Genomic DNA, 144,179 nt, shown 5'->3' with positions numbered 1-144,179 from the left:
GGTTTAGCAAGCAAGCACACTTTATTCCTGTCAAAAATACTATTAAGGCACACCAAATGACAACCATCTTCATATCTAAGATTTTCAAACACCATGGATTACCAACATCCATTGTGCCAGATAGAGATCCTAGAATAACCAGATAGAGATCCTAGATAGAGATCTCTATCTATCGTGCCAGATAGAGATCCTAGAATAACCAGTAATTTTTGGAAAGTTCTCTTTGAAAATCTAGGTACAAGATTGAATTTCTCTTTGGCCTACCACCCACAAACGAATGGCCAAAGTGAGATAGCCAATCTTACGATACTCGATCTAGTAAAGACATGTTATAGAAGTAGATCAATGATCACAATGTGAGAAGTACTTGCCCCTTGTAGAGTATGCGTACAATAATATTGTCCATACTACTACAGGAAAAGCACCTTTTGAGATCATAGAGGGAAGACCTAAAAATCCCTTGCTACTTAAAGTACATGGGAAGATCTTCACTGCTGATAAGTATAGCAGTCACCTACAAGAATCTTTTCAAAAGGTTAAGGAGGCTATATCCATCTCTCAAAAAAGGCAAAAGGCTGTTGCTGACAAGAAGAAAATGATTGGGTCTTACTTAAGTTTCCCAAGGCTCGATTGAGGCAAACGACGAGGAAAAATCCTACGGGCCATCAAAAGTATTATGCTAAATTAGCAAAAAGATACTATGATCCTTTTCAAATCTTGAAGCTAATCAATGACATGGCTTATCAACTCAAGTTTCCCAACCATTGGCTCATAAACAATGCTTTTCGTGTGAGCCTACTTAATCCCTACAAAGGAGAGCCACCAATAGAACCAATTATTGAAGACCCTCCAGAAATCGAAGACCAAGAAGAGGTGCTACAATCCAAAGCTATCCTTTGGCATGAAGACAAGGTACTACGTCTTAGTAAGATTATTCGATGGCATCTTATTAAGTTCAAAAGTTATCCATTTGAAGATGCTAGATGGATGCAAGGAATACAGCTTAAGGATAGTATGAACCTTGTCAATGCTTACAATGCTGCACTAGAGTAAGCAAATGTAAATGCTTTCTAAATAAACAATGTTTTTGTCTTATAAGACTAACCCTCTTTTGTGTACAAATTTAAATAGTATGCATGCTTAGAATCATGTTTGTGATGACGACGTCACTCAAACATCAAGTAGAATTTGTCACTCTACTTTGGGAGTATGATACGGGCTAAAGAGCAGACATGCTTGCAGAAACTACATCTCCCAAGCACCAAATGGACTAGTCATCCATTCTAGAATGATGTCGCAGGGTGAAAAGGGATCCTCTACCCGCTAAGAAACGTAGACTAATGACTAAGACTTTATCTCTTCTACCTCATAGTCAAGGACGACTATGATTTCAAGAGAGAGGCAATGTCATAAAATCTAATATCTAATCAACCCAAATGATTTTTGCATATTAAACTGATCATTTAATGAGGGAGAATAAACGGGAACAAGGGTTAGAATATAGACATGTGCTTATGGATCTGTCTCAACACGGGGCCAAGGTTAAAAGGGGTCCAAATTAGAGATGGTATGTTAAAGAGCAATTCTACCTAATGGAGCTTAAAGACCATAGGGTTAGCTTCATTAAAGACCTCCAAAAGTTAGTGTTCAAAAGTCCTTTGAGCTTAGGCAATGACCTTGAGGTGGGAATCCTACCCAAGCATGAGGTGCTTGCTGGCTTGCTAAGTATTAGTGGGAACCTTACCTAAAAGCTTGAGGTGTTTCTTACATGCTTAAATGACTAAGGTTCTTGCATTGGAGGTCTTTAATGAAGCTAACCCTAAGGTCTTTTAAGCTCCATTAGATGCACATTGCTCTTTGATAGACTACCTCCTTTTGGACCCTTATTGAGATGTAACCATCTCTCCTCTTGGTCCCCTGCTGAGGTAGGTCTAGAAGCACTTATTGCACATTGCTCTTTGATAGACCATCTCCTTTTAGACCCCTATTGAGATGCAACCATATCTCCTTTTGGTCCCGTGTTGAGATAGGTCTAGAAGCACATGTTTCTATTCTAACTCTTGTTCTCGTTTATTCTCCCACATTAAATGATTAGTTTAATATGAGAAAATCATTTGGTAAAGTTAGATATTATATTTTATGACAAGCAAAACCTGAAGAGCTTGTGGTAGAAACCAATAAAGAGAAATCCAAGGTGGTGGTGGAACCCCACCTTGAACTCAAAGTGCCTTACAGTGAGGATGTTTTAGATGGAATTCCGTTTGTGGAGGAAGACTGCAGAGGACAATTTATGGGAAAAAGTGAGAGAGATTAATGATGGGAGCATAACCTTGAAATCAGCTCCTATAGAGGAAGTCAGGTTAGGAAATTTACCGCATGATATGGACATTGATTTGCCATACTTGTATGGGGATTGCGGCTCTAAAACATCAGGAATGTCTAAACCAATGACTCTAACGACACTACCCTCTTACTTTACAGACAACTGTTAGGGGCACACAGCCCTAACAGGTATTCAATGCAGGAAACATGCAGTTTACAGGAATCAGGAACAGTAAACTGAGTATTCATACACAATACTGCAAAGTAAATAAGCAAAGAACACCATAAGGAAGAGGAAAAGAGACTGCCATCAGAGTATATTCATCATCATCACCCCATTACAGAGCATAAACAACAGTACGAGATCAAGAGGAAGAGAATTGCCTCGTTAGTTATCCTGAAACTGCCTCACGCCATCAGATACCATAAGGCACATTCACAACTACCCAAAAATATAAGTACTAATGCCCACATATCCCTAAGGTTCAAAAGTTAAAGGTCTTAGTTACAGTTCAAAATATAATATCCTGAATACCCTGAATGCCCTGACAGATTGGGCACTAACACTTGGCACACCTGGTGGGCAATGTTTCTCAAACATTGTGAGAACCCATCCCTTGATCTAAAAATTCATCCACCAGCTGATCCTTGAATTCAGTCTGTTGTGAGACTGCTACTGCAGTTGAAGTTTCCCTGTTAAGTTCTTCAACTTCTGCATCCACCTGAACTGTAACTACCTTATTAGTACTTTCAGTCTCCTGACAGAGTTTCTCATCCACAATCATTTGCACTGGATCATTTAAGTTGTGAATTCCTCCTGCAGCTTCTATGTCCTCCTCTGCATCATCTTTAGCCTGTCCTGCAGCCCAGCTGCACCTTTCCCTGTGTCTTCAATAATATGCTCCTGAACTCCTGCTGGCACACCAGTTCCTGCAATCACTTCAGAATTTTTATTAGCAAACACCTGCTCAGATTGTTGGCTTCCTTGTTGCTGCAACTGCATCTTCAGGTCCTCAAACTGCTCTTTCAGGTCAGTATACTACTGCTTCAGTTCAGCATTCTGCTTCTCCATAAACAAGTTTTCCTCCTTCATCTCCTCCTCTGCAAACATCTGATATGGTTTACTCACCACATCATACACCATGACTTTCATTTTCTCCCAAACTCCCTTCATGTACTCCATCACTTCAGTCTTCATTTTCTCCACATTTACTGAATTGAGATACCTTCTACAAAGTAGAAAACTCTCCTCTTCTTCAAGTGATTTCAGGTCTTTAGGCCCATTTTCATATTCAAGTGAATATCCAAATTTAGTAGTAGGTTCAGGGTCAGGTTCAAGTTTCCCTTCAAGAAGAATGAAGAAAGATTCAAGGTAGGATGCAAACTTTGCAACCATTAGACACTGTCTCTTGAATACATCCAATATCTCTGCATGTAGATGCAACACTCAAAGACCTGATTTAGACTCCGCATGCCAAATCAAAACCAAAACCAAAACTGATCTACTTCTTCATCACCAAAACTGATCTACTTCTTCATCAAACTGATCTACTTCTTCATCAAACTGATTTGATTCAAGGCTTAAAAATAACAGATTGAACTCTCCTTTACACATAAAAAACACCACCAAGATGGCTTCCTCACATCCCTTATCAAAAACATAAAGAAATCCACTTTGTAGCTTCAAAACTGTCCAATCAATAATATCTCCCTAAAACTCAAAACTTTTGACTTCTGCTCCTTGAAAAACTTTGCTTATGTCATCAAGCATGAAGATATAAAACCAATGAGATATACGAATATCAACATCATCTCCTCAATTAGCAACATCACATAGAAATGTAGAACCATCTTCAAGAAAACCCATTTCACCATCATCGGGAACTTGCAAAATACTTACATATCATCAGTCAAAACCATCTCCTCAGCATCAACAAAACCATTGACATCAGAAATTTGGTATAAATCATCAAGAACATCATCAAGAAAGTGAACTTCCTTGAAAATAGATGAACTTCCAATATCCTTGACTGAATTTGTAAAAGAACCAACATCATACAGATCATTGATAACAACATCATCATTTAAGAAACCTTCTGTAACATCAAGATTTGAAGAAAACTCACATTCTTGATTTAAGTAAGTTGAAGCTTCAAGTCCTCAATTTGATTATTTTTATCCAAAACAACTTTTTGAAGAGCATTATGAACCTCATAACAGTAAGAAATATGCAAGTGAAATTCCTCTCGAACCTGAGAAATCTTCACCATTAATGATGCCTTTTCTTCTTGAAGTTGACTGATTTTGGAAAGCGCTTCATTTGCCGCAACCATACTTGAATGCCTCTCATTATCCAACTCTAATGAGAGATTGTTGATCATCTCCGCTTGAGAAATAGCAAGACTTCGATATTCAGCAAATTCAGGTACTGAACTCCTTTGCACATCAGTTTTTTGCGGATCAGGGACCTGAATTCTGAAACTTTGCAAATTAGGGACCTTTGGTATCAAAACTGGTAATTCAGGGATCTGAAAGTCAAGATCCTTGTCTTCACAACCTGAATAACTCATATCCACTCTTGGAAATTGGCTTTCAGTCTTCAAAACACTAAAAGACTCTTCTCCATCAACACAAACACCTTCCGGATTGTCACCTGTCGAATACTCCTCATCAAGATTCATCAAAAATTGATTCATCACATCATCCTCATCAGTAGCACACATTATGTCTTTATGTATCTTGGGATCTTCCACTGCATTACACTAAAATCTGATGTCTCCCTGAATTTCAACATCTTCAAGATTGATGTCAAATGTTGGTATATGGGTTTGTATGGGATATTGGTGGCTTCTCTCGCTCACTCCCAATTGTATTCCCTTCTTCTCAATCAGTAATTCTTCTTTTGGGAAACTCTCCTTCTCTTCTTGCAAAGAGGTGAGTCTCTTCGATGTGAGATTTGGGGATAGCTGGCAATCCTCTTGGCTCCTTTGGCTCATGAGTTGCTCCTGGGTGAAAGCATGAAATAGTGGTCAGTTTTAAGGGCTTTTCTAGGTGGTTTTTGAAGTACTTCTCAAGTTCTATTTGTTCCCTTCAAATAATTTATCGGGGACGTGGAAAATTGCAAGAAATGGAAAATGCCGCCACTTCAAGAATGCCATCATTTTTTGAACATTGTTTACGGGTAGAAGGTGACAGTGACTTCTCTTGCATGTCATTCTACACAGCAGGAAGCTACCCACGCGCTACTGCATCTTCATGCACCCTACCTGAACAGAGCGAGGAAGAAGTGCAGACGCCTACCCTCTCTGTGCAACCTCAATCTTCACCGAGTACTGTAATCCCCCCCCCCCTCTCTCTCTCTCTCTCTCTCTCTCTCTCTCTCTCTCTCTCTCTCTCTCTCTCTCTCTCTCTCTCTCTCTCTCTCTCTCTCTCTCTCTCTCTTGTTGTAGTTGAGCAATGTGTTTGTTTGAGGACATTGTGAATCATGGATTGTGTTTTTTTGTTTGTACAGTAATATGAAGACTCCACCACGAAAGTGCACCATGGCAGCAGCTGATGGTGGTTCAGCTAGCATGCTTTCATCCAGTAGCAAGCCTAGGAACTCCACAACATTGGGCATGAAGTCTGAAACTATCAGCGAAAAAAGCATTGGTACATATCAACTCTGTCTCTTCAATTGTAGAAATGTTCTTTTCAATGTTTGTTTATGTTTGTTTACTATGTCAAATGTGGTTTGTAGCAAGATCTTCCTGGAGGATTCAATACCCTAAGCAAACTCGATTTTGCTACACACGAGAGGAGTTGCATGAGGAGTATGTCTTAAGCTTGGAGGGCAAGCTCTACCAGCACCTCAGTGAGGTTGATGTCACAGATCAGGATTGGTTGTCGGTCTTCATGAAGAAAAGGGAGAAGGGCTCTAAAATCTTTCTGCATATGATGCGACCTGAGTTTGTAGACGAATGCAGGTTACTGTTTCACAAAGTCTACCAAAGCATGCCAGCCAACAAAGAGATCACACACAAGTTTGCAACTTTGTTTGTGTACGAGCGATGCCCAGCTGCTCGGCAAGATCCTGCAGGTCGAAAGGTTGCATGGGCTGCTTTTGGTGAACAGGTTTTGGACCATTGCAAGAAGCTTCCGGGTGGCATTGACAAGAAAGTAAAGATTTGGCTGGAGAATAATGAGGGGACATCACTTCAGCCCCTTCGTCTTGACAATGTCGAGGCAAGTCATAAAAGTGGGCAAAATGCTCTCTTATCTGGCAGCACTTCTCTAGTTAGTGCCTCCTTTATAAGCCAGCAAGTAAATGCACAGGTGGAGCAGATTCTGGATGCAAAAAGGGATGCATTAAAGGTTTTGAACACAACATTGGATAATGTGAGAGTAGAGCTACAAGACAGGAACCAAAATATGTGGAAGATACAAGGGACATCTTCAGCCACGGCAGTGCTTCAGGGGCAATTGCAAGAGCTCCAGATATTGCGGTCCAGCATGAAGGGAGTTGTCGGTACTGACCCTGATTTTTTGGTGATTGAAGGCAAGATGGCTGCTCTAACTAGTGCACTCACAGCTCTTGGGGCCGATGCAAGCAGCTCGAACATAAGAGATGAGGTGGATAGTCTCCAGGTATGTGTCGACCAAGTCAAGGTAGGATTTTTGTTTATGTGGTAATGCCCTAGGTACTTGACATGGTACTCTCTTCTATTTAGGTGGTTTTGTTTGCCATGCCAGTTATTTCTATTTATGTGGTAATGCCCTAGGTACTTGACATGGTACTCTTTTCTATTTAGATGGTTGTTTTTGTCATGCCAGTTATTTCTGTTATGGTGCTAAGTGCCCAACATACCTGACATGGTAGTTTTTTCTATTGTGGGATTCTATCATGGTAATAGTGCCCAAGGTACTTGGCATGGTAGTTTCTTTTTACATTCTTTTTGTTACGGTGACATTGACCAAGTACTTTTCCATGGTGGTTTTTTTTGCTATGAGTATTTGTTTTTTCCATGGAAGTTTGTCTATTATTGTGGTACTTGTCATGGTAGTTTTTCTACAATGACAGGTGCAGGGGTCATGGCTATTTTTCCAGGTATCATGTAATGGCCAAAATGCCTGTCATGGTACTTCGTTTGATCATGGTGGTGTTTTTTTCATGGCAGTATTTCCTGCTATGGTACTTTTCTTTTGCTATTGTTGTAGTGCTCAAGGTACTTTTCTACTATCCATGGTATATGTCATTACCTTAGAGGTTTTTTGGAAATCCATCTCTGTTATGGTGGCAGTGCCCAAGGTACTTTTTCATGGTTTTTTTTGCTATGGATGATTGTTTCTTTAAGGAAGTTTGTTGCTATTGTGGTTGTGCCCAAGGTACTTGTAAAGGTAGTTTTTCCTATTAAGGTGGTTGTATGGTCATTGCTTATTAGTGTGTAGTGTCCAAGAAACTTGTCATTGTAATTTGTTTTTGGTCATGGTGGCTTTTTTATCATGATAGTCTTTCCTGTTATGGTAGTAGCTTTTGCCTTGATGTTTTTAATGGAATGGCAGTTTTCTGTTATGGTGGTAGTGTCCAAGGTACTTTTCTACTTGCCATGGTATTTTTATTTGCCTTGGCGGTTTTTTGGAGTGTCCAAAGTACTTTTTTATGGTAGTTTTTTCTGTCAAAGGTACTTGTCATGGTACTTTGTGTTGTAATGGTGGTTCTCATATCTAATCCCTGTGGGCCTTTTGTTCTTCCTTTTTCATGTAGAAAGAAGTGATTGACTTGGAAGCATCAACGAGTACGTGTGTGCAACAGATCAACTTTTGTGAGAGCATGTTGGAGCAGGTGAAGGCTGGTGACACAATGTTATTGCTTCCCTTGCAGGCTACATTCTCTGTTCTAGGACTATGTGTTGCATGCGGTCTTGCATTCATGGCTTCCCATGTGGTTTGTGTATACACGCTAGCATGTGGTCATGCATACCATGCTCTGTGTTTTACTACCTGGCTTGGATCAGAGACGGTATGTGCGGATGCCTCTTGCAAGAGTAGTATTCCAGATTCACTTAAATCAATGCTCTTGCATACAGGTTGGTTACCGTTGCTTCCAATATCATATAAATCCAAGAACATTTCAGGTTGCCTTGAAGTATCTGCTGATTGCACAAGCCTGAACTTCATTGATGTGCTTGCAGGTTCTGGCCATATTCCTTGTGTGGCGTCGAAACAGGATGACGTGCCAAAGGTTGTGCTACAAGCTACTCCTGAAGCCCATAGTGTGTACTCCAGTGAGGGCACTCCAGTTGTGAAGGTAGAACCCCCTGCAAGCACAGCAGCAGTTGAGCCACAACCAAGCGAAAGCAGTCCAAAGGAAGATGCAACGGTTGACGATGCGGAGGCAATAGCGCAAGAGGGAGTGAATGCAGTGCAGCGCATGCTAGCTGGTGATGAGAATCCATATTCTCCCATCTTCCCGAGTGACATGGTGAAGGTGTCAAAGAAGCGCAAGAAAAACAGTGATGGTAAGTGGTAATGGTATTAGACTTGTCAACTTCTATGCAATGTATGCATGGGGCTGGTGTGTGTTTTATGACATAGGTGGATCTTCCAAAAAGAATAGACCTTCGGAGTCCACACGTTCAAAGCACCATGCTCATCATGCAGATGGAGATATGGGAGAGAGGGAAGCACCCAGATCACCTCCTGTCGTGAAGAAGACTCCCAGAAAGAGTACTCCCCTCCGCAATCCTTCTAGTGTTTCCCACCCCCCCAAGCCTCGAGTTTGTAAGAAATTGTGACTCTTCAATTGTAATTCAAGAATCTGTGATTCTTGATTTTGAATGCAAAAGAAACTTTTTTGTCGGCGTCTATGTTTTTGTCGCTTTTATGTTTCATAAGCACAATGTCTATGTTTTTGTCGGCCTCTATGTTTTTGTCGCTTTTATGTCATATATTGCCTCGTGTTTATTTTTCAATGTTGAATGCTGTCTTTTACAGAGTGTCCAAAGGAAAAGGGGACCCTCAAGCTGCCCGTAGAGGAAATCATCATCATCAGAGATCCCCCAAAGTACATTCCCCCAGTTATCTCCTCCTTGCCATATGATGATCCAACCCGATCAGCCCTCATATTAGATCTTAATGGTGTACTTTGTCTTACATGTACACCTAATAAGCATGACCCTTCTTCTGTCCCCGATATTGAAGCTACATCATTTGTCAAGCATGAGGAGGCAGATGGCAGGTACCTGTTTGTTCTGAAAGATGCACAGGATTTTATTGCATGGGCTATGACATGGGCAAATGTCTACATATGGAGTAGTGCAATGCTCAGCAGAGTGGGCTCAAGAATTCGAAGATGTTTTCCCTAGGTTCACAGTTATATTAGTGGATGGGCTGGACAACAGTTATGTGATGTGGGTAGTTACTGTTTTGGTGGTGGAAGGCCAGCATTTTTCAAGGTATTGCAGAATTTTTTGGCGAAGCTGCAGCGGTATGATACCAGCAATGCCCTTTTAATTGACAACAGTTCCTATAAATGTCATTATAATCCCTGTGTTACTTACATCATAGTGCCTGGTATTGAGCACCGCTCCAGCCAATACTTGTCAAAAGATCTAAAGGCCTAGCTAGAAGGGTGCAGCATGCTACAAATCGTCGTGCCTTGGCGGACACATTCAGCAAACCAAAACCTATTGATGACGACAAGTATGTATTCACAACAATTGCAAAAGGGTTTCAAAAGACATCGTATGATGCGTACTTATGTGGGCCACATCTCATGTCCATAGAGTGCAAGCGACGATGACATACCTTGATTTTTTTAGGATGACAGTGAAGGAGTACGAGCGAAAGTGCGACGCGAGAGAGAGTGCGAGAAGAAGAGCACGACGATATGGTGAACTCGCTCTACTGTAATGTGTAGAGCATAGTGAGTTCTTATTAGGTTTTTACAAAAGAATATGTGTACATACCTGGCGGCCCGCCCACTTACCTGGGCAACCACATTGGGCTTTATACCCCAACAACCTCCCACTTAAAGTCCAACGTGGTACTTTAAGTGTGAGAGAAGCTACTATACAAGCTAATATACAAGAGATGTAGAGAAGTGATGTACTACCCTACACCTAACTGCTTGCGAAAATGCGCAAAGCTCTCTGAGGGAAGTCCTTTTGTAAGTAGATCAACAGGATTTTCTGTGGTGTGAACTTTGACAAGCTGAAGTTGCTTATCCTCGAGCATTTCCCTGATGAAATGATACTTCACATCCACATGCTTTGTCTTTGAGTGATAAACTGGATTGCGAGCCAATTCTATAGCACTTTGACTATCACAATATAACACAGGCATCTCTTCTTTGATTCCCAAATCTGTTACTAGTCGATTAAGCCAAATTGATTCTTTGCATGCCTCTGATGCTGCAACATATTCAGCCTCTGTAGTAGACTGAGTAACACAATCTTGTAATCTAGAACGCCATGATACTGCTCCACCAGCCAATGTAAAGACATACCCTGACGTAGACCTTCGGTTGTCTAAGTCACCTGCATAATCTGAGTCTAAAAAACCCTTTACACTTAGCTCCTGACTCCCATAGCATATACGCATACTGTTTGTAGCTTTCAGGTATCTCAATATTCCTTTCACTGCCTCCCAATGTTTCTTGCCTGGGTTTGACATGTATCAACTTACTACTCCCACTGCAAATGCAATATCTGGGCGAGTAGCAATCATTGCATACATCAAACTACCCACTGCAGACGCATATGGAATCTTATCCATTTCAGCCTGTTCTTCCTCAGACACAGGACAATCTTGTTTGCTAAGTTTCACACATGGTGGCAATGGAACACTCAGTGCCTTTCCCTTCTCCATATTGAAATGTTGCAAAACCTTGTCAATATACTCTGTTTGAGATAAGCAAATCAACTTCTTTGATCTGTCTCTCTCAATGCGCATACCAAGTATATGACTTGCCTCACCCATGTCTTTCATGTCAAACGATTTTGCCATCTTTGACTTCAAAGCTGAAATTTCTTCCAAGTGCTTGCCAGCAATCAACATGTCATCCACATACAAAATAAGGATCAGCCAACTACCATCCTTAGCCTTCTTTGTATATACACAGTGATCGAACTCACTACGTTTGTAGCCTTGAGAAAGCATAAACTTGTGGAATTTATGGTACCATGCCCTCAGTGATTGTTTTAAGCCATAAAGACTCTTTAACAACAGGCATACCCAATCTTCCTTGCCTTTCTCAACAAACCCTTCTGGCTGCTGCATGTAAATTTCCACATCTAAATCACCATGCAAGAACGCTGTCTTGACATCCATTTGGTGCAACACCAAATCTAATATGGCAACCAATGCAAGAAAGCATCTCAATGTAGTCATCTTGACCACCGGAGAGAAGACTTCATCAAAGTCAATGCCTTGTTCTTGCTTAAAGCCCTTGGCAACAAGCCTTGCTTTGTACTTTGGCTGACTATCATGAGCGGTGATCTTATACCTGTAAACCCATTTACAAGGTAGAGCCTTTTTGCCCTGTGGTAATTTAACTAGCTTCCATGTCTGGTTTTTATGCAGAGCTGTCATCTCTGACTGCATGGCCAATTGCCAATTCCCGGAGTCCTTCATTTGCACTGCTTCCTTGTAACATGAAGGCTCATTGCAATCAGTCAACATGACATAGTTCATAGATGGAACAAACCTATCAGGAGGTCGCGTGACACGTCCAGATCTATGCACAATAGGTGGCTCAGGCTCAGCCACAACCTGTGGTTCCACTCTATCCTGTCCTTGCTCCTCTTGAGCCCTGACATTTTGTCTTGCACGTGCAGGTCCATCTTCTTGGAAGACAACTCTTCTAATCTCCTCAACCCTCTCTGGTTTAGAATGATATTTGATTCATTAAAGTGAACATCATTGCTGCGGACAACCTTTCTGGATTCGGGATCCCAAAGTCTGTACCCCATCTCACCAGAATTACCATAGCCTAGAAAGATGCACTTTCTACTCTTTGGCTCAAGTTTGTTCCTAAATTCATTTGGAACGTGAGTATATGCCTCACAGCCAAAGACTCTGAGATGCTTGTATGAGGGCATTTTGCCTGACCATACCATCTCTGGCACTGAATCCTTCTGCAAAACCTTGCTAGGAGATCTATTTACAAGATGAACAGATGTTGATACAGCTTCAGCCCAAAACCCATTTGGCAGCTGTGCATTAGACAACATACATCTGACCTTCTCTTGTATGGTCCTATTCATCCTCTCAACAACACCATTTTGAGGAGGATTGTAAGGAGCAGTAAGTTCACGTTTTATACCTTTTGACTCACAAAAGTCCTGAAAGGCCTTTGAAACATACTCTCCACCATTGTCAATGCGTAAGCATTTAAGCTTCTTGCCACTCTGATTCTCCACAAGTGTCACAAACGTTTTGAAAACACTAAACGCTTCATCCTTGTGCTTGAGAAAGTAAACCCATACTTTCCTCGAGTAATCATCTATAAATGTCATAAAGTAAGAAGCTCCCCCTAGAGATAGGTTAGGCATAGGTCCACACAAATCACTATGACCAAGTGCCAACTGTGTATCTCTTCTACTGCTTCTATGCTTATGTGGCTGCTGTGTTTGCTTACCATACAGACAATGTTCACAGAATTCAAAATCATTAAATGAAAATCCAGGCAAATGACCAGAACGAGACAAGATTTCCATTCCCTTCTTGGACATATGTCCTAACCGGCTATGCCACAAAGAAACGTTCGGCTGCTCGGTTACATTGAATACATTTTTAGAGACATTTGATACATAAATCATGTAAAGTCCTCCAGACTTTACTCCATGTGCTACTATCATAGAACCCTTGGATATCTTCCACATGTTATGTCCAAAAGTGGTGACGTAGCCAGCATCATCAAGTAAACCTGTGCTGATCAAGCTTTTTGTAACTGCGGGAACATGTCTCACATTCTTCAGCGTGAAAGAAGAGCCATTCTGAAACTTCGATTGAACATCTCCAACACCTAATATCTCACATGTCTGCCCATTGCCTAGCCGAACATGATCTTTAGTGGTCACATAAGAGGTAAACCACTCCTTGTTTGGAGACACATGTGTTGGGGTATAAAGCCCAATGTGGTCGCCCACGTAAGTGGACGGGCCGCAAGGTATGTACACATATTCTTTTGTAAAAACCTAATAAGAACTCACTATGCTCTACACATTACAGTAGAGCGAGTTCACCATATCGTCGTGGTCTTCTTCTCCCACTCTCTCTCGCATCGCACTTCCGCTCGTATTGTTTCAACTGGTATCAGAGCTCAGATTGAGGCTCGGGGCAGCACTGCAGGAGGCTAGAGTCACCAGCTCAGATTGGAGTGAAATTCGACAGGCAAAGACACGGCCCCAAATCCTGTAATGTGTAGAGCATATTGAGTTCTTATTAGGTTTTTACAAAAGAATATGTGTACATACCTGGCGGCCCGCCCACTTACCTAGGCGACCACATTGGGCTTTATACCCCAACACATGTGTCTCCAAACAAGGAGTGCTTTACTTCTTATGTGACCACTAAAGATCATGTTCGGCTAGGCAATGGGCAGACATGTGAGATCTTAAGTGTTGGAGATGTTCAATTGAAGTTTCAGAATGGCTCTTCTTTCACGCTGAAGAATGTGAGACATGTTCCCGCAATTACAAAAAGCTTGATCAGCACAGGTTTACTTGATGATGCTGGCTACGTCACCACTTTTGGACATAACATGTGGAAGATACCCAAGGGTTCTATGACAGTAGCACATGGAGTAACCTCTGGAGGACTTTACATGATTTATGTATCAAATGTCTCTAAAAATGTATTCAATGTAACCGAGCAGCCGAACGTTTCTTTGTGGCATAGCCGGTTAGGACATATGTCCAAGAAGGGAATGGAAATCTTGTCTCGTTCTGGTCATTTGCCTGGCTTTTCATTTAATGATTTTGAATTCTGTGAACATTGTCTGTATGGTAAGCAAACACAGCAGCCACATAAGCATAGAAGCAGTAGAAGAGATACACAGTTGGCACTTGTTCATAGTGATTTGTGTGGACCTATGCCTAACCTATCTCTAGGGGGAGCTTCTTACTTTATGACATTTATAGATGATTACTCGAGGAAAGTATGGGTTTACTTTCTCAAGCACAAGGATGAAGCGTTTAGTGTTTTCAAAACGTTTGTGACACTTGTGGAGAATCAGAGTGGCAAGAAGCTTAAATGCTTACGCATTGACAATGGTGGAGAGTATGTTTCAAAGGCCTTTCAGGACTTTTGTGAGTCAAAAGGTATAAAACGTGAACTTACTGCTCCTTACAATCCTCCTCAAAATGGTGTTGCTGAAAGGATGAATAGGACCATACAAGAGAAGGTCAGAAGTATGTTGTCTAATGCACAGCTGCCAAATGGGTTTTGGGTTGAAGTTGTATCAACATCTGTTCATCTTGTAAATAGATCTCCTAGCAAGGTTTTGTAGAAGGATTCAGTGCCAGAGATGGTATGGTCAGGCAAAATGCCCTCGTACAAGCATCTCAGAGTCTTTGGCTGTGAGGCATATACTCACGTTCCAAAGGAATTTAGGAACAAACTTGAGCCAAAGAGTAGAAAGTGCATCTTTCTATGCTATGGTAATTCTGGTGAGATGGGGTACAGACTTTGGGATCCCGAATCCAGAAAGGTTGTCCGCAGCAATGATGTTCACTTTAATGAATCCAAATATCATTCTAAACCAGAGAGGGTTGAGGAGATTAGAAGAGTTGTCTTCCAAGAAGATGGACCTGCACGTGCAAGACAAAATGTCGGGGCTCAAGAGGAGCAAGGACAGGATAGAGTGGAACCACAGGTTGTGGCTGAGCCTGAGCCACCTATTGTGCGTAGATCTGGACGTGTCACGCGACCTCCTGATAGGTTTGTTCCATCTATGAACTATGTCATGTTGACTGATTGCAATGAGCCTTCATGTTACAAGGAAGCAGTGCAAATGAAGGACTCTGGGAATTGGCAATTGGCCATGCACTCAGAGATGACAGCTCTGCATAAAAACCAGACATGGAATCTAGTTAAATTACCACAGGGCAAAAAGGCTCTACCTTGTAAATGGGTTTACAGGTATAAGATCACCGCTCATGATAGTCAGCCAAAGTACAAAGCAAGGCTTGTTGCCAAGGGCTTTAAGCAAGAACAAGGCATTGACTTTGATGAAGTCTTCTCTCCGGTGGTCAAGATGACTACATTGAGATGCTTTCTTGCATTGGTTGCCATATTAGATTTGGTGTTGCACCAAATGGATGTCAAGACAGCGTTCTTGCATGGTGATTTAGATGTGGAAATTTACATGCAACAGCCAGAAGGGTTTGTTGAGAAAGGCAAGGAAGATTGGGTATGCCTGTTGTTAAAGAGTCTTTATGGCTTAAAACAATCACTGAGGGCATGGTACCATAAATTCCACAAGTTTATGCTTTCTCAAGGCTACAAACGTAGTGAGTTCGATCACTGTGTATATACAAAGAAGGCTAAGGATGGTAGTTGGCTGATCCTTATTTTGTATGTGGATGACATGTTGATTACTGGCAAGCACTTGGAAGAAATTTCAGCTTTGAAGTCAAAGATGGCAAAATCGTTTGACATGAAAGACATGGGTGAGGCAAGTCATATACTTGGTATGCGCATTGAGAGAGACAGATCAAAGAAGTTGATTTGCTTATCTCAAACAGAGTATATTGACAAGGTTTTGCAACGTTTCAATATGGAGAAGGGAAAGGCACTGAGTGTTCCATTGCCACCATATGTGAAACTTAGCAAACAAGATTGTCCTGTGTCTGAGGAAGAACAGGCTAAAATGGATAAGATTCCATATGCGTCTGCAGTGGGTAGTTTGATGTATGCAATGATTGCTACTCGCCCAGACATTGCATTTGCAGTGGGAGTAGTAAGTCGATACATGTCAAACCTAGGCAAGAAACATTGGGAGGCAGGGAAACGAATATTGAGATACCTGAAAGCTACAAAGAGTATGCGTATATGCTATGGGAGTCAGGAGCTAAGTGTAAAGGGTTTTACAGACTCAGATTACGCAGGTGACTTAGACAACCGAAGGTCTACGTCAGGGTATGTCTTTGGCTGGTGGAGCAGTATCATGGCGTTCTAGATTACAAGATTGTGTTACTCAGTCTACTACAGAGGCTGAATATGTTGCAGTATCAGAGGCATGCAAAGAATCAATTTGGCTTAATCGACTAGTAACAGATTTTGGAATCAAAGAAGAGATGCCTGTGTTATATTGTGATAGTCAAAGTGCTATACAATTGGCTCGCAATCCAGTTTATCACTCAAAGACAAAGCATGTGGATGTGAAGTATCATTTCATCAGGGAAATGCTCCAGGATAAGCAACTTCAGCTTGTCAAAGTTCACACCACAGAAAATCCTGCTGATCTACTTACAAAAGGACTTCCCTCAGAGAGCTTTGCACATTTTCGCAAGCAGTTAGGTGTAGGGTAGTACATCACTTCTCTACATCTCTTGTATATTAGCTTGTATAGTAGCTTCTCTCACACTTAAAGTACCACATTGGACTTTAAGTGGGAGGTTGTTGGGGTATAAAGCCCAATGTGGTTGCCCAGGTAAGTGGGCGGGCCGCCAGGTATGTACACATATTCTTTTGTAAAAACCTAATAAGAACTCACTATGCTCTACACATTACAGTAGAGCGAGTTCACCATATCGTCGTGCTCTTCTTCTCGCACTCTCTCTCGTGTCACACTTCCGCTCGTACTCCTTCACTGTCATCCTAAAAAAATCAAGGTATGTCATCGTCGCTTGCACTCTATGGGCATGAGCTGTGGCCCACATAAGTACGCATCATACGATGTCTTTTGAAACCCTTTTGCAATTGTTGTGAATACATGCTTGTCGTCATCAGTAGGTTTTGGTTTGCTGAATGTGTCCGCCAAGGCACGACGATCTGTAGCATGCTACCACTCTTCTAGCTAGGCCTTTAGATCTTTTGACAAGTATTGGCTGGAGCGGTGCTCAATACCAAGCACTATGATGTAAGTACCACAGGGATTATAATGACATTTATAGGAACTGTTGTCAATTAAAAGGGCATTGCTGGTATCATACCGCTGCAGCTTCGCCAAAAAATTCTGCAATACCTTGAAAAATGCTGGCCTTCCACCACCAAAACAATAACTACCCACATCACATAACTATTGTCCAGCCCATCCACTAATATAACTGTAAACCTAGGGAAAACATCTTCGAATTCTTGAGCCCACTCTACTGAGCATTGCACTGCTCCATATGTAGACATTTGCCCATGTCATAGCCCATGCAATAAAATCCTGTGCATCTTTCAGAACAAACAGGTACCTGCCATCTGCCTCCTCATGCTTGACAAATGATGTAGCTTCAATATCGGGGACAGAAGAAGGGTCATGCTTATTAGGTGTACATGTAAGACAAAGTACACCATTAAGATCTAATATAAGGGCTGATCGGGTTGGATCATCATATGGCATTCCTCTTTCCACCTTTGTACTGTTCTTTGGTCCTTTCCCTGACAACTAAGGCTGTTCCCTTGCCTTTGTCCATTGTCTTTCTATTGCTTTCTTCAGTAAGCAGACTTCCTTCTACACCTGCTATGTTCAAACCATCTGGAGGTGCAGAATTACTCAAAGCTGTGCGAAAAGTGTCCCAACTTTCCGGCAATGTGATCAACAGGAACATAGCTCTAACAGGTTCATCAAACTTGACACCTTGAGCTGACAACTGACTATAGATTGTGTTGAATTCATTTAGATGATTGGACATAGGTGTCCCTTCTTTCATCTTCAAGTCAACAAGCTTCTTAAGCCAGTATACATGTGAAGCTGCACTCTGCTTCTCATAAAGATCACTCAGCTTTAACCATGCTTGATAAGCCGACATCTCGTCTGCTACATTGAAGTAAACGCTTTCTACCAAAGTCAGCATAATGGTAGAAAGTGCCAATTCATCCATTTCGCTCCATTCATCTTCGTCCATATCTTCTGGTTTTATCCCCTTGAGCTTTATAGGTTTTATCTGCTTCTTTTGTACCAACACGTGCCAAAACTGCTTCTTCCACAATGGGAAATTGGTTCCATCCAGCTTCTTGATATTGTAAAGAGCAGTGTCCTGTGATCCAGCCATAGCTACGCTTCACAGTGGTTTACTTTCCTGGGAAAAATTCGGCAGAGTTTCCCCTGTAAGCTGACCTCTAAACCAATATCAACCTGTCAAATGAACCAAGAAAGCTTCAGATTCTGCATAAATTTTGGCAGAGTCTCCTTTGTAAAATGGCTCTGGTGTACTCAAAAACAGACCAAAAAACAGCTCAAAAAACACTGTCTCTCTAACACTGTAAGCTGCGGGTAAACCTGTCCTGCACCTGTACCGTCTCTGAGTGTTCTGTCACTGTCCTGTAAGCATAGACTGCGACAATGCCTCAACGGCAGTAAAGCAGAGATGCAATCCCAACTGTCTAACTTACAGTCAATACATCCTAGCTGCCTATCTAAGGGTGCTCGAGGGATCGCTCCAAGACCTGTATCACCGAAAGGATCTCAACACTCGAGAATCCCCCGGCTCAATAAAACCTCACTCGACCCTCAACAAAGGCTGCAGTAAATCTGACAATACATAGACATCCCACAAAGTCATACATCCACAAATTTCCCACTATATGCTCTAACCGCTGCGGCGGTTGTTTGCTACATGACTCACAGCCAGCAAACCCTCAACAAACATACATCATCTCTGACAATACATCCCATGTGGAAGTACCTACAATGTCAGGATAAAATCTGGAATATCAAGCAGCAAACACAAGCTACATGATGAACTAGTGGATGTCGCCTACAGTCTGTGTGTAGATGCGCCCGTGTCGTATGTGACACGCCTCCAAGAACTGTGAGCCGTCCTTCGATGTGTAGACAGCCACAAATCAACACTCTGGGAGTGTCGATATCCTCAGCACCTGCAGTCCTAGGCCGAAAACCCCAAATTTGCAGAGTCGGATCTGCACCCACCGAGACCACGTAGTCGAAAATGGCCTGCGCAAACCTTTGTCAAAGCCGAACGGTGGCCGAGATGACCTCAGAATGAAATTCTGACAACACCAAGCCCTACGGGTCTACCCACGAGATTTGGGGCCGTGTCTTCGCCTGTCGAATTTCACTCCACTCTGAGCTAGTGACTCTAGCCTCCTGCAGTGCTGACCCGAGCCTCGATCTGAGCTCTGATACTAGTTGAAGGAGTACGAGCGGAAGTGCGAGGCGAGAGAGAGTGCGAGAAGAAGAGCACGACGATATGGTGAACTCGCTCTACTGTAATGTGTAGAGCATAGTGAGTTTTTATTAGGTTTTTACAAAAGAATATGTGTACATACCTGGTGGCCCGCCCACTTACCTGGGCGACCACATTGGGCTTTATACCCCAACAGACACATCCTCTATGTACCTTTTGTAACTAAACTAAACCCGTGCCAGAACCTTGTATATTTATATGCTACTTTCCATGTGGAAACCAATTTTTTGGCTTCATTTTGATTGCCATTATAACTGATGTAATGACTTGATGTCAAATTGTTGAAGATGTAATATATTCCAACTGGTTGGATGCGTTGTCTTTGTGTCCCAGCATTGAAGTGTTATTTTTCTGATTCAAGTAGTTTAAGACTGTTTAAGTGTCCAAGCATCGAAGTGTTATTTTTCTGATTCTGTCATTGTTTCCCAATTTAAAACAGTTACAATGTAAGGTACTTTGGGTTGGCATACCAAAACTTGTTGTGGAAAGAAACCACCCAGGGACTACCTATAAGGTACTTTGGACTGGCATACAACAACTTTTACAAGTCCTTGTTTCCTACATAGTTGTTATGGCGGTTACGCCGCTAGCGGAAGCTAAATAGCGAGAACTCAACCAACAACAGAATTTGTCAGACGAGGACGAAGCTTGACCCGCAGGCGCATGGAAACAACTATGTGGGTGTCAAATCACCTAATCGACCTTCTAATGACAATCACTACTAAGGAAATCAAATCTAAGTTCTAAAATACGCAAGTGACTGAAACCCGTACTACGAACGAATGCTATACGAAACAGGATCTAGAATCATGAATCGATCTCAAACTCAAGGGGAAGTCTATACACTAGGTAAGAACAACACCCTTAAGACTTGAACTGCAAAATCAACCTATAACCACTCCGTGCGGTAAACGCGTATGAAGACAGGCCGAAAAATACAGGTGACTGAAACTTGACCCCGATGGTACTAATGTGTAGCTCTACTCGTTGTGGTTCTATAGATATGCTGCACGCTCTATTACGACACACGAGTTGGAGGAAAACTCACACCGAAGCTCGTAGGAACTTACCACACATAGAAGCCGATAGCGCGCACTCTTGGTATCAGTGCGTAGCTCTCGCCGTTGCTAACACAATGGCGGTGTCGCTTCTCCAATGGCGGCTCCGTAGCTCGCGTAGCAAGTAGATAAGACTCTCTCTCTCTCTCACACTCTCTCTCAGACACAGTCACGGCGCTCAAAAACTCACTTTGATTAATAATCTGAATCCCCTTAGGTTACAAAACTTTGGCTTATATACCTCAGCTTTGGAGGTGAAAAAACATCTCTAACTAATTACATCAGCAAGTGAAATTACTTCGGGATTACAAGCTGGAAACTCAATTGAGTCCCGTTACTTAATGAATGGCTCAATTCAAAATCAATGTCAGAAAGACATTTATTACAATCAATGGTTACAAAAATGATGAGTGTGAGCAAAAATGTGGGTGTGATCCTCTGCTGGCTCAACACTCCCCCCCTCCGCGTTCATGTCGTCCCTGACATGACCTTTATGCTTGGTCAATAAAGTCCTGTCGTCTTGAGCATCTGCAAATGTGATTCGTATCGCAGGCTGCCGATGGTCAAGGTTAGGCCGAATATTTTGCTTTCGTGGGTGAAAAAGCCGGTGTAGAAAGCTTCTTCGAATGTTTGCATGTGGAAGCTAGGCAAAAACATAATCCTCTGGTATAGGAGGTGCAACACTTTTGGAGAAGGCTGCAATGAAAGGTCATACATCATATCAGTCACTGTGTCGGCCGTCGATAGTAGACTCGAGGTCGTGGCTTTATCTGGCGCGAACACTTCAATGCAAGCTAAGAGAGTCCTGCAAATTTTCTTGAGCATCTGACACGAAAGGTCAGGAGAGCCAGTAAAGAGCTTGATGGTGCCCGTTAGGGTTTTCACCATGTAGGCTTTACCTATTCTCTCTCCTGCCTTTGGTCCTGGCATCCTGGGGTAATTAAGCCAATTTGGCTTCTTTTCTACAATCCTGCCATGCTCTTTCCAGCTTCTGACTCTTGGCACCGGGCAGAAGGTTGCATTCTCCCGAATCTCCTTTGGTGCCTCCACCAAGTAGATGAGATAGGCTGGGTATTTGTTCAGCCAACCTTTCCTCCATCTAGGCTGCGAATCTACAATCTTCTTTGATTGTTCCTCTTTTGTGATGTCGCCTTCGTAAAGAGCGACATACTGCTCCTCCTCTATTCTCTTTTTCGTTTTTATCACTTCAAACTTCATCAAAGGGAAAGGCAGGCTGGGTTGCATCCACTCTTCACGGAGCACTTTTGTGTCTAATCCCTGAAGTCTAATGGAGATTAGGAGTCTCCTCTCCCATTCCATTTCCGCCTTGGCACTCTCCTCTGCTGACTTTTCTATTTGGTCATGGAGCCTTTGTTCTTCTTCTTCAGAGATTCCTGAAGTTGAGGTCACCTCCTGAACTCGGGCTGGATCTTCAATTGTGGTTGCCTCTCCAGTTTCTGGTAGTTCTATGGCTCCTCCACCTGATTCTTCTTGTGGTGTCTCTGTCTCTCTTCTTTGTTGCTCTTGTAGATCTTGGAGCTGTTTGCGGAGGGTCTCATTCTCTGTTCTTAGTGTTTGATTTTCTAAAGTGAGCCTCTCCTCTGCTGCCAATGATCCCTCCGCAATGTGCAACCTTTGCACTTGCTCTAATCTTAGCTCTCTTTGTAAGCTTCGGACTTGGTCTTCCAGAGCTGGCACAAGAGCTCCCTCTTGTTCGGTTCCTGCTCTGCTAGCTCTAGGGGTAGTCCTGCGTCTAGTGATTGTTCTTTCTTGGAGCTCGACTCTTTCCCTTAGCTCAATGAGCTCATCTTTAGCCGCCTCCAAGTCGTCTTCCATCCGCTCCCTTGCTTCCTGTGCACTTGTTACTTCTCTTGAGGCCTCAGCTAGCTGGAGTATCAAGCCGTCTCTCTCATTTTCCGCATCGTAGAGTGATGCTTTATGACTTTCAGATTCAGTCATAGCATCCTCTAATTTCCTCTGCAACTCGGCTTCCCTTTGTTTGGCTATCTCAATCTCCGCTTCCTTTGCCTTGGATCTTTCTTTGATCTTGTTGAGCAGTTCATGCACCATGTGCATGTCTTTTTCATCTTCATCTGTCAATTCTAAAGCTTTTTTGGCCAGCACCTCCACTGGCTTCGGCTCTTCTAGTACGTTCTGCTCTTCCAGTTTTTTATCACTTTCTTTTGTACTCTTTGTATTTTCCTCTGTCCCTCTCCGATCATCTCGTTTTTGTAGGGTGATCCCATAAACCGCCTCAAGGGCCTCTTCTTCAGTGTACCCTATCGCTACCAGATCCTCATAATCGTTTTTCTTTTGCTGAATTGGATCTATCTCCTTTTCCTTGGTCCCGGCCTCCGGCTTTTCCATACCAGCCATGTCCATCTCTATCGTGGTCTCTTCCACAATGATTTCCGTCTTCTTCGGGCTTGGTACATCAGTAAAGGAGGGCTGATTGTCCTCAGTCATCTTAGCTTTCCCTTTGTTTGCTTGCCCGTCTTTCTCTTGAGGTTCAGTAGACTCATCTACTTTCTTCTTCCCCTTGTCGTCCTTTTGCAGCTCAGCTTTTAAAAGCTGTACTTCCTCTTCAGTGTATGGCTCGACAGGTTGCTGCTCCAGTATTGCCTCTGACTCCTCATAAGCTCTAATATATTGATCATATAGATCAACATGTGGCCTGGCTGAGCTAGTTCCTACTTTAGTGGGGTCTGGCACCCACTTTTCTTCAAAGTCCCCCTTTAGAGCTCTTTCCGCTCTAAACTGCTCCACTAGTCTTTCCATTCGTGCCGCTTTCTGACTTTTGGTTTGCTTGGGAGCAACCTTCTTCTTTGCTTTCTTCATAATCGGTCATCCACATTCTCTTCAGGTTCTGAAACTATTTCTAGTTTCCCGCGTGCTCTTGTGGACGCCCTCTTGGATACTTCAGGCTGTTCTTCCTCCTCATCGGCTTCTCTAAGCCACTCATTCTGGGAGGGAACCTTTGGCCATTGATCTCTAGCTCCAATAGCTTCATAAGCTATTCTTCAGCTCCTCCTATATACTTTGGCTTCTCGTTGTGCATGGCAATTACTTGCTTGTGGATGTGTTGAGCGTAATTCACCTCTTTTGGCATATTGCTCTTCAATGCCCATGTGATGGTAGTTGCAATGGCATGGGGCGGTGTCGTATACTTTTGCGGTCTTTTACTGCAAATATGGAGAAATTGGTTGTACAGTCGGCAAAGGGTTGCCGCTCTTTGGTCTGCCATATCTCCATAAGTTGCATTCTGTTTCTTGGACCCATAAACCTCTATAGCCTCCCTTCTTTCCCTGACAGAGCTCCCTTTGTTGTTCAGCATCAATGCATCTGCAATGAGCTGTGGAGTGATATGTACCTCTACTTTCTCTCCATCTATTTCTGTCAATGTGGCTTTCCCATCCTTCTGAATGGAGGTTGCCAACTCATACACTCTTCTTGTATCTACACCTGATGCTCTCGAGGTGAAGAATCTGTGCAAGTCTGCCCTTTCCAGGTACCTGCTGATGTTCTCTGACCTGCTATAATCCACCAACTCTTGTGGGATCATCGGTATATCAACCGTTTGCCCTTGAGGATCTCTGAAAGTCCCCTGGTAGATGTTTATTCCCTCTTGTTCCAGTATTGCTTCCTCCACCCAAGTTTTGGTTGGCTTGAGGGTTTCTGCTGGAATGTCAAAGGGTTCCGCTTCTGCAAGAGCATCTTTGATTGTCGGTCTTTTTCTCTTTGTTGCTGATAACTTGGCGGAATCCATGGATCCTGTAACTCCAATTTCAGAAGTTAGCGTCTTTTTAGTACTCAAAGCCGAAATAAAGCTTTTAACTATTCAAATGACTTGAAAATTGAAACATGAGCTATTCAGGGCCTAAGCATGCAGGGTAGGTGGAAAAAAATGCAAACTGGGCTCAAAATCATGCTGGAGACATCATACACGTATGATGTCTTTTGTGTCAAAATGACTTCATATTGGTTGTGCTTGTAGCTGATAGTGTATACATGAGTATCATATGCTTGGATTTGAGTTTGGATCCCATTTGGTCAAGTTTTGGCCAGTTTAGTTCAGTTCAGGCTCTTGGCAAAATTTTGAAAGGGAAATGGATTTTATGATCCAAATTGGATAAAACTTGGTGGTTCACCTTCAAATGGCATGTAGATCACTTCTGTTTGGTGGTTGAAGCCCTGAGGTGCCAAAATCACATAGTGAGACATCATACGCGTATGATGTCTTTTAGTGTATTTTTGGACCAAATTTCTCTATAAGCTTGGATATGGTTTTAGATAGGCTTATTCAGTGGATTTATGAATTTTGGATATATTTTGGGCTAAAAATGGCTCTAAAGACATCATCAGCGTATGATGTCTTTTTCATCAATTTTTCATGGGATTGATTCTGTGGACTCCCCATGTACTAGTGAAGGACTGTCTCTACTCAAATCTTGGTTTGGACTTGAGTATGTTGGATTTGGGCCAAAAATAGGCTTTGGATGAAGGATTTTCCTCAATTGGGCTAATGGGGTGATCCACTTGACCAAATGGTTCCAAACTTCATATGTAGCATGTATTAGATATATATAATGGATGTATGATGACAAATGAGCAATTTTGGCTCTGTAAGTGCAAATAGACATCATACGCGTATGATGTCTTTTGTGTCAAAATGGTGCTTTTTGGTTCCAGATAGCTTATAGATGTGTTAATCAACAATCCTACAAAGTTTCAATGAGTTTGGAGTTATTTTGACAAAATTAGGACCAAAAATCAATTTTATGGCCTACTTTGCGTCTTTTTGGTTTCCTTGGGTTTTCTAACTCCAATTCTCATGATACTTGGTTCATAGGATGTGATTAACATGTGGAATGAGGCTATGCACTCAATTGTTGAAATGGATGTGAAAATCATGTTGTGAGACATCATACGCGTATGATGTCTTTTCTTGAAATGTTGGTCTTTTTGTGCAAAGAATGCTTTGTGCTAGTGCCCTAAGCCCTGCTAACTAGTTTTCAACTTAAAAAGTCATCAGTTTAGCTAAAAAGCCCCCTTATAGGCATTTCAGTCTCCGAAGTCGTCTTTTTGCCTTGGAGTTGAAATTTCTTCAACTTTTTTTCTCGAGAGTTGCATTTCCAGCTCATTGGATATGTTGTGAAGCCACCTATTTGGTTGAACTTGACTTTGGCTCCCCGTTCTCCATCTTTCTCCATTTGGTTGCCCGAAAGCGTCTTTTTCACCATCGGTAAGTGAATCAGCTTTCTTTTGGTTTTGCTTGCAAACATAAGTCATCCATGTATATTTGAAGCTGCTTGTGAAGTTTCATGTCATTTGGTCGTCAATTTTAGCCGTTATGCTAAAATGACGCTTTGTGTGTCCGTCGCCGAATCGGTTGTTCCGACCTACTTTTGGTGATCCAAACCCGGAGATACTCCATGGTTGCATTGCCCTCGATGTTGTTAAGCTTCCTGAGAAGTTTTGTGTCGTTTCGACAATTTTTTTCTGTTTGCCTCTTGCAGGCTCTGTTGACCTAGGGTTTTTCAAGTCGTTCTTTCTCGAGCTTTGAGTGTTAGAAACCCATCTTCTATGTTAGGGTAACCCACCTCTAAGTTCTTGCAAGGTTTGGTTAGGTGGTTGTGCCCCTACCTAGCGTTCTTCCCCATTCCCCGTCTGCTCTTGTTTCTTGGTTTTGGTCAGTTTTCGCGACAAAAGTTAATGATAAGCATCAAAAGCTTATGGCAACGAGTCTACCTCTCATGTCTGGTGTCCTCTGAGCTCTCGTAGCTGTCGTAGAAGGCGGATGAAGGTCGGATGCTCCTGTGTGCTCTTTGCTCTCTCCAAGAAGGTAGTAGTGGAAATGAGCTTGAAAGTGAAGTGAAAAATACTTAACTTCGGGCTTCCCGGATCACTTGTTACCAAATTTGACATGTGCTCCTATCTCGTCGTGAAATGCACTTTAGGATTTGAAATTTCTCAATTTGGACTCCGTTTGACCTATTTCTGAGAAATCTGTCCACTTTGCCAAAATTCTGTCATTTCGGGCTTTCCGCAACTTTTTCAGAATTGTACCCAATTTTTACCATGGGTTGCCCTTGTCATTAGGACCATCACCGTCTATTCTTTTCTTTTTTCCGATCTCATTTCACCTGCTTTTTTATTTTTCTTTTACTTTTATTAAGAAAATCATAAAAATAAAGGAAAATAGCAAATTGAAGCCAAAAAATTCCAAACATACACGATAAATAGCTGGTAACCCTGTGTATATGAATATACACTTATTTGTGATTTCTGGACTTGGATTACCACTTTTTTTGCTTTTTGCTCCAAAAACACTCTTATTTAGTGATATTTACACGTCTAGAGACCCAAATTCATCATTTGATCTCTTCTTGTTGCAAAACAAGGTATATAAGGGCATAAATATTATCAATATCCGCAATCAAACATAAAAATTGCAAAATCATGTAAGACACTGCCCTTGTAATATAATTTTTGTTTTTCTTTGTTTTTGGCGCTTGTAGCTGCTTTGTAACTCCTGTATACCTGTATACCTCCCCCCCTCCTAGTCTGAGTCCTCCCGGACGACTATGAAGTGTCTGTGGGCGAAGCATTGTAGTTGTTTTGGTCATAAATTCCCAATGCAATTGCAGAGCGATGATACAACAGTCTTTCCAATAAAGCTGCTCTTTGTTTGATTGAAGGATTGGTGGTCGGGTTTTGGGTTGGTGATACTTCGGTAGTAGAATCAGTAGATGGATTCATCTTTACCCTGTTGTTCTTTTGCACTAATCCAAATCTGCTTCCGCTTCGCTTGTGCTTGCCACAAACTCTTTGCGACCCAAACCTGCTTTGTCCTTTGTGTTGATTTCCTCGCCTTGAAATACCTAGGAGTGTCCGTTGATTGTACTGAAGGGAGTTCCTGTTTACAAATCTTTGGGATCCAAATTTGCTTGCTATAGCTTTGTGCCGTCATGAACTTCTTTGGAATCCAGATCTGTTTCACTGTCCTTGATTGTCTGGAATCACTCTGTTGTCTGGTATTGAAGACTCTGTTTTCCACCTTTGTGTTCTCTGGCACAACCTTTTTTGGTCTCCATACCAACTTTGACTCCGTTTTTTCCCAAGGTTGAGCTGTTATATTATTGCTTGTCTTCCTTATCCACTGTTGAGAATTCCTCGTCGAAGAGTAATCCGGTTGTATAGAAACTTTTGGTTGCCATTGCTTCTTCTTTTTCTCTGGTTGTTGTTTACCTTTGTTCTTGGATTCTTCCTTTGGAGTTGTCTCTGATCCTTTGGTGAACTTAACTGATTGACTTTCACCTTCGTATTTGATAAGCACTGATTTAGAACTCCAGTCAATCATTGCATTGTATTGCTTCTGCCATGGTTGTCCTAGCAATAATGGATGTTGTGTAGCTTGGTCTTCAACCACGTAAAACATATGAGGATACACATAATGGTTAATCTGTATATGTAAAACTGTGCATCCGACAGTTTTGATTGAATTCTCAGAGTAACTCTTTAACTCTTGCTTGGCAGTTTGTAGTTTAGTGTCATTTGTCAATTGTCTATACAAACTGAGTGAAAGTAGGTTAGCTTGAGCTCCTGAATCCAATAGTGCTCTGGCTTTGATTTGGTTGGTTCCTACTTTGCATTCAATGATGGGTTCTTCTTTGTCATTATCCATTTCTGTTATACTGACTGCGTTTATTCGTATTGCTCCTTCATTGCGCTGTTTCTGACGCAGTAGTCTTCTTTTCTCCATTCTTTCCTTCGCCTCGGCTTGCGCTTCCTCCTCAATCTTTTTCTTTTTCTGGACACGCAGCTTTTCTTGATGTATTTTGAGAAGCATGTCTTGGGTTAGCGGCAAAAGATACTTTTTCACTCTGCATCCACTAATCCAATTGGGCATTTCTTCTCCGTCTAATGTAGCAAGCTTGACGGCTCCACTTGGTGATAGATCTTTAATCACCAGAGGTCCCATCCCTCGCTTTTTAAGCTTCTTAGCATGCTGTTTCAGAGTGTAAACTAGGACATAGTCCCCAACCTTAAACTCTTTAGTCCGCACATGCTTATCAAAAAATTCTTTTGTCGCCTTTTTTGAGCGTAGATAGAAGCTACTGCTTTTAGGCGAAGCTCATCTAGCTTTTCCAGGTCATCTATTCTATCAGAAAGCTCGTGCCCTGTCCACTCTAGATCCTTAGCCACCCTTAAGGTTGAAATCAAGAATTCTATTGGTAAGATAGCATTTAGCCCAAAAACCATGTTATATGGGGTCGTTCCTATTGATGTTTTATATGCTACCCTATATGCCCATAATGTTGAATGCAACTTCTGGTCCCAGTCAGTTCTCGACTCAGATACAATCTTCGTAAGGACCGTGCATATGGTTTTGTTTGTTGCTTCAGCTTGTCCGTTTGCTTGTGGATGATACGGGGCTGATTTCCTATGGATTACCATGAATTCATCTAGAAGGATCTTTATCACTTCATTTATAAAATGTGTGCCTCGATCACTCACAATTTCTATTGGCAATCCATATCGTACAAAGACGTATTCATATAGAAATTGTGCCGTGGTCCTGGCATCTGCTTTTTGAGTTGCCTTTGCTTCGACCCACTTTGTTAGATAGTCTGTAGCCACAATGATGTATTGTGCATGAGTCTTATATGCAGGAGGTGAAATGGGTCCGACATAATCAATCCCCCATTTTGCAAAAGCTCTTGCCCCCATCATTGGTCTAAGCGGCATATCATCTCTTTTAAGTGGTACTTTGGTCCGCTGACAGTCATGACACCGTTTAACGTATTCCTCAGCGTCCATATGTAATGTTGGCCACCATATTCCTGCGGCTAAGACAAGTTTTGCTGTCTTATCACCTGAGAAATGGCCTCCACCTACTCCTCCATGAGCTTGCTCCAGGATTATCACATACTCAGACTCTGATGCGCAAATCCTAAGCTGGTTGTCTTTACCTCTCTTATAGAGTTGATCTCCTATTAAAGCGTAATCTCTAGCTTCTGTCTCTACAGATTTCTGACGAGCTTTTGACGTTCCTTCTGGGAAAGTTCTATTTGTGAGATATTCAACAATATACTGACTCCATTCTGGAGCGATCATTATCTGATATAATGTCGAATACTCTGCTGGCGGTTTTGATGAACATACAATACATACAGTGACATATTCATGTACGCTTTCTTTCATTCCTGGCCAATAGACTCCCAATTGTAACAAATTCCTATATGTGTTCCTTCTTGAACAATGAAATGCACATTCCTGAACATGTGCTTCGCGCAGATATATATTATATTCCTCAGGATTGATGCATAGTCGTAAAACATGATCATTTCCCAATTGATACAACCTTCCTGCAACCAATTGAAGATTCTTGGATTGCTGAATAGCAATATGTTTCTGGTTGTATTCTCTTCTATCGAACTCTCCTCCATAGGTTAATAGGTTAACGACATTTTGAGACCACTTCGGTATCATTTCTATGTTGAACAAGTACGCGTCTGGCATGTCGTCATCTACTCCTATAGGGTCTTCTCCATTCGTCAATCGCGAAAGATGATCAGCTCTAAGATGTGTTTTTCCTTTCTTTACTACTACCGTGAAGTCGAATTCCAGTAAGATAATGAACCATCTCACTATTCTCCCGGTATTGCATGGTTTATTCACTAGGTAGAGCAAGGCTTGGTGATCCGTAAAAAACACAAACTTGTTGGCTAGAAGATAATGCCGAAATTTCTTCACAGCATATATCATTCCTAATCCCTCTCGCTCTGTTGTGGTGTAATTCTTCTCTGCATTGTTGAGCTGTCGACTGGCGTAACAGATAGGAAAATCCATGTTTCCTTCTTCTGGCTGAGCCAGAATGCATCCTATTGCATATGCCGAAGCATCTATATGCACATGGAATATCTTCTCCCAATCTGGTGATTTCAAGACTGGAGCAGTAATGAGGGCCTCTTTCAATTTCTTGAACGATTCCTCACACTCCTCTGTCCATTCAAAGTTCACTATTAGCCTGTAAAGTGGTTGGCCTATTATAGCGTACATGTAAATGAATCGTCTATAATATCCGCAATGTCCCATAAAGCTCTGCACTTGTTTCGCATTGGTTGGTCTAGGCATATCCACTATTACTTTTATCTTATCTAAATCCGTGGATATTCAATATGTCCCAGAATTCTGCCCTGTCGGACCATAAACACACATTTCTCAGGATTGAGACAAATGCGATATGTCCTACATTTCTCAAATACTTTTCTTAGGTGTTCTAGATGCTCATCTCTCAGAAGAGAATGTACACACAAGTCATCCATGTATATTTCTAGAAACAACCTTAAGTATTCCTTGAAAGCATGCGTCATCAGCCTGTGGAAGGTTGCGGGAGCATTGGTTAGACCAAAAGGCATAACCCGATAAGCATAAATTCCCCACTCCGTTGCAAAAGCTGTTTTATGTTGATCTTCCAGTGCTATGGCTAGCTGGTTATATCCTGAAAAACCATCAAGAAAAGAGTATGCTGTTTTTCCTGATACACGCTCTAGAACATGATCAGTTATCGGCAAGGGATAATTGTCCCTGATTGTTGCAGCATTCACTTTCTTTAAGTTGACACACACTCGGAGTTTTCCGTTCTTCTTGGGTACTACCACAATTGGAGATACCCAATCGGTGTGTTCAATCTCGTATATGAATTCAGCTTCCATTAGCTTATCTATCTCTTCTTTGATTCGCTTAGCAAACGTATCATTATATGTGTATGGTCTCTGTCTGCTAGGCTTTGCGTCTTGTTTCAGTGGGATTGTGTGTTGGCATATCGATGGGTCAACTCCCTTTAAGTCCTTATAAGACCATGCAAACACATCCCTATACTCTCTGAGAAGACTCAAAAGTCTCTCTTCCTCGCCTGGAGACAAATCTGTGGCTATGTACACCGGTCTAGGTGGCTCACCTGGAGCTGCTAAATCAACTTTTTTTGCATCCTCCGGTCCGTCATAAGATTCGTTCTCCTTCCTCTCGAATAGGTGGGGTTAATATCACCTTCCTATCCTCTATTGTGAATTTCCTATAGTGAGAGGGAACATCCATGTTTTCCTTGATTTTGGCGTTTTTGTCCTCTCCACTCTCAATTTCTGTCGTCCAAACTTCTTTCAGAGTTTTCTTGAGCTCTCTGTACTTGTTTCTACGTTCTAACTTGGACTCCGTGTGTTCTCTGTTGCGCTTGTTCTTTTCTGATTTTTCTGTTTCAGTTTTCGTTCCATTCCTTTGAACTCGATTTCTTGAGCCTCTTTTGTTTTTCGTAAGCTCTTTTGATCATTGCCTCTCATTCTTCCAGAAACCTTGTCCTTAACACAATCTTCCGCCTTTACTAGCATTAGGAATTGATTTTTTCCTCTTATTCTAGGCATCGGATTGGTTCTAACCCCCTTTGTTTTTCTCTTTGCTCTATAGGTTTCTGTTGTTTAGTTTGGTTCGGAAAATCATAAAATCGGACATCGTTATAGGTTTCTTCGTTTCCGCTTGAATTGTCCGTTGACTCGTTGTCTGCTTCATTTCCCCACTCAGGATGATCGGGAATGTCGTGAAACACCTCTTCTTCATCTTCCTTTTCCAGTGTATCGTTCTTTTCAGTTTCTTTTTCGAGTACAGTTCTCAACATGAAGTACGGAACCACGTCGTACCCGTCCTTGTCGCAAAATTTGTTGTGGGACCATCCGGAATTGCACAAACATCTAGGGTTGCTAGAATGTGTGTCCATTCTAATGGTTCAAGCGTGTCCTCTGGAAAGGGTTCTCCTATATAAGTTTCGTCTTCGATAGCCCTTTCTAAAACATATTCTTCTCGTTTCAGACTTCCACATTTCGAGGCTCCACACATCCATAACTCCTTGGGTTTACCTAACCAAGCTGGAAATTCGGATCCCGCCAAAGTAGCTGAATCAAACTCCTCTACCGGTGTTCGGTTCACATCTTTGTAGCTATGGTCTTTCAGGTTCACACGTGTAGTGGTTTCCATATTTCTCAGGTATATGTGATCGTAGCCCCAATCCTGGACCATTTTCAACTGTCTCATGAATGGTCTTCCCAATATGATATCATAGTTATTCTCCTTGCCAAAATCGACAATAGCAAAAGTATGTTCGTATTCAATGCCGCAAGAAGTCACTACAACTTTCTCTAATAACCCCATAGGTTTCTCCATGTGTCCATCTGCTAATTGGAGTTTCAACCTAGTCTTCCTTATTGCTGGTTTCCCCCATTTTTTCCAGATTTCTTTTGTAGCAATGGCTACCCCAGCTCCGCTGTCTAGTATTGCCATCGTGTTTACTCCTTGGAATTCAACTGGTAAGGTTGTATTCCCCTCTTCACCTTCGCAATATTCTCCGACCTTGTTTAAGGGTACAGGCTTAGCGTTCTTTTGTGGTTTACTCAGCTCTTGTATACCCTCTTTCAGTCTCGATGTTGGGTCTTTTATCCCGAATTTCTCCAAGCATTTTCCTACAGTGGTCCACATATGTGGTCTTAGCCTCAAAAGCTCAGCTAGAGTGATAGTGCATGTCACTGGTGTTGACAAGATCTCTATCAATCCTTGCGAGTCCATGACTTTTTCTGATGAGATTCTTCGTGAGGGAAGTGCTCTAGTCTCGGATTTTTTGCTTCATACTCTCCTAAGTATGAAGGTAAGGTATTCAGTGAGTGAGGTTTGCTCTCCGTTGTTCTAACAGAGCCCCCATCTCCCCAGTAAGATTGCAGATCCAAGTCCACTTGAGATCCTGCCTCAAATTCCACTATGGGAGGGTTCCTGATGTCCTTTTCCCAATTTGTCTGATTAGCTTGGCAACTTAGCTCGTTTGCAAAGTTTGCCTCTCTCACTTGTTTCCAAAATTCATTGTAATCCTCATCTCTTCCGTAAGACCTCTGTATGACTGGATGAAAACTCTCTATCTCCTGATCGGTTGTGTTCAACACTATGCGGTCATCCTTGTGTGTATTTTCAGGCTTTTGTGCACTGGGAGTCTTTTCAGCTACCCGTGAAACGATAGTCTCTTGCTGAATTGGGTTTTCCTTTCCACAAGTTCATTGTTTCTTTTGGTGGTTCTAATAAGGCTTGTGCAGTCTCGATCATTCTCTGGCACATTTCAAGTCTCTGCTTTTCCAATTCCGCGTTTGGGTATGTCATCCACCTCTGTTCTTGTGTTTGGTTTGTTCTTTAACCTAGCTTCGTAAGCTCTCATCAGTGCGTCCAATGGTTCGTGTACTTTGTCGACTAGCACTGATCCCCCTGAGCTTAAGCTCGTTGTTTCTTTGATACTCTTTTGTTTCGTTCTTTCCGGGCTCATCTCTCGTTTCCCGTTTTGACTCTCAAGTTTTTCTAATCTATCTTTAGTTCGCTTTAGTTCCTCAGCTAGAATAGCGTCTTCACGTTCTTTTCTCAACTTCATGCATGCTTTTCTAGCTTTCCATGTGTTTTTCTGACTCCGCGGTCCTGGACTAACCATTTCAGTCGCTAACTTTCCATTCTCACGTTCTCTAGTGGTTTTCTTAGCTTGAGCTCTAGTAACAACTTGCGTTGGTATCAGAGTTTCATTTTCAGACCCACTGCTGGTAGGAATAGTTTCTAGCATATTCAATGTCGTCTTTTGCACTTTGTTTGGATTCTTTGAACAATCCTCAATGAAGTGAGTAACCCCACACTCAGTGCAATAAGCGTTAATTCTAATGATTTCCGTATGTGGGCAAACATTCATCAGATGGTCACCTCCACACTTGTAACAGGGTCCTAGTGCTGGTCTTGGTCCCATTTGATTCGTCCTTTGTGGATAGGATGGTCTTTGTCCTGTTAACCCTCCATGAGCTATGAACATCAATGTTCTTGCATCCAAATTGTACCTCTCTTCATCAGAAGCACTTGTAACTGTTGGTATTCCAACATTCCCAATCATGCCCCACGGTTCTGGTTGTTTGGGTTCTTCTGGTGGGTAATACACAGTTGGAGACATGTGTGCACCAGATTCTTCATAATAGGCTTGAACAGGCACTAAGGCTTGTTCTTCCTGATTCTCTAAGGTTGTTGCATATCTAATGCCTACTGGTTTTGCTCCTGGTAAAGGTGGTTGTTGTCCCAATACCGGTTGCGGTCTTTCTATCCCCATAGGTCCTGGCACATTTCCCGTTGGGTATCGAGGTACTGGATGTACTTGAGGTGGTGCTAATTGAGCAGGAGGTGCATACTGACGCTCCCTTACATACCCTTTGTTGTAATAGCACTCCTCTATTGGATGGTTTGTCCATTTTTGTTCAATAGCACACCATTTCAGTGTTTTTGGCAATGGTTTTTGGTATGGTGCCATCCTTTGTAGAGCATCTTCTATCATTTGCTCTACATTTGGGATGGTTGTTGTTTGAACATTCTTTTTAGTGGTAGTCTCACTCGCTACGGAGGAGGAGCTACTGGATGCAAAATCTGTATCCGCTGACACCTCTCCATAAACCGTACAGTTATCCACTAAGTACAATGCTTCTCTCGTTACTTGCTCGAAACTTGTACAAGCTTTCAAGTGCAAGTCCTTCTTGAGAGTGTCGTTTCTCAGTCCCTCAATAAAGAGAACAGATAGTCTGTCATCTTGTGGTCGTTCACGTACTGGACATCTCTCAATGTATTGTTTGAAGCGAAGTGAAGCTTCCTTCACTTTTTCGTGTTCTCTCTGTTTAAAAGCATATATTTGTGAGACTGTATTGTGCTTAATCCCTCTTTTGAGAATTCCTCAGCAAACTCTCTTAGAAAATGGTCAATGTCATGGAATCCCCCTATGTTCAGTGGTTGAAACCATGTCAGTGCCGTACCTTCTAGAGTAAGACCAAATCCCTCGTATTGTGTATGGAAATTTGTTATCTGCTCAGCTCTTAAGACTTGCTTAAAGAGTGACACATGTGCATACGGATCTCCCGAACCACCATACTTCTTTGGCATACACTTCGCTACTTGAGATGGTCTCATACGTCTATGGTCTGCTACCAATCTCATTGCTCCTGTGTCCCGGCTAAAGCTTTCTCTAGCATCATGGACTTCATGGGTTACCCTTGTCGGTTCCCCCGCCCTGAATCTACTACTAGGAGGTAAATGTGATGGTTCCACTTCGAACCTTGGACCTGGAGTGGTATACGTGGGGATTGGAACTGCACTACCTCGATTCGTATCCATTGACTCTCTGGAATGTAATGATCCCATTGGTCCGGGCTTCGAGTACTGAGGTTGACTGAAAGAGTCAGCAGCCTGAGTTCTTTGTCCTCCTGTTGTCATTGGGTTTTGCCCTCCATTTGTTGGTGCTGGTCTTTGTGAGCTAGAAGTAACATAATACTGATGTAGAGGTCCCCCAAAGTATGTATATCCTTCTAATTCTTTCTTGCCCATTGTTGAGTATTGCCTGCCATACTTGTCGTAAGCGGCAATTTTCACTTCCGATCCCTCTGTGTAGGTAAAGACATAAAGTCTCTTTCGGTCTGTCAACTCTCCGATGTAGGGTTCTTCACATCTATAATAGAGATCTTGCTCCCCATTATTATATTTATATAGCCCCACATAGATGTTATCAGTGTTGATCCTTGTAGTTTCATTCTCTCTTCTTAACCTCGCATCAGGGAAGTTCATTATTGGTGCTTTCTCCTCAAGTTCTTCATCTACTTTGGCCTTGGTGCCCATCAATCCCCACTTGTCCACAATGTTAGGGTTTAGGACTACCAAGGACATGGTACCCTCGTCATCTAGATATCTATCTCCGCTATAGCTCACAAGCACTAAGTCCTTGAACTCACTAGGTCTCTCTTCTATCTTTACACAATAGCGGTCCATTCCATCTTTGTAGATCTTGGCACCTTGCTCATTGTCGTACTAGTATTTTATGAACAATAGCTTCATTGTGGTGGAAGGGTTTGATGATCCTGCTGCCATATTTTCTCTGTTGTTCAGGTTGAAGTGTTCCAAGTGTTCGGTGAAAATCTCGTAAGATCTCTCCGAAGAAGTATCAGAAACACTTCCTTCAAAGATCGGCTCTAATGGTTGCACCCAACTTTGGTTTACACTTCCCTCGGTTGATATGACACTTGCTGGTTCCCCTTGTTTTGGTTGGTTATTCTGGAGGTTCCTGCCCGATCTCAAATTCATCAATTCCCATAAAGGACTTTAACTTTTCCGTCTCAGCAATTTGTTTTCCCCAAGTTTTTGTGGTCAGAATTGATCCAAACTGATTGATACTTGGTCAATTGTTTAATCTTGTCAGTTGGACAACTTCTGTTTCATCAAGTGAGAATTTTGTTGCAGTTATGCTGAAAAAGACATTATACGCGTATGATGTCTTTTTTCACAGATTTAGACTATTTTGGTTATGCTCACTCTCAGTAGCCCCCTTATGCTCTTTCCACTCACAAAATTCAGTTTGAACTCTGTTTGAGCAAGTTATGGCTAATTTAGGCTTTTCTTGGCAATTTTCCGCTTTTGACTTGTTTTTTGGGTCAATTGTGATCCAAATGGGATGAAACTTGAAATATAACCTCTAGACAGCTATTACAATGGATCTGTGTTAGCAAAGTATCAAAATATGTCCAAAATTAGGTCAAAGACATCATACACGTATGATGTCTTTTTCATCAATTTGGGTCAAAACTTGATATTTATGCTTCCTACAGTGTTTGTAACAATCTTGTCAGGTCAGATATAAAAAATAAGCAGTGGATGTGCTAAAAGACATTATATGCGTATGATGTCTTTTGTCCCAGATTTTGACTATTTTTGGTTTTAAGCCTTCTCCAATGTTTATAATTGAGTTTCAAGTGTTTTTGTCAGGTTTGAATGTAAAAACAAGATCTGAATCCAAAATTTCCTATTCTTTGCGTTTCTTGGACTCCGACTTGTCTTTTCGGGTTTCTTTGAGTGTTAATGCTCTTGTTTTAAGTTGAAATTAGGGTATAACCCCCTTTTGAACACTCTGGTAAAGTCAAAATTTCTGCTTTGGTCTCTATTTGGTCATTTAGACATCATACGCGTATGATGTCTAAAGTTGCAGATTTCCAGTTTTTTGGCACAGAATCCTTCCTAAAGCTTCCTCAAGTGCTCAGCAACTCCCAGATACACAGAAAATTTCTTTGACTTTTGTTTATTACAAGTTTCACTACTAACTCGACGGTTTAGTGATCTAACATGCAATCAACCATATCAAGCAATTACTCCAATGATTATTAGCTCTAGATCAGGATCAAATGAAGTCCTACCTAAGCTATTCCTAATCATAAAATGGGTTTGGTAATTGTGATTTTAAAGAGATCCACTGCCACTCACGGACTAGCAAATTCTTCTTCTATCAACAACTACTCAACACCAACAAAACAACAAACAAATCTAAGCTAAACTAAAAATACTGTCAACACGGAAGACCTAGGAATACCCCACTTCCTAGTATCTCTCGAGATCTTCGGAGTCCACCACTCCTAGATCTTTTCTAACTAAAGTATACAAAGTAGTTTATACGACTCACCTCGTAGGATTAGTCTAAGGTCACCTACTTAGGGCTCTCGTCCCCGGAAACGGCGCCAAATGTTAAGGCGGTTACGCCGCTAGCGGAAGCTAAATAGCGAGAACTCAACCAACAACAGAATTTGTCAGACGAGGACGGAGCTTGACCCGCAGGTGCATGGAAACAACTAGGTGGGTGTCAAATCACCTACTCGACATTCTAATGACAATCACTACTAAGGAAATCAAATCTAAGTTCTAGAATACGCAAGTGACTGAAATCCGTACTACGAACGATTGCTATACGAAACAGGATCTAGAATCATTGAATCGATCTCAAACTCAAGGGGAAGTCTATACAGTAGGTAAGAACAACACCCTAAAGACTTGAACTGCAAAATCAACCTCTAACCACTCCGTGCGGTATGTTGAAGATGATGAAACAGGAAACAGAAGGAAAACAGCAACTCAGAGTAGGAAGAAGATGGAGAAGGAGAAGACACAGAGCTTGTGTACGAGATCTCTGTAGTCTCTCTCTCTGTATTGGAATAATAGTTGTATACAAACTCAGAGCTACAAAGCTTATATGAAACCCTAAGAGATAAGGTGTCCTTTCACACCAGATGTCCAGGGGGAAAAACCCAGTGGGAGAAAAGTGCCCCTGGTGAAGCACGTATACACACTAACACTACTACATGTCTACAAATCCCCCCTGTAGTGATAGTGTGAATCCGTACAAGGTAGCAGATCATCATGTGTATAAGAGTAAGCCCAAAGCTTTTCGGAAAGCTTCAAACTTTTCTCGTGATAACGCCTTCGTAAATAGATCTGCAATGTTATCCTGTGTAGGACAGTAAGTTAGCGTGATCTCCCCTGCATGTAGCCTTTCCCTGACATAGTGGTAGTGAACCTCTATGTGCTTTGTTCTTGCATGAAATACTGGATTCCTTGCAACTGCCATAGCACTCTGACTGTCAGTGAAAATGGTAGTGGGTGCCTGTTGACACTCACAAAGATCTACCAATAACCTGCGTATCCATACACAATCAACTGTTGCCGTGAAAGCTGCACTGTACTCAGCTTCACAAGTTGATGTAGCCACTGTGGGTTGCTTCTTGCTTAGCCAAGATATACATGCATTTCCCAAGAAAAAACAATTGCCACTTGTGGAATGTCGTGTGTCAAAATCACCAGCCCAATCTGAATCGTTGTAACCAAGAAGCTGCATAGAACTGTGCTTTCCATACATATCCCCCCTTGGAAAGAACATGGCAAGATTAGGGGTACCTGAAAGGTAACGAAGTATGCGCTTCACAGCCTGCCAATGATGCATACCTGGGCTGTGCATAAATCTGCTTGCTTGTGAAACCCCAAATTGAATGTCTGGACGAGTGTTGCCTGCCAAATATATCAAGCAACCAACCGCTGCTGCATAAGTATGTACATCAAAAGGTTCTCCAGCATCGTGCATGCTCAACTTTGATCCAGTTTCTACGGGTGTAGAGATTGGCTTACAATTTTGCATACCAAACTTGTCCAAAATTTTATGCAAATATTTTGCCTGCAACATGTATATGCCATCCTCTGATTGCACAAACTGAATACCCATGTAATAATGTAGCAAACCAAGATTAGACATCTCAAAGGTTTTTCTCAAAGCATCTTTAAACGCTTCAATTCCATCTGCAGTATTGCCTGTAAGAAGCATATCATCCACATAAAGTGTTAGCATAATGAGAACTCCATCTCTCTTTTTGACATACAAAGTACTTTCTGCTGGACTATTCTGAAATCCCTGGCCAATCAAATAAGTATGTATCTTCTCATACCATGCTCTTGGAGCCTGTTTGAGACCATACAAAGCTTTACGCAATCTACATACCTTTTGCTCTTGACCTTTTACAACAAAACCACTTGGTTGAATTACATAAACTTCTTCCTGCAAATCACCATTCAAAAAAGCAGTTTTGATATCCAACTGATGCACTTTCCAACCATGATGAGCAGCAATTGCAACTAGTGATCTAACTGTGGATGCACGAGAAGTAGGAGCAAAGGTTTCATCATAATCTATGCCTTTCTGTTGCGCATAGCCTTTTGCCACAAGCCTTGCTTTGTACCTGTCAACAGTACCATCTTGTTTCCTTTTTACCTTAAAAACCCACTTTGTACCAATAGGCTTTTTACTTGTAGGCAAGTCCACTAGATCCCATATATGATTCTTATGAATAGAATCAATTTCTTGCTGCATAGCATCTTTCCACTGAACACACTCTAAAGCTTGTTCAAATGAATCAGGCTCATCTGCATCACAAAGAGTACTAAAGCAAGCCAAATCTACTTGCTCTCTGCCAAAAGTAGTACCAGCACGTGTTTTCCGTGGCAACGGTGCATCCAACTTGCTATCCTGCAAAGTTTTCTGAACCCATTTAGGTAAGGTTCTTTCTTCCCTGAGAACTTCTTGCTCTTCACGCACAATTTCCTCTACATCATGAGGTGTCACATGCTGATCAAAAGATTGATCAAGATTATCAACCTGTTGTGATTCTTGATTCTCCACAAAAGAAGGAAGCAAACCTTCAAATACATCATGTGTCTGCATATGAGGTACATCAAAAGCAACCATAGGTTGAGCAGTAGTTTCTGCAAAAATTACATCACGACTTTCAAAAATCTTGTTTGTAGCAGGATTGTAAAGTCTATAACCTTTACTTCCACTACTGTACCCCACAAATATACATTTGATTGCCTTATCATCAAGCTTCCCACGTAACTGCTGAGGGATGTGAGCATAAGCAAGACAACCAAAAACACGAAGATAATTGACTGAAGGTTTTTTGTCATACCAAGCTTCATATGCAGTAATGGTCTTCAAGGCACGAGTAGGACACCTGTTCAAAACATGTGCTGCACAAGCAACTGCCTCCATCCATAGCTTATGAGGCAAACTCTTAGCCTTGAGCATACATCTAGCTGTCTCCATTAAAGACCTGTTCTTCCTTTCTGCAACACCATTCTGTTGTGGTGTGTATGGCATAGTGCATTGGTGTTTAATGCCTTTCTTTCCCAAAAAATCCTTAAATGCACCTGACATGTATTCACCTCCTCGATCGGTACGAAGAGTCTGTACTTTGCAACCTGTTTCATTTTCAACCATGGCGACATAATGTTGAAAAACTGCAAACACGTCTGACTTTGCTTTGAGTGGATACACCCAACAAAACCTGGAAAAGTCATCAATGAAGGTCACAAAATAAAGGCTGTTTCCTATAGATGGCGTCCTCATAGGACCACATACATCACTGTGTACAAGTTGCAACTTTCGTGTCGCTCTAACTGAACCATCCTGCGAAAATGCAAATCTGTGCATCTTTCCAAGAACGCAACCTTCACATACATGTCTTGGTGGCATCTCCAATAAAGACAAATCATGCACCATATTATGACGTTGTAAAGTCATCAAACTACCATAACTAACATGCCCAAATCTAGCATGCCACAACTCAGCATCCTGCATGGCCTGAGTCTTTGTTTCTGCAATACATACCTGAATCTGCTTTTCATAATGATCTAGCACAAATAGTCCATTTTCCAGCGTACCTGTAGTGATAAGAGAATAACCATTCTCTCGATCTCGTACAACACATCTGTCATCCTCAAAAATGACCCGAAGACCATTTTTTGCAAGAGAGGATACAGACAACAAATTCTTCTTGATCCCTGGAACATATAAGACATCTGGCAAGCATAAATCTGAACCATCTGAAATGGTAATCAAAATCTTACCAACGCCTTTGATTGGATAAGAAGCATTATTTGCACATGTCACCTTCTTTCCTGCTGGAGCTGCATCCAATGAACAAAACAAATCCTTCCTTGAAGTAATATGCCTGGATGCACCACTATCAAAGTACCAAATCATTTGTGTCTTGTCAACACTGTAAGCAGAAAAATTTGAACATACTACAAAAGCATAAGAATCCTGCACAAAGTTTGCAGACTCTTCTTTAGCTGTAGAAGAATCACCAGAAGCTGAAACAACCAAACTTGACTCTTTCTTCTTTTCTTTAGCAATTCGCTTTTTACACTCACTAATGTAGTGACCAGGTTTCTTGCAGTAGTGACATTTACCTTTCTTCTTGGACTTGTCGGAATCACCTTTAGACTTCTCTGAAGACTGTCCTGCACTAGACTTGGAGTGATGAGCACTCTCTTTACCCCTGTTTTTGTTCTGTACAACAAGAGCATGATCCATACCATCCACCTGTAAAGACTTGTTCTTACGTGATTGATCCTCCTGCAATAGCAAAGCCACTAACTCTTCAAAATGAAGAGGGTCAGGATTAGCTCGCAAAGACAGAGTCAAAGAAGTCTGAAAAGTCAAATAAGATGGTGGTAGTGAATTGAGTGTTTTGGAAACCAAGTCCTTCTCTGGAATCACTTCATCAATGCTAAGCAATTGCTCTTTAAGATCCCTGATTTTTGTAAGATGCTCGACAATATCGTCACCTTCGTCCATCTGTATTTTGTCAAGTTGTTTCTTCAAAAACTCTATTCTGGCAGCGTTTCTTCCTCCAAACATAGCTTGCAGAGTGTTCCAAGCATCCTCAGAAGTTCTGCAAGATCTGATATGTGGTGTGATTGTCCTCTTTATGGTTAAGGCAATCACAGCCATAGCCTGTGCATCTTTAGTATCCCATCTCTTTTGCTCTGGAGTGACTTGTGAGGGTCCTGCACCAACAGCTGCACCACGACCAGGCGTGGCAGGTGCAATGCTACCTGGACGAACTTCATCTCCAGATACATAATCCCACAATCCTTTACCAACCAAAACATTTTTGGCCATAAAAGACCAAAGAGAATAGTTGGTACCATCCAATTTGTCTTCGGATGTAAACGCACCAAAAATCTCTTTCTCCGTAGATTGAGCCATACTGAAGAAAATCTGTCAAAAAGCACACCCTCTTGATCTAAACGCCTTGGAAAAGTAACTTCTGCTACGCTGCTCAGAACGAAATTCTGAGGGCTCGAACGGCTTCGAAAGGGGGGTAAAACCTCAGGTCACCTAATCAGAATACTCCCGGAACGTCGAGGATGCTCCCACGAACAAATTTTCCGAAAACTGCCTGAAAACTGCGATTGCGCGCGCGGACGCGAAAACGCAAGTAGAGGCTCTGGAAATCACCTTGCTCTGATACCAATTGTTGAAGATGATGAAACAGGAAACAGAAGGAAAACAGCAACTCAGAGTAGGAAGAAGATGGAGAAGGAGAAGACACAGAGCTTGTGTACGAGATCTCTGTAGTCTCTCTCTCTGTATTGGAATAATAGTTGTATACAAACTCAGAGCTACAAAGCTTATATGAAACCCTAAGAGATAAGGTGTCCTTTCACACCAGATGTCCAGGGAGAAAAACCCAGTGGGAGAAAAGTGCCCCTGGTGAAGCGCGTATACACACTAACACTACTACATGTCTACACGGTAAACGCGTATGAAGACAGGCCGAAAAATACAGGTGATCGAAACTTGACCCCGATGGTACTAATGTGTAGCTCTACTCGTTGTGGTTCTATAGATATGCTGCACGCTCCATTCCGACACACGAGTTGGAAGAAAACTCACACCGAAGCTCGTAGGAACTTACCACACATAGAAGCCGATAGCGCGCACTCTTGGTATCTGTGCGTAGCTCTCGCCGTTGCTAACACAATGGCGGTGTCGCTTCTCCAATGGCGGCTCCGTAGCTCGCGCAGCAAGTAGATAAGACTCTCTCTCTCTCTTTCACTCTCTCTCAGACACAGTCACGGCGCTCAAAAACTCACTTTGATTAAAAACTGAATCTCCTCTTAGGTTACAAAAACTTTGGCTTATATACCTCAGCCTTGGAGGTGAGAACATCTCTAACTAATTACATCAGCAAGTGAAATTACTTCGGAATTACAAGCTGGAAACTCAATTGAGTCCCGTTACTTAATGAATGGCTCAAATCAAAATTAATGTCGGAAAGACATTTATTACAATCAATGGTTACAAAATGATGAGTGTGAGCAAAAATGTGGGTGTGATCCTCTGCTGGCTCAACATGCAGCCACACCCATCGCCGTGCATGCCTGTCTTACTGTGTCTCATGTGGTTGAATGCTTCCTTGAGATATATCATATGAATATGAGCAATACAGCAGCACGTGTAACGGTCCTTCAACTTACGAACAAACCAAGGTTTCAATCCCTCAAAACATCTGAGTGAGATCTTGATGTGTGGATATTGCATTTGGAACCTCATGTAAAGCTCACCCTGTGCAAGAAAAAATAAAACCCATCAGAGGCTCATACTTTTTTCAAAGTAAAACCCATCAAAGTAAAAGCTCTGTGAGGTATTCAATGATTTTTTCTACCTCCAAAGTACCTGGAGCACCTCTTTACTATCATGGTACTTCCATGACTACCTTTGAAATGAACTCTATGGTACTTTCAAGACTACCGTTTTGAGGTATTTTAGACTCTTTCAGAGATCCAGAGTACCTAAAGATCCTCTTTACTGTCATGGTACTTCCATGACTACCTTTGAAAGGAACTCTATGAACTTTTTCTACCTCCAAAGTACCTAGAGAACCCATTTAAACTCACATGGTACTTTCAAGACTACCTTTGCGAGGTATTCTAGACTCTTTCAAAGATCCAGAGTACCTAAAGAGCCTTTATACTATCATGGTACTTCCATGACTGTCGTTGAAAGGAACTATGTGACTTTTCTCTGCCTCCAAAGTTCCTAGAGAACCTCTTCACTCTCATGGTAAATAACTACCTTTGAAAGGTCCCGAGTACCTAAAGAGCCTCTTTCAAGACTCTTTCAAAGGTCCAGAGTACCTAAAGAGCCTCTTTACTGTCATGGTACTTCCATGACTACCTTTGAAAGGAACTCTATGAACTTTTTCTACCTCCAAAGTACCTAGAGGACCCATTTAGACTCACATGGCACTTTCAAGACTACCTTTGCAAGGTATTCTAAACTCTTTCAAAGATCCAGAGTACCTAAAGAGCCTTTTATACTATCATGGTACTTCCATGACTATCTTGGAAAGGAACTCCATGACTTTTCTCTACATCCAAAGTTCATACCTATGAAACTTTAGGAGCATACCTGTGAATCATCAAGCAAATGTATTGGATGCTTTATGTAAGATTTTCTGCCCAATCGTTTTCGACACACATCTTTTTTGTTTGGCGACACTCTTGTCTCTGTTTGCCAAAAGGAAAAAACAAGGTCTTTTGTCGCTTGTGTGATGGTGGAACTTTGAGGTACTTGACGACTACATAATTGCAAAGGAAATGCGTCAACCTCAGCCTGTTTTAACCTTGAATTGGCTGCTGCAAAGTTTCGCCGATGCAATCCAGTAAATCTGGCCATCTTGGAGTTGCTAATAGACCTTGATGGATCTCCTTCACTATTCACCAGCATCATGCAAACAGCTCTTTTAATCTTCAGCTCCTCTTCAGACATGTATGCTTTGACTTTAGTAATTGTGCCTCGAATATTGGATAGTATTGACTTCTCAGATGCATGATGCAAACGTCTAAAAGCTAGTAGTCCTAGAAGACATTGAAAGGCGGTTTTCTTAGCATCGCAAGTCATGCCTTTTGTTGCTTCCTGCTAGCATTTTGAGACTTTCATGCAAACCTGATTCACATCTTCTGTTGACCTTGAACCTGATGCATCACTTTCTCGTTGTCTCCTACGGCTCTCTCTTTTCATCATAGACCAATATTCTCGCATCCGATGGTTACCTTCATGGCGAATTGTGACTGAGTCATCCCTGTGGTAATTGTGAGTCATGTCATCATGAAGTGGATTGTATTGCGCATGCTGCTGAAAGTACTCAGAGCCCTGCAGTGTACTTGGAGGTGGCTTGTTTTGCACAATCCTTTCTTCAAAACATCCGACACCACAAGCAATGGCCGGCCATCCAACATGGAAATTGTGTGGAGGTTTGTTGTTGGTGCGGAACGTGCTCTCCCAAGCTGCTGAAATCGAAATTCCCCAAAAGGTGACAATCGATTGGAGGCTGCTGCTCAGACACATCATGTTGGCCAATCTCCTGCTGCAACATCTCCATCCCGATCTCCTGGACCTTTAGTCTCCACACCTTATGACAATTCTCCACAAGTTCCTGCTGCAATTTTCCTTCTTCTTGCGAGAGAGAGAGAGAGAGAGAGAGAGAGAGAGAGAGAGAGAGAGAGAGAGAGAGAGAGCTCGTAGACTACTGAAAGGGTAGGTAGAGAGTCTTGCATTTGACTAAATCAAGAACCGTTAAAGTTGTTGGCACAATGCCTTTAGAAATATTAAATATTTATCTTTTGGCTTTTGAAAACTACCAACAAAACACCATCCAATAGTGTCTCACAAGAGGTGTCAAGGACACTACTTTTTGCACCACCAACCTTGCTTTCACCCTCCTGGCTTCCTCTTTCTTCCTTCATCATCTTTTGGACAATATTTCCCTTGCATTGAACAAACTCTCCTTCTTGAATCAACTTCTTCTCTTCAATAATCTGATTTTTCCCAACCAAGGGAAACATTGGTGTTGTAACTCCCCACTCATCATCACTTTCGTCTTCCTCTTGAAACTAATCTTCATACTTCTCTGTCAAGCCTTCAATTGCTTCTTGTAACACCTGTATCCTGCGCATACTAGAGCACAACTTTCTTCTTTTTCCTTCACGACCTTCATGCCAATCTTCCGCCTTGTCAAGAAGATTAGAAAAATCATCCAAATCCTTTTGTGCATCACATAGTTCCTCATGATCTGATGCATCTTGAAAAGATCTGACAATTCGATACAACTTCTGGCACAGTTTATGCATACAGTATTTGACACATACATCTTCCTTTTGACAAGGCTTACACATGTAAGAGCATTCCTTTGTGTGGTGCTCATACTTCTGACATATTGAACACTTTTTCTTCTTCTTCTTTGCCATTAATCACACATCAAAAGAATAGAGAGCATTTGTACTTCTTTAAACCCTGAAACTGCTTAAACTGCAGTGCAAACTGAAATACCTGAAACTGTAGTCTGTAAACTGAAAGACTGAAACTGCATTCTGCAAACTGAAAAATTGAAACTGCATTCTGCAAACTGGAATGCTATAATCTGCAATATGTAAACAGTTGAACTGCAAACTGCAGAAGACTGCACAAAAACTGCCTGCACAGAAACTGTCAAGAACCCCTATAAACACTTGCAACTTGTCAACAATTGTAATTTTGATTTTCCCTGGCAGATTCGGGAAGAAATCCTCCAATAACTTTGATGTATGTTCTTCAGACACTTCCTGCGGGGTTACACAATTCAAGAATTCCTACAGGTGGTCGAGGTCGACTAACATGTCAAGAACCTCTTGAATTCTTGAGGGCCACATGCTTCAGGCTGAATTTGAACCAGTTGCAAGAACCGCTTTAGAGAGAAAGTGGCGGTTAGAGCATGAGAAAGAAACTTCGCATCATAACCAACTCATCGTTTTGCTTTGAGATTATTGTAATTCGCTCCCATGTCGATTAGGAAACGCACAGCAGGATCGCCAAATGTTAGGGGCACACAGCCCTAACGGGTATTCAATGCAGGAAACATGCAGTTTACAGGAATCAGGAACAATAAACTGAGTATTCATACACAATACTGCAAAGTAAATAAGCGAAGAACACCATAAGGAAGAGGAAAAGAGACTGCCATCAAAGTATATTCATCATCATCACCCCATTACAGAGCATAAACAGCAGTACGAGATCAAGAGGAAGAGAACTGCCTCGTTAGTTATCCTGAAACTGCCTCACGCCATCAGATACCATAAGGCACATTCACAACTACCCAAAAATATAAGTACTAATGTCCACATATCCCTAAGGTTCAAAAGTTAAAGGTCTTAGTTACAGTTCAAAATATAATATCCTGAATACCCTGAATGCCCTGACAGATTAGGCACTAACAACAACGAAGATGAGTCCATAGTATGCAAAACCACTCAGGTAAAAAGAGCAAAACAGACCCTAGAGGTAGAGAACATCCATTCCATGTCAACACCCATTCAATGTCCTCTTACCTTGGGAGAACTGTTAAAAATTAAACTATATTTATGGAATGATTTATAGAAAACTCTAGAGAAGGTGGGGATAATAGGGCTAATCGCAAAAAAATTGGGTAAATTGAAACATGAATTGGATAACAAGGAGATTAGATCCGTCCCTATGAACAAAGTCGGAGAATACTACAAAGGGGAAGAAGGAAACACAACCCTTAGAGTGAGATATAACGATGTGGAAACCATGGAAATATTGGATAGTGGGGCTGGCATAGCCATAGCCACAAAAGCAGTATGAGAATCATGGGGAAACCGGTCATTAGAAAGACTCAAATGAAATTCCAATTGGCTGATGGACACATGGAAAAACCCTTAGGACTGCTTGAAAAAGTGAAAGTTAGTTTTTGTGGAATTGATCATCAACATACTTTTGTGATAGTGGATTTTGTAAAGAAACTTAATTATGAAATCATCTTGGGAAGGCCATTCATGCAGCAAGTACAACTCATTCAAGATTGGGGAAACAATTACATGTACTTGAAGCAAGTGGAATCAATCACAAGGGTTAATTTGAAAGATCACATTTATAGAGATGTAATGAAAACACCCATTCAAGAATTTGACTCAGTCTCTTTAGCTGAATAAAAGCTTCCATCTTGGTTAAACAAAGACACGCCTATTTGGATGTGTGGAGCCTCAAAAAACAGGAGTTTAAACGAGAAGAATGTATCTTAGAAAGGGATTGTAAAGATGAAGCATATATACCTGAACCCTTTTCGGAGCATTTGTATGAGCCATTTGAATATTTTTCTTTTGGCAACAATGGATGTCTGTGTGAATATGTCTATGCCTACTCAATTTTGCAATGAGGATGGTTATGACATAATTCCCATACAAATGATCTCAACCCTTCATATTGAAGATGAAGTTCAGGAACCCAAGGACTTACTAAAAGATCGACAAGTCTTTTCAGACCTCTATTATGATGCTACTAACAAGTTTGAAGAACATTCAACTACATTTGATGATTCTGGGTCAGAAAAAGAACATGTGAGAGCCAAACTACTCCTAAAAGGAGGGAAGGAAAAGTTTTTTGACTTTCTAAACCAAAAAACAAGAGGTCAAAAATGGTATAGAAGAAAAAGAGAAACAAAAAAGTTGAAATCTAAACCTATGCCATTAGTTTCTAGTAGAACACAATTTTTGATGCAGATAGATTCACATAATTGTGTCAAAGACAAAATCACGGGTAGATATCCTTTAGACAACAAACAAGGAACATCAAAAACATCAAGGCAAATGAGAAAGGAAACTCAATCAAAACCTAAGCACCATGATGAGGAATCATCCATGACATGAGTTGAACGAAAGAAAAAATATCAAGAGTTAAAGAAAACTCTAAAGGAGGTGTATACCACTGAAATGGAAACAAATGAGGAAGAGAGTAAAGATGTAATGAGTGTCCCATCCCATTACAAGAAATATACCCTCCAAAACTGAAAGATCATACTAGAACAACCTGTAAGGGAGCTAAGAAAACAGGGTGAGTCATATGAAGGACCTGAAAATGCAAAGAAAATAGATATAGCCGAACCAGGAGAAGAGCCTATACCTGCTTACATTGCGAATGACTTGATTGAAGAAGAATAAGAGCTTTTGCTAAGCTTACCGAAAGAATACCAAGATATCTTTGATTGGTCTTATAAAGATCTCAAGGGTGTTGATCCCCAAATTTGTCAACATACCATACCTATGAGAGATGATGCAAAACCAAGTAGACAACGGCCATATACTTATAATGAAACATTTGCCAAAAAGATCAAAGAAGAGAGGGAAAATCTCAAGGAATCCGAATTCATTTATGAAATTGAATATACAGATTGGGTGTCTCCAATTGTGGTGGTACCCAAGAAAAATGAAAAATTAAGAGTATGTCTCAATCTCAAAAAAGTGAATGCAGTCACCATTAGAGAAAACTACCCTCTTCCAATCATCGAGCATGTTTTAGAATGAGTTGCAAGAAAAGAAGCTTATGGGTTTTTAAACGGATTTTTGGGGTACAATCAACTTTTGGTTGATCACATAAGATTCCTTTGCAACTGAATGGGGTATTTTTGCCTATAGGGTTGTGCCTTTTGGGTTAACTAATACCCATGCCACCTTTCAAATATTGATGAGCCATGCTTTCAAAGAATATCTTAGGAATTTCTTGGAAGTTTATATGGATGATTTATGTGTACATTCATCAATCCGAGCTGATCATTTTGAACATCTCAAAAAGGTCTTCGAAAAATGTAGACTTTATAAGATTTGCTTAAATCCTGAAAAGTGCACATTTATGGGCAGACAAGGAAAAATTCTTGGACATATAGTGTCTAAAAATGGCATAGCGATCGATATGGATAAAGTTCATGTTATTGCTGAATTTCCTAGACCGACGACAATCAAAGGGGTTCATGCCTTCATGGGATATTGTGGATATTATAGACAATTCATTTACATGCATGCTATAATTGCACAACCCATGTATGGTTTCATTACGCTCTTTGTATGGACTGATAACTGTGAAGAATCCTTCATGAGAGCTTAAACAAGCTCTCACTTCATCCCCAAAATTTGAAAGCACCATATTTGAATAAGATATTCCAAGTACATGTTGATGCTTCCAATTTGCCATTGGGTGTATATTAGCTCAACCAGGAGACGGAAAAATTGATTTTCCCATTTCTTATGCTAGTAGACAGCTGAATGTGGCAGAGAAAAATTATATAACCACCAAAAGGAAAAGAATTAGGGATGATCTATGCCATAAAAAAGTATAGACATTACCTATTAGCCAACAAATTTGTGTTCTTTGTGGACCACTAAGCTTTATTGTACTTGGTCAACAAGCCATGCAACACAGGGACAATAGTGAGATGGTTCATCATTCTTTTGGAATTTGATTTCACTATAGTTGTGAAAAAAAGCACCACACACCAAAGAGCAGATCATTTATCAAGGATTATTTCAGGAGAACCACCAAAAGGGGTAGACGATGATCTACCAAATGCATATCTGTTATCCGTGGAAATAATACCCCTCTGGTCAGAAAATATGTTTTCATTGATGACCATAGCCCAAATGGATTCTCAAATACCATTTCCTATTACACCAAGATTAATTAGGCAATTGACTATGTATCAATTACAAGTCAGAAGGCTATACAAAAGAAATTGATATGGGATATTGCTTTTGTGTATTAATCTTGGGGAGAAAATCCAATACCTAAATCAAGCATACATTACCATAGTAGGACTTCACTTTGCGGAAGACCAAACTATGCAACGGATCATGAGACTTGGCATATTTTGGCCAACCATGAGGAGTGACGTTCACTCATTTGTGAAAAACTATCTTCAAGGCAGAAACAAGCACCCATACCTCACGTGACATTATTTCAAATCTCACTCATTCCTAAGTGGAGTAACTATATAGTTACCTACTTAGGAACTATAGTTATCAAGCAGAAGATTTTCGGAGGATATGAGTAAATGCCTCCAAAGAGCTATTGAAACTGAAGCAAGAGACTATGCTCTTATTGGAAACCAATTGTATCGGAGAGGAAAGGATCAACATTTACGTCCTTGTGCAAATGAAGATGAATATATACTCACTCTAGAATAAGCATATATGGAGTCACTTTTCTAGTGAAACCATCACTAGCGCAATTTTAATGGCAGGCATATGGTGGCTAGCACTTTTTGCAGATGCCAAAGAATATGTTTGACAATGTGATACATGCCAACAAGCAAAAATGCCAACAAGGGTAGATAGCATGCCTTTAAGACCAATTATGGGGGCTAGAGCTTTTGCAAAATGGGACATAGATTGTCGGACCAATACAACCGCCTGCTTATAAAACTCAAGCTCAATATATCATTGTAGCTGCGGACAATTTGACCAAGTGGATAGAGTCTAAGGCAACCAGGAAGAATGATGCTAGAACCACAACTGCATTCTTGTATGAGAATGTATTCATAAGATATGGACTACCAATAGAAATTGTTAGTGATAAGGGAACTCATTTCCTCAATGAAGTATTGAGTATCTGTTGAATAAATTTATGGTCATCCATAACAAATCCGCTCTATATCATCCACAAGCGAATCGACAAGCTGAGCACACGAATAAAATTCTTAGCTCGATATTGACTAAAGTGGTTAGTTTAGGACAAACTGATTGGGAAATGAATCTACATGCTGCTCTATGGGCTTATAGAGTTTCATTCAAGACAATTTTAAATGCTACACCCTTTAATCTTGTTTACGGTCTTGATGCCATACTACCGATAGAATTTCTATTACCGACACTAAGGATAGCTAAGGATCTTGAGTGGACCGGACATGAATTGTCAGAGAGGCTTGAAGATATAGAAAATCTTGATGAACAAAGGCTAACTTCTGTAGCTCACATCTATGTACAAAAACGGAAGCAAAAACAATTTTTTGATTCACATCTAGTCACAAAAATCTTCAAAAAAGGGGACCTAGTTTTAGTTTATTCCCTTAATAAACACATTCCCAAGTTCAAGAAAAAGGAAAATGGACCGTTTATCATTGAAGACGTACCTCCAAGTGGATCAATTAATTTGTCCACTATAGATGGTGAACCAATGGCTAACTAGATTAGTGGATGCCGCTTAAAGAAGTACCATTTGCCACTAACCAATGATTTGCTAGAGAAATTGCATGCAGCAAAGCAAGAGAAAGATTAAACGACAGAAGGTTATTGATGAATCTCAAGAGGAAGCTTGAATTTGAGTACTCAAAAGGAAAGATGCTTTCAAAAATCATCAAACACCTATTCCCATCAACACTTTGGAACCAGATGAAAAGCTATGGGAATCACAAAATGATGCAGTATCAATGGATGATCAATGGTTGGATGGAATTGACCTTTGCATCACAGTACAATTGAACAATCATAGCACAAATGCATTAGTAGATACCGGAGCTCAAATGAATGCAATTAGTTATTCCACTTACAAGAAAGCTACGAATCAGTCTTTAGCATCGGGAATATATGCTATCAAAGGATGCAACAAAAACCCAACACCGACATTGGGAGTGGTTAACTTGAATGTGATAATAAATGGCTTTTCATGCCCTCATCAATTTATATGCATACCAGATGAACATATGAATGAAACAATGATTCTTGGAATCTCATGGATGCGGACATACAAGGTAGTACCATATTGGGACACAAATCAACTCAAACTATCACTTAAAGGAGGACAACTCTTAATTCCAATTGCACAGAGCAAAGAGGAATGGAAAAGAGGGCGCCCACAAAAGAAACCAGGGAATAATCAATCTACATCAACCTCTAGACAAGCAAATGCTACAAGCGGCATGCAAGGAGTAAGGAAGATTTGGGTACCAAAAGCACAAATCAAGGACAATCCATCTCAAATTTGGGTACCCAAAAACTCATCTACCATACTGAAAGAAAGTTTCACATCCAACAACTCAGAGAAAAATATCTTTCAAAAGAAAAACTATCACTAGATTGGTTTGGAAACCAAAGGAGCAATTATCTTCTCCACAAACTGTAAAGCCGATGAATCAGTGGAAGGTTAAATCTCAAAAAACTCCACCACAAAAGTTTATCAACCAAAAATCAAAATACCAATGGAGGGTTAAATCTCAACAACCGTCCTCATTGTTACCTACAGCTCAGGAAATCAGTGTGCCAAAGCATCCAGACAATACAATTAGGCAAAGAGCACATAAATTAAAAAATCTGCTATTTAAAAAACATCAATCAGTGTGCCAAAGTATCCATACAATACAATTAGGCAAAGAGCACATAAATTACAAAATCTGCTATTTAAAAAACATCAACAAGAAACCTCAACCACGGAAACCCTTGACTTAACTGCTCAAGACCCAACTCTTGCACCGCATACTAGTTTGAATTGCATTGACCTTCAAAGAATGATAGAGCCAACCACAGCTATGCATAGACACGATTGTTCAACCCATGCACACAGTTGTCCCGGAGTACTCCATCTAGGAGGGGTGGAAGGAAACTTCATTAATTAAGGGCAATGTTTGAAGAGGGAGGAAAAGTAGATGTTAACGAGTGGTTTTTTGCAAAATTACCTAATAATTCCCTTAAAAATCATCAAGAGGGGAATTTCAGCTGATAACATCTCCTCGATGAGTGTAAATAGTGTATTTACTATAAAAAATTATATTAAAAAATAGCCTTTTTGTTTATTTTCATCAATTTTCTTGATATTGGAGCTTAAAAATGGAGAAATCCATCAAAAAGTAATAAAATAGTGCTTTTCTATCGATTTTCTTAATTGTTGATCTTTCAACTTGCTTTTTAGTTTTTTTTTCGATAAACAGGTCAAAAATTAATAATAAATAGCAAATGAGCTCAGATGGAGAAACTGAAGATACACTGATGATCTGAAGAACAAGACGGACAAGCACAAAAAATTTCAATCAAAAAATGACAAACGAAAGCGAAAAGCCTAAATTAGGTTGCTAGGGCCTGTTTTTGCAAATTCTTGCAGAATGAGCTAATGGAGTTTGATTGAGGAAATTTTCTAGTCTAACATAGGTTTCACTGCCTATTAGAACTAACAGGGGAATCTGAGGAAAAGTAGTTTGGGAAGTCCGAGTATAGATATCTTAGGTAGCCCAAAATCACTTCATTTCCACTAGTCACTCTTGGAGAAGAGAGCTCTCTACCTTCTTCGCGCGCGATTTTCGGAGTCCACAGTCACCCTTTTTTAGCACCCTTTCACACAAGACATGAGGGATAAGTTTGAAATTCATCGAAGAACATTTCTATGCAGTCAGGTAGCAGGTCTAGGTCCAGGAAAAAACCTTAGAATCCAAGCTGTTTCCAGATTCCTAGAACACAAAAACGACCATAGCGGCCTGTCAGCTCAATCGAATTGGACAAGACTTGAATTGTAGGATGCCCCTAGATAGTAGAACACTTCTGTATCATTAAATGACCATTTGGCAGGGTCGAGGGGGTCCCCAAGTAAATAATATAGGTTTTTGCCACATGCCAGAATTGAATTCTGACTCCACGGGCAGCTTATAGACAAGGTTTGTACATAATGTACCTAGATGGTTTCAAGAAAACAGTCAAGGCAAGCTCTCTAACAGCAGGAAACAGCTCGAAGACTACAAGGCGTCAATTTTAACATATGGAGTCAAACTGACTCCAAAAGAGCCCAAACTGGATGAGCAGCATCAGGACTACGTAGTGGACAATTCCATGGCTTCAAAAGTGACCAAACAACTCTATACACCAAGTGGTAACAAAAACCGGTGATTTCAGAGTCGACAAGAGCATGAAGTGATGCCGACATAACCAAATCTTACCAAACTCGTTTTAGGACTCGTTTTAGATGTAATGAAGATGTGTAGGTCATAAAATTGCCTTTTCAAGCAAAAAATGCAGCTGTTGTTAAAATCGCGATTATTTACTTTTGTGCACAATTGGCTTGAAAATCATTATTTTGCTTCACCTATCACTTGTACACATCTATCTCATGCCACATGTCAAATATGAGTCCAAAAGATCAAGTAAATCTCATATATTTATCAAAAAATGCACTAAAAACTCTTTTGAGCTATTTGCTACATTTTTTAATCCAAAACATCCCATATTTCACACAGAGGGTCTATAGCATGTCTAGAACCAATTTGCAAGAAAAAATTTTCAATTTGATGAAAATATTAATAATTGTGATTATTTATATTTTTACCAGATGAGCTCAAATTTCATCTTTGACCTTATGGGACCAAAGTACATAATGTGACAAGCCCACGAATCAAGCTTGACCACTTTTGGATCTCAAAACCCAAAATTCCTTCATATCTACTGTAGACTAAATCTAGCACCATTTCCACCATGTACACTCAAATGAGCTCACACTTCACTTAGAGTATCTAAATCACATGTTCTTCAAGCCTATACAATCAAAAGTACAAAAATATGGAAAAATCCCCCTGTTGTAAATAATCACGATTATTTACTTTGCTTGCAATTTTTGCCTAGATTGAATGGTTTTGATTTTTACATGTTTTTATGCATCTATGCAGGCTCCAAAATTGATTTGAAGCAAAACGGACATCATTTGCCAGCAATTCATGCACAAAGCATTTCAGAGCGCGGTTTTTATGGAATCTTCTAACTTGAAACTTGTATTCTCCTAATAGGTGCCATGCAAGCTGCTAAGAAAGCAAAGAAGAGAATGACCCAAAAAGAAAAGGTGCAAGAGTTGCCACCATATCAGTTGGAGCCGAGTTCTGTGAAGACGGCCAAAGTAACCTACCTGTCAAAATACCAGCTTGAAGAACACAACACCAACAGTCTTCACCAGGAGATTCAAGAGTGAAGATGGAAATTAGGTAGATGTGCAGATTCTACCCAAAGAAGTCTATGATGTAGCAATGAAGCCAGCAACAAAAGAAGCTAACAAAAGGCTAGGACTTCGGGAATTTTATGATCAAGAACCATGTGGAGTAGACTTCCAAAGAGCTTATGAACTACTGTCAACAATCAAAGAAGATGGATCTACCCAGATCACATATCAACAAGGACAGAAGGTTGAAGTAGTCATTAACAAAGACATAGTGGTTGAAGCACTAAAGTTGCCAACTGAAGGTATGACAATGAGAGCTAGAGATAGGAAGACAAGTGGTACATTCACAAAGAGTACAGCTGTCGCCACCTTCTTTGACCTTATATTAAAGCAAGTAAAGGATCCCGCCCGTCTATATCACGAGCACTTCCACTTCCTCGCTAAGAAACCACCAAGATACACTACCCCAAATCATGATGTCGCAACCACCTTCACGCAGGTATTGAAGTCAACAACAAAACAAATAATAGATCATGCTCAGTATGTGCTTACAACACTCAAGAGCACAAAGAAGGAAGGAAGAGTAACATATTTGGGAGCTCCAAAAGTTCTAGCCCGAATTTCAATACCATGCTATTGGGATGGCCAATAACTTGCCGCACCAGTGCCATATCAAAACATGTGGATAATCACACCTCACAGCCCTCTGTACGGGCCACTAGATCAAAGAAGAAAGGAATTTATAAATCAGATGAAGAGTCTACGAAAAGCTCTCCTAAAGTCCATAGCAGTGAAGAGAGTTTGGATAATGAGGAAAAAAGGGCAAGGAGAGAAGAGATGAAAAGAAAGGCAGTGGCTAGCCATCAGGAAGAACCTCAATAGCAAAAAGGCAAGATTTGAAAGAGAAAAAGAAGATTATGAACGAAGTCGCCAAGTTGCAGGACACAACCCAGAATCATGGAGTCGAAGGAAAATCAAGGGTCCTAGAACCAAGAACCCAGAGAAGAAGATCCAAAGGACCTCCTCGAGAGGATGTATGCGAAAAGAAAGAAACTAACTAAACAGAAACTCTACTAGAGCTGTAAAAGGTGGGTATCAAAAGCCTAAGAGGTACGCATACAAAAGTGGGTGTGTATCTCAAAGAATAGATACAAAATGGCCCATATGTGTATTAGAATTCGGAGATGGCTTGCATCGGTTGTTGCATGACCGTGTCGATGTCCTCCATGGTGAGAGTCTGCACAAGGGGTCTCCCATGTCTCGCCGCATATATATATAATCCTCTCCTACAACCTCCTCCGTTGTTGGGAACATTCCCTCATGTTCCCTTCATCCTGAGCCACTTGGATATCCTACTCGATCACTCAGTATACCTCTCCTTGTGATGTTCCCTGTATCCCTTCTCTCTGGCTGGTCTCGTCTCTTCTCAATCTCTGGATGGAAGAACAATGTGATTTGTCTCTAGGTGTATCTTATAGCCCTCGAGATACAAGAGGCTTTAGAAGCGCAAAGAAAAGCAAGAGAAGAGTCGACAGCTCAACAAACACAGCAAGCAGAAGCTGTGAAACCGACTAAACCATAGCAAGAACAGAGAGAGATATCTCCAAGACCACCCTCACCCACTAATGAACAAGAAGATCAACCATTTCCTAGTCCAAGCCCTTCACCCACTGACCAATCAGATGAAGGAGGGGATACAAAAGGAGATGAGAAAAAAAAGGAGGAAGCCAATCAAGAATAGCCAAAGGAAACAAATAAAGATGAGGTTGGACCATCTAAAGAGCCTCAAGCAGAATATGTTGGACCATCTAAAGAGCCATAAGCTGAATCTGTTGGACCGTCTAAAGCGCCTCAAGTAGAATCTGAAGAGTGGGAAACAACAGATGAAGTTAACATCCAGGTTAATGAATATGCAAAGCAGATGCAGCTGTGATGATGAAGAAGATGCAAACATCAGCTCTTAGTCACAATGCTAAAGCTCGGGAACTTGAACAAGTGATTGATGCTCTCCAAGGCGAGCTTGAAGACAGGATGAATATCATAGAAAATCTTTAAGGCCAAATCAGAGAGCTCAAGCACGAGGGAGAACAACACCAAAGCGTCAAGGAAAAGCAACAAAAGGAGATGGAAGAATTAGGGGAGCTTCTCACAAAGTTACTGGATGCCTGTAAAAGCAAGGACCAATAGCTGACTGAAGTAACAAACGAACTTATGAGCACTACTCAGTCAGTACAAAATCTCCAGGTACAGTTGAATGTAGCAATTGCCTCTTTGCAATACTAGGAGCAGAGAATCAATGACCAAGCGGAATTTTTAAAGCAAATCAGAGAAAACCAAGTAGTAGCTTCACTCAAGGGGACATATGAAGTTTACAAGACTTTGGAAAAGAGAAACAAAGACTTGGAACTTGAGTTGAAGCTGGAACAAGCACAAAGAAGGGACCTCACCCTAATGCGTGTACAGCTACTAAGAGAAGGGAATGTGGACACTCAGGAGGAGGCAGGTACATCTAATCAATCAAATCTAGAGATACCACCAGTCTCCTTTGCAAAAATGAAAACACAACCAACAGAAGGGCATACATGAGGTTTTGAATTCCAAGTACCAATCACCGAAGAAGAACAAGTGCCAATGGTCCAGCTCTATAAAGCTGAAGAAGATGCACTTAAAGAGTAGATTGTTCACGAAGTGGATGCTAAATGGAAAGCGGCTATGGATTGGGAGTTAAGAGTTCTTCACTTTGTCAATGTAACTCAGCTCACTCCCAATCAAATCAATTCTTAGTGGCATCAACAGTCGTTGCCTTACCCTTTGATAAAGGTGGAGCTATTGCAAGTAAAGGAACGACATCAATTCTTAGTGGCATCAACAATCGATGCCTTACCCTTTGATACAGGTGGAGCTATTACAAGGATATGCAAGAAGAGGGGTCGGATGCTCTCCACCCCAAATGGAGAAAAAATTGGCTCAACAAAAACTCAAGGTATCTCATCTTGTTTACAAGGGCACCGGCATCAATCCAAAAAGACCCAACATTCTGTCATGTACCAAGGGTAAGGACATGGCAGGCACATGAAGCACTAAAGAAGAAAAGGCCGACTTGGATCAACTACCTGAAATTGCCAGCTCTAGAGCAAGGATTGACAACTGAAGAATACATGGTGAAAACCCTAAACGGGCGCCATGAACTTCTTCAAGAGCCTCGTTGACCTCTCGTGTGCAATGCTATTTAAAGTATGTAGAATGTTGCTCACATGCATCCAAGTTTTTCATGAGCCTAAACAAGCTGGAGTCCCATGGATGTCGTTTTTAGAAGGTAACCAAGGCTTCTGCTATGATTTGAGTGGGCAACCTTCAGAAGAAGTCCTTTACAACTTCTATGCCAGATACATGTTCTTGCCATCAAGCAATATGTTGGCACTCGAAGAAGCTTTTTACAGCGGGTTCTTCACATGTCGTACAAAGATTTTTGGACTAGTGATCAACAATCTAACAGCAAGGTTCATTGGATATTCAACCATAGAACTCAAAAATAAAGTTATTCTTCAGTTTTTGCAAGTCCTTGAGAAAAAACGGCGGATCATATATCAAAAAGCGCTTCAAGCACTTAAAGCCCGCCTCGCTAGCCGTCAACCCGAAGACTATTTCAGTCCATGAAACTATGTCAAGGGACGACACAGTCGAGGAGGGGGGGAATGTTAGCAGCAAGCTAACTCATGTAACATTTTTCGGAAGCTTTATTGTAAAAACACTTATTCTTTTGATAAATCAAGAATATTGTAACTCCTATTTGACAAGTAAATATTGTAATCTATGAGCCGGAGCTATACGCTTCCAGATTGTATCAATTTATCCTTAGCTAGAGCTCCTAGATGATTAGTTTTTAACCAAAGAAACCTTGGTTAAGGTATAAAAGCCAATTTTGTAAAGTTAATTTTAAGTTTTGGATTAAAAATACACAACGTGAGCTTACGACGCTCACTTCTCTTCTTCTCCTGCTTCTATCTCCCTTGTCGGTTGTCACATTGCAGTATCATCTGTTGCGTTGCAACCATAGGTAAGAGCTCTACGCATTGATGTAAACATATCATGCTAAATCGTAGCTTTTGACGTCGTTGACTCGCGGCCTAATTTCATCATAAGTAGGAATTGAAGCTAGAAAATTGCAAAATAAGCATAGGCGAGGTATTGAGACATCATTGCTAAGCATTTAAATGCATTCGGGGTCAGAAAAAATTAAGTCAAAATCTCATTGCTGTTAATAATCGTAATTTTTGCACTTCATCAAAAGTGAGGTTTGAGACCATAAACATGTGTGCTTAGGTCTTGTATACTGGTCCTAAAAGTTTCATAGCATTAGGATGTCATTTGATGCTGTAACGATCATGTTTTGTTTGTCGATTAGTGACTAGCTTTTGATGACTTAGGTCATTTGAGTGTAGCTTGTGTTAGATACGACTTGTCTATTGCTTTCCAAGAGATTGACACCCTCGTGCAGCCTCCATGCACTAGTCGAGTCAGCTTCGTCCCATGGATTGACAATTATGTTTGTGGTTCTGGCTATGTTTGCAATAAAATAAGAGTGAGGTTAGGAAACCCATCCACAAACTCTTGTTCAATGCAACAGTCCCAGGGGGATTTGTTACCATACACATGTCGTAGTGACGTGTGTGGACACACTTAGGGCCGTCGAGGCCTTTTTTCCCTCACTAGGAGGTTTCCCCCTGTACGTTGTATATACGTCTATCACTTTAGGGTTAACTTATCTTCCATTGTGCACTAAGCAATACTACTCTCTATTGTGTGCCTTGAGCTTCTTCATCTTCTCCAAGCTATGTGTGTTTCCTCGCAACCCTATTTCCAACACTATTGTCATGACATTCATAAAGAATTTGGCACCCAATGTTTGCATTCTTCATCGATACACAAACTACCTATCAATGTACAAATTCTTCCATTGAATCAGCTCATCACTGAAAAGAGGAGAATTGGGTGAAGAGAGACTCATAAGCTCAATTGTAAAAATAAGTGGTGAGGAAGGCACATCTTGTTCCCCCAATAGTAGCACATGCATACCATTGGATTCAAACATTAGACCATTATGCTCATAGCTATGACATAATGATCTTAACCGATGCAACCACTCTCGACTTAGCACCACATCTGCTCTACCCATAATCATTACTTGAAAATCCAAGGTTGTCTTATTTCTTTGAATCTCAAGAGATACCCCCTTAGTTTGTGTATCTTGCACTTCAGCATCATGGCCATTTATTGGGATTCTTCCTACGATGTTAGAATATTCTATAATTACTTTATTGACACTAAAACTCTTGGCTTGTCCACATGTCGCCCTCCCCTTCTACCCTTGCACAATGCCAATGAGAGAGGATGCTGGCAACCTAGCACATCCACAAAGAACGGTTGCCCCGTGTGTGTGTGTGTGTGTGTGTGTGTGTGTGTGTGTGTAGAGGACCTTAGGGTTCTACCTCAAAATGTGCATGATGATGGGAGTTCTCATGATTTTGCATTTTAATGGCTTGTTTGTAAACTAAATCACTTACTCTCCATTTGTATATAAAGTTAAAGCTTCATTTCAAAGCAAGAGCTATAGTTATATATGAGAAGTAGGAAGGTTTGGAAATAGGGAAATTACATAGAAACGCAAAATTTTCTTAGTTGCCCTTTACATTCAAAGTTATCATCCTAGGTATGCCTTTTGACTTAAAAAAAGAAAAAGAGAAATTAATCACCTATCTAGTAATAAACCATAAGAAATGTTTCCTTTGATCTCTCATCACAAGCTCGTTGTGCAATACATAATCATAAGAAAGAAAACCTTATTTATTGAATGAAGCCAAAGAATGTTCTCCTTCACCAACCACTGCATCATGAGTGCATCACATCATTGTATCTTACACAATATCAAGATTCCTTTGCTTTAAACTACCCTCCACATCTACCTCATTCTAAACCTAAGGACCGTATAATGGACATATTACTAGAAGTCAACCTCCCCATAAGGCACCGTATAGGCAAAATCCCATTCAAAAATAAGAAATTACAGACAAGGAATTGAACTTTTTAACAAAGGCTTGATATTATGTTCTAGTTCATCTTTTGGAGCCCCTATCTTGTTTCTTGAGAAAAGAAATACAAATTATAGGATGTGTATAGAGTATCATGCTTTAAACAAAGTGTGAGGCCAAGGGCTATGTGGGCACTGGCACGAGGGCTACCCTATAAGATCAGGCAAGATGGCTAGGTGGAGTACGGGTTTCCACACCCTAGGCTTCTCATTGGTATCGGAGCTTTAGTTCAAAGTTCTAATTTAGGAGCACTAATCATATGACCATTGATCGAATTAGGCATATGCATCAAGAGTTTGAGTTTTTGTGATTAAGTGAAGTTTCGATGTTGATTTGAGAGAGAGAGAGAGAGAGAGAGAGAGAGAGAGAGAGAGAGAGAGAGAGAGAGAGAGAGAGTTGATGTTTATCTGCATCCACACTTGCATGCATGTAGCTTACTGAAGCAACATGAAATTTGGAGTTGGGAGCGGACTTCTTGGGAGGTTCTACTCAAGCGATGTGCCCACGACGCTTATACTTAAGATAAATAGGACAAATGTGTTGTGGACGTGATTGTATCTAAGTTGATGGTTTGAATTTACGTTGAAAGGGGTACGACACATGATTTGAATGAGATACTTTATTAGAGGGATAAGTGAGTGTAAGTGGTGGTTTGGATTGCATGTGTCTATATTGTTATTGAAAGAATTGAGTGGCTAGGGGTTCTTGTTGGAATGGGTGGGTCAGATGTAAAAAGCTTTTCGGAAGAGATCAAATACTCTTTCCTACAAACTAGAAACTAATAAAAGCTAAATAGAATTTGCTCTTCAATTGTATAAGTAGAGGCTGCCCAGGGTGAATGAGTCCTCGTAACCCATATCTACCCATCTGTCAACACATCATCAATCTTACATTAAATCATATTTCTCATGAATGGAATATTTAAGGTGGATTAAAGATAAAAATATTTATTTGATCCCTTCTTTCATAACATTGATATGAGGGGGTGCTAGTGGTCCACATAAGATTCTTAGTGTAAGCTGAATGTTGGGTACACCATGCCACGTGTTCAACTCAAAATCATCTTTTGCCTTCGAATGCACTCGTATAGCACTTACAACACAATTATGAACACCACCTCGACCTTTAAGTGTCTTCTTGTCTTGTTTACGTTCGATCATTGCCTAAATGAGCCTGTTTTTAAGATTTCAATGAGAATTTGCATAACATGGTGCATCTTTGTGGTGGAAGCCTAGCTTGTTTGCTAAAACATGGATACATCCAATAGCCACATGAATATGCCTCTATGACATAGTGATCATGTATGGTTATCAAGTCTACATGTGTGTCCACATGGAGCCAAATTCGATGATGCTTAGTTCATGTAATTTACGAACATTTATGCACATTATGATGCCAATCAGTATGCCTCTCCTACACCTTCAGAGGTCTTCTTGTTTTCATGTTCTACTGGAGTGAAGACTTACATCTTCATCTACTACATGAAGCATGGTAGAACTTCAAGTTTTTGTTAGAGCTTGGCAATAAAATCAACTCTCTCTCTCTCTCTCTTGTTCAACTCGCCACATCGAATAGATCTTTAAGGTCTCTTGAGATAGTTTTCTACCACGTTAAAATACTCTTCTTCTTCTTTTTCTCTCTCTCTCTCTCTCTCACCCCCTCGCCCCCCAAACATATCTTTCTCTCTCTTTGAAGCGGATTGGCTACGAAGATTTTGTAGAGAGGGTCATGCTTACATTGATATCAAAATTGCTTAACTCACCATCGATTTTGTGAGAAGAGGAGAGAATTTCCAACGCTGCATGAACAATCTCTCCAAGAGGAAGCGGATAAACCTCTCAGCTCGTGGAATTGATCACAAAATGGTGGGCTGTAAGCAGGAATATTTGGGATTGAGTTGTTTCCAACATCAGAGCTTGCTCCGCCTTCCACCACGCTCAATTCTTGGCGTACGCTGCGCTAGCGATAGTGCTGCCATTTCCGCTTCTCCATCATCCGCGAGGGAGCGCAGGAAGGAGAGAAATGAGCGGAGGGGGCAGCCGAAGGTGTCATGGCGCGAGGAGGTGGAGCAGAAAGAGTCGGAGAAGAAGAAGGCTTCTCCCAAGGGTCTTCGTTATGAGCTTGACATGACCCGCCTCACGGCCCGTGGTATGCAATGGTGGATGCTGCTTGTCCCTCTGCGATTCGAGCTGCCCTTGGCCGAAGATATCAATTCTGCATTGTCTCGCGAGTTCCCAGATGAGGATTTTGAGGTACTTTGCTAACTAATGAGTTGATATGGAGATGCCTTACAAGATAGAATCTTTAAGTGCGCTAGGATCAATCATCAGACTGCTCAAAGATCAAAAATGTAGTTTTAATACTCTGGAGCTTGTACATCAATCTTCCCAGAAGCTAGGGTAATGACAACATGAAGGCATTATGTCTGGACGATGCTTCGAAAAAATCCAAAGGGGATTAAGGGTGGTCATAGTGGATAGCAGGTGGCGGCGAAGTGAAGAGGCAAAGGTTTGTGGCACGTCTCTCTCTCTCTCTCTCTCTCTCTCTCTCTCTCTCTCTCTCTTTGTCGAACGCTGTGCGAAGGCGAACAATAGATGAACACTTGCACACTCTCCATCTTTGAGGCTTCTTTGACAAACAACATGCTACTATATAGGAATGGCTTTTATTTAAAGCGGTGTTCGAGCATCATGTTCACTCTCCAAGTGCTTTTCTTCTCGCTTACAAGCTTCTCATCATGTGTGTACTTGCCCTTGGTTGTGGGTTGGCCACCCTTATTGTAACAGACTTGGACACCCCAAGTCAAGATTCTACCGCGACACAGCAGAGATTCACTTCAAAAATACTTCACACTTCGAATCACAGTTCAAAAGAGAGTCAACACGGTCCGGTGTAGTTCCGTGCTTAGAGGTATTGGCGCCAAAGATTGGCGCCCCTTGCGGTGTCACAAACAGGTGACGTGGCATGATAGGGTTGCAGACCGGACATTCACACACACTCTCCCTTGGTCATGGGCAGTCCCATAAAATCATCTGAAATGCTGACATGGCTGGTTGTCCGGCAGACCCGGAGATTGCAAAGAAATTGGCCACGTGTCAGCTATACGGACGCCCGCAAATTGCGGCGCTATTTGCGGTAGCTTGCGACAGCTTTTGGCTTTGCTTTATTTTACGCCATGCGTGAGAGAGAGAGAAGCTCTTTTGCTCTTGCTTTATCTTAAAAGCTTTTTAGCTTTTGGGCTTTGTTTTTAGCATCCCTTGTAAACCCTTTAAATATGTGGTTAGGCCTCTCACAACTCAGAGCATCTGGACGCAGAGTCTGAGAGTGAGCGCCTTCTTGCACTCTTGTACTTTGAACACAGATTAATACAAAAAGAACTACCGAAAGGGGCGCTAGTCTTTGGGGCCAATATCTCTAGGCACGGAACTCCGCCGGGCCAGTGTCGAATCAATTGTGAACTGTGAACTGTTTTGAAGTGATTGTTTGTGGTGTCGCGGTAGATTCACGACTTGGAGTGTCCATCTCTGTTATAGTCGTATCAGAGCACCGCCGATTTCTCTTCTACGAGAAATTCGATATTTTTTTTTTCCGTGGCACTTATGGCTTCAGGCAGAAATCGCTCGACTTCCTCCGCATCCGGAGATGCGGGAAGAGATCACAACGAAGATTCACGCGAGGATTATGGCCCGCCTCGGCCTACTCAGGAGGAGCTCGACGAGATGGAGTGTCGACGATTGATCGGCGATGCAACAAAGATGATGCTTAATTTTGGGAAGGACCCAAAATTTGCAAAATATATGAGCGAGACCTCTTTCGATGAGGTGCATACACAGTGCCAACAGATCACAGAACCACCCCTCAAACCGGCTCTCAAGAAACCTCCTACTCCCAAGATGTACACAGAGCAAGAATTAGAAGAGGTGGTTGATGCACGAATTGCTCAGCTTTTTGACGCGCAAAACAAAGCTAAAAAGCACGATAAAAAGTAGAAGAAAGGCGCTGACTTCCCGGGTTATTTGGGTCGTCAGTCTACTTTTGAATCGGCAAGAAAGCAGAAGAAGCGTGTTCGATTTGAAGGTTTACCCAGTTCTTCTTCTTCTTCTTCTTCTTCTTCTTCTTCTTCTGACAGTTTCCAGCTCATTTGACTCGATCAAAGAAGACAGAAAGCGAAGCAAAAAGCAAAGCTTCGGAAAGGGCAAGAAAAAGGCAAAGAAGTTTAAATCTGGCCCCGTGGTTGATAGTTGTACGGAGGACTCGTTTTCAGATAGTTCGGACTCTGATGACAGCAGCTTTTACGCAAAGAAGAAGAATTTTTATAAAGCCAACTAGTATGACTTTCTGGAAGACAAAAGCAAGAAAGTCTGAGAGTTTAAGGATGTAGACATTCAATTGAATTTGACACGTTTTCTGGTTATAGAGATGCTTGGAAGGCTCTGTCTTTTATACAGCAGTTTGACATAGCTTTCTCAGGAGGGCGTTACTCAAAGCACTCTAAGATCCAGAGAGTTGCCTCTTACTTTAAGAGGAATGCTCGAACTTGGTGTGGAAGGTGCAACGGAAGTGAATGTTGAACTTTGCTCAAGATGAGTGCTCCGAACTGTGCTCAAGGTTTTTTTTACTTAGGGAAGGGAGAGGGAGAGCCTTCCGTTCTTTAATGAGAGAGTGCAAGTGATCACAAACAAAGTGGATAAACACTGTGAATGAAGGTGCTGAGACTGAGAGATAGAGAGAGAAGAATACGACACCAGAATGTTGTCAAACCCTCCTCCGAAGGCCCCACTCTCTATGACGAGAGCGGTCTACTTATGATTGCACAAATCTCTACAATGCTTTGACTTGCTGACGATGTCGACGACGACGAGACGGGCTGAAAACTGAAAATGCTAAGGGCTGAAATCTACAAATCTTTATCTGCTGAATTCTGACTCTATGTCAGTGACGATGTTGATGGCGATGATGCGCTGAAAACGCAATTGCTGAAATCTGTGTTTTCCGGGCTGAAACTGAAATCTTCGATGGATTTGACCGTGCGGCGAGGATCTTCTGCGGGAAGGTGAAATCTGCGAGGTTTGGGACTTCTTCTGCGGGTTTTAACTGCTGAAAACTGGAAACGCTGAGTCTAGGGCTGATTCCGTCGCGAAGATCTGCAAAAACGCTGAGGTTGATCTGCAAACCAAAAACGCTAGGGGCTGAAATCTATCTTGCGCCGGAAACTGCTAACGCTAGGGCTGAAAACTGTTCTGCTGCAGGGAATCTGCTAACGCTAGGGCTGTTCACTGGTCTTACTGTCGCCAGACTGCTGCAATGCAAAAACGCTGGGCTGATCTTGGTCTTGGTGCAAAAAAAGAAGTTGCGTGTTGAACCGAAGTTCTAGCTGCCTCTTCTGCCAGAAAGTGCTAGCCCTAGGTTTCTATATATACAAACTTAGCAAAATTGCCCTACTTAGTTTCCAACAAAAGTCACTTAAAATAATAAGTGAAAAATGTCAAAAATAGGGAGAATAGGTCTATGCATTGTGAAAATGCTCCTGATGGGTTCCGATGGAAATCTGATGATCATGCTGTGTGCAACCAGAGGATATGCATCTACTCTAAGTGCCTGGGCATGCACGGTCTGCAAACAGACTCACAAAAGTGCCAGATCACTTCCTATTCTAGATTGATTTGGCTGAACTGAACCCTAGTCATGCAGTAGCTTGTCCACGGACACATAGGGTTGGATGTGTCATGTGACATCCCCTCCTTTTCAAAGTGAGGTACTTATACCGAACTGTATGGCGTCGAGGGAGATCGCCAACAGCATCTGGAATCCTGGAAAGGACTCTTCGTCGGCCCACTCTGATGTGTGGGTCGTGCGGTACTTGAACTTCATAAAGGTCTGCAATGTCTTCTTCTTTGGGCCGCGCCGAGAGCGACACAAAGTCTTCTGTGGCTCCTTCGATGCTTCCACTTCGTCAATAGTGTTGCGTCTACCTTCTTAAAGAATCTCCGAGGTGAAAATTCCTGAAATCACTTACAACACAAAAACATGAACATACAGTAAAGTGATTGGAAAAGCTCTTGTCTTCTCTAAAGACTGTGCATGCAATGTAGATGAACATATAGACGGAGTGCCAAACTGTTCATCAAAACACACACAAAAAATGGAATCGAAATTTGTCTTTCTGATCTAAATCAATCAACTGTGGCAAATCACAATGGACATGCCGATGCTTGATGCTCAATCCTTCTTATGCTCTTTCGGATACTGTGTCATGCCAAGGAAGAGACATGGAATGTGACTCCCTTGAATGTAAATGTAAGGTGCAGCGGAAGTGAATGTTGAACTTTGCTCAAGATGAGTGCTCTGAATTGTGCTCAAGGTTCCTTTTACTTACGGAAGGGAGAGCCTTCCGTTCCTTTAGTGAGAGAGTGCAATGGACACAAACAAAGTGAATGGACAATGTGCGTGAAGGTGTTGAGACTGAGAGATAGAGAGAGAAGAGAATACGACCCCAGGAAGTTGTCAAACCCTCCTCCGAAGGCCCCACTCTCTATGGCGAGAGCGGTCTACTTATGATTGCACAAACCTCTACAATGCTTGGACTTGCCGATGATGTCGACGACGATGAGGACGACGACGAGACGGGCTGAAATCTGAAAACGCTACCGGCTGAAATCTGCAAAACTTTATCTGCTGAAGTCCGACTCTATGTCGATGACAACGATACGACGACGACGCGCTGAAAACGCAGATGCTGAAATCTGTGTGCATCTGCGTTTTTTGGGCTGAATCTGCAAACTTCGTGGAATCTGACTGTGCGGCAAGGATCTGCTGCGGGAAGGTGAGATCTACGAGGTTCGGGACTTCTTCTGCGGGTACTGATTGCTGAAGACTGAGAAGGCTGATGCTTCTTGGTGTTGCGTCGCGGTGAAATTGCAAAACGCTATGCTGATGCAAAAACGCTAGGGCTGAAATCTGTCTGTTGCGGCCGGTTGTCCTGCAAATGCAAAACGCTAGGCTTCTTGATTGGTCTTGCCGCTGTGGTTCTGTCGCCAAGCTGATGCAGAAGCAAAACGCTGGCTGATTTAAGTTCTTGTCCAAAAACGCTAGTGAATCTGCTGTGGAGCAAAAACGCTAGAGGTCCTTGGGGTCCTGCTGAGAAGTTGCCTGTGAGCAATGCTCCTGTTGCCTCTTCTGCCAGAAAGTGATAGCGCTAGGTTTCTATTTATACAAACTTAGTAAATTTGCCCTACCTACTTTCCAACAAAAGTCACTAAAAAATAATAAGTGAAAAATGTCAAAAATAGGGGAAATCGGTCTATGCACTGTAAAACTGCTCTGATGAGTTGGGATGGAAATGCTGATGATCATGTTGTGTGCAACCAGAGGATATGCATCTATTCTACGTGACTGGACATGCACAGTCTGCGCACACTCACAAAAGTGCCATATCACTTCCTATTCTAGACTGACTTGGCTGAACTGAACCCTGGTCATGCTGTAGCTTGTCCACTGACACATTGGGTTGGATGTGTCACGTGACATGCACTCCTTTTCAAAGTGAGGTACTGGTACCAAACTGTATGGCGTCGAGGGAGATCGCCAATAGCATCCGGAATCCTGTGAAGGACTCTTCGTCGGCCCACTCTGATGCGTGGGTCGTGCGATACTTGAACTTGATAAAGGTCTGCAACGCTTGCTTCTTTGGGCCGTGCCGAAAGCGACACAAAGTCTTCTGTGGCTCCTTCGATGCTTCAACTTCGTCTAGAGTGATGCTTCTTTCATCTTCAAGAATCTCTATGGCTGAAAATTCCCGAAACCACTTCCAACACAAAAACATGAACATACCCATTCCATGTAAAGTGACTGGAAAAATTCTTGTCTTCCTAAAAGACTATGCGTGCAATGTAGATGAACAAATAGACGGAGTGCAAAGCCGTTCACCACACACACGCAAACAATGAGATCGAATCTTGTCTCGCTGATCTAAATCAATCAATTGGGGCAAATCACAATGAACATGCCCATACTTGGTGCTCATACTTTTGTGCTCTTTCTACAATTGAGTCGTGCCAAGGAAGAGACATGGAATGTGACATCCTTGAATGCATACTTTTCAGCTTTTCATGAATAATCCGCATACATCCGTGCTCATTCATGAGTGAAACGTGCTCAACGTACAAGATGTCATGCCTAGGAAAAGGGATCACATAAAGACGCTGATTAAAATACAGGAAACAATCACTAATGAAACACTCGAACAATGTGTGCTGACTAATCATTCGAACACATAATACTTCCTGTGAGAGTTCTTTGGACCTAGGCTCGAGAGCCAAGATCGGTTCTTCCTGAGGGGGTTCTTTGGACCTCGACTCGAGAGCCAAGATCGATGCTTCGTGATTAATCGTCTCTGCAATGATGTTAGCTTCACTAGAGAAAGTATCAACTAACACATCATCCTTGTAAACAATCACATCATCTTCCTGCAAATCATCATGCTTGGGAAAAATCACATCGTGATCATCATGCAAATCATCATGCTTGTCATTATTATTCAAATCATCGTGCTTATCATCATGGAAATCATGTAATTCCTATGTGTCTTGCTCTGGAGAAGAAGAGACTGAGAGAGTCTCCTTTTCCCGAATCTCTTGCATCTGTGCCTGCACTTGAGAAAAGAGTCGCAACATCTCTTCCATGTGTCGGTCGTTCATTGCTTTTCTTTTTTCTTCTCTTGCTTCACGTTCTAACTTCATGTCTATCATCATCATGTCGAAAGCCTCCGTAGGAGTTAGTGCAATCCTTGGAAGAGGGTCAGAAAAACCTTCTTGGTGGGGAAATTCTTCTTCGCTTCTTTCATGCCCACCACCTCCAAGCGAAGTATCCATTCCGCTTCGAGTGATGACCATCCACTGAAGTCGTAGGTTCTTGTGGGTCTTGTGGTCTTGGGTTCTTAAGTTCACGAGGAACTTGGGTTCTTGTGGGTCTTGGTTCTTGGGGTTCTTGAGTTCTTGAGGTTCTTAAGGGTCTTGGGGTTCTTGCGGTTCTTCTTTCGCTTGCAATCTGTGTTAGAGAAGGATCTTCTCTTCACTTGAGTTCTGCTCTTTTCCGCGGGCGCACCCTTAGCGTCCTTGCGCTCACACCAAGGTTGCTTTTTCCCACCTCACGTCGATTGGCCGGCCGCTAAGTGCACGGTCCGCTCTTAATGAGTGAAAAGAGGCACAAGGGGAGGCTAGACAAGCCCTTCTTTCTTGGGATTCCTGTCACTCTTCAAAAACAAGATTAGGAATCGACACGCCCAAGAGGACTTGGGTTATGTGCGACCTCAACAAGCAAAAACAATTCAGTGGTTCTTGTGGTTCTTTCCTTGAGTGATACAAAACACTGCCAAAGCTCTGATACCAATGTAAGGTGCAACGGAAGTGAATGTTGAACTTTGCTCAAGATGAGTGCTCCGAACTATGCTCAACGTTCCTTTTACTCACGGAAGTGTCACGTGACACATCCAGCCCTATGTGTCCGTGGACAAGCTACAACATGATCAGGGTTCAGTCCGTCCAGTCAGTCTAGATTAGAATTGATTTGGCACTTTTGTGAGTCTATTAGTAGACCGTGCATTCCCAGTCACTTAGTGTAGATGCATATTGTCACGAGGACGTGGCAGTTATTAACCATGTCATAGAGATGTGGCAACTGCTAACCTTGGTTGTTGGTTTCTTTCCAATGGGGTTTATTTTATTTGTTTAAGACCCTCTTTTTGAAGTAGCAAACGGTCGGACATTGTATGGCTAATGTGAACGGTAGATTCACCCGCAGATGGGAAGTGGTCGGCACTGGAATTCGTATGGTAAGAGGATGTCTAGGCTCAGAGCAAGATCATATAGGTCCCCCCGTCGCACTTAGCAAGTTGGTGGATACTAGGAAGTGAACTCAATTAAGGCGTAAAGTCAAGGTGGGACTACCAACAAAAAGTATCCGACAGTTGGGCCACATTGCACTTTTGGATGCGGTCCCAATGAGGATAGATGGTCAAAAGACCAGTGGGAGACCAACGGAAGCATCTCCTAAAATTTAGGGAACTGCTATTTTGGGCCATGAAATGTGTTCGCGTCATTACCTCCGGTATGACTAGGGGAACATTTTATAACTCTGCCGTGAAGTCAACTGGGCAACCGGTCAGGATATTTTTAAGCGGCGAACCCGAAACGGGCAAATGCTTGTAAATGCGTCAAGTGTCGAATTTTCATGCACTTTCCTCTTGCAGAAGAAGTGGCACTGAATTTTATGCTGGGAGAGGCCTCATTTCAGCTTTTGTCACAGGTTAAGAGCTATGGAGTGCTTCCTTTCCCTCTCATGTACAGTGTGGTGCTAGGAGTGATGCCCTGCACACTACACACTGCTCTCTCTCTCCCCTACGTGCAGTTATGTGATGCCCCACAAGAGGGCTACTCATTTGACTGATGTACAGTTGTGTGGGTTCATGCTTTTGTGCTGAGGCAAGAGCCTCCTTGAGCAGGAACAGGGGTAGCTAGCTGCTGCTCCAAAGCAGGCACTGGTGAGGGTCATAACCTCACCATACAGGTACAAAATCAGCGCTGTGTATGCGTTGTATATTTACTGTTTTTCAGCCATACGGACGCTAGGATCATTGGGAATCGTGCCCCACTGGCAAAGGACAGTTAGGGGACTGTTTGGGGTTGAAAACAGGGCAAAAACCAGTAAATACAGCTTGCTGAATTTACTGTTTTTGGACAGGAATCAGAGGGTATACGACAGTGCAAGCGAGTTCCAGCAGGGGAATTGGTTTCGCGCAAGTTTATGGGCTGTTATGTTGCCAAAATTTGGCCAAATCAAATGGTATCTAGGTGGATACACGCGAAGGATTCCCAGGACCTTACCTTGTAATTTACCCTCCTAAAGAATAAAGAAATACCGAAAGGGGCGCCAATTTTGGGGCCTACAGGTTGTCGGCGTCTGCTCGGAGCATTCTAGCTTCCGAGCCGTGTGTGTGTTTAAGTGTTAACTCCCGTTACAAGTCTCCTTTGCAAAGTGCTCTGTGTGTGTGTATAAAGTAAAGAATTTCGGGTGAAAGCCAACGCCTACTGCCCTACGGGCCGGTTTCATGGTTCCGTTGCCGGGACATCAATCACTTTTTCCTCAAAGAGTGAGCCTGGATTGTTCAGGGTAAAGACACACAATGCAAGAACGCGGGGATTACACTATGGCCGACAAGGGGAAGGGAATTATGGAAGAGGGTTCCTCTCCAAAGGACAGGCAGGAGATTCCTATGGTTTTTGAGATTGGCGAGAGCTCACGGCCACGTCAGTCTGTACCTCCTGTCAACGTGAATGTCTCTCCAGTAGTACAGGGCTTTATGATAGGGCAACTTGAGGATGATGCGTTTAAGACTCAGTTAGTTGCCGCGGTGAATGTCTTTTCGCAGCTGGTGCAGAATCCGAGGTTTATGGAATTCTTGCAAGCGCCACCAGTGCAACAGCAAAATAGGCAACCTACGCCGCGTACGGAGCTTGTTGAAGCTCAAGCCCAGGTACTTCATGAGGCGCAGGAGGAAAGGGAACACTCGCATGTTGCGGAGTCGGGGGCTCCAAAGCAGGTTTCTCCTGTGCTTGAACAGGTGGCTAGAACGCCTATTCCACAGGTTATGCCAGTTCAGCCCGCCACCTTTCAGAGCCAGCATGCTGTCTTGAATAGACAGGGAGCTGGATACCAGGCTATGCACTCAGTTTTTCCACCACCCACGGTACATCCTGGGTATTTCGGGGGTGGATCAGTGTTCCAAAGTATGGCTGGTTTTGCGTCTGGAAGTCAGCCGTACATGCCAGGAACAGTGTTCGGGGGTATGCAAGGCATCATGCCAAACCCCATGTATGGTACTATCGGCATGCAGCAAGGTTTCCTCTGCAACCAGGGCCAGTTTGGGGTGCCACAGGGTCATTTTGGCATGGCTGGTTTTTCTGGACAGCAGCCAGATATCGCACCTCTTACGCAAAATGTGAATGGCCAAGGCGTGCCGATCATGCCTAGTACAGTGCCCATGTTGCAGACCATTCCGTATGACAACTTGGGGGCACTAGAGAAGCCGAAGGCTTACAAAGAAGGTGGTGCAACAATAAAGTTCAGTACCTTCAGTGGTTTCGAGGACAAGACAAAGGCCCTCACTTTCCTCCAGCAGTTTGATACAGCTTATGCGGGAGGGAATTTTACAGAGGCCTCGAAGGTTAGGAAAGCTGCCACTTTCTTAAGGGACAATGCGCTTACATGGTGGACGACATTGTTAATGCAAGGACAGGCACCCGCCACTTGGGTTTACTTCAAGCAAATGTTTGCATCTGCTTGGCTATCAAATGAATTTGAAGCCGATGTCCTGACAGATTGGCACCAGCTTACTTCAGCTTCGTGCAAGAGCTTGCTGGAGTACAATAGGAGGTTTTGTAAAGCGTTACTCTCAGTGACCTCCTACAGATTTGTGCCACTGACAGAGCAGATAGAGAAGTATTGTTGTGGGCTGCCTAAAGGGCTTCGTGATTACTGTACAAAGAACAGAGTGGCTACCCTTACTCAGCTCATGCAAGTTGCGAACACTGGTCTTGCCCTGTTGAAAGGAGAGGACAGTGGATTTCCGAGCAGTGATAAAGGAGGGCAGCAAAAGAAAAATTCAGCGAAGAAGCCCTTTGTGAAAACGGCTCCTGATGCGTCACAGGGGTCTGAACAGGTCACCAAAGACAAGGATTCAGCTGGGACTTCTGGAGCACAGGCAAAGAAACAGAAAAGGAAGCCTTTTGTGCGCAAGTCGCTCGAGGAAAAGAAGGTCCTAATGGCTGAGAACAAATGCTTTATATGTGAGCAGCCTAGTCATATTTCTATCAATTGTCCACAAAGGAAAAGGCCAGCTGACTCAAAGGATAAAGAAGACCAGAAAGGCAAGAAGCCTAAACCCACGGCAGGTTTAGTGCCAGACATGGTGGGTGACAGGCCCAGCACAGATGCCAGTGAGTTATGCAGGGCATGGGGTAAAGTTAGGGATCAGACAGCACTCATCTTCTTTGATCCAGGTGCCAAAGCCAACTTTATCTCACCAGAGTTAGCTATGAAGCTGGGCATCAGAGCTGAAGAGATGGGGTACACCGCAGAGGCAGGGTTGGCATGTCCTGGCCACTCAGAGTGTGTTACTCCCATCATTGGAAAACTGCGTCTTCATATTCAGTCGTATGTGGACACTGAAGAGTTTTACATCATGCCGCTGGAAGGTTGTGACGCCTTGTTGGGGATCCCGTGGATGTTCCGAGTGCATGGAGTCTTGGATGCCTACAACAAAAAGATCACTGTACAGCATAGGGGCAAAACTCACATCTTGGATGTAAAGCTTAAAGGAGAGTCAGTCCCTATTGTATCTGCTTCTGCTATCACTTCTGTAATAAAGAATCATCTTTCTGTGTACTTGATTTTTGCACGTGATGTCTCAGATAGGGATCAATCAAATTTATCTGTGTTAGATAAAGAAAGGTTAGCATTTTTGCAAAAGTTTAGTGATTGTTTTTCTGATTCATTACTGTCGCAATTGCCGCCAGAGAGACCTGAGGACCATCGGATAGATTTGGTGCCAGGGTGTAGCCCACCAAATAAACCTCCCTACAGGGTTAGTGCGGCGCAGCAGAAAGAGATTATGGGCCAAATTGAGGAGTTATTAGAGAAGGGGCTTATCCAGCCTAGTTCTTCACCTTTTTGCTCCCCAGTGCTCCTAGTGCAGAAGAAGGATGGCTCATGGCGCATGTGTATTGATTACCGTGCGTTGAATAAGAATACCATCAAGAATAGGTTTCCTATTCCTCGCATTGATGATATCCTCGATCGTTTAGAGGGTGCTGCAATTTTCAGCAGGATAGACCTTAAGAGTGGGTACCATTAGATTCGTATAAGCCCAGAGGATGTGCACAAGACTGCGTTTAGAACGACATTTGGTCTTTATGAGTTTCTAGTGATGCCGTTTGGGCTAACAAATGCTCCTGCCACGTTCAACAGAATGATGGACCGGATTTTCCGCTCGCATCAATAGTTTGTTGGAACATTCTTCGATGACATGATTGTGTATTCGAAGAATGAAGAGGAGCATAGGCGTCACTTGACCATTGTGTTCGAAGAGCTGCGCAGTCACAGGTTACTTGTCAATCCTAAGAAAAGTGAATTCTTCCTCGAAGAGATCCACTTTCTGGGCCACATAGTCTCAAAGGATGGTGTTAGAATGGATCCCGCAAAGGTCGAAGCTATCAAGACATGGCCAGACTTGAAGACTGTGCACGATGTCAGAAGCTTCTTGGGATTGTGTTCCTACTATAGAAGGTTTATCAGAAATTTTGCAGAGATAGCATCGCCTCTTCACGCATTGCAAAAGAAAGAGGTCACTTTCGGATGGACCCAAAAAGAGATTTCAGCTTTTAGTCTCTTAAAGGAAAAGTTGACTTTAGATCCAGTTATTGTTTTGCCAGATCTCAGGAAGTCATTTGTGGTCCAGTGTGACGCGTGTGGCAGTAGCATCAAAGCAGTGCTAATGCAAGATGGACGGGTAGTAGCCTATGAAAGCCGAATTTTGCAAGGGCCAGAGAGAACTATGCAAGTCTATGAGAAAGAGCTCTTGGCCATTATTCATGCGCTTTCTAGCTAGAAGCACTACCTCTTAGGTGCTGATTTTGTTGTCCAAACAAATCATCAGACCTTGCGATACTTCTTGACACAGTCAAAGTTATCCGAAAAGCATATGCGATGGGCAAACATTCTTTCCATGTTCCACTTCCAGATTATGCATGTGGAAGGCAAGAAGAATGTTGTGGCTGATGCGTTATCAAGAAAGCCACAAATTTCAGTTGTGTCAATTCCTTATCATCATGAGTTAGATGACATGAAGGAACAGTATACTGCTGATGAAGATTTTGCAAGGATCTTTGAACAGTTACAAGAGGGGCAACATCACGAGCACTACCTCCTCAGAGATGGTTTTATGATGATGCATGGCAGACTTTGTGTCACTAGGCCACTGCGACATAAGCTCATGGAAGAGAGTCATGTCCCACCGTATGCAGGGCATCGTGGCATTGATGCGACAGTTAAAGCGGTAGAGACGTTCTTCTATTGGCCTACCTTGAGGAGAGATGTGGATGCCTTTGTGCGAGCATGCATAGTTTGCCAAAAGGTCAAGTTTGACAGGCAAAAGGCACCAGGGTTGTTACAACCACTCCCGATTTCGGATAAGCCATGGGAAAGCATTGCTATGGACTTTATCTTTGATCTTCCAAGGACGCCAACAGGGAATGATGGTATATGGACCATTATCTACAGGTTCAGCAAGCAAGCCCATTTTATCCCTGTCAAGAAGAAGATAAAATCTGATCAGATGGCACGCTTGTTCATGTACAATGTGTTTAAGTACCATGGTATGCCACAATCGATTATCAATGATCGTGATCCTCGCATGACCAGTTTGTTCTGGAGAGGATTGTTTGAGAACATGGGCACTACGCTCAAGTTTTCGTCTTCGTTTCATCCACAAACTGATGGACAATCAGAAGAGGCCAATTCTACTGTCTTAGATCTGCTGAAATGCTGTGTGTCAGATAATAAGGGCAAGTGGGAACAGTATTTGCCTATGCTTGAGTATGCGTACAATAATACGGTGCATTCGTCTACTGGCAAAGCACCTTTTGAAATCGTTGAAGGCGGCAAAAAGGTTCCTCCCATTTTGCACACAAAGGACAAGATCTTTGAGGCAGATCGATATGTTGAGAACATGGATGAGATGTATAAGAAGATTAAAGTTGCCTTGGAGAAGACTCAGGCAAAACAGAAAAAGGCTGCTGATCGTCACCGTCGTGAATTGTTACTATCACCTGGTGATTGGGTTCTCTTAAGGTTCGAAAAGGCAAGGTTAAAGAAGATGAAGGGCAAGGAACGGCTGTTTCCTAAGCTCAGCATGCGTTACTATGGGCCTTTTCAAGTGCTTGACAAGATCAGCGATGTGGCTTACAGGCTGAAATTGCCTGATGCGTGGAAGATTCATAATGCGTTTCACGTGAGTCTTCTAAGACCCTTCGTGGGTGATGTGCCAGAAGATATGCCAGTTGAGGATCAGCCAGAAGTTGAGGAACTTGATGAGATCCTGGTACCTGAGCAAGTTTTGGCACATAAGGACAGAAAAGTTAAAGGACAAGTTGCAAGACGTTATTTGGTGAAGTTCAAGAACTATCCACCTATGGATGCAAAGTGGATGGAAGAGCATGAACTGTCAGAGTCACCAAATGTATTGCAGCTCTACCTTGAAGCCTTTGGGTTACAGCCTACTTATGCCCCAACCCAACGTGTGCAAAGGAGGGGTAATGATAGAGCTAGTGCCATAGATAGAAATGGCAAAAGTATGAAGGCCTCATTAAGTCATTTGTATCTATGTATGTTACGACCTTTCTTGCGGATACATGCGATGATAAAAGAGTGTTGATAGCACAAGATCATCAGTGGCGTGTATTTATGGTATGCAATCGAGGACGTTTGCGATTTCAAGAGGGGGGTATGTCACGAGGACGTGGCAATTATTAACCATGTCACAGAGATGTGGCAACTGCTAACCTTGGTTGTTGGTTTCTTTCCAATGGGGTTTATTTTATTTGTTTAAGACCCTCTTTTTGAAGCAGCAAAGGGTCGGACATTGTATGGCCAATGTGAACGGTAGATTCACCCGCAGATGGGAAGTGGTCGGCACTGGAATTCGTATGGTAAGAGGATGTCTAGGCTCAGAGCAAGATCATATAGGTCCCCCCGTCGCACTTAGCAAGTTGGTGGATACTAGGAAGTGAACTCAATTAAGGCGTAAAGTCAAGGTGGGACTACCAACAAAAAGTATCCGACAGTTGGGCCACATTGCACTTTTGGATGCGGTCACAATGAGGATAGATGGTCAGAAGACCAGTGGGAGCCCAACGGAAGCATCTCCTAAAATTTAGGGAACTGCTATTTTGGGCCATGAAATGTGTTCGCGTCATTACCTCCGGTATGACTAGGGGAACATTTTATAACTCTGCCGTGAAGTCAACTGGGCAACCGGTCAGGATATTTTTAAGCGGCGAACCCGAAACGGGCAAATGCTTGTAAATGCGCCAAGTGTCGAATTTTCATGCACTTTCCTCTTGCAGAAGAAGTGGCGCTGAATTTTATGCTGGGAGAGGCCTCATTTCAGCTTTTGTCACAGGTTAAGAGCTATGGAGTGCTTCCTTTCCCTCTCATGTACAGTGTGGTGCTAGGAGTGATGCCCTGCACACTACACACTGCTCTCTCTCTCCCCTACGTGCAGTTATGTGATGCCCCTCAAGATGGCTACTCATTTGATTGATGTACAGTTGTGTGGGTTCATGCTTTTGTGCTGAGGCAAGAGCCTCCTTGAGCAGGAACAGGGGTAGCTAGCTGCTGCTCCAAAGCAGGCACTGGTGAGGGTCATAACCTCACCATACAGGTGCAAAATCAGCGCTGTGTATGCGTTGTATATTTACTGTTTTTCAGCCATACGGACGCTAGGATCATTGGGAATCGTGCCCCACTGGCAAAGGACAGTTAGGGGACTGTTTGGGGTTGAAAACAGGGCAAAAACCAGTAAATACAGCGTGCTGAATTTACTGTTTTTGGAGAGGAATCAGAGGGTATACGACAGTGCAAGCGAGTTCCAGCAGGGGAATTGGTTTCGCGCAAGTTTTGGGGTTGTTATGCTGCCAAAATTTGGCCAAATCAAATGGTATCTAGGTGGATACACGCGAAGGCTTCCGAGGACCTTACCTTGTAATTTATCCTCCTAAAGAATAAAGAAATACCGAAAGGGGCGCCAATTTTGGGACCTACAGGTTGTCGGCGTCTGCTCGGAGCATTCTAGCTTCCGAGCCGTGTGTGTGTTTAAGTGTTAACTCCCGTTACAGGTCTCCTTTGCAAAGTGCTCTGTGTGTGTGTATAAAGTAAAGAATTTCGGGTGAAAGCCAACGCCTACCGCCCTACGGGCCGGTTTCACATATCCTCTGGTTGCACACAGCATGATCATCAGTATTCCCATCATTATCCATTAGAATCAGTTAGGGGATTTTTCTAGTGCATTTAGCCTATTTTTCTTATTTTTGACATTTTTCAATTATTAATTTAAGTGACTTTCCAACAAAAGTAGGTAGGGCAATTTTGCTAAGAAAATATATAAGCAAACCCAAGTTAGCACTAAATGGCAGAAGAGGCAGCAGGAGCTCCACGCTCAACAGGCAACTTCTCAGCTGAACCCCCCCAGGAGACCTAGGGTTTTTGGAGCAGAAGCCTAAAGCTAGCATTGTGGGGATCAGATCAGCCCTAGCGTGTTGGTGCACAACATATCAGCCCCGGCGCCATCGCTACACAGCAGATCAGCCTAGTGTTTTTGCATTTGCAGAACCACTGCTACAGAAGGACCAATTTCAGCCCCTAGCGTTTTTGATTTGCAGCACCACCTCAGCGTTTTTGCAGATCATCGCGACAGAAAGTCAAGTATGATCAGCGTTTTCAGTTTTCAGTAGTTAGACATCACAGATCAAGTTCCGAACCTCGCAGATCTCACCTTCCCGCAGCAGTTCCTCGCCGCACGGTCAGTTTCCGCAAGGTTTACAGTTTTCAGCGCGTCGTCGTCGCATCGTCGCCATCGACATCGTCATCGACATAGAGTCATAATTCAGCAGATAGAAGATTAGTAGATTTCAGCCCTCAAAAACGCAACCAGAACAGTCATTTTCAGCCACCGAAAACAGTCCCAGATTTTCAGCCATAGCATTTTTATGGACAGCAGATAGAAGACCGCAGATTTCAGCCCTTAAGTCGTCGTCGTCATCCCCGTCGTCGTCACCGACATAGCCTAAACTTGCATCAGTCTCATGCATTCCATTTATACCAGATTGTGCAATCATAACTAGACCACTCTCGTCGGTCTCGCCGACGAGAGTGGGGCCTTCGGAGGAGGGTTTTACAACGTCTCTGGTGTCGTATCTCTCTTCTCTCTATCTCTCAGTCTCATACACTTGCACCCACAATATCCGTTCACTTTGTTTGTGATCATAGCATTCTCTAATTAAGAACGGAAGGCTCTCTCTTCCATAAGAACAAAAGGAACCTTGAGCACAATTCGGAGCACTCATCTTGAGCAAAGCGCAAACAATCATTCCACTGCACCTAATAGGAAGGGAGAGCCTTCCGTTCCTTTAGTGAGAGAGTGCAATGGACACAAACAAAGTGAATGGACACTGTGCGTGAAGGTGCTGAGACTGAGAGATAGAGAGAGAAGAGAATACGACACAAGAAGTTGTCAAACCCTCCTCCGAAGGCCCCACTCTCTATGGCGAGAGTGGTCTACTTATGATTGCACAAACCTCTACAATGCTTGGACTTGCCGACGATGTGGACGACGATGAGGACGACAACGAGACGGGCTGAAATCTGCAAATGTTTATCTGTTGAATTCTGACTCTTATGTCGATGACGACGATACGACGACGATGCGCTGAAAATGTAGATGCTGAAATCTGCGTTTTCCGGGCTGAATCTGCAAACTTTGTGGGATTTGACCGTGCGGCGAGGATCAGCTACGGGAAGGTGAGATCTACGAGGTTTGGGACTTCTTCTGTGGGTACTGACTGTTGAAAACTGAAAACGCTGATGCTTCTTGGTGTTGCGTCGCGGTGAAACTGCAAAACGCTATGCTGATGCAAAAACGCTAGGGCTGAAATCTGTCTGCTGTGGTTGGTTGTCCTGCAAATGCAAAACGCTAGGCTTCTTGATTGGTCTTGCTGCTGTGGTTCTGTCGCCAAGCTGATGCATAAGCAAAACGCTGGCTGATCTGAGTTCTTGTCCAAAAACGCTAGCCAATCTGCTGTGGAGCAAAAACCCTAGAGGTCCTTGGGGTCCTGCTAAGAAGTTGCCTGTGAGCAATGCTCCTGCTGCCTCTTTTGCCAGAAAGTGCTAGCGCTAGGTTTCTATTTATACAAACTTAGTAAATTTGCCCTACCTACTTTCCAACAAAAGTCCCTTAAAAATAATAAGTGAAAAATGTCAAAAATAGGGAAAATAGGTCTACGAACTGTAAAAATGTTCCTGATGGGTTCGGATGGAAATACTGATGATCATGCTGTGTGCAACCAGAGGATATGCATCTACTCTACGTGACTGGACATGCACGGTCTGCGCACACTCACAAAAGGTGTTAGGTGCAGCGGAATGAATGTTTGTGCTTTGCTCAAGATGAGTGCTCCGAACTGTGCTCAAGGTTCCTTTTGTGCTTATGGAAGGTAGAGCCTTCCGTTCTTAATGAGAGAATGCTATGATCACAAACAAAGTGAATGGACACTGTGCGTGCAAGTGTATGAGACTAAGAGATAGAGAGAGAAGAGATACGACACCAGAGACGTTGTAAAACCCTCCTCCGAAGGCCCCACTCTCGTCGGCGGTGGTCTACTTATGATTGCACAATCTGGTACAATGGTGATGCATGAGACTGATGCAAGTCTAGACTATGTTGACGATGACGACGGGGACGACGAGACCGACCTAAGGGCTGAAATCTGCAATCTTTCTATTGCTGTCCAAAAACGCTATGGGCTGAAATCTGCAAGTAGTCCAAAAACGCTGATTTGGGGGCTGTTTTTGTGGGTCTTTGACGCAGAAAATCTGCAGGTTTAGGGCTGAAAACAGAGGTTCTTAGGGGCTAAAAACTAAGGTTCTTTCCGGGTTGAATCTTCTACTCTTTTACTGCTGAAAATCAGTGAAGGCTGAAATGTGCAAATGCGGAGATCTTCAAAAACGCTAGGGCTGCATATCTCTGCAAAAATGCTAGCTGTGTCTGCTTCTTCTGGCGATGAATGCTGATGCAAAAACGCTAGGGGATGCTGCTACTTGGCGAGGATGCTGATGCAAAACGCTAGGATCTGAGAGGTATGGCGATGACCACCTTGACGGAAACGCCAAGGTGCTGAGTCCTTTGCTGGGAGGAAAGACCACCAAGTTCTTGTTGAGAAGTTGCCTGCTAAGCTTGGCTCCTGTTGCCTCTTCTGCCATTTAGTGCTAACTTTGGTTTGCTTATATATTTTCTTACCCAAATTGCCCTACCTACTTTTGTTGGAAAGTCACTTAAATTAATAAGTAAAAAATGCCAAAAATAGGTAAAATACGCTAAATGCACTCGAATATTCTCCTGAAGGATTCTGATGGGAATTCTTATGATCATGCTGTGTGCAACTAGAGGATATGCATCTACACTAAGTGACAGGGCATGCACGGTCTACGAATAGACTCACAAAAGTGCCAGATCACTTCTAAATCTAGACTGACCGGACTGACTGAACCCTGATCATGTTGTAGCTTGTCCACGGACACATAGGGTTGGATGTGTCACGTGACATCCTCTCCTTTTCAAAGTGAGGTACTGGTACCAAACTGTATGGCGTCGAGGGAGATCGCCATTAGCATTCGGAATCCTGGAAGGGACTCTTCGCCGACCCACTCTGATGTGTGGGTCGTGCGGTACTTAAATTTCATAAAGGTCTGCAATGCTTGCTTCTTTGGGCTGCGCCGAAAGCGACACAAAGTCTTCTATGGCTCCTTCGATGCTTCAACTTCGTCTAGAGTCATGCTTCTTTCTTCTTCAAGAATCTCCGAGGATGAAAATTCCTGAAACCACTTCCAACACAAAACCATGAACATACCCATTCCATGTAAAGTGAGTGGAAAAAATCTTGTCTTCCTCAAAGACTGTGCATGCAATGTAGATGAACAAAGAGACGGAGTGCTAACCCGTTCCCACGCACACGCAAACAATGAGATCGAACCTTTCTCTTCTGATCTAAATCAATCAACTGCGGCAATTCACAGCGGAAATGCTGATGCTTGATGCTCAATCTTTCTTGTGCTCTTTCTTCAACTGTGTCGTGTCAAGGAAGAAACATGGAATGTGACTTCCTTGAATGCATACTTTTCAGCTTTTCATGAACAATCCGCATACATTCATTCCGTTGCACCTAACATTCATTCCACTATAGCTTGTCCACGGACACACAGGGTTGGATGTGTCACGTGACAAAAGTGCCAGATCACTTCCTATTCCAGATTGACTTGACTGAACTGAACCCTGGTCATGCTGTAGCTTGTCCACGGACACATAGGGTTGGATGTGTCACGTGACAATAAACATTTCATCTTTTCATGAGTAATCCGCATATATCAAAGCTCATTCACGAGTGAATCATGTTCATCGTACATATGTTATGCCTATGAAAAGGGATCACATAAAGACGGTGACTAAAATACAGGAAATGATCACGAATAAAACACTCGAAGAATGCATACTGACGAATCATGCGAACACATAATACTTCCTGGGGGGGGGTTCTGTGGACCTATGCTCGAGAGCCAAGATCGGTGCTTCGTGAGGGGGTTCTTTGGACCTAGGCTCGAGAGCCAAGATCGGTGCTTCGTGATTGATCATCTTTGCAATGAGGTTAGCTTCACTAGAGAAAGTATCGACTAACACATCATCCTTGTGAACAATCACATCATCTTTATGCAAATCATCATGCTTGTCATTATCATGCAATTCATCATGCTTATCATTGTCATTCAAATCATCATGCTTATCATAATCATGCAAATCATGTGTGTCATGCTTGGGAGAAGAAGAGACGGAGAGAGTCTCCTTTTCCCAAAGCTCTTGCATCTGTGCCTGCACTTGAGAAAAGAGTCGCAACATCTCTTTTATGTGTTGGTCGTTCATTGCTTTTCTTGCTTTGTTCTCGCGATCAAATGCTGCTTCTCTTACTTCGCGCTCACGATCCAATTCGGCTTGTCTTTCTTTGGCTTCCAAGCGTGCTTGCTCGCTCTCACGCACTATGGCTGCCATTCTTTCTTGGTACTTACGATCAATTTCTGCCATTCTTTCTGTTGTTCGTGCTTAGCGTTCTAACTTCCTTGCTTCGCGTTCTAACTTCCTGTCCATCATCTTGTCAAAAGCCTCCATAGGAGTTAGTGCAATCCTTGTCGTAGATGGGGAAGGGGGAGGGTCGGAAAAACCACCTGGTGGGGGAAATTCTTCTTCACCACCCTCATGCTCATCACCTCCATGCAAAGTATCCATTCCGCTTTAGATGATGACCATGCACTGAAGTCATAGGTTCTTAAGTTCACGAGGAACTTGGGTTCTTGTGGGTCTTGGTGTTCTTGGGTTCTTGAGGTTCTTGAGGGTCTTGAGGTTCTTCTTTAGCTTGCAATCTGTGTTCGAGAAGGATCTTCTCTTTACCCGAGCTCTTCTCTTTTCCGTGCACCCCTTGGCGGCCTTGCGCTCACACCATGTAAGGTGCAGCGGAAGTGAATGTTGAACTTTGCTCAAGATGAGTGCTCCGAACTGTGCTCAAGGTTCCTTTTACTTACGAAAGGGAGAGCCTTCCTTTCCTTTAGTGAGAGAGTGCAAGTGATCACAAACAAAGTGGATAAAGGTGCTGAGACTGAGAGATAGAGAGAGAAGAATACGACACTAGAGTGTTGTCAAACCCTCCTCCGAAGGCCCCACTCTCTATGGTGAGAGCGGTCTACTATTGATTGCACAAATCTCTACAATGCTTGGACTTGCCGACGATGTCGACGACGAGATGGGCTGAAATCTGAAAATGCAAATCTGCAAATCTTTATCTACTGAATTCTGACTCTATGTCGATGACAATGATGCGACGACGACGCGTTGAAAACGCAAATGCTGAAATCTGCGTTTTCCGGGCTGAAACTGCAAACTTCGCGAGATCTGACCGTGTGGCCAGGATCTGCTTCTGCGGGAAGGTGAGATCTGCGAGGTTCGGGACTTGTACTGCGGGTTCTAATTGCTGAAAACTGAAAACGCTGGTCTATGGGCTGTGGCGAAGATCTGCCAAAACGCTGAAGGTATCAGGCTGATGCAAAAACGCTAGGGTTGATTTGGGCTCTGTTGTGGAAATCTGCTAACGCTGGGGCTTCTGCTGTATCTTGCTGTGGATCCGTTGTGCCTTGCTGTGGATTTGTTGATCTGCAATGCAAAAACGCCAAGGGCTGAATTTGGATCTCGTTGCAGAAAATGCTAGGTCAACTGCTTGGGGAGTCTTGTTGAGAAGGTGCCTGTTGAACCGAAGCTCCTGCTGCCTCTTCTGCCAGAAAGTGCTAGCGCTAGGTTTCTATATATACAAACTTAGCAAAATTGCCCTACCTAGTTCCCAACAAAAGTCACTTAAAAATAATAAGTGAAAAATGTCAAAAATAGGAAAAATAGGTCTATACATTGTAAAAATGCTATCGATGGGTTCTGATGGAAATCTGATGATCATGCTGTGTGAAACCAGAGGATATGCATCTAATCTAAGTGTCTGGACATGCACGGTGTGCGAACAGACTTGCAAAAGTGCCTGATCACTTCCTAATCTAGGTTGACTAAACTGAACTGAACCCTTGTCATGAAGTAGCTTGTCCACGTGCACATAGGGTTAGATGTGTCACGTGACACACCAAGGTTGCTTTTTCCCACCTCACGTCGATTGGCCGGCCGCTAAGTGCACTGTCCGCTCTCAATGAGTGAAAAGAGGCACAAAAGGAGGCTGGACAAGCCCTTCTTTCTTGGGTTTCCTGTCACTCTTCAAAAACACGATTAGGAATTGACACGCCCAAGAGGACTTGGGTTACGTGCGACTGCAACAAGCAATTTTTTTTTTCCGTGGTTCTTGTAGTTCTTTCCTTGAGTGATATAGAACACTGCCAAAGCTCTGATACCAATGTAAGGTGCAGCGGAAGTGAATGTTGTACTTTGCTCAAGATGAGTGCTCCGAGCTGTGCTCAAGGTTCCTTTTACTTAGGGAAGGGAGAGCCTTCCGTTCTTTAATGAGAGAGTGCAAGTGATCACAAACAAAGTGGATAAACACTGTGAATGAAGGTGCTGAAATTGAGAGATAGAGAGAGAAGAATATGACACCAGAATGTTGTCAAACCCTCCTCCGAAGGCCCCACTCTCTATGGCGAGAGCGGTCTACTTATGATTGCACAAATCTCTACAAAGCTTGGACTTGCTTCGACGATGTCGACAACGACGAGATGGGCTGAAAACTGAAAATGCTAAGGGCTGAAATCTGCGAATCTTTATCTGCTGAATTCTGACTCTATGTCGATGACGATGTCAATGGCGACGATGCGATGACGACGCGCCGAAAACACAGATGCTGAAATCTGTGTTTTCCGGGCTAAAACTGCAAACTTCGATCGATCTGGCTGTGCGACGAGGAATCAGGATTTGCTGCGACAAGGTGAGATCTGCGAGGTTTGGGACTTCTTCTGCGGGTTCTAACTGCTGAAAACTGAAAACGTTGAGTCTAGGGCTGATTCCGTTGCGAAGATCTGCAAACAAAAAACGCTAGGGGCTGAAATCTGTCTTGCGTTGGAAACTGCTAACTCTAGGGCTGAAAACTGTTTTGCTGCAGGGAATCTGCTAACACTAGGGCTATTCTGTGGTCTTGCTGTCGCCAGGATGCTGCAATGCAAAAACGCTGGGCTGATCTTGGTCTTGGTGCAAAAATGCTAGGCTTTGTAGCTGGTGCAAAAACGCCAGGTCTGCTGGGGGAGTTCCCGCTGAGAAGTTGCATGTTGAACCGAAGTTCCTGCTGCCTCTTCTGCCAGAAAGTGCTAGCGCTAGGTTTCAATATATACAAACTTAGCAAAATTGCCCTACCTAGTTTCCAACAAAAGTCACTTAAAAATAATAAGTGAAAAATGTCAAAAATAGGTCTATGCACTATAAAAATGCTCCTAATGGGTTCTGATGGAAATCTGATGATCATGCTGTGTGCAACCAGAGGATATGCATCTACTCTAAGTGCCTAGGCATGCATGGTCTGCGAACAGACTCACAAAAGTGCCAAATCACTTTCTATTCTAAACTGACTTGGTTGAACTGAACCCTTGTCATGCTGTAGCTTGTCCACGGACACATAGGGTTGGATGTGTCACGTGACATGGTGGTCCACGCTTCTATTAAACAAGACAGCGCCAATTAAATGGCTAAAATTCAAGAGTCTTTATATTTCTTCTTGGCTGACTCAAGAGTATGAACGCGACATACGAACTGCTTGGAACCATCTACGGATGACCAAGAAAGATACAGTGGACGCTTATTGCGAGAGATTCTAGAGCCCTTTTCTACCCGCCTCTTCATTTAAGAAGATCCCGTTCAAGGAACAGATTAAGCGGTTTACCTTGGGTCTTCCTACAGAGATTCGAAATCACTGCTTAGAACAAAAGTCAGCTTCCATTCAGGAGTTGATGAGTTATGCGAAACGGGGTTTTGCCATTCACTTTGGCAATCTCACCTACCCCACAGATGAGATCATGACGCAAAGAGCCGAACAGACTTCGAAAAATGAAAGTAGAAAGAGAAAGAGCAACACAGAACTGAAAGAAAAGGATGCACGACCCAAACTTACTCCTCAAGAAAGGGCTCGCTACAGAAAGGAGGGGAAGTGCTTTGAATGCGGGGAAACTGGGCATATCTCCGCGGAGTGCCCTAAAAAGGCACAAAAAGAACAGAACGACAAGGACGACAAAAGGCCTTAGAGTTCGAGAGCAGCTAAGGATCGTGGAAGAAAAGACAAGATGAAAATAGGACTTGTTCCAGATTTTGTGGGTACTGATCCTAGCACGATGGACGAGAGTACAGAACTTTGCCGAGCTTGGAGCAAAGTGAAAGACCAAGAAGCCCTGATCTTCTTTGATGGAGGGGCCAAGGCCAACTTCAGTTCACTGAAATTGGCGGCCCGGCTCGAGATCACTCCCGATTGGATGGGACCACTTGCAGAGGCAGTTCTAGCGGCACCTGGCAGGGACGTAGCCATTACACTTGTCATTGGCAAACTTCGGTTGCATTGTCAGGAATATTTGGAGCATGAGGACTTTTACATAATGCCTTTGGAAGGTTGTGATGTCCTCTTGGGAATTCCTTGGTACCACAAGAACAACGCCGTGGTCAACTATCGGGTGAGGAAAGCGACATTGACCACAGAGACGGGCAAAACCATTGTACTCGATGTAAAACTTAAGGGCGAGTGTGTCCCTATTGTAACGGCTTCGGCCATTTCTAAATTGATGAAATCCAGTCTGTTTGTTTACTCGATCTTTTTGAAAGAGTTGAGTGATGAGGATAGGACAAATATGTCTGAACTTGATAAAGAACGCCAAGATTTTCTTCACTCTCATGTCGATTGCTTCTCAGAGGGCCTGCCAGGCGAGTTACCACCCGCTCGTCTTGAAGATCATACTATTGATCTGATACTTGGAAGCACACCACCGAACCGGCCACCTTACTGTGTGAGCCGAGCCGACTCACTCATGAATGAGCACGGATGTATGCGGCTTACTCATGAAAAGATGAAATGTTTGCATTCAAGGAATTCACATTCCATGTCTCTTCCGTGACATGACATAGTATTAGAAAGAGCACAAGAAGGATTGAGCATCAAGCATCGGCATTTCCATTGTGATTTGCCACAGTTGATAGATTTAGATCAGAAAGACAAGTTTTGATTCCATTGTTTGAGTGTGTTTGATGAAGGGTTTGGGACTCCGTCCCTATGTTCATCTACATTGCATTTACAAGCTTTACAGTGTTAGATTTTCAGTTAGGTTTCGAAGCCCATGGGAATACCTCTTACAGCATGTAGATAAAACCTTCAGTTACCATTGAGTTTGCATGGCAAGAAGCATTGCTTTATATGTAAGGTTAATTTTACAAAAATAAAATAAAATATGTAGCGTGTTTTTTTTATTGCTTGCTGTATCGAATTCTCTCTCTCTCTCTCTCTCTCTCTCTCTCTCTCTCTCTCTCTCTCTCTCTCTCTCTCTCGTTCTGCACCAAGCTTGCTCGCCATGAGTCCTGCAGATCATCATCCACCATAGCCCACCTATCAACAACTGGTACAGAGCGAGGTGTCGGCCTCGGCTTGACTCGGCGCGGGAACCGCTGCCTGCAGAAGGGGAAGCCGGCTCGTCGACTTGCAGCACACCGAGCACAAACACCATCAATATGGTCGCGTTGGCATGTTGAGTGCTTTTCGACACTGGCAAGTCTGCTAATGCACTCGCTACAGCCCGCCCTGAGCATCGCTCGGCGTCTTGCGCCATCTCTGCAATTAACAGTGCTCGTCACATTTTGTTGAACAGTTCACATTGAATGCAAGTGATCACCCAATTTTGGTCTTGAGCCCCTAAGCAACCGGATATTCACACCCTCGGTGCTCGTCAATACTCATGGTTGATTAGCAAATGATCTTGGAAGGTGCCTTTCAAGCCCCACTTCCAGATTGGCGGCATTTTGGCAAGCTTTTACTGAGAGTTTGCAAGCCCCAATTCGAACGGCGCTAAATCAACCGATACCTTTAAAACGACTCGCATTTTTTTTAAAACTACAGGTGGTGTGGACAATCCAATTGCATTCAACAGTGGCCTTCAACATCAAACTCTTTTGCCAATTTATCATGGCATCAAAGGTGGATAAGTTTAATGGATCCTGCTTCCACGCCTGACAAATTAAAGTAAAGGATATTTGATGCAGAAAAATTTGTGGAACGTCGTCAAGCTGCTATCAGCTGACGAATCAGGTATATCCGCTGCAGTTACCAGATCATTATCTGTTGAGCAACAATGCAAGGACGAGCAAGCATTAGGTATAATTCTGACATCTCTCGAAGATGATTTTATTCATTATTTGGATGACATGCAATCTGCCAGCGTTGCCTGGATACAGCTAGAGAAGGTTTTTGGTGCTGAAGCTAAATATTCAATGATGAATTTAAAGATAGAGTTGTTTTCTGTTGCTATGCGTGCTGATGAAAATACTGCATCTTTAGTTAACTTGCTGAAGAGTGTTAAAACTCAACTTGTTTATGTCGAAGCCCCAGTACGAGAAGATCTCATAGCCGATTTGTTAAAAAGTTTGCCTGACAAATTTCATCAGATTGTTATTGTTTTAAAGGAGAAAGATCCACTGCCCTCCTTGGATGGTATCATCAATTCATTGCAGGAAGAAGAACGAAGGATACCTAGTACCAATTCTACTATTTTTCCCAGTGCATATACAGTCTCCAATGCAATATCCCCCATTAATTCTTCTGATACTTCCAGTGCCTATGTAGTCACTAATTGTGCTGCTACCTCCGCTTCATCTTGACCATTCAGTGGAACCAGATCTTGTGTCATTTGTGGGCGCAACAATCATCAGACAAAAGAGTGTTTGAAGAAGAATCCTTGTGTTCATTGTGGTAAAACAAATCATCCGTCAAACAGATGCTTTCAAAAGGGTAAAAATCAAATTCATATGACTGAGGGAGACACCGAACCTGCCATATATTCTGTTGACAATGACGTTCTTTACTTTTAACTCTTTTCATGTTTTTAGTCAAAATAAATTGTACGGGCTCTAGACATTGCCACACATGAGTGGTAAGACCTCCCAAATTATCAGTTTTTTGTTCTCAAAGTCCTATTTTGTTCCCGCTTCTCATGAGGTTACTAGGTACACCTTAAACCCAAGGTTTGGAAATGAACCAAAAACTCCGTTTTTGGTAGCTAATTTTTGACCTACACCCTATGTGTTCAAGGGGGGGTTATTATCATAGCACCAGGTTATGGATGCACCAAAAATCCTTGGTTGTGAGAGAACCTAAAACTCACGGTTGACGAGTACACCAAAAACTCGAGGTATCATAAGAGGGTCTGTCTAGTTCGGGCTTGGGGGGGGATTGTTAGGTTTCCAAGCCCGTGGGAATACCTCTTACAGCATGCAGATAAAACCTTCAGTCACCTTTGAGTTTGCATGGCAAGAAGCATTGCTTTATATGTAAGGTTAGTTTTACAAACAAAAAAATCAATATGTAGGGTGTGTTTTTTATTGCTTGCTGTATTGAATTCTCTCTCTCTCTCTCTCTCTCTCTCTCTCTCTCTCTCTCTCTCTCTCTCTCTCTCTCTCGTTCTGCACCAAGCTTGCTCGCCATGAGTCGTACAAATCATCATCCACCATAGCCCACCTATCAACATACAGAAGACTAGAATTTTGTCAGTCACTTTACATGGAATGGGTATGTTCGTGTTTTTGTGTTGAAAGTGGTTTCAGGAATTTTCATCCTCAGAGATTCTTGAAGAAGGTAGACGCATGTCTATAGACTAAGTTGAAGCATTGAAGGAGCCACATATGACTTTGTGTCGCTTTCGGCGCGGCCCAAAGAAGCAAGCGTTGCAGACCTTTATGAAGTTCAAGTATTCAAAGTGGGCTGACGAATAGTCCATACAGGATACCATCTCAAATGAAACACTCGAACAATGCGTGCTGACTAATCATGCACACACAATACTTTCCGAGTGGGTTCTGTAGATCTCGACTCGAGAGCCAAGATCGGTTCTTTGTGATTGATCGAATTTGCAATGAGGTTAGCTTCACTAGAAAAAGTATCAACTAAACCATCATCCTTGTAAACAATCACATCCTTATCATGCAAATCATCATGCTTGTGAGTAATCACTTCATTATCATGCAAATTATCATGCTTATTATTATCATGCAATTCATCATGCTCGTGAATAATCACATCTTGATCATTCAAATTGTCACGTGACACATCCAACCCTATGTGTCCGTGGACAAGCTTCAGCCAGTCAAGTCAGTCTAGAATAGGAAGTGTTCTGGCACTTTTGTGAGTCTGTTCGCAGACCATGCATGTCCAGACATTTAGAGTAGATGCATATCCTCCGGTTGCACACAACATGATCATCAGCATTACCATCAGAATCCATCAGAAATCCATTAGGAGCATTTTCCAGTGCATTAGACCTATTTTCCCTATTTTTGACATTTTTCACTTATTTATTAAGCGACTTTTGTTGCAAACTAGGTAGGGCAATTTTGCTAAGATAATATATAAGCAAACTAGAGTTAGCACTTTCTGGCAGAAGACGCAGCAGGAGCATTGCTCAACAGGCAACTTCTCAAGCAAGACCAACCAAGGACCTGGCGTTCTCTTTCACGAGCATCGTCAGCGTTTCCATGACCTAAAGCCCAACGTTTTTCATTCACTTGGAGCTTGGCGATTTCAGCACTAAAGACCTGGCGTTTCCCCCTCAGCTAGGCCAGCATTTTTCATCACTTGCAAGACTCAACAAGGCAGCGATAGCAGTTTTCAGCCAGAAAATTCAGCAAGAAAGAGCATCTGCAATTAGCGTTTTCAGCTTCTGCACTTAGCGTTTTTCAGCCCCTGCATTGGCGGTTGCTGCAACAGTATCACAGCAGCATAATACAGCGTTTTAGGGCAGCAGTTCAACACCATAAAGACTGTTTTTTTGACAGAAAAACAGCGGCAAAACAGCCTCAAGAACAGTGTTTTCTGTCAACAAGCCATTAGCGTTTTGGATCTAGACAATCGTCAAGAGTTTCAGCCTTGTATCGGATTGTGCAATCAATAGTAGACCACTCTCGCCATCGAGAGTGGGGCCCTTGGAGGATGTAAGGTGTAGCGGAAGTGAATGTTGAACTTTGCCCAAGATCAGTGCTCCGAACTGTGCTCAAGGTTCCTTTTTCTTAGGGAAGGGAGAGCCTTCCGTTCCTTATGAGAGAGTGCAAGTGATCACAAACAAAGTGAATGGACACTGTGCGTGAAGGTGCATGAGACTGAGAGATAGAGAGAGAAAAGAATACGACACTAGAGCCGTTGTAAAACCCTCCTCCAAGGGCCCCACTCTTGATGGCGAGAGTGGTCTACCATTGATTGCACAATCTGGTACAAGATGCTAATGCAAATCTAATGGGGCTATGTCGAGGCCGACGGTGGTGCCGATGATGACGAGACTATGGCTGAAAACTGAAAGCTGCTATGACGACGGCGATGACGACGACGCTATTTTGATGAGCGCGTGGCGGTGTGTGCAAGTGAAAGAGCACGTGAGAGTGTGCGGGGTGTGCACCTTAGAGAGAGGCGAGTGCTTGCAGAACGATGGAGGATAGAGAGAACGCTCGTGAGTTGCAACGGGATAAGTGAGTGAGTTATTTGAAACTCACTTACCCCTTTATTATTTGTATAAGGACCAATTTAATAAGTTAGTGGCCAAGTTCAATGTGAACTTGGCCAAAGGTTAGTAACCTTTAAAATGTACATTAAAGGGGGCCATTTGGGCCTTTAACCCAACAACCTCCCACTTAAAGGCATAAATGGCGCCTTTAAGCTACGTGACTCCCACCATCTTTATGCTTAGATGATGATGTGCTTTGGGTAAGCACTTAGTGAGAGCATCGGCTGGATTTTGTGATGTATGGACCTTAATCAATGTAATAAGGCCTTCCTCAAGCACTTCACGTATGAAGTGATACCGCACATCAATATGCTTTGTACGTGCATGAAACATGGCGTTCTTTGCTAGACATATGGCACTCTGGCTATCACAACCAAGCATAGGTGCCTTGGCAGGCAAACCAAACTCACTGCATAGGCGTGCTAACCAAATAGCTTCTTTGGAAGCCTCAGTGGCTGAAATATATTCAGCCTGTGTCGTAGACAATGCAACAATCTTTTGCAATCTAGAACACCATGAAACAGCACCTCCCGCAATAGTAAATACATAGCCACTTGTGGATTTCCGTGTATCCACATCACCAGCCATGTCAGAGTCACAAAATCCCTTCAATTCCATTGGTCCTTTACCATAGCAGAGGCATTTGTTTTTAGTCCCTTTCAAGTACCTCATAATGGACTTCACTGCATCCCAATGCAACCTGCTAGGATTAGCCATAAACCGGCTGACAACTCCCACTGCATGGGCTATGTCAGGCCTAGTAGCAACCATAGCATACATAAGTGAACCACAAGCTGAAGCATAAGGCACACTTTGTATGTCATTGGCTTCTTCCTTTGACTTGGGACAATCATCCTTGGAGATTTTGACATATGGCTGTAATGGCACACCAAGAAGCTTTGCTTCAGCCATGTTAAATCTGTCCAACACCTTTTCAATGTACTTTTCTTGCGACAAATACAATAGGCGCTTGTCTCTTTGCCGTGTAACACGCACTCCAAGTATATGTTCAGCTACCCCAAGATCTTTCATTGAAAACGCAGATTTCAGTTGCCCTTTAAGAGCATCAACAATGCTTCTTTTCTTTGCAGCTATCAACATATCGTCTACATAGAGCACGAGAATGATAGGACTGCCATCCTCATCATGTTTGGTATACAAACAATGGTCTGCATGGCTTCTTTTGTAACCATGTTTAACATGAAGCGGTCAAACTTCTTGTACCACTGTCTACATGATTGTTTCAGCCCATACAAGCTTCTATTGAGCATACATACCAAATGTTCCTTGCCAGGGATAACAAAACCCTCGGGTTGCTTCATGTAAAGCTCTTCTTCCATATCACCATGCAAGAAAGCGGTATGTACATCCATTTGGTCCATTTCCAAATCAAGAGTAGCCACAATGGCAAACAATACACACAAAGTGGTCATCTTCACAACAGGAGAGAACACTTCCTGAAAGTCTATGCGCTTGGTTTGAACATATCTCTTTGCCACAAGCCTTGCCGTATACTTGGGTTTTGCATCAACAGTCTTGATTTTATACACCCATTTGTTAGGAATAGCCTTCCTTCCATTGGGAAATTCAACCAAATCCCAAGTATGATTAGCATGCAAAACTTTAATCTCTTCCTGCATAGCAAGCTCCCACTTGTCGCTGTGCTCACATGTCTTTGCCTCTTTATATGTAAGAGGCTCTCTCCTCCATCATTCTGCTAGCGCCTTCTACTCTGCAAGCACTCGCCCCTCTCTAAGGTGCACACCCCTCACACTCTCGCGTGCTCTTTCACTTGCACACACCGCCGCGCGCTCATCAACTGGTAATGTCTTTGCCTCTTTATACGTAAGAGGCTCTCCCTCATCTGTCAACATAATGTAATGCAAAGAGGGGTCATATCGACTCACAGGCCGTCTTTGACGAGTAGACCGCCTCACCCAATGATCCACATTATCCGGCAATGGGTTTACATCAGGTGGCACTACAAAATCATCAACAACGGGCTGCTGTACATCATTTTCAGCACCATTTTCAGCATTGTTTCTTGGCTGCAAATGCCCTTCAAGAGCCTCAATTTGCTGTCCAACATCATCTGGCTCAAACACCATTGGATCATCTACATTTTCAGCCATTCGTGGTGCATCCTGAGGGTCAAAATTAGGCCTAACAAGTGGCTGGTCATGCTGAAATTTCACCCTTTTATGGTCATGCTTTGAGGCACAATTGTTTTGAAGCAGCATTGCCTCATTAAAAACAACATCCCGGCTGCATACAACCCTTTTGAGCTGAGGTAACCAAATCCTGTAACCCATTTCGCCTTCTTCACCATATCCTATGAAGAGGCCTTTAATGGACTTCGCATCTAGTTTACTCCTCAACTCAGGTCTAACATGCACAAAAGCTTCGCAACCAGAAATGCGTAAGTGATCATATGAAGCAGGCTTGCCAGACCAAACCTCTTCAGGGATGTCACCTTTAAAAGACATGTGAGGGGATCGATTGCATATATGCACTGCAGTTTTCAAAGCTTCTCCCCAAAATCCATGAGAGAGATTAGCTGTGGACAACATGCATCTCACCCTCTCACAAAGTGTCCTATTGAATCTTTCAGCCACACCATTAGAAGAGGGGCTGTATGGCACAGTAAGCTCCCTCTTAATGCCCAAATTTTCACAAAACTTGTTAAATTCAGCACTTGTGTACTACCCCCCATTGTCTGTACGCAAGCATTTTAGCTTTCTACCTATTTGGGTGGTCACAAATGCATGAAATCTCTTAAATGCAGCAAAGGCTTCATCCTTAGACTTAAGCAAATAAACCCAAATTTTCCTAGAATGATCATTAACAAAGGAGAGAAAATAACATGCACCACCCATAGACTTAGTAGGCATGCTACATACATCAGAATGTACAAGATCAAGCACACAAGATTTACGAGAGACACCAGAGTAATAAGAACACTTTACTTGCTTGCCATATTGACATTCATTACAAAAATCAAGCTTTGTGCCTTTAGCATCAAGCTTGTTCAAAGTACAAAGCTTAGAAAGGCCCTTTTGGCTCATATGGCCAAGCGTCTTGTGCCACAACTCCATGTGAGAGTTAATTTCAGCCAATGCAATAAACTTGCCCAACACGGCCTTTCCATGCATGCAGTAAAGTGTCCCTTTCTTTGTGCCCTTTACAATCAGCCTTGAGCCTTTAGTCATTTTCCATGATCCTCTCTCAAACAAGATGCTGTAACCATGCATATCCATCTGACCAACAGAAAGCAGACTCTTCTTGATTCCCGGCACATATCTAACATCATGCAAGACAAGCTCATTCGTGCCATCTATGGAGAGATGCACAGTGCCAATATCCCCAGTGCCAATTTCCTGTTTTTGACCTAATTTCAGCATGTTTTGGGTCAATTTGGGTTACCCAGAGCTGTCTAGTGTCCGGGGATGAGTCCTTTGGCGACGAAATTGCAAAATCTCGCGTGAAAGTTGACCTTCTTGGCTGAAATTCAGCGTTTGCAGGTTTGGGGGCAAACCCTAATCGGGCTCTGATACGAGTTGATGAGCGCGCGGCGGTGTGTGCAAGTGAGAGAGCACGCGAGAGTGTGCGGAGTGTGCACCTTAGAGAGGAGCGAGTGCTTGGAGAGTAGGAGGCGCTAGTAGAACGATGGAGGAGAGAGAGAACGCTCGTGAGTTGCAAGGGGATAAGTGAGTGAGTTATTTGAATCTCACTTACCCTTTATTATTTGTATAAGGACCAATTTAATAAGTTAGTGGCCAAGTTCAATGTGAACTTGGCCAAAGGTTAGTAACCTTTAAAATGTACATTAAAGGGGGCCAGTTGGGCCTTTAACCCAACATATTTGCTACTGTGACTTCGTGTGCAACAAACGCTGTCTTTCTTATGGCTGAAACACTGGGCTGCTGCCATACAAATCGCTGCTCTGCTGCTGTCCAGAAGCGCTGCCCTTGCAAGGTTTCAAGTGCTGAATTTGCTGGTTCCAAAAACGCTAATGTTGCTGGTTCAAAAACGCAAATGCTGGTGGTTCAAAACGCTGCCAAACTGCTCCTGGAAGTGCCTAGTGTAGGCTGGTATAGCTGAGGATCTGTGGCTGAAATCGCTGATGCACCAATGCTGAAAAACGTTGAGTGCAGGGCTTGGAAAAACGCCAGGCTTCTTTGTAAAAAATGCGAGGCTGATGGAGTCCTTGTCTTGCTTGAGAATCGGCCTGTTGAGCAATGCTCCTGTTGCCTCCTCTACCAGAAAGTGCTAACTCTGGTTTGCTTTAATATTATCTTAGCAAAATTGCCCTACCTAGTTCCCGACAAAAGTCACTCAATAAATAAGTGAAAAATGTCAAAAATAGGGAAAATAGGTTTTTAATGCATGGAAAATTTCCGTGATGGATTCTGATGGGAATGCTGATGATCATGCTATGTGCAACCGGAGGATATGCATCTAATCTAAGTGTTTGGGCATGCACGGTCTGCGAACAGACTCACAAAAGTGCTAGATCACTTCCTATTCTAGACTGACTTGACTGAACCGAACCTTGGTCATGCTGTAGCTTGTCCATGGACACATATGGTTGGATGTGTCACGTGACATCCTCTCCTTTTCAAAGTGAGGTATTGGTACTGAATTGTATGGCGTCGAGGGAGATCGCCAACAGCGTCTGGAATCCTGGGAAGGACTCTTCGCCGGCCCACTCTGATGCGTGGGTCGTGCGATACTTGAACTTCATAAAGGTCTGCAATGCCTTCTTCTTTAGGCCGCGCCGAAAGCGACACAGTCTTTTGTAGCTCCTTCAATGCCTCAACTTTGTCTATGAACGTAGGTCTATTTTCTTCAAGAATCTCCAAGGCTGAAAATTCCTGAAACCACTTCCAACACAAAAACGTGAACATACCCATTCCATGTAAAGTGATTGGACAAATTCTAGTCTTTCTTAAAGATTGTGCATGCAATGTAGATGAACATAGAGACGAAGTGCCAAAGTGTTTATCAAACACACGCAAACAATGAGATCGAAACTTGTCTTTCTGATCTAAATCAATCAACTGTGGCAATTCACAATGGACATTCTTGGTGCTCATACTTTCTTGTGCTCTTTCTACAACTGTGTCGTGGCAAGGAATAGACATGGAATGTGACTTCCTTGAATGCAAACATTTCATCTTTTCATGAATTATTCGCATAAATCCGTGCTCATTCGTGAGTGAAACGTGCTCAACGTACAATATGTCATGCCTAAGAAAAGGGATCACATAAAGACGCTGACTAAAATACATCAAACGATCACGAATGAAACACTCGAACAATGCGTGTTGACGAATCATTCTAACACATAATACTTCCTGTAAGGGTTCTTTGGACCTAGGCTCGAAAGCCAAGATCGGTTCGTCATGTTTCATCGAACCTGCCTTGGGGGGGGGGGGTTTGCCGTGGACCTCGACTCAAAAGCCAAGATCGATTCTTCGTGATTGATCGAATCTGCAACGAGGTTAGCTTCGCTAGAAAAAGCATCAACTAAACCATTATCCTTGTAAACAATCACGTCATTATCCTGAAAATCATCATGCTTGTGAAAAATCACATCTTGATCATCATGCAAATCATCATGCTTGTGAGAAATCACATCTTGATCATCATGCAAATCATCATGCTTGTCATTCAAATAATCATGCAAATCTTGTGTGTCATGCTTGGGAGAAGAAGAGGCTAAGAGGGTCTCCTTTTCCAGAATCTCTTCAATCTTCGCCTGCACATTAGAAATGAGAGAGGAAGAATGAACAACGTTCTTGCGATCTAATTCTATTTTTCTTTCTTCGTACTTGCGATCAAATTCTTTGGCCTCCAAGCATAATTGCTCATGCTCGTGCTCACGCTCCATGGCTGCCATTCTTGCTTCGTGCCACGTTGTCATCATATCCATCATCGTCTTGCTCCAAGCCTCCATAGGATCTGATGGAATCCTTGGCGTAGATGGGGAAGGGGGAGGGTCAGCAAAACCTCCTGGTGGGAACAATTCTTCTTCGCTACTCCCATGCTCACCACCTCCATACGAAGTATCCATTCCGCTTCAGGTGATGACCATCCACTGAAGTCTTGGGTTCTTATGTTCACGAGAAACGTGGGTTCTTGTGGGTCTTGGGTTCTTGGGTTCTTCGGGGTCTTGCGTTCTTGAGGTTCTTGAGGGTCTTGAGTTCTTGTTTAGCTTGCAATCTGTGTTCGAGAAGGATCTTCTCTTCACCCAAGTTCTTCTCTTTCCTCCGGGCGCACCCCTTGCCGGCCTTGCGCTCACACCAAGGTTTCTTTTTCCCACCTCATGTCGATTGGCCGGCCGCTAAGTGCACTTTCCGCTCTCAATGAGTGAAAAGAGGCACAAGGGGAGGATGGACAAGCCCTTCTTTCTTGGGATTCCTGTCACTCTTCAAAAACACGATTAGGAATGTCACGTGACACATCCAACCCTATGTGTCCGTGGACAAGCTACAGTATAACAAGGGTTCCGTCAGTCCAGTCTGTCTAGATTAACAAGTGTTCTGGCACTTTTGTGAGTCTGTTCGCAGACCGTGCATGCCCAGGCACTTAATGTAGATGCATATCCTCTGGTTGCACACAACATGATCATAAGCATTCCCATCAGAATCCTTCAGGGGAATTTTCCAGTGTATTTGACCTATTTTTCCTATTTTTGACATTTTTCACTGATTATTTTTAAGTGAATTTTGATGGAAAGTAGGTAGGGTAATTTTGCTAAGTTTGTATAAATAGAAACCTAGCGCTAGCACTTTATGGTAGAAGAGGCAGCAGGAGCACTTTGCTCAATAGGCAACTTCTCAGCAAGATAAACACCCGCAGTAGCCCTAGCGTTTACAGCCATCTGAGGACCTAGCGTTTTTGCATCAGATCAGCCTTGGCGTTTTGTGCACAGCAGATCAGCCCTGGCGCCATCACGACACAGCAGATCAGCCTAGCGTTTTGCATTTGCATTACAACCGGCGACAACAAAACAGTTTTGAGCCCTAGCGTTTTTGGTTTGCAGATCAGCCCCGGCGTTTTGCAGATTCACCGCGACGGAACACCAAGAAGCATCAACGTTTTCAGTTTTCAGCCTTTAGACATTGCAAAAGAAGTCCCGAACCTCGCAGATCTCACCTTCCCGCAGCAGTTCCTCAACGAACGGTCAGATCCCGCAAGGTTAACAGTTTCAGCCTGGTAAACGCAGATTTCAGCATCTGCGTTTTCAGCGCGTCGTCGTCGCATCGTCGTCATCGACATCGTCATCGTCATCGTCATCTGACATAGAGTCAGAATTCAGCAGATAGAAGATTTGCAGATTTTAGCCATTAGCGTTTCAGATTTCAGCCCGTCTCATCGTCGTCGACATCGTTGGCAAGTCCAAGCATTGTAGAGAATTGTGGAATCATAAATAGACCGCTCTTGCCATAGAGAGTGGCACCTTCGGAGGAGGGTTTTACGTCTTTGGTGTCGTATTCTCTTCTCTCTCTATCTCTCAGTCTCATGCACTTCCATTCACAATGTCCATTCACTTTGTTTGTGTCCATTGTACTCTCTCACTAAAGGAACGGAAGGCTCTCCCTTCCGTAAGAAAAAGGAACCTTGAACACAGTTCGGAGCACTCATCTTGAGCAAAGTTCAAACATTCATTCCGCTACACCTAACATTGGTATCAGAGCTTTGGCAGTGTTCTGTATCACTCAAGGAAAGAACCACAAGAACCACAAGAACCACATAATTTTTTTTTGCTTGTTGAGGTCGCACGAACCCAAGTTCGCTTGGGCGTGTCGATTCCTAATCGTGTTTTTGAAGAGTGACAGGAAACCCAAGAAAGAAGGGCTTGTCTAGCCTCCCCTTGTGCCTCTTTTCACTCACTGAGAGCGGACCGTGCACTTAGCGGCCGGCCAATCGCCGTGAGGTGGGAAAAAGCAACCTTGGTGTGAGCGCAAGGCCGCCAAGGGGTGCGCTTGCGGAAAAGAGCAGAACTCGGGTGAAGAGAAGATCCTTCTCGAACACAGATTGCAAGCGAAAGAAGAACCTCAAGAACTCAAGACCCTCAAGACCCTCAAAAACCAAGACCCCCAAGAACCCAAGTTCCTCGTGAACTTAAGAACCCAAGACCACAAGAAGCCACGACTTCAGTGGATGGTCATCACTCGAAGTGGAATGGATACTTCGCTTGGAGGTAATGAGCATGAGAGAGGCGAAGAAGAATTTTCCCCACCAGGACGTTTTTTCGACCCTCCCCCTTTCTCATCTACGCCAAGGATTGCACTAACTCTTATGAAGGAGTTGACGCAGTTGTTTATGGGCAACAAGTTCGAACGCGAAGCAAGAGAAGCAGAAAGAAAGGCCTACCAAGAAAGTTTGGCAGCCATAGATCGTTACTACAAAGAAACAGTGGCAGCCATAGAGCGTAAGTACGACTTGGAAGAAAAAGAAAGTCAAGCCAAATTGGATTGCGAGAACAAAGAAAGAGAAGCAAAATTTGATCGCGAGAACAAAGAAAGACAAGCAGCATTTGATCGTGAGAACAAAGCAAGATAAGAGAAGGGCGACCAACACTTGAAAGAGTTGTGGCAAGTTCGAACGCGAAGCAAGAGAAGCAGAAAGAAAGGCCTACCAAGAAAGTATGGCAGCCATAGATCGTGACTACGAAGAAACAGTTTGGCAGCCATAGAGTGTAAGTAGGACTTGGAAGAAAAAGAAAGTCAAGCCAAATTGGATCGCGAGAACAAAGAAAGAGAAGCAAAATTTGATCGTCGCGAGAACAAAGAAAGACAAGCAGCATTTGATCGTGAGAACAAAGCAAGACAAGAGAAGGGCGACCAACACATGAAAGAGTTGTGGCGACTTTTTCCTGTTGTGCAGGCGCAGTTTGCACAGAATCAGGAACAGGAGACTCTCTTAGTCTCTTCTTCTCCAAAGCAAGACACACATGATTTGCAGTATGATAAGCATGATGATTTGAATGACAAGCATGATGATTTGCGTGATGATCACGATATGATTTCTCACAAGCATGATGATTTGCATGATGATCAAGATGTGATTTTTCACGAGCATGATGATTTGCATGAAGATGATGTGATTGTTCACAAGAATGATGAGTTAGTTGATGCTTTTTCTAGTGAAGCTAACCTCATTGCAGACTCGATCCCTCACGAAGAACCGATCTTGGCTTACGAGCCTAGGTCCAAAGAACCCCTTCAAGAAGAACCGATCTTAGGTCCAAAGAACCCTCACACGAAGTACTATGTGTTCGTATGATTAGTCAGTAGCATTGTTCGAGTGTTTCATTCGTGATCGTTTCCTGCATTTTAGTCAGCGTCTTTATGTGATCCCTTTTCCTAGACATGACAAATTGTTTGTTGGGCACGTTTCACTCATGAATGAGCACTGATGTATGCGGATTTCTCATGAAAAGCTGGAAAGTATGCATTCAAGAAAGTCACATTCTATGTCTCTTCCTTGGCACGACACAGTTGTAGACAGAGCACAAGAAAGTATGAGCACCAAGTATGGGCATTTCCGTTGTGAATTGCCACAGTTGATTGATTTCGATCAGCATGACGAGATTCGATCTCATTGTTTGCGTGTGTGTGGTGAACGGTTTGGCACTCCATCTCTTTGTTCATCTACATTGCATGCACAGTCTTTGAGGAAGACAAGATTTTTTCCAGTCACTTTAAATGGAATAGGTATGGCCATGGTTTTGTGTTGGAATGGTTTCAGGAATTTTCAACCATGGAGATTTTTGAAGAAGGTAGACGCATGACTCTAGGCAAAGTTGAAGCATTGAAGGAGCCACAGATGACTTTGTGTCACTTTCGGCGCAGCCCAAAGAAACAAGCGTTGCAGACCTTTATGAAGTTCAAGTACCGCACGACCCACACATTACAGTGGGCCGGCGAAGAGTCCCTTCCAGGATTCTGGATGCTATTGGCGATCTCCCTCAACGCCATACAGTTCGGTACCAGTATCTCACTTTGAAAAGGAGGGGATGTCACGTGACACATCCAACCCTGTGTGTCCGTGGACAAGCTACAGCATAACAAGGGTTCCGTTAGTCGAGTCAATCTAGATTAGCAAGTGTTCTGGCACTTTTGTGAGTCTGTTCGCAGACCGTGCATGCCCAGGCACTTAGTGTAGATGCATATCCTCTGGTTGCACACAATATGATCATAAGCATTCCCATCAGAATCCTTCAGGGGAATTTTTTCCAGTGTATTTGACCTATTTTCCCTATTTTTGACATTTTTCACTTATTATTTTGAAGTGAATTTTGTTGGAAAGTAGGTAGGGCAATTTTGCTAAGTTTGTATAAATAGAAACCTAGCGCTAGCACTTTCTGGCAGAAGAGGTAGCAGGAGCACCTTGCTCAACTGGCAACTTCTCAGCAAGACCAACACCCGCAGTAGCCCTAGCGTTTTCAGCCATCTGAGGACCTAGCGTTTTTGCATCAGATCAGCCTTCACGTTTTGTGCACAGTAGATCAGCGGGTGTCATCACGACATAGTAGATTAGCCTAGCGTTTTGCATTTGCAAGACAACCGGCGACAACAAAACAGTTTTGAGCCCTAGCGTTTTGCAGAATTACCGCGACAGAACGCCAAGAAGCATCAACGTTTTCAGTTTTCAGCCTTTAGACATCGCAAAAGAAGTCCCGAACCTCACAGATCTCACCTTCCCGCAACAGTTCCTCACCGAACGGTCAGATCCCGCAAGGTTAACAGTTTCAGCCTGGGAAATACAGATTTCAGCATCTGCGTTTTCAGCGCGTCGTCGTCGCATCGTCGTCATCGACATCGTCACCTGACATAGAGTCAGAATTCAGCAGATAGAAGATTTGCAGATTTCAGCCATTAGCGTTTCAGATTTCAGCCCGTCTCATCATCGTCGACATCGTCGGCAAGTCCAAGCATTGTAGAGAATTGTGCAATCATAAATAGACAGCTCTCGCCATAGAGAGTGGGGCCTTCGGAGAAGGGTTTTACAACGTCTCTGGTGTCGTATTCTCTTCTCTCTCTCTCTCTCAGTCTCATGCACTTCCATTCACAGTGTCCATTCACTTTGTTTGTGTTCATTGCACTCTCTCACTAAAGGAACGGAAGGTTCTCCCTTCCGTAAGAAAAAGGAACCTTGAGCACAGTTCGGAGCACTCATCTCGAGCAAAACTGATCAGCGTGCGGCGGTATGTGCAAGTAAAAGAGCACGCGAGGAAGTGCAGTGTGTGCAGAGAGGGGAGGCGAAGGCCAGCAGGAGAGGAAGCGCAAGCAGCAGAGAGAGGGCTCACGTTTTTGGGGAAAACTCAATAAGTGAGTTTTGGGTTTTCCCACTTTTATTATAAGTGACCTTTAAAAAATGTGTCCAGGTTCAATATAAAGTATAAAAATGTACAAAAAGGGGTTATTTAGGCATTTAACCCAACAACCTCCCACTTAAAGGCATGAATGGCGTCTTTAAGCTACGTGACTCCCACCATCTCTATGCATAGATGATGTTGTGCTTTGGGTAAGCACTTAGTGAGAGCATCGGCTGGATTTTGTGATGTATGGACCTTAATCAATGTAATAAGGCCTTCCTCAAGCACTTCACGTATGAAGTGATACCGCACATCAATATGCTTTGTACGTGCATGAAACATGGCGTTCTTTGCTAGACATATGGCACTCTGGCTATCACAACCAAGCATAGGTGCCTTGGCAGGCAAACCAAACTCACTGCATAGGCGTGCTAACCAAATAGCTTCTTTGGAAGCCTCAGTGGCTGAAATATATTCAGCCTGTGTCGTAGACAATGCAACAATCTTTTGCAATCTAGAACACCATGAAACAGCACCTCCCGCAATAGTAAATACATAGCCACTTGTGGATTTCCTTGTATCCACATCACCAGCCATGTCAGAGTCACAAAATCCCTTCAATTCCATTGGTCCTTTACCATAGCAGAGGCATTTGTTTTTAGTCCCTTTCAAGTACCTCATAATGGACTTCACTGCATCCCAATGCAACCTGCTAGGATTAGCCATAAACCGGCTGACAACTCCCACTGCATGGGCTATGTCAGGCCTAGTAGCAACCATAGCATACATAAGTGAACCACAAGCTGAAGCATAAGGCACACTTTGTATGTCATTGGCTTCTTCCTTTGACTTGGGACAATCATCCTTGGAGATTTTGACATATGGCTGTAATGGCACACCAAGAAGCTTTGCTTCAGCCATGTTAAATTTGTCCAACACCTTTTCAATGTACTTTTCTTGCGACAAATACAATAGGCGCTTGTCTCTTTGCCGTGTAACACGCACTCCAAGTATATGTTCAGCTACCCCAAGATCTTTCATTGAAAACGCAGATTTCAGTTGCCCTTTAAGAGCATCAACAATGCTTCTTTTCTTTGCAGCTATCAACATATCGTCTACATAGAGCACGAGAATGATAGGACTGCCATCCTCATCATGTTTGGTATACAAACAATGGTCTGCATGGCTTCTTTTGTAACCATGTTTAAGCATGAAGCGGTCAAACTTCTTGTACCACTGTCTACATGATTGTTTCAGCCCATACAAGCTTCTATTGAGCATACATACCAAATGTTCCTTGCCAGGGATAACAAAACCCTCGGGTTGCTTCATGTAAAGCTCTTCTTCCACATCACCATGCAAGAAAGCGGTATGTACATCCATTTGGTTGATTTCCAAATCAAGAGCAGTCACAGTGGTAAACAATACACGCAACGTGGTCATCTTCACAACAGGAGAGAACACTTCCTGAAAGTCTATGCCCTTGGTTTGAACATATCCCTTTGCAAGAAGCCTTGCCTTATACTTGGGTTTTGCATCAACAATTTTGATTTTATACACCCATTTGTTAGGAATAGCCTTCCTTCCTTTGGGCAATTCAACCAAATCCCAAGTATGATTAGCATGCAAAGCTTTAATCTCACACTTGTCGCTGTGCTCACATGTCTTTGTCTCTTTATACGTAAGAGGCTCTCCCTCATCTGTCAACATAATGTAATGCAAAGAGGGGTCATATCGACTCACAGGCCGTCTTTGACGAGTAGACCGCCTCACCCAATGATGCACATTATCCGGCAACGGGTTTACATCAGGTGGCACGACAAAATCATCAACAACGGGCTGCTGTACTTCATTTTCAACACCATTTTCAGCATTGTTTCTTGGCTGCAAATGCCCTTTAAGAGCCTCAATTTGCTGTCCAACATCATCTGGCTCAAACACCACTGGACCATCTACATTTTCAGCCATTCGTGGTGCATCCTGAGGGTCAAAATTAGGCCTAACAAGTGGCTGGTCATGCTGAAATTTCACCCTTTTATGGTCATGCTTTGAGGCACAATTGTTTTGAAGCAGCCTTGCCTCATTAAAAACAACATCCCGGTTGCATACAACCCTTTTGAGCTGAGGTAACCAAATCCTGTAACCCATTTCGCCTTCTTCACCATATCCCATGAAGAGGCCTTTAATGGACTTCGCATCTAGTTTACTCCTCAACTCAGGTCTAACATGCACAAAAGCTTCGCAACCAGAAATGCGTAAGTGATCATATGAAGCAGGCTTGCCAGACCAAACCTCTTCAGGGATGTCACCTTTAAAAGACATGTGAGGGGATCGATTGCATATATGCACTGCAGTTTTCAAAGCTTCTCCCCAAAATCCATTAGAGAGATTAGCCGTGGACAGCATGCATCTCACCCTCTCACAAAGTGTCCTATTGAATCTTTCAGCCACACCATTAGAAGAGGGACTGTATGGCACAGTAAGCTTCCTCTTAATGCCCAAATTTTTACAAAACTTGTTAAATTCAGCACTTTTGTACTCCCCATTATTGTTTGTACGCAAGCATTTTAGCTATCTACCTGTTTGGGTGGTCACAAATGCATGAAATCTCTTAAACGCAGCAAAGGCTTCATCCTTAGACTTAAGAAAATGAACCCAAATTTTCCTAGAATGATCATCAACAAAGGAGACAAAATAACATGCACCACCCATAGACTTAGTAGGCATGCTACATACATAAGAATGTACAAGATCAAGCACACAAGATTTACGAGAGACACCAGAGTAATAAGAACACTTTACTTGCTTGCCATATTGACATTCATTACAAAAGTCAAGCTTTGTGCCTATAGCATCAAGCTTGTTCAAAGTACAAAGCTTAGAAAGGCCCTTTTGGCTCATATGGCCAAGCCTCTTGTGCCACAACTCCATGTGAGAGTTAATTTCAGCCAATGCAATAAACTTGCCCAACGCGGCCTTTCCATGCATGCAGTAAAGTGTCCCTTTATTTGTGCTCTTTACAATTAGCCTTGAGCCTTTGGTCATTTTCCATGATCCTCTCTGAAACAAGATGCTGTAACCATGCATATCCATCTGACCAACAGAAAGCAGACTCTTCTTGATTCCCGGCACATATCTAACATCATGCAAGACAAGCTCATTTGTGCCATCTATGGAGAGATGCACAGTGCCAATACCCTCAATGGAACATGCATGATTGTTTCCAAGGTATACATGGCTACGCTTGCCCGCATCAAAAGTAGAGAAACACTCCTTGATAGGAGTCACATGAAATGAAGCACCGGAATCAACAATCCAAGTCTAGGACAATGCATCATTGACATCAACAAAGCATCAATAAGATCACTCATGGTGATCTGCATGTCCTGTGAATGAACATTTAGAGAGGCATCAGAGTCATAAGCATCATCATCTGACAAAGTGGCACACAAGATGTCCTCTACATCTGACAGCTCCTCAATCACGACACTAGAAGCCATATTGGCCTTCTCTTTGTCCTTTGAGCTATCCTGTGCATCTGCCTTGACTTCCTTCTTCTCTTTCTTTTTGTCTCCACCATTCTTTTTCCTTTCTAACTCAACTTTATAGTACCTGCAATCGGGTTTCTTGTGACCTTTCCTGCCACATTGATAGCAAGTCACATCACCCTTGCCTTTGCTTGCATTTCCCCTTTCTTTACTCTTACTCTTACTCCTTTGTGCATAAGCATTCTTCTTTTCTGTCTTGCCTCTAACCATGTTGGCAGAGCTGCCTCCCTCTCCACTTGCTTTCCTCCTGATTTCTTCATTCAAGATAGAACCCCTAACACCATCAAAGGTCAAATTGAGGTTATTGGACAACGAAACCACCAAAGTTTCCCATGACTCAGGTAAGGTCATAAGCAAGAAGATAGCTTTCAGCTTATCATCAAAAGGGGGCAAGCCAGAATCCTGTAACTGCGACAAAGTACCTGCGAATAATGACAAGTGCTCTGCCGTGCTCTTAGACTCATCTAGTTGCATGCCAACAAGTTTTCGCATCAAGTGCATCTGGTTGACAGGCGTTGTATTTTCATACATTCCCTTTAACTTCTCCCACACATCAAAAGCAGTCGTGAGACCTTTCACATCAATGATGATCTCATCTGTCATGGCCATTTTAATGTATGTAACGGCTTTGTTGTTCATGCTAACCCATGCTTCATCTGTCATATTCTGTGGCTTCACCTGTTCAAGTGCCCCTTCGCAATCCTTAAGGAATAGGATTCCCTGAATCTTGTCTTTCCAAAGATCAAAACCTGTTCCATCGAACCTCCTAATCTCGAAGAGGTTCTTCACATCCGAAGAAGATGAGGCCATAGTTGCACGAAATAAGAGGGATAATACACTGAATTTTTGGGCAAAATGCGGAGTACAGCCTCACAAAGATGTGCACTACAGCTCCAACTGGTCACAGGAGCAATTTGGGGCAAAATAGATCGATTCGGGCACAAAATTCAATTTCTAAAATTTATGCGCAGAAAATTCAGCGAGCGAATTTGTGCTCGAAAATAACAAATTTAGTTGTTTTTAGCCGCAGAAGACATACATAAGGCTAGTACACAGCCTTTAGAAGCATGTAAGCACAAAAGCCCCAATTTGTAGCATCAAAATTGCATGAAATTGAGCCACAAATGGTCATATATCGACAAAATTTATCAAATGTGCGTAGATTGCGTCAATTTGCACTTTACCCAATGTAATCGCATCATAAAAAACACTTGCATAAACCTGCGCAAATCTGAAATTTGCTTAAAGCACCTGTTTTAGGGCTTGTTTTTCGGCAATTTCAATGTTTTCGGGTAGCGGGGACTTAGCAAAGTAATCCCACACTTTAATATATCATTTGCAAAACCTGTATTTTGCTGTCATAACCTGTAATTTCCTATTTTTGACCTAATTTCAGCCTGTTTTAGGTCAACTTTGGTTGCCGGGAGCTCTCTAGTGTCCGGGGACGAGTCCTTTGGCGACGAAATTGCAAAATCTCGCGTGAAAGTTGACCTTCTTGGTTGAATGTAGCGTTTGCAGGTTTGGGGCAAACCCTAATCGAGGCTCTGATACCAGTTGATGAGCGCGTGGCGGTGTGTGTAAGTGAAAGAGCAGGCGAGGAAGTGCAGTGTGTGTGCAGAGAGGGGAGGCGAAGGCCAGCAAGAGAGGAAGCGCAAGCAGAAGAGAGAGGGCTCACGTTTTTGGGGAAAACTCAATAAGTGAGTTTTGGGTTTTCCCACTTTTATTTTAAGTGACCTTTAAAAAATGTGTCCAGGCTCAATATGATGCTAGACAAAGTATAAAAATGTACAAAAAGGGGTAATTTAGGCCTTTAACCCAACACAAAGTTCAAACATTCATTCCGTTGCACCTAACAAGGAACCGACATGCCCAAGAAATCTTGGGTTACGTGCGACTGTAACAAGCCAAAAAAAACAACCCTTGTGGTTCTTTGCTTAAGTGATACAGAACATTGCCAAAATGTAAGGTGCAGCGGAAGTGAATGTTGAACTTTGCTCAAGATGAGTGCTCCGAACTGTGCTCAAGGTTTCTTTTTCTTAGGGAAGGGAGAGCCTTCCGTTCCTTATGAGAGAGTGTAAGTGATCACAAACAAAGTGAATGGACACTGTGCATGAAGGTGCATGAAATTGAGAGAGAGTTCCATTCCCCCCCCGCGGGGTCAACTTCACCTAAAAGGGGTTGGGAGGTGCAAACGGGAGACATCACCAACCTCAGCGGACGCCACCTGTGAGCCGACGCCCTTCCAAGCGGGTATGGCATATCCTAGGGGAAAACCGTCGGGTTTCAAAGGCAGTTTAGTGAGATGAGCGATAAGTTACCTAGAGGAGGCAACTCCAAAGGGAAGACCGAAGCAAGTCCCACAGTACCTGGGCCTTTGAACAGACGTACTTGGTCGCTGTCACACCCAAATCCAAGTGGCGAAGTGGATCTCTCAAGGGATTAGTCATGGCCCTAAGAGTGTAGATAATTTTGAACTCTCGTAGTCCGAAGGAAACTAGAGACAAAAGCGTCTGCCTTCGGTTTCTGGGTGCATAGTCCTGTTCGTTCTTCTTGTATACTTTTTTGGTGTATGAGGGGAGCGGCCGGCGTGCCCTATCCGACTCCGAAAACAAAATAAAATAGAGAGAGAAGAGAATACGACACTTGTACAGATTGTGCAATGAATAGTAGACCACTCTCGCCATCGAGAATGGGGCCGTTGAAGGAGGGTTTGACAACATCTCTGGTGTTGTATTCTCTTCTCTCTCTATCTCTCAGTCTCAGCACCTTCACTCACAGTGTCCATTCACTTTGTTTGTGTCCATTGCGATCTCTCATTAAAGAATGGAAGGCTCTCCCTTCCCTAAGTAAAAGAAACCTTTAGCACATTTCAAAGCACTCATCTTGAGCAAAGTTCAACATTCACTTCCGGTGCACCTTACACAAATCATGTGTGTCGTGCTTTGGAGAAGAACTCTTGCATGCGTTGGTCTCTCTGCGCTTCACGCTCTAACCGTCTTTCTTCGCGCTCGCGATCCAATTCGGCTTTAGAGTGAGAGTATTGTCCGCCCAATCAATGAGAGGGATATGCTCACGAAACCATCTAATGCCCAAAATCGTATCACATTCTGAGAGAGGAGACCCGACAAATTTCGTGCGAAAGGTAGCTTGTTGAACACTGAACAACACATCAATGCACTCTTGCGTGATGAGAGAGTCCATACTAGGAGCAAAGCCCGACATCTCGAGAGGTCTGGCTAATCTCTAGGCGGGCTCTCTCTACAAGAGAGGCACCAATCACATCATACATACTGTCTGAATCAAACAATATGACAAAAGGTTGACCCTTCACATGACCATAACACTTAAAGAGAGACTCATCAATGTGTGTGTCAAAAACATGTGGAGAATCAGATTGGTTTATTAATGTGCTTGTGGTAGCTGTTGGTGCTTTGGGTTCTTTAGGTGAGACTGTCTTAGGACAAGCCGCCTTAATGTGACCCTTGATGTGACATTGATAACAACGACCTTCCTTAGCATAAATGACTTTTTCTTCTGCCGTTATATATCCTCCTATAATTCCTTTTGCGGCTTTTTCATCCGGGGTTAGCTTAGGTTTAGTAGGTGTTTTAGCTTTACCCTTAGATTCATTTTGAGAGTTCTTTTCCGAAGGATTAGAGGAAGATTGGCTAGAAGAGTTACCGTTCTTACCGTGTTGTGGGTTCTGAGGAGTCTGAGAGGTACTTTGAGAAGACTTGTTCTCCCGAGGCTTTCCCTTATTGTGCTTCATCTCTTGCGCGAGAGCAATCGCTATCGCTTTGTTGAGATCTATTGGATCGATTACTTCGACATCATACTTGATATACTCGTCCAATTCATATAGGAATGCCTCTTTGCGCTCATCATCCGATTTGCATCATTGGGTGCCGAGCTGCAAAACACTTTTAGAGAAAGACATAACTAGCATACCATTTTGCTTGAGACTGCGTCAATCGTCTTTCAACCGTGCTAGGTAGGTGGCATAAACCGCGTCTTGAGCTTGTCTTGGAAGTCGACCCAATTGAAGGAAAGGGGTGCGCCTTCTTCCGCTTCCTTTAGGTACGCGGTCAACAGTGCCTCTTGCCATGCATGGTACCAATTAATGGCATCACCGGCAAGGTACATGGCTGCCGTCAAAACCTTGCTATTTCATGTTTTCTTAGTTGTCGTAAAGTAAGCATTAAATTGATGCAACCAAGAATGAATAATAGTAGCATCCATCTTACCGTCATACTTACTGAAATCAACTTCCCAGTGATGGGGTTGTTGGAGTCTGAATCTCTGCTTGTGCTACCCGATGAACTACCAACATCTTTGATCGGCTCGGGCTTCGAGGTGAGTACCTATAAGTAGGACCAACTCTTGTATGCGTTAGTCTCTCTGCGCCTCACGCTCTAATTCCAAGGCCGCTCGTCTTTCTTCTGTCGCCAAGCGCGCTTGCTCACGCTCACGCTCCAAGGCTACCCTTCTGTCTGCGGCCGCCAAGCGCGCTTGCTCGCGCTCACTCTCCAAGGGTAACCGTCTTTCTTCACGCTCACGATCCAATTCTGCCTCTCTTTCCTCGGCAGCCGAGCGCGCTTGATCACGCTCGCGATCCAAGGTTGCGCGTTGCGCCTCTTGTTGTAGCATCATGTCCATCATCGTCTTGACCAAAGCCTTCATAGGATTTGGTGCAAACCGTGGCGTAGATGCGGAAGGGGGAGGGTCGAAAAAACCTCCTGGTGGGGAAAATTATTCTTCACCACCTCCATACTCATCACGTTCACGCAAAACATCCATTCCGCTTCGGGTGATGACCATACACTGAGATCTTGGGTACTTAAGTTCACGAGGAACTTGGGTTCTTGGGTTCTTGAGGTTCTTGAGTTCTTGAGGTCTTCCTTTAGCTTGCAATCTGTGTTAGAGAAGGATTTTCTCTTACCCGAGCTCTACTCTTCTCTGCGGGCGCGCACCCCTTGGCGGCCTTGTGCTCACACCAAGGTTGCTTTTTCCCACCTCATGTCTATTGGCCGGCCGCTAAGTGCACGGTTCGCTCTCAATGAGTGAAAAGAGGAACAAGGGAAGGTTAGACAAGCCCTTCTTTCTTGGGTTACCTATCACTCTTCAAAAACACGATTAGGAATCGACATGCCCAAGTGGACTTGGGTTACATGCGACCGGAACAAGCAAATTTTTTTTTTGTGGTTCTTTCCTCAGGTAATACGGAACACTGCCAAATCTTTGATACCAATGTAAGGTGCAGCGGAAGTGAATGTTGAACTTTGCTCAAGATGAGTGCTTCGAACTGTGCTCAAGGGTTCCTTTTACTTACGGAAGGGAGAGCCTTCCGTTCCTTTAGTGAGAGTGTAACCGGCCTCTTAAATCCAAAAAGGGCGGTAGACTTTACGTCAAACCTTGATTTAGCTTTCACCCATTATTAGTCGTCTATTCTACCTGTGCTATAATGACACAAGAGAGAGGGGAATGGGATACAGATGCTACAATGCATCTGTATGCGAGTCAGACACTAGATTGGCCCCTAAATAGGCGCCCCTTTCGGTATTTCTTTATTCTTTAAAAGAGGGAATAAAAGCTGTGGTTCCCTACAAGCTGCCCCGCACAATCTGGGCTGAATTTCTTTTGTTCTGGCCCGATTTCGGCAGCATAACTGTACTAGGACCCTTCACAGTCAGTATCCCCACGCATTAGATGACTTTCCCGACGCATATGGACACCTGTACAGCGGTCCCCTCGCGTCCCCTCGCGTCCTGGGGGTATTAGGGTCCGTTTAGGGCCAAAACCCTAAACCTGCAAAAATACACAGCAGGCTGTAATTCACTGTTTCGGGCTCCGTTTTGCGTGGCGGTCGCATCCGTAGCAAGTCCTCGAGCTCCCGCACCTGTAGGGCTACTTGCCCTTTGAATCGGACGAGATTTCGCACGTGAAACCTCTCCGAATCACCTATACCTGCGAGGGATTAGCCGCTAGCCAATCTAGTACCTGTGCAAGAGGCTCTTGCCTCGGCAATCGCGCATGAACCCACACAACTGTACATTGGTCAATCTAATGAGCCCACTAGAGGGGCATAACCATAAAGAATAGGGGAGAGAGAGAGAGCAGTGAGAGGTGTGCAGGTCATGACATCCTGCACCTCACTGTACATAGAGGGTAAGCCAACACTCCATTGAAGCTCTCCCACCTGTGACAGCACTCAGAAACGAGCTCACAACTGAAAAATCACGTTTTTGCCTTCTCTTTAAGTAGTAAACTGGCCTCAGAGTGCCAAGTGTCACTCATTTGTGCATTTTCCCGCTGTAGACCCTCGGGTCTAAAAATATCTCACCTGCAGCCTCTGTTGACTTGGCCACAGAGTAACAAAATGATCCCCATGTCAAACTGCACGTAATGATGCGAAGACATTTTGCCGTCCAAAAATAGCAGTCCCTAAAATTTAGGAGTTTCTGCCATTACATTCTTGTAGGTCATCTGACCCTCTTTGTACACTGCAGCCACACCCAGAACTGAAATGTAGCCTATGTAGCAAAGGATTCCGCTTTGGCTGGCCAATGACCCCACTTTGGCTAACCATAGTCCTTGTCCAATCTTAGTGCTCTTTAGCCCTCAGGCTTGGACTCTCTCTGAACAGTTCCAGATTGGCTATGCAATGTAGGGCAGTTAGATTTCCAGAGGGGTGTTTCCAAAAGGTAAAACAAACGAAATTCCCCAAAGAAAGAGAAAATAAACAAAAATGGAATTGCCACTGGCTGGTGACATACGTCCCTCTTGAAATCTCAAACGTCCTCGTTTGCACCTATGTCGTACATGGTCACAGTCAACCCTGGTGTATTCAACACCTCGTCGACACATGTACGACACATACATGCTCATTGTCAACCTTGGTGTATTCAACACCTCGTCGACACATGTATTGCCGGCGCGTGAATCCTGTCCCAATGACATAGTGGTAGCTTCGCACTCTGCCATTGCTTTGAGTCATTAACTTTCCAATGACAAAATGTTAGCGACGCATTTTGCCACTGTCTTTTAGTACACGTTGGATCCAGTAACACTTTCGAGCATACCCAAACCGACAGTTTAAGAATGCAGTTACACATGTACCCTTTAATACAAGCAATTACTGTATCCTTGACAAACTGACAAGAAATACTCACTTCTATAACATTAACCAAACTTTTGGACATTCCATAAGAGCAATTGCCAAACTGACAATCTGTACATCTCTAACATTCATGTAACATGCACTTCATTTGAGCTCACTGTAAGTAACATGTACATCATTTCTTTCAGAAGCCATTGTCACACTGACAATCCATGTAGCTCTGAATTTGAAGGGGTCAAGGTAGGTTGCAAACCAAGGTTTTAAGTTCCCATACTTTTAGTGACTCTGCAAGTTCACTTTTTTCCATCCACTTGACATCCAGAGGTGAATAGCTTTTGAACTTTACCAAACAGCACCTTGCAACCTTGCCTTTTCTTTTCTTTCTTTATGTGCCAAAATTTGTTCCGGGACCAAGATCTCGTCAAGTTCCTGGACTTCCGGCTGATCTTCAACTGGCACATCTTCTGGCACATCACCCACATAGGGTCTGAGAAGACTCACGTGAAACGCATTGTGAATCTACCAACTCTCAGGCAATTTCAGCCTTTATGCAATATCACTGATTTGCATACTGAGCATCGAAAACAATCTTTCTGTGCTCTTCATCTTGATCTTTGGAGATTAACCTGTGATCTACTCTTATGCTGTCACTTTTATTGGGCTGAGGATTCTCTTTTTGACCCAATTTTGGCAGCATAACTGTAGTAGAAACCTTCACAACCAAAAATCCACATATCCAAGTGATTATCCACGCATAATAGAGCACTTTTGCAAACCTGTCCTGGAAATTCAGCACGCTGAATTCTCTGGTTTTAGCTCCTAAAATGCTCCAGATCACTTGTATTACTGTCCTCTAGCTTCCCCGAAGCTCTTGGGACAAAAAGGCATCAAATAGGGTCAAAACCCTAAATCTGCAGAAAAATACAGCAAGTTGTATTTGCTTCTTTCGGGCTCTGTTTTGCGTGCCAATCGCACCAATTTGTCGCCTTTGATCTTCTGCATCAGTAGGACTACTTACCCTTTGATTTACACGAGATTTCTCGCAAGAAATCTTGTTAAATCATCCTGTACTTGTTTTGAATTAGCCTTTAGCTAATTCGGTACCTGTATGAAATCATTCCAAGTGGAAGGAGTCTGTCCTTGTAACAACAGTGTATTCCACCACTAACTTGCATTTTTTTTTTTTCCAGAAAAGTGGCAGCTTTCTTGACTTTAAATGCTCCTTCCAACAAATGCTTTGTCAAACTGTTCGAGGAAAGAGAAAATTTTTGTCCTCTCATCAAAGCCATTGAATGTGTCAATGGACTCACTGATCATCTTCTTTGTATGGCTTTAGCTTATCCATTGACTCCAAATTGTCAAAAGAGACAGTTTGCATAATGGGTACACCTGTGGGAGCCATCTGTACTCCCTGGCCAGTAACATGTTGATGTGCAGATGTCATATTCACTGATGGGATTGAAAACCCAGCCATACCCAAGTTGCCTTGTGACACCCCAAACTCACCTTGTGTGCCCTGAAATCCTGGGTGCAAACCAATGTTTGCATACATGGGGTTGGGCACCATGCCTTGCATACCCCTAAACACTGTTCTTGGCATGCCAAAACTGCCTTGAACTTGATGTGCTATTGATGAAGATTGTATGAACTCCATAAATCTTGGATTCTCCATCAATTGCTTGAACATGGTCACAGCAGTAACAACCTGCAAAGCTTTCTCTGCTTGGCTTGAACTCTCGCCAATTTCATGTGGAGTTGGAATTGTTGTCTATCCTCTGAAGAGGAACCCTCTTCCTTGTTGCCATCCATCCTGTATCCAAACAAAGACTCGTAGCCTTTCTCACCTGTATCCAAAGAAAGACTCTCGTAGCCTTTCTCACTTGTAAATCCAAAGAAAGACTCGTAGCCTTTTTCACCTGTATCCAAAAAAAGACTCTCGTAGCCTTTCTCACCTGTAAATCCACTCGATCTACTTTCAAACTCTCTGTGTTTTCAAGGTCATCCCAAACTTTCTCTGTGTCTTTAACCCAAACTGACCAAGGCTCGCTTTTTGAGGAAAAAGTGATTTAATCCCGTCGATGGAACCATGTAACCGGCCTGTTAACTTCAAAAAGGGCGGTAGACTTTACGTCAAACCTTGATTTAGCTTTCACCTATTATTAGTCGTCTATTCTACCTGTGCTATAAATACACAAGAGAGAGGGGAATGGGATACGGATGCTAGAATGCATCTGTATGCGAGTCAAACAGCAGATTGGCCCCTAAATAGGCGCCCCTTTCGGTATTTCTTTATTCTTTAAAAGAGGGAATAAAAGTTGTGGTTCCCTACAAGCTGCCCCGCACAATCTGGGCTGAATTTCTTCTGTTCTGGCCTGATTTCGGCAGCATAATTGTACTAGGATCCTTCACAGTCATATCCTCACGCATTAGATGACTTTCCCGACGCATATGGACACTTTGCAAAACCTGGTGAGAATCTGCAGCACGCTGAATTCTCTATTTTCTGCCCTGAAAATGCGCCAGATCACCTGTACAGCGGTCCCCTCGCGTCCTGGGGGTATTAGGGTCCGTTTAGGGCCAAAACCCTAAACCTGCAAAAATACACAGCAGGCTGTAATTCACTGTTTCGGGCTCCGTTTTGCGTGGCGGTCGTATCCGTAGCAAGTCCTCGAGCTCCCGCACCTGTAGGGCTACTTGCCCTTTGAATCGGATGAGATTTCGCACGTGAAACCTCTTCGAATCACCTATACCTGCGGGGGATTAGCCGCTAGCTAATCTAGTACCTGTGCAAGAGGCTCTTGCCTCGGCAATCGCGCATGAATCCACACAACTGCACATTGGTCAATCTGATGAGCCCACTAGAGGGGCATAACCATAAAGAATAGGGGAGAGAGAGAGAGCAGTGAGAGGTGTGCAGGTCATGACATCCTGCACCTCACTGTACATAGAGGGTAAGCTAGACTCCATTGAAGCTCTCCCACCTGTGATAGCACTCAAAAACAAGCTCACAGCTGAAAAATCACGTTTTTGCCTTCTCTTTAAGTAGTAAACTGGCCTCAGAGCGCCAAGTGTCACTCATTTGTGCATTTTCCCGCTGTAGACCCTCGGGTCTAAAAATATCTCACCTGCAGCCTCTGTTGACTTGGCCACAGAGTAACAAAATGATCCCCATGTCAAACTGCACCTAATGACGCGAAGACATTTTGCCGTCCAAAAATAGCAGTCCCTAAAATTTAGGAGTTTCTGCCATTACATTCTTGTAGGTCATCTGACCCTCTTTGTACATTGCAGCCACACCCATAACTGAAATGTAGCCTATGTAGCAAAGGATTCCGCTTTGGCTGGCCAATGACCCCACTTTGGCTAACCATAGTCCTTGTCCAACCTTAGTGCTCTTTAGCCCTCGGGCCTGGACTCTCTCTGAACAGTTCCACATTGGCTATGCAATGCAGGGCAGTTAGATTTCCAGAGGGGTGTTTTCAAAAGGTAAAACAAAATTCCCCAAAGAAAGAGAAAATAAACAAAAATGGAATTGCCACTGGCTGGTGACAGAGAGAGTGCAAATGATCACAAACAAAGTGAATGACATTGTGAATGAAGGTACTGACACTGAGAGAGAGAGAGAGAGAGAAGAATACGACACTAGACGGTTGCCAAACCCTCTCCAAGGGCCCCCCTCTCTATGGCGAGAGGTCTATGCTATTGATTGCACAAATGTGGTACAATGGTCTAGATGCAATGGACTTGCCGATGATGTCGACGACAATGATGACGACGACGAGACGGGCTGATGTCGACGACAATGATGACGACGACGAGACGGGCTTGAAATCTGAAAACGCTAGTGGCTGAAATCTGCAAATCTGCTAACGGCTGAATTCTTGCACTGTGCTGGTGAAGACGGCGATGACGTGACGACGATGCGCTGAAAACGCAGATGCTGAAATCTGCGGAGAGCGGGCTGAAACTGGAAACGCTGGCTGATCTGACCATGCGGCGAGGAACTGCTGCGGGTAGGTGAGATCTGCGAGGCTAGGGGCTGGTTCTGTGGAGTCTTAAGTGCTGAAAGCTGAAAACGCTGATGCAATGGCTGATGTGACATCGGGAAACTGCAAAACGCTGATGCTATCTGCAGGTTGCAAAAACGCCAGGGCTGATCTGGTACTACTGATGAAAAACGCTAGGCTGATTCTGTTGATGAAAAACGCGAGAGGTCTTGTTGGCTGAAAACGCTAGGGATCTTGCCGGTCTTGCTGAGAAGGTGCCCTATAAGATGTGGGAACTTCTGCTACCTCTTCTGCTAGAAAGTGCTAGCGCTAGGTTTTTATTTATACTTGCTTAGCAAAGTTGCCCTACCCAGTTTCCCAACAAAGTCACTTCTTAATAATAAGTGAAAAATGGATAAAATAGGGAAAATGGGTTTTGTGCACTGTAAAATGCTCATGATGGGTATTGACTGTAATGTTGATGATCATGCTGTGTGCAACCTGAGGATATGCAACTATTCTAAGTGCCTGGACATGCACGGCCTGCGCACAGGCTCACAAAAGTGTCAGAACACTTACTAAGTGACCTAAACCCTGGACCTGAAGTAGCTTGTCCACATGCACATAGGGTTAGATGTGCACGTGACAGGAGGGGCTCAAGTCACCGTTGTCAAGGAGCGCCGCCAAGGACAGCGTTTTAAAACTCTATATGACGAAGGGGCGCTAGTTGCTGCCGGCGCCGACGTTTCAAAACGTGCGTAGGGGAAGATAGTGGTACCGCCCAAGTCAAGCGAACGCTTTGAGCACTTGTGACGGTAGCTAGTACAGGGAGGGGCTGAGCAACGCCAATCTACAATGTTTTAAAACGCTTAACGGTAGAGAGGGGGTAGGTTGGTGCCGGCGACAAGTGAAATCTGCTTCTTCTGAACTTGCTCCTCCTCCGCCAAGGTTCTTCAACGACACGGCTCTGATACCATGTTAAAGCTGATGTTGCGAAAGAGTAGAGACCAAGGAGAGTGAGCACGAAAGAGAGAAAGAGTGTCTCTTGAACCAATCAACCTTGGCAATGAATAATTGAATGTGTAATACAATGGAGGCAAGGTCTTGCATATATCCAACCTCATTAAATTGTCCAACCCAGACTTTGACAAATAAGTAAAATAAATACCTAAAAGCCAAAATAAATAACGGGAACACATTGGGCAGTTCACTTGAGATGCCTAAACTCTAACAGTCCAAAATCTTTAGTAAGTTGCATACCCTCTGATTGCACAGGAGCATCTGCCAGTGTCTGCTAGGTGTAGACACTAGGAATTGTTCACATGTAGGACATTAGCTGTAGAACTGGCCTAGGTAGTTTCTAAGCCTGTGAAGCACCTCATATAAAATAGTAATTGTCACGTGACACATCCCAACCCTATGTGTCCGTGGACAAGCTACACCACAGCAGGGTTCAGTCAGTTCGGTCAAGTCTAGATTAGCAGTGATCTGACACTTTTGTGAGTCTATTCGTAGACCGTGCATGCCCAGTCACTTAGCATAGATGCATATCCTCCGGTTGCACATAGCATGATCATCAGTATTCCCTCTATAATCCATCAGATTCAGCGAGGGGAATTTTCCAGTGCATTTAGCCTATTTTCCCTATTTTTGACATTTTTCACTTATTATTTTTAAGTGACTTTTCAACAAAAGTAGGTAGGGCAATTTTGCTAAGTTAATATATAAGCAAACCCAAGTTAGCACTTTCTGGCAGAAGAGGCAGCAGAAGCTTCCCGCTCAACAGGCAACTTCTCAGCAGTACCCCCCTTAGCACCCCTAGCGTTTTTCAGTTTGCATCCTCGCCGGAAGTTTGCAGATCCCTGGCGTTTTCCCCATTCTTGCATGATCGTCAACACCATCAACATCCATAGCCATTGCAGATTTCCCCCATCGCCAAAAGCATCAGTTGCTAGCGTTTTCCAACCTCAGCAAAGCAGCAGCGTTTTCAGCCAAAAACGCCAGCAAGCCTCTGCAAGTTCTCAGCGTTTTCAGCCAGCGACATCAGCCCTAAAACGCAGATCTGCAGCAGTCAAAAACGCAGATTTTCAGCCTATGGAATAGCAGCAGATCAGCCCCAGGTTGGTTGCAGAAGTTCCCCCACTTTCAGCCCATAAAAACGCAGCCAAAACAGTCATTTTCAGCCACCGAAACAGTCCCGAAATTCAGCAGTTAGAAGATCTCAGATTTCAGCCATCAAGTCGTCGTCGTCATCACCGTGGTCGTCATCGGCATAGTCCAAGTTGCATCAGTCCATTGCATACGCATTGTACCACTTTGTGCAATCAAAAGTAGACCACTCTCGCCGACGAGAGTGGGGCCTTCGGAGGAGGGTTTTACAATGTCTCTGGTGTCGTGTCTCTCTTCTCTCTCTATCTCTCAGTCTCATACACTTGCACGCACATTGTACATTCACTTTGTTCGTGATCATAGCACTTTCCACTAAGAAACGGAAGGCTCTCCCTTCCATAAGAACTAAATGGAACCTTGAGCACAATTCGGAGCACTCATCTTGAGCAAAGCGCAAACAATCATTCCGTTGCACCTAGCATTGGTATCACTCAAGGAAAGAACCACAAGAACTTTTTTTGCTTGTTGAGGTTGCACGAACCCAAGTTCGCTTGTGCGTGTCGATTCCTAATCGTGTTTTGTGGAAGAGTGACAGGAATCCCAAGAAAGAAGGGCTTGTCCAGCCTCCCCTTGTGTCTCTTTTCACTCATTGAGAGCGGACCGTGCACTTAGCGGCCGGCCAATTGACGTGAGGTGGGAAAAAGCAACCTTGGTGTGAGCGCAAGGCCGCCCAGGGTTGCGCCCGCAGAAAGGAGTAGCACTCGGGTGAAGAGAAGATCCTTCTCAAACACGGTTTGCAAGCGAAAGAAAACCTCAAGAACCTCAAGACCCTCAAGAACTCAAGAACCCAAGACTCCCAAGAACCCAAGTTCCTCGTGAACGTATGAACCCACAAGAACCCACGATTGTAGAATGGTCATCACTCGAAGCGGAATGGATACTTCGCTTGGAGGTGATGAGCATGAGAGAGGCGAAGAAGAATTTTCCCCACCAAAAGTTTTTTTTGACCCTTCCCCGTCTACGTCAAGGATTGCACTAACTCCTATGGAGGCTTTGGAGCAATTGTTTCTGAAACAGAATTTAGAACGCGAAGCAAGAGATGCAGAAAGATTGGTAGAAATGAAACGCAGACACGCAGAAGAGAAGCCGAAAGAAAGGCAAGACAAGAACGGCGCGACCGACACATGCAAGAGTTCTTGTGACTCTTGTATCCCTTGCCGACACAGATGCAAGAGATTCAGGAGACGGAGACTCTCTCAGTCTCTTCTTCTCCAAAGTATGACACACAGGATTTGCATGATTATGTGAAGCATGATGATGATTTGGATGACAAAGATAAGCATGATGATTTGAACGATATTGCTAGATGATTTGGATAACAATGACAAGCATGATGATTTGCATGATCAAGATGTGATTTCTCACAAGCATGATGTGTTGCATGAAGATGATGTGATTGTTCACAAGGATGATGTGTTAGTGGATGCTTTTTCTAGCGAAACTAACCTCGTTGTAGATTCGATCAGTCACGAAGAACCGATCTTGGCTTTCGAATCGAGGTCCAAAGAACCCCCACAGGACGATTCGATCAATCACGAAGAAGCGATCTTGGCTCTCGAGCCTAGGTCCAAAGAACCATCACAGGGAGTATTATGTGTTCGCATGATTGATACGCACGCATTGTTCGAATGTTTCATTCGTGATCGTTTCTTGTATTTTAGTCAGCATCGTTATGTGATCCCTTTTCCTAGGCATGACATTTTGTATGTTGAGCACATTTCACTCATGAATGAGCACGAATGTATGCGGATTTTTCATGAAAAGCTGAAAAGTATGTATGTAAGGAAGTCACATTCCATGTCTCTTCCTTGGCATGACATAGTGTCCATGGACACATCCCAACCCTATGTGTCCGTGGACAAGCTACACCACAGCAGGGTTCAGTCAGTTCAGTCAAGTCTAGATTAGCAGTGATCTAGCACTTTTGTGAGTCTATTCGTAGACCGTGCATACCCAGTCACTTAGCATAGATGCATATCCTCCGGTTGCACACAGCATGATCATCAGTATTCCCTTCAGAATCCATCAGATTCAGTCAGGGGAATTTTCCAGTGCATTTAGCCTATTTTCCCTATTTTTGACATTTTTCACTTATTATTTTTAAGTGAATTTCCAACAAAAGTAGGTAGGGCAATTTTGCTAAGTTAATATATAAGCAAACCCAAGTTAGCACTTTCTGGCAGAAGAGGCAGCAGGAGCTTCCCGCTCAACAGGCAACTTCTCAGCAGTACCCCCCTTAGCACCCCTAGCGTTTTTCAGTTTGCATCCTCGCCGGAAGTTTGCAGATCCCTGGCGTTTTCCCCATTCTTGCATGATCGTCAACACCATCAACATCCATAGCCATTGCAGATTTCCCCCATCGCCAAAAGCATCAGTTGCTAGCGTTTTTCAACTTCAGCAAAGCAGCAGCGTTTTCAGCCAAAAACGCCAGCAAGCCTCTGCAAGTTCTCAGCGTTTTCAGCCAGCGACATCAGCCCTAAAACGCAGATCTGCAGCAGTCAAAAACGCAGATTTTCAGCCTATGGAATAGCAACAGATCAGCCCCAGGTTGGTTGCAGAAGTTCCCCCACTTTCAGCCCATAAAAACGCAGCCAAAACAGTCATTTTCAGCCACCGAAACAGTCCCGAAATTCAGCAGTTAGAAGATCTCAGATTTCAGCCATCAAGTCGTCGTCGTCGTCACCGTGGTCGTCATCGGCATAGTCCAAGTTGCATCAGTCCATTGCATACGCATTGTACCACTTTGTGCAATCAAAAGTAGACCACTCTCGCCGACGAGAGTGGGGCCTTCGGAGGAGGGTTTTACAATGTCTCTGGTGTCGTATCTCTCTTCTCTCTCTATCTCTCAGTCTCATACACTTGCACGCACATTGTACATTCACTTTGTTCGTGATCATAGCACTTTCCACTAAGAAACGGAAGGCTCTCCCTTCCATAAGAACTAAAAGGAACCTTGAGCACAGTTCGGAGCACTCATCTTGAGCAAAGCGCAAACAATCATTCCGTTGCACCTAACAGTAATAATATGATTATTAAGTGACATTTCCAGTAGCAGTCGCGAGGTGCTTATTTAGCTACTGCTCAGCCCACCCCCATTTGCAGTATAAAGGAGAGCTTGGGGCTCTTCCCTTCATAAGATTATTAGTACCCCATGGGTAGCAAGCTCCCTCAGCACCCTCAACCTCCCTCACGTTTTTCTATCTCCAGCGTTTTCCTCTCCTTCCTTATCGCCCTCAATGGTAGTAGTCTCTTGTGTTTTCAGCCCATAGTAGAACCTCAGGCATGAGCGTTTCCCTTAGCAATAGCAGATCAACCTCATCGCAGCAGATCAGCCCAGCGTTTTGTAGATTCAGCCCTAAAGCCAGAGTTTTCAGTTTTCAGCCATAGCCTCCCCTGATCAGCATCAAGAGTTGCAGATCCATTCAAGTTCTCCAACGTTTTCAGATTTCAGCCCTTCGCATCTTTGTATCGTTGAGTCCAAGCATCCATTGCAAGATCCCATCAACATCTTAGCATCTAGATCCATTGTATTAGTGTTTGTGCAATCTAAAGCAAATACCACTCCAGCAATAGAGTGGGGGGCCGTCGGAGGAGGGTTTGGGATCCCAATTGAAGTTAAAAGTCTTCTAGATTTCTCCATCTTGTACTCAAAAGTACCATTCTCTTTTGTCTCCCTTGTCTATTGCACATCTCTCTCATTAAGTAAAAGGAACCTTGTGTACGTATTGAGCATGAATTGTGAGCTAGCACCATCAACACTTCCGCTGCACCTAATGCAAAAGTTCAAGATGAAGAAGCTTAAGATTTTGAAGGTTCAGATAGCTCGAAGACCGAAGATTTTCGAAGGTTTAATGTTTTTCCAGAGTATTATCAACATAAAAAATTATTTGTTCGACATAGGCTTTCATTTTAAATGGGAGGGAATGTCACGATTAGTGACTGTTATTACATTACCTTCAAGGATGCAAATCCAAAGAATGATCAACCAAGGTGACCCGTGGGCCATATCCTTGACTAGTCACGACTCTTCCCCAAAGGACACGTCTCTTCATCGAATAGCCACTCCTTCGACGATTGGCCATATTAAACTAATCATTTAATGTGGGAGAATAAACGGGAATAAGGGTTAGAATATAGACATGTGCTTATGGATCTGTCTCAACACGGGGGCCGGGGCCAAGGTTAAAAGGGGTCCAAATGAGAGATGGTATGTTAAAGAGCAATGCTACCTAATGGAGCTTAAAGACCGTAGGATTAACTTCATTAAGACCTCCAAAAGCTAGTGTTCAAAAGTCCTTTGACCTTGAGGTGGGAATCCTACCCAAGCATGAGGTGCTTGTTGGCTTGCTAAGTGTTAGTGGGAACCTTACCCAAAAGCTTGAGGTGTTTCTCACATGCTTAAATGACTAAGTCCTTGAAGTATTCAATTAAACCAAATGACTTAATAAGCATAAAAGACACATGTTCAAATGATCCTCCACATGTGGCCCTCATGATGTGCTTGAATGCTATGGGATAGGTTTTTAAAGGGCTCCTTTGCCGATCGATTGTGCCTCTCTCTTATGGTAGCATTTCCTCCTCTGTAGAGTTGTAGACTGCCCACTTCCTATTCATCCTGGCTTCTTGTAGTATAGCTAGTTCACCTCTTATTTCGTGTGGATCAAGCTCATTTAAAAGCCACATTGGTGTGGTTGTTTGTGTGCCCTTCTGCATATTTGGATGTGAAGTGTGTGTGTGTGTGTGTGTGTGTGTGTGCGCTGTGCTCGTTTGCTTGTTTATGCCTGTTTTGCTGTTGCTTTCTCCTGTTTTTGGAGTTTGCAGTGGTGGATAAGTTTCATTGGTAGTTGGGAACTGGGCTTCAAGCGATTCTCTTGCTGGGAGTCTTGTCCTGCTCCTTTGAAGACCTATATTCAAGCTTCTTCTTCGTCTACTTGTCCTTCCCATTTCAAGATTTATATGCAAGTTGGTAGTCTCTCTCAATCCTCTTAATTGAATTGTCCTTTGCTTTTTATTGCTGAACTGGCCGACATTTTGTTTCATTTAGCAATTAGTATGTTGAACAGCTGTTTCCTTCTAAGTTCTGAATGACAACAGTGGTGGTTTATAAGTTGGATTCATTTGTTAAGCTCAGTTGGTGGGGCAAACTGTTCTTGCTGAATAGCTGAACTAAGCTAAACAGCTAGAGGAGATGGTGTTTCTTTCAACGTCAGAATCCAACATATTGCTACACGTATAATTGGCAGATCCCGTTGTGTTCACAATTTGCTTAAATGCCTTTTGATGTGGCTATCTCAACCACTGCTCAAGCTTACTATGCAGGCATTTATACAAAAGTAATTGCATACTTTTTCTTGTGTAACTTGTGTTTCTTTATGTTAAATTGATGTGGGTTCTTTGTGGTTGAATTTTGCACATTCTTTTACTACGGCCATCAACCGACTTTGCTTGTAGGTTTTCGTGCCGAGTGTTCCTACAAAAAGAAAGATGAAGGATGGAAGCATCTCTACTGCCACACGAAGATTACACTCAGGTTGTGTATTTCTGCGTTGCGTTTTAACAAGAAGAATACACGATGCAGTTAAAAGAGTTCGAAGGGTCAGAGGATTTTTCGGGAAGAGAGTGGATTTCTAGTAAGTCTGGCGGCTTCAATTTATGATAATTTTTATTTTCCTGTTTATGCCTCAATCAGGTGTTTTATATCACTCGCTCTTTACTTCGGCTGGTTCATGTCAATGTTGAATGGCATCCTTGCATCCAACTCTTGCATTACACCAATTTCTAGAGATGTTTGCATCGATATAGAATGGGAAGGGCTGAAATCATTCCAACTAGATTGAACGTGTCCTTATGCCTAAACTGGCATACTTAGTATTTGGTCGTTGTTGTTTGGAATACACATGACTGCACAATCTGGAGATGGGGGAGACAAAAAAATAGTGTCTGATATGGAGGGTGTATATTTGGATATTGGGGTCAAATGGAAGCAGTAAAATAGCTAATTTGTGGAGTGTCAAGGAGTTTCTAGTGTTCTTACTGCCTATCAGTTCAGAAGAGTACACACTTAGCGCAGATTTCATAAATTGCATGCGTGATGTCCTAACTTTCACCCCAGGGAAAAGAAGCTGTGCAATTCTATAAGGCTTTCTTGTTGCTTGATAAATTGGTGACAGTGACGTGATAATGCCAACTCCAGTCCCGAATGAGGATATAGAGGGGATGCGAAAAAAGATCAGAGAGGAAGAAATCGACCTTGAAAGACTCAAAGAGCTCTCTAAAGAAGAAATGAAGATGAAGCTGGCTGAGATGGAAGCAGCTAGTCAGCAGGATCCACTAATCACCCTTGGTTCAAATATAAGAGTTCTCCATGGACCTTACGCGAATTTTGAAGGTTGCATTACAGGCTTACCTGATGGAAGTAAAGAGGTGCACTTCCTCTGTTTGGTACTTTTGTTTGCACGCTATTTGTTTTCAGTCAGTTGTCTGACCTGGTGACGCATACATGCTTGATACATTATTCTGAACGCAGTCCTTAATACTTATTTTGACTCTTGAATTGAGCATGATATTTGTATTGTTGGTTCTATCTTGACTGGGCTAAGAAGTTGCTATGCTGGAGCAGTTTTAGCTTATTTTATTGCTCCATAGTATTTTAGCTTTCGGAAGAGAACATTCCTTTGGAGTCAGATGCTTGATTTTTTTCCCACTGATGGTTCTCAACTGCGTCCACTCTCTTCACTAGTGCCCACCCGGTCCCTCCCTTAGACATCCACTTTTCTAGCAAATAGCACCTCGTACCTTCCATGCGACAATATTCACGACATGTCTCAAGCCATACAAGCACATATACAGATAGAGATGGATTTTTTGCACACATACCATGACATGAACATGGCAAGCACATAAATAAATAATTCACTGCTTGAGGGCAGGCATCCTCGCATTTGAACATGAGGCATCCTTCGTGCACACACATGACACAAACACAACAAGCACTTAAACAAATGATTTTACAGCTTAAGTACGGACGTCCTCGTATATGAGCACCCTTATGGGGCTTTTAGATTGGCATTACTTTTTGGCAGCATGGCTACTCTTGCATGCATCCTATGAATAGCCTTGGAGGGAGGCCTTAGTGATTATCATGTTGCAAGGGAGAGAGAGAGAGAGAGAGAGAGAGAGAGAGAGAGGAGGAGGAGGGAGGAGGAGGAGAGAGTTTTAATGTAGGAAACTATCCCAAGAGACCTTAAAGATCTAGCCGACGAGGAGTTGAACTCAAGTCCTGTTATGTGTGTGTGTGTGTGTGTGTGTGTGTGTGAGAGAGAGAGAGAGAGAGAGAGAGAGAGAGAGAGAGAGAGAGAGAGAGAGAGAGAGATGAAAGGAAATGTTATATTGACGTCTTCAAAAGGCCAAAATGACCTATGAGACCAAACTGTTACAAAATTGTGAATCTGATACCATGTCTGGGTACAAAAATACTAGAACAAAAATATTACTACTACTAGAATCTATCCTCATCTGCGCTCTGGATGTTGAGAGAGTATGGCTTGAATCCTCTGCTGTAGTCTCCGTAGATGCTGTGTAGCCCCTCTTCTCAATCGTGGCCGTCTGTGTAGCCTCCTCTTCTCAATCAATGCTCGATCGATGAGAGTGCCGGTAGTGGTCGAATGAGTGTGGGCCGAGCTTTGCAGTGATGGCTACTCCTCTGGCTGTCGCATATCTAGTGAAAAGAAATGTGTAATCTGTCTCTGGGACCGTCTCTCTCTAGCTCTCCCCAGTAAAGTGTCTCTATATCTATGTAACTCAAGTAGATATAGCCCAAGACATCTTTGATCCCTATAACTCATGACCCTAGAGAGAGAGAGAGAGAGAGAGAGAGAGAGAGAGAGATATGAAATGAAAGGATATGTGAACGTCTTCAAGAGGCCAAAATGACCTATGAGACCAAACCGTTACAAACTGCTGAATCTGATACCATGTCCGGGTACAAAAAAAGAGATGCTAAAATGAATCTAGGAGTGCTACTAGCCAGAACTGTGTGGGGTATGTGTGATCATTGATACAATCCTAGTACAAGAGGGTGATATAATGGGTCATGAGTCTATCCTCATCTGTACTTTGGGTGTTGAGATAGTATGGCTCGATGTGAGTGCGCGAGAGAGAGAGAGAAATGAAATGAAATGTTATATTAACGTCTTCAAAAGGCCATAGTGACCTATGAGACCAGAAAGTTACAAGGTGGTGGATCTGATACAAAGTCAGAGTAACAAAATAACCTAATCAACTTTACAAAACAAAGATATATATTATGGGATTCTAGATAGGTCGATGTGAGCTAAGCCGAAAAACTAAGCAAAAATGGCCTGCTGGTTGGGATAGCTGAATCACAAAAGATCTAGCATCGGTCGTTGGCGGATCTCATCAATTTCCTCCATGGTTAGTAGTCTGACCGGGCGTCGTGCATGCGTGGCCAGCGTGCTCTGAATCTTTTGACGTAGCCTCCGTCGATGCTGTGTAGTCCTGCGCAGTCGTGGGCGCCTAGATTTCCCCAGTTCAATCGCTCGGTCAATCAATGTGCCTCTGGTGTGAGACGGGGGGGAGCTCTGCTGAGAGAGAGAGAGAGAGAGAGAGAGAGAGAGAGAGAGAGAGAGAGAGAGAGAGAGAAATAAATAGAAATAGAAATGTTATATTAACGTCTTCAAAAGGCCAAAATGACCTATGAGACCAATCAGTTACAAAATAGTGAATCTAATACCATGTCTGGGTACAAAAGAACTAGAAGTGGAACAAAATACTACTACTACTACTACAATCTAAAACTACGTGGGTGTAGCAGCTGATACAATAGGTACCCGGTAAACTGGATGTAACAGTGTGTGAAACAAAGATGGAAGAAATGGTGAGGATCCATCCTCATCTGCACTCTGGATGTCGAGAGAGTATGGCTCGAATCTTCTGTTGTAGTCTCCGTCGATGCTGTGTAGCTCCTCTCCTCAGTCGCGGTCGTCTGTATCTCTGTAGCTCCAGTGCTCGGTCGATGAGAGTGCCAGTAGTGGTCGAATGAGTGTGGGACGAGAGAGAGAGAGAGAGAGAGAGAGAGAGAGAGAGAGAGAGAGAGAGAGAGAGAGAGAGAGAGAGACACAAAACGCTGGTGTAGGGAAGAGGGGGCTATCAGCCCCTCATGACTACCAGAGCAGAAGACCCGTACAATGATCAGATGAGGGAAGTGGGTACCCCCCTGCCCCCATAAATAGGTGCTGAAGGGGAGGCATGGCACAGCTTGGAAAAAATCCCCCACGACCCAACAAGAAAAGAAATATAGGAAATATATGAGGGCCGGCTTGGGCGGCCGGACCAGGTACAACCTAGGCCCGGAGACATACGAGCCATACAAGTATGCCCTATACGTGTGAAGCAGTAGAGTGCTGTATAACACCCCCTCTCAGCACCTGGTGCTGTTTAAACCGCGGCCGAAGATGTGAGGCAAATGATGAAGATGTCTGCTGTGATGTCCACTGAAGGATACTCCATGAGTGTAGCAGCGGTATGGGGTTTCATGACCGCCAAGAAAATTCCGTGGAAAGATGCCGTCACGAGCAATGTAGCAAACTGCTGTACTCCGCCGATACAGGGTGAAGATACTGCGTGAGGGTCCCAAACTGAGTGTGAAAACAACTCCTTGTCGTGAAAGAAGTGCCAATAGACCTGCTAGTGTCCTGCCCAATGCATAACATCACTCCATGCTTAAGTATCGGGGGGAGCTTGAGCCTTTCGCTCTCTCAAACACTAGTATCTTGTATCCTCTTTTTCATACGATGTAAGAACCAGCAGTGAGCTTTTTAAACATTTAACAATCCTTAAAGTCCGTCCTATCTCAATAACAACACACTAACTCTTCAAAGGCAAACATTAGGCAAGATCTGGTTCCCCATTTGTAGGGGAAATTAGCCAGCAAGTGACAACAAGAGTGTAGGTTTTTTATTTGAATTGTAAAATATCACCAAGTGATTGTGGAGAAATATATCCTATTACAATTTTCATTTGATAATAAAGATTTTGGGGATCACGAATTTATCAGTAACTTTGATTGCGGACAACTGCATTTGGATCTCGGAATTGAGACCCTGGCACAGACCTGTGTTTCCCCTTTATCCTGAACTTGAGGTTTGTCAAGTCCAGCTTCTCTAGTCAGTGTTTTTGCTTCTATTTTGGTGAGCAAAGGGAAAGTGAGCCTCTACTTCATACTCCCCTTGATTTGAGGGCCTTCTTTCTCTCAGGACTACCAGATTTTCAGTAGTCATTGACCTAGCCTTCCACAAGAAGGGTGTCTGTATGGCGTGGAAACAATGGCTATTTTGGCAAATTTGAATGATAAAATGTATTGGAAATGTGAATTTTTGAATGCAACTTTTGGTTAATGCTTGTGAATTTCTCTGGCTTAGGGTGTAACATTGCCGGTCTTTATGATGATTTACAGGTTGAGGTGTCGTTAATGGCATTTGGCGAATTACAGAAGGTTATACTAGCGTCGAACGAGATAGAGATTCTACCTAGAGCAGCTTAAGTCATAATGCGGCTCTATTAGCATTGATACAAGATTTATCTCACTGGTCAGGTTTACTTTCGTCCAGAGCATTGGAACTGGCATCTTGATGCAAAAGCATTCAAACCAGATAGCAGTATGAAGATGGAACCAGAGCTATAATGTTGGTGCTCGCATACTCCCATTAAGGTAGCCTTAAAGGGGAAAAGAGGGCTACTTGCGTGAGCTTATGACCATTAAAAGGGCTGGAGAGCCTTATGGTGATGGAATCTGGAGAGTATAGTCAATTGATTATTTTGGTTTCTTTTGGCTAGGAACTTCTGTATAGTATGGGGTTTCAAAATGACATGGTAGTAGGATTCTTAATGAAATATGACAGAGGTGGTCACTTTGGAAAAAATTCAGAGTCAGCGGCAGTAATTTATGATGATCATCTGATGCATTCTTTTGGTTACTGGTTTTCACATATTATTGACAGGGTTATCGTCTTGTGAACTGTGTCAAACATTTGGCCTGCGATATCCTTGTCTTCTTAAGAAAACTGATAGAGATTATTTGAAGCAAATTCTATGCTGGTTTATTCTCCTCAATGTGCCATGTGCAGAGTTATAACTCGTTTTGGTTCAAGGCACAGAATATTCAATTCAAAACACATCAATTTGGGATAAAATGGCATGTCAATTGGCACTTTTTCATCTCATGTCATGGCAGTAAATGGCCATTCTCTTGCAGTAACTTGATGTGGCAATGGACTTTGCAAGGTCGAGTAGTTTCAACTTTTGTTATGTGTATCTTTGATGAGCATATCTGTTGAGGAATTTAAACTGAAGGATTCAACCATAAAAGACCCGATTTTCAGTTTCAATAAGGCGAGCACAGTTTAGGCTATGCAACTGGGGATCTATCAACCCTTGCCCCGAAAGACGAAGCATCAGCTATATGTGACATGGTTTAGAGCTTGCATTTGGGTAGCTTTTTGGTGCTTGACGTTTGGGTGCTTCCCCTTGGGCCTCTTAGCTTGTAAGATAGGCCCTTCACGCTTCACAACAAGAGACATTATGTAATCCATAAATGAAATATGAAAATGCTTGCTGCTTTTATAACCAATCATCGTCACAAAGACGGGTTGAACTGTACCTTGTCATGTGCACAAGAAAAAAATTAGTGTCCCAAGTTATTTCCCAGAAATTGCATTCCTAATCTATTCGCCTCTGAACCTAGAGTAAAGCGTGCAAGCATGTTGCTAGGAAGCTCAATATGTTGTGTCTCAGTTGTTATCCTAAGCTTTCAAAACAAATTTAGTAGTCAAGGTGCGAGTGTAGAAACTTTACACATTCCTAATTAGGAGGTAAGGGCCTCCCATAGATCATATGCTCACAAGGTAAGGGCCTCTTGTGTGCCTTGAATTGCTCTCCTCCATCTTACGAGGCTCACTTTTTGAGATCATTGCCCCTCGACTACCATTGCTTAAAATCATTCGTAGCATAGTCACCCTCCAACAGATATATAATTTTGCCAAGGAGGGGGGGGGGGATTAGCGAGGGAAGAAAGCGGCCCAATGGTCTTAAGTTTTTTCCCACACATCAATACCATAACATGACAACAAATACCCCTTGGGAGTGACATAGTGAACATGAGCAGTACTCATGTATAGCAAAGTAAGTGCCAAACTCTCTAAACGGTGATCAATCCACAAGGGGAGCAAGCCCAAAAGCATAGTGGAAAGCTTTGATCTTCTCATGAGGTAGCAACTTTGTGAAAGGATTGACAAGGTTATATTGAATACACACACAAACTAGTATAATCAACTAGGTTAGTGTGTGTAAGCACACAAGCGAAGAATCTCTCCATGACATGATGATAGTCACCTTAATCAGCATTGAATATCGTGTTCCTTGCTATTGCCAACGTGCTCTTATAAGTGAAGATGGTGATAAAGAGTGCAAATCCAACCTTAAATTAGCCAAAAGGCATCAACACACTCAATCGTAGCAGCTTCACAACTTGAAGTGGCCATAATTGGCATGTTTTCTTGCTCAACCACCATATGCATGCATTACCAACGCGTGAAGCAAAAACCACTTTTGGACATACAAGTGTGTTATCAACCAACCTAGTTTAAGTCTAAAAAAGCATGTAAAATTTGGCGATAATGATTCTCCCTTGGGATAAAGCAAGCTAACGTGCATAATGCTACTCATAAGACTAGTTTTTTAATTGGACATCAGGTGTCTTGAGACGCTAAAGCGCCCTATTAATTTTTAGGATTATTTTGTGAGGCTGGAAACAATACTTTGAGGTTTTGCTCATTCTTTACTTAAATTACGAGATAAAGGAAATGGAGGCTTTTTTATATGTCAAAATGAGCACTATATGAAGAAATTTATGAAGAGTAAGTTCCAAAATTCTACGAAAAATTTAAGTTGTTGCCTCAAAAAATAAAAGGCTTAAAACTTCTTAAACAAACTATTGTTCTCGTGTTATGAATCATTTTTAAGAGTAGCATCTAAAATTTATCCTCAAATAGTACATTGTTTATGCCTAGTATAAGTAATTTTGAAAGGTTGAATGGGAGGAAACTTCAAAGCTCTTATCAAAGAATTGATGTTGATGTTAGTGTAAAGCTATCTAAAATTTTTAAGCTTCAAAGCTCTTATTAAAATATTGACGTTGATGTAGTGTAAAACTGCGATCTAAAATTCTATAGATTAAAGCATGAAAACACTTTTTTTCTGGATTCATTCTTGCATAAATCCTATAAAGCAAGCCGCATTTTAAAACCTTGTGCATAATTTGACAAAAACATACAAATCATGCAAGTGAGATTATAGATGCTCAAGTCGTATTCTTGTTGAGGAATTGACTATGGTTTATCGATATTGAGTAAACGTATTATGCTCATATTGATAGCGAATGTCTTTGGTGAAAAATAAATTTTTTTAGTGTGTGTAGTTTTTAATTACAGTTTAAAAATTTCTTCTACCTATTAACATCAATAACTATTATCTTAAGTACTACTCAGATAGAATACATGTATTAAACATTATGCAACTTAAAATTACATAAATAGCATGTTTTGCTTCAAGAGTGTAGGAAACTCGTGTATTGAACCCACACAACTTTACACACTTTATTATGGACCTAAAAGGTAAAATTGTAGAGATATGTGAACATATTAAATAATTAGTTCAAGCTAGGCCTCAATGTTTTTGTAAGCTTAGGGTACCTATTCTCCAAAAGCATTAAATGCAATTTATGAGAACACTCTTTATGGATCCAACTCTTTATCATGGCAAGCTCAAAAGTATGAGACATAAAAAAAGAGGCGATGAGTTGTGTATAAGACACTCCCAAAAGGATTTTTTGAGATTCTTTTTTAGATGCATGTTCCATTTTATTCAAACCCTTGAGAGGACACGTGTTGTGTTGGGCTGATGCGTAAGAGTTGAACGAAAATAGACTTGAATTCATACTGTCTCTTGTAGCTTCACTTGCTAATAAATCAATGGAAAGAATGGTAATATTAAGTAGCAAAAATAATACTTCATCTTCTTAGTTAAACTTTGTATGGAAGTGATGTAGCATTGGCCTAAAAAGTTCTATTCAGCTGTGAGAGACCTCACCCATGCACCACTCATGCACTAGGATCACAATTAAGCAATGCCACATTTTCTCCTCTAATGGAGCCTATTTTACCTCCTTGTCGCACAGATCTCATCTATATGCATGATTGAGAGGACGTAGTTGCAAGAGCTTTGTTAAGGATAACATCTTAACCAGCTTGTAGTTACATATATACCATATGTGTGGTACCTCTCAATGACCTTATGTGGTACCATGCATACAAACTAGCTCAAGAATATTTTTTATGGCTACCATGTTGAAGTAGTCAATCAACACTTATGAGGTGCCTTTGTGTGCAACTTTGACATGTGAATAGTGCTAAGAGACAAGCAAGGGTTGAACTTGAATCTTTCTGTTAACGCACATATAATTGATACTAAAATGTGCCTTGTTTTGTCCTGTTTTGTAAAAGGCATATTGTCTTCAATGTGCATGTAGTTTCCATATAGTTTAGAAATTTCAAAGTTAAGATGAGCCGAGCCATTGCAACACTACGAGGTCCTCGAAATGCAAAAATCTGAGCAGCTTCATTTTAAGTCTTAAATGAAGCCAGAGTGGTGGGATCTAGGGAGCTACGCTGGGGCCCAATAACCGAGGCACATCACATCCATCCGATGGGGCTGCGCTTGTCCGAGTTTAAATCATAGACTCGTTCGGCCCACGTGTTTAACTGACTTGTGTCCCCTGTGAGAATAACTTTTACTTTTGCAAGCACTGACAATATACCCTTCATACACCCGAAGATCGTTTTTAAAGCAATACTGTCCATGATCCATCAATGAAACCCCGTGTGCATGTGTGAGTGTTTGTGCTGACACATCTGGTGCTTTTCTTGAAAAGAAGCAAGCACCAGATATGAAGAGTCACAGAGAAATATATACTTAGCACACTGGTGTAAATTGCTGTGTTCTCCTCATCGATATATATTGCCTCCTCAAACACACAACTACGCTCTCCTTAGCCTGTTTTTTGCCAAGCCTCCAATATGGTGCGCCATGCCACACGGCGTGGATGAAATGGCATTATCATCGTCAGCAAGATTGCTGTCTGAAACTGTCCTGCGCGGCTCAACAGCTCCAGCATGCAAGTGCAATGCTCAAAGAAAATACAACCACGTGTACTAATTTCTTCAAACAAAGCTTGGCCTACATCCACAGTACCTGCCCGGCTGCATGCACTCAGAACACTAGTGGTAGTAACCGCATTTGGTTCTACGCCTTCTACCATCATCATCTCAATGACACGAACAACATCTTGCATCCCTCCAGCCTGGGCGTATCCTGCAATCAACGCAGTCCATGTGATCACATTCCGTGCAGATACCTTGTTGAAAACTGCTTGCGCTTCCGGCATGGAGCCACACTTGGCATAACAGTCAACCAAGCTGCTGCCGACAGTAACTTCCTGTTCCCACCCCCTCTTTGCAATGTCAAGATGGATGTTATATCCAATTCCCAGAGCTCCTAAACTCCCACAAGCTTTTAAACAACTCTCTAATGTGGCTGAAGCTGGAGAAGAGCCCCCCTGTCGCATGCACTCAAGACAATCAAGTGTTTCCTCCCCTAGCCCATGTTCAGCATATCCCACAACCAACGTCGTCCAAGCAATCACGTCGACACTAGGAAGCTTTTCAAACACATCCTGCGCCTCTCTAAGAAAGCCATGCTTAGCGTAACAATCGATCAAGGCACTGCTAACAAAAAGCTCTAAATCAAACCCTCTCTTGGTAATCTCAGCATGTATGGACTGACCTTCATCTAAGCACGATAGGTTTGCACATGCTTTCAGGCCCAACATGACGGTGACCGCATCTGGACTAACACACTCATTTTCCATTAAACAAAAATAGAACAAAGCTTCACCAGGATGCCCCCACTGAATAAATGCTGCTATTAATGTATTCCAGGATACTTGATCCCGACTGAGAAGCTTGTTAAACACATGTGTCGCTTCAGCAAGTAAATGGCTATTAGCATAAAAATTCATCAAAGCATTGCTGATGATAAGGTCCTTTCCTCCTGTTCTTTCAATGTCTGAGTGAATATCTTGGCCCTGCTCTATGGCCTTTATGCTGATACAAGCTTTCAGGGCACAAGCGTAAGTGACAGTGTTGGGCAAGATGTGCTCAGCCTGCATTCTCTTGTAGCAGTTGATCGCCTCTCTACTTTCGCCAACATCCGTATATCCTGTAATCAGAGCGGTCCAGACGACAACATCTTGAATTGGCATCCTGTCAAATGCATTTTGGGCATCTGCCAGCAAGCCACATTTTGTGTACATGTCAACCAAGGCACTGCCAACACGAAGCTCTCTATCCAGCCCTCGACTTGATATCTCCATGTGTAGTTCCTGTCCTCTTGATCTTGCCTCATTAATGGCACAAGCTTTCAATGTGCAAATCATTGTAACCGCATCAGGGTAGACTCCTGCATGTTGCATCTGCTCAAAATGGTCGATTGCCTCCATGCCAAGACAATGTTCCACATAACCTGTGAGTAAAGCATTCCAAGATACAATGTTGCGGACGAGGAGCTTGTCAAAGGCTTCTTCTGCCTTCAAAATAGAGCCACACTTAGCATACATATCAATCAAGGTGCTGCCCACAAAGACGTCCCTTTCATGCAAGCCCATTGTGGCAATGTGGATGTGAAGTTTGCTGCCTGTCTCCACGTCTTTCAGCTCGGTGCAAGCCTTGAGTAGAGCCACAAAGGCAGAGCCACAGATGCCAAAAAACTGGTCTTCGGGCATCTGCTTGTATAAGGAAAGAAGCTGCTCAGGGGAGCCGCATCTAGAATATCCTGAGATGAGCATATTCCAAGAGTTCTCATCCCGATGGGGAAGGCGGTTGAATAGCAGGTGGGCAGGGACCAAGCAGTCCATCTCCACCAGTAACGAAAGCAGGTGGTTGCCGCCCACTAGAGGATGTGCGAAGAGACCATTATCCAGCATGCATGCACACAGGCGCAGAGCATGTCTTGTGCTTCCCTCTTGCTTACATCCGTGCAAGAGCCTTGCACAGTCCTCCAACGACAGCAGGGGCGGCATTGTTAACTAGCCCCACTCATCTTTAAGGTGGAGCTTTAACCATAGCCATGGGAGACTGCATTTTCTGCACTTTGAAAGTAGATCTTCAGTCTGCATATAACCATCTCCTTGAAGGTTGCGTTTCCTTTGTGAGCAGAACAAAGGCAATACATTCTTTGGCCTTCCAAAAAGCACTGTTGAAGCTCTCTGTATAAAGTGTTTCATCACTCAGCACAAATTCACATGTCGTCCCACCGGCATGACGGAGAGGCTGAACCCGTCATGGTCGCTTTGTTGAATCACGTACCTTTGATGCCTTTTCTACCTCACGCTCTCCCGGCACACATACCCCATAGCCAACTCTTCGCGTTGTATCAGCTGCGTGCGGGCCTGTGTGGGCAGCCGTCCGCGTGTGTGAGTGAGTTTTGGGGCGACGGAGAGATGTGAGCTAAGGACTTTTTCTTAAACGGATGTTTTAATTTCAAACATCTTTTCGTTTCGGATGAAACTTTTCGATCGAAATTATCCTATGATTAATTTCAACTCAACCTTTCAAGATCAACTAGTGGGAGTTCTCTAATTCATCTTTTTTTTTCGATTATAATCAAACAAAGCCGTCGATACATTCCTCCAAGATGAGTGTTATTGCTAATTACACGAATCCCTTGTTCCAAAGTTTGATCCTCACTCCATAAATCTAAGTCTCTTTTCCTATTCTTCACTTAATGTATAACATAAAATGGGTTCAACTTTTTGGTCAATACATTAATCCTCTAAAAATCCACTTTCTCATTGAAACATTTAATAAATGCACATTGTATTAAGATATTAGCTCCAATCAAGTCAATCAGAGAGTACATTTCAAGCATTTAAAAGCAGCATGCAAATGTTCATATCCTAGTGAGTGTGCGTTTATTAGGTCGTTCCTGTTTTTTTTTAAAAAAATATTTTACTTCTTCTTCTTTTAATATTATTAAAGTTATCTAGTTATCTTTCAAACAATCACATATACTTCTCCAAGCATATCCCTATCTTTGTTTTAAGACTCGGATATCCTGTCTTCTCCGCCACGTGTGGAAGCGATGTCTTTACACAATTTTCACTTCTAATTTCTTTACCTTGTTCGAAAAAGGCTTACAAAATTTATCTTCATTAAGTTCCTTTTAGATTATTAATTTGAGTAGCAGAGAAAATATCCGACTAATGAAGACAAATTGCGAGATAGCTCATTTAGATTCATAGCCTTTTCAACGTTTCTTTTACCAAACAATCAGAAGACTTGTTTAATTAAATCACATCTTTCTTTCTTATTTGATCTCTTTCTAGATCCATTTTCTTTCTTCCTTTTTCATCGGTATCAGACCTACCCGGACTAAGACGATTTTTAGACGCATCCGTGGATCCTCCATCCGACAAGGACTCACTCCCATTCAATCCCAATCCAAGGTACTGAATGAACACTGAGCTCAAAAATAAATCAGCGGTTATCAGTCTTAGGCAGAAAGGACTATCCCCATTAAGTTCCCACAAGTAACATTTATGCTAACCTTTTCTCTAATCATTTCAGATAATTTCACACTTAAAACTTGTATATTGTGCTAGGGCTCTCCACGTCAAATCTTCTCGATAAAATTTTTATTCTAATTGATTTTTTTATTAGATTCATTGAGTTATGGCTCCTTAGGTTCTAATTTTTTTGTATAGTCTTTACTCAAACAAGACCTTATGAAGAAAAACAATAAGTTTCTTGGGAGTTTAAGGTTTTGTTTCAACGTAAGTTTCCAAGTTAATTCCATTTTAGATGAATCCCATTTGTTTTCATTGCATCATTTTCCATCTATGGGGCATTTCCATGAAAGTGGTGGGAGTTTTATATTCAAGCAACACAATCATGGCATCCATGTAGCTATCCCCTTGATCCTTCCATCAACTGCAAAACAAACCCTTAAGTAGACAAACTTGAAATGAACAATGTGTATGAATGAGGAAGAGGCTAACCCTACTTTGAAAATTGGCATTTTAGAGTGAAACTCATTGAAAAAATAAGATTTTTTTTTGTTATTCAAATTATACAACGTCACAGTTTCAAAGCGTAAATACCATAAACCGTACTAACTTTGTACTGAAGAATTTCAGAACTTGCATTGAAGGCCCCATCCAGTATCTATGTTCCCGTCCAAATGTTACTTTGAGTAACTCTACTTCCCTCTCAAAACTATCTTCCCTTTTTTATATTTTTGCTAACTCTACTGTGTGTTCTAGTGCACACCATGACTACCTCTCGAAGGCCTAGCACTACAATTGACTCTGTTACCATTTTTAATAGTTATACTACAAATGATCAGTCGTGGATACCATATAGAATAACTATCAAGAGTTGGGTAATATTGCAGACAAGGAGGAGAAAGACGAAGCAACACAATGATTTTGTGGAGGCTTTCAAGGGTCAAGTTAAAGAGTTTAAAGTGTGTGCACAAAGAAAGTGGGTGAAAGAGGTCCTCATGCAACATGTTTTCCATCGTGCAGACTTAAGGTTGCAAACATCTCCTCCTAGTTTTCCACGACATCAACCCAACTGTAAGGTATTTTGAGCATATATCTCATTTAGTGCATGTTTATTTTCGAAGTCTTATGGTTTATATCATGTTTGATATGGTGCAGACATTTATTCATTGAACAGGATGGACTGGCAACCAGTTGAGAGCATAGTTGGTATTTTTGATGTTTTCCATACATTTATTGGTGAGCAAATGTATTGAGGAAGACCGCACAAGGAGCTTGCAGATAATGGAATATTCTTTTATGATATGTCATATTTAGAACCCCCAATATCGTTTGCTTGGGGTCGTGTGACTCATTTGCCACTTCCATCATTCGACAGCAAGGATTGGTCTTTGCCAACGTCCCAAACTAGTGAAAGCTTCATGAATAGGCTGTTTCAGGATATACAAAAGTCCCTCAAGTATTCGATTGCTACAAAGATTGTTAGGCTCACTCTATTTATGCCTGTTGAAGTGTTTGTAGATTTCTTTTTTGATTAGAAAACAAGAACTACCACAACAATGTTCATTCACAAGTCTGAGAGCTGTTTGGACTTTTTAGATGATAATTGGGATAGGAAACATTTGGAGGAAAAAATATGTATTTTGCAAAAGAAGTCCATACTTTGCAAGTACATTATAAGCTCTCGTGTCATTTTATTATTTTAGATATCATCTTCTTAGTGGGCAGCTTATTCAACTCGACTAAGATATAGAGTCTAACTTTGAGAACAAACCTTTGGCAATGGAGATCTCCTTTTGAGAGAGCCTACTTACTGCGATGGACACAATGTCAAGTAAATCTCTTGCACAGCTTAGGGTAGATCTTACGTATAAAGACTTGTCAATGAGGCCAGAAGTGTATGCATTCAGACTCAACAATAGAAAGGTACTTACTAAATGGATAAATTTCACTTGTCTTTAATTCCTTAAAGATATAGATACTAACACTTTGTTTTTCTCAAATTCCAAGACACAAGGAAAACAACATTATGCAAGGAGTCCCTCTCAAATACACTTCACTTGATTACTTCAACCAAAAGCTAGGTCACATACCATGTGTACACAATGAGTTTTATTTCCATACCATCTAAGATGTACACCCCAAAATGATTAATACAAATACATTTTGTGCCGCTCAAACATTATCTCAAAATTGTATGCTTTGTATTGTCTCAAGGCTTTAGACATTGTTATTTTTCATTCAAAGTTTATACAAAGGGATGATGATTACTGTCCCCTGCCCGTGTTGCTACCACTGCTCCCTGCCCCCTGTCCCGGTTGGTACCACTGCTCCCCTGTCCCCTACCTCGGTTGCTACCACTGCTCGCTTTCCCCCTGCCCCTGTTGCTACCACTTCTCCCCTGCCCTCTCCCTC

The 144,179-nt window shown here is 42.8% G+C and overlaps 2 protein-coding genes across 2 annotated transcripts; one reads left to right on the top strand and one right to left on the bottom strand.

Moving 5' to 3' along the window:
• Positions 1–64,573: 64,573 nt before the first annotated feature.
• PTAC13 (plastid transcriptionally active 13) lies at positions 64,574–134,198 on the top strand. The gene is made up of 4 exons (XM_086514277.1): positions 64,574–65,040; positions 128,525–128,703; positions 129,244–129,496; positions 133,548–134,198. The coding sequence occupies exons 1-4, from the start codon at positions 64,591–64,593 to the stop codon at positions 133,632–133,634; spliced, it is 969 nt and encodes a 322-aa protein (XP_086370403.1). The 5' UTR covers positions 64,574–64,590; the 3' UTR covers positions 133,635–134,198.
• Positions 134,199–137,607: 3,409 nt separating this feature from the next.
• LOC147464342 (pentatricopeptide repeat-containing protein At4g13650-like) lies at positions 137,608–140,709 on the bottom strand. The gene has a single exon (XM_086514264.1). The coding sequence runs from the start codon at positions 140,280–140,282 to the stop codon at positions 138,195–138,197; it is 2,088 nt and encodes a 695-aa protein (XP_086370390.1). The 5' UTR covers positions 140,283–140,709; the 3' UTR covers positions 137,608–138,194.
• Positions 140,710–144,179: the final 3,470 nt, after the last annotated feature.

The sequence above is a fragment of the Adiantum capillus-veneris genome, chromosome 1, assembly GCF_014529385.1.
Source record: "Adiantum capillus-veneris isolate H3 chromosome 1, ASM1452938v2, whole genome shotgun sequence".
Lineage (NCBI taxonomy): Eukaryota > Viridiplantae > Streptophyta > Polypodiopsida > Polypodiales > Pteridaceae > Adiantum > Adiantum capillus-veneris.
Note: the sequence above shows the minus strand (reverse complement) of the source record. Positions and strands in the feature narration are given on the sequence as shown.

What these genes read in the sequence shown, in the direction of transcription:
- PTAC13 (XM_086514277.1), top strand. Translation starts at nt 64,591, where the DNA reads ATGAACAATCTCTCCAAGAGGAAGCGGATAAACCTCTCAGCTCGTGGA. An exon ending in TCCCAGATGAGGATTTTGAG is followed by an intron (nt 65,041 to 128,524) that starts GTACTTTGCTAA and finishes CTTTGCTTGTAG; the next exon opens with GTTTTCGTGCCGAGTGTTCC. An exon ending in TACCTGATGGAAGTAAAGAG is followed by an intron (nt 129,497 to 133,547) that starts GTGCACTTCCTC and finishes GATGATTTACAG; the next exon opens with GTTGAGGTGTCGTTAATGGC.
- LOC147464342 (XM_086514264.1), bottom strand. Translation starts at nt 140,282, where the DNA reads ATGCCGCCCCTGCTGTCGTTGGAGGACTGTGCAAGGCTCTTGCACGGA.